Below are 107316 nucleotides of genomic sequence, written 5' to 3' on the forward strand. Positions count from 1 at the left end.
GCGTGTCCCCTCACGCCGATGAGCATCCCTGGCACCGCCAATGTTCCCCACGCGCAGCCATGGATCTCCTCCGTGGAAAGAGAACGGAAATGGGTTTCTCCCATTTATATGATTTTCCGCCGCCGTACGCGGCCACCGAAGGGCACGACCACCACCGAGGGGTCCCCCTCAAGGTGGCGATCATCCCACCCACCTTCGAAGGCCGCCACGCGCAGCCCTTCGTCTCCCCCACGGAAACCGAACGAAAATGGGTTTCACCCATTTGTTTCATGTCGCGCCGCCGTACGTCGCCACCGAAGCTCACGGCCACCACCGAGGAGTCCCCCTCAAGGCGGCGACCATCGCACCCACCTTCGGAGTCCCCCACGCGCAGCCCTCCGTCTCCCTCCGTCTCCCCCACTCAAACGCACACGGAGAAACAGAAACATATATGCGAGAACCAGAAAAGAGAAAAACAAAGTTAGAGGTGAAATTAGAAGTGAACGGCGTACCAACGGCGAGAAGAAATCTCAAGAGCACGGGAAATTTTTTTCTTCCTCGAGTTGAGTTTGAGAATTGTTCTGTAAATGTGAATTGTGTGTAGATCAGATATTTCATCTCTTATATGTGAAGATCAGATATTTTACATGATTAGATATTTTTAGTGTGTAAATGATGCTAACCGAACGAAGAGGAAGACTGAAATTCGAACTGAATTTCAGAAGGTAACGAGGAAAACCAACGGGAAAAAGAAAACGGTGCCACTGTTCACTACTGTTCATCTTTATACATGCTTTTAAGTATTAGGAAGATATAAATATATATCTTCTCATATATATAAAGAACTTATGAAACGAAATTTTATTTTTTTAACAGAAATTTATTGTTTTAACAGAATATGTTGGTTTTCATTAACTTTCTATCCATTTGTAATAATTACAGAACACAAGGATACAATTGTATTTTCCTTTATATTCTGTTTATGGCTACTTTTATAGTTTCCGTTGGTTTCTATTCTACTATTAATATCTTTAAATATGCTAATAAAGCAGATTTATTATAATAATAATCATAGATTCAATTTTCAATTTAAAAATACGTTATAATAGGAAAATAGATTTATGTAGATTTATCTTTTTGTATTCATTATAATAGAAAAGTATTATAATAATTTATAAATAGCCTATCTTTCAATAGCTTTTAAGATATATATTAGTAATAAAATAATAAGATATATGTACTTTATTTTTATTTTAATAAAATATATTAGTACCTTAAACTGCGCATACGTACCTCAGGCACGTAACATCTTATTATATATATATTCTTCATCAATTAATGCATGCATTTTCGTCACTCTATCGTTTGTAGCAAGCGCAAGTGTCTTCCATAGATCTAAATAAAATGACTTATATATATATATGGATCAAATTAATTAATGCTTGAGATACGGATGCAAAACACATACGCATTAATAGTACATAAATTGAATAGTAACGTACTTTTTTTTGGCCTTCCATGTTTTTTGTGCCCATGAATGTATCACGATTCAAAACACAGGGAAAAAATATATAAAGACATTGGTGCAATTATTTTATACTTTATTATATTGGAATAATGTTAAATATAATATTAGGATGTGTAAGTTTTGCAACTTCCATTAAAATAAAATGTGGTCTACTATATATTAAAAAATATATAGTTTCATGCGAGTCATAAATTTTTCAATTGATTTTAAAAAAATGAATGAGAATTGTACATCTTAAAAGAATATAAATAATTTTTTTATTGAATAATTAGTAAAAGTGATAGTCACATAGTCACTTCGATAAAAACAAAAAAAAACTAAAACATATTGTAATTTTAAAGGAAGTTGTATCTATGTTATCACCAAGGAAGAGAAAGATGTAGTTTATAGAAACAAAATTGTCTTGTTTGTTTTTATTTTATTTCACCTCATCATTATAATTTTTTAATATTTAATATAAAATAAAATAAACAATTTAACTTTTTCAAATCTTAAAATAAAAATAATATTAAAAAATATATTTTAACAATACTTTATTCAAATTTTTAATTTTAATTTTAACTTATCTCATATCATCTGTAAAAACAAACAAGCTTAAATTATCTTATCTAATCTAAATTATCTTATCTAATCTCGTATAATAATTATAAATTTTTTAAATTTTTAAACAAAATATAATAAATAATTTAATTTTTTTAAATCTTAAAATAAAAAAATATTATATAAAAAATTTATTTTAATATTTTTAACAAAATATTTCGTTTCAAACTAAGTAAGCAAACGATGCCTAATACTTATACTCACGAAAATGAAAAAAGTAATATTACCTACGGTCTTTATTTAGAAACTATAATATAAGTTTAAGTAATTCTATCTTTAAAATTATTAAAATATTTCTTTTAAAATAATATTTTTTTCTCGTAGGGCGGGATTTTGGAATCCAACTCTGACGTGAACTTGGGAGAAAAGCTTGAAAAAGTAATGCACCGGATAAGAACAACAAAAATATATTTTTTTTTCATAAAAATAATGTACGGAATAAAAGAGAAAAATTAAAGGCGGCTCTACAGCTACCGCTTCCAGTCCCGTTGGAGTTATCGATAGTGTTAAATATTGTATTTTTTTATTTTATTTTTATATATATATTTTCTTAATATTATAAAATATTTTTTAAAAATATAAAAAAATTATAATATCATTAAAAATATTTATTTAATCATTAAATAAAAAAAATATTAAAAAAATAATATATATATATATATATAACGGAATTAAAAGCAGGACCGGAAGCCGTAAGAATAGCTTTACTCAAAATTAAATTCAGGACACGGATATGGTTGTGTTTGGATGTTGAAATGAGTTGAGTTGAGTTGAGTTGAGATGATAAAATATTGTTAAAATATTATTTTTTAATATTATTATTATTTTAAAATTTAAAAAAATTGAATTATTTATTATATTTTGTGTTGAAATTTGAAAAAATTATAATGATGAGTTGAGATGAGTTGAGAGTGGTTTAAGTTCCAAACGCACAACACTCCTTTTTGGTTTTTTCTCTCCCACCAATTATTTGATAAAAATTTTTAATTTTTAATTTTTATTTTGTGGCGTGAAAGAGGCTAAAAACGTGCTGATTATTCTGCTGGGCGGTACCAGTACGACATGTCAAGGTACGTACAATTAATAAATAAAACTATTTTCCCGGTTATATATTAATGCGACAATTTATTTGTAAATTCATCTTTACGTTATCTAAAAATCTGCAATTTGAATTTATCACTGTTTTAAATTTTAATGTATTATTTGTTGGTAAGCAGTTATTATGGTAGTCATTTAAAAAAAAATAGTAGTCATTATGGTATGTACGACAACATGATTATTTTATATTAATTCAATCTTTTATTGGAAATGCTACATATGCTTAGAAAAGTCAACATTAATCGTTAAAATCCAATTAATGCTTATACACTATCTTTAAGATTAATGATGCATATCATTACAATTTTTTTTTTTTTTTTTACGTGAGTTTTACACTGCAAATTATTTTATAAAAGAATAAATTAAAATTGTCACTATTATCAGTCATGATGGAATTCTAGGGTTTAAAATTGTATATATATTGCTTGGAAATTAGGAGAAAAAAAGAAAGGAATTAAGTTAATTGTAGTGTTGACGTCGACATATATAGAGATAGATATCAAGTTGTCTTTCTGTTTGACGGAAATTAAACAGCCAAAGACATCATTTTCATGTGTTCTACCTAAACAAGCACTAATCAATCGAGTTAGATAAGCTTATTTTTTCACACCTCTTTTTTTCTAAGCATACAAAAATGAATATTAATTTTCCTAGACAATATATTATGTGTGTGTGTATATATATATATATATATATATTATTTGTTAATATATTATGAATTATTCTATTATTAAGTCGGTATGTAGATCACACCATTTATATTACTTAAATAATAAGATTTGATTTACGAAATTATAACATATTAATATTTTATTGGTTGTAATCTATACACTAACTTAAAAATATAATTTTTCCTATATTATATGAGCTTTGTTGCTACTTATCATCTTCATATACTATATATCACACTTATTTTTATTTTATTTTATTATTTTTAAAATAATTGAATTATTCTACTCATCATTCATATATCACATATTAAATAGAAGAAAAATATAAAAAAATTATATATAATATATGATGTGAAAATGATAATTGGTGTGTATAATTTTTCATGTTATATACTTATATATGAACATTGGAGTTCATTGAATCGAGAGAGCACAAACTCAAAGCTAGGGCCTAAGGGTAGAGAAAAGGATGGCTGAAAGCCGGAAAGGATGCCTCCACGCTCCACTGACAAAAAGCAGAACCTTTGGGCCGGTTATTTCTACGGCCCGGCCCACCACATTAGAATAAATCACGCGTTACGCTGACTTATTAGTCCACGTGGCTCACCAGGTCTCAGCATTTTATGAATAAAAAATCTTTACAATTTCTTAACACTCCACACTTCATATTATTTTTAATTTTTATTATTTTTTTATTCATATTTATTATATGAATAATGAATAAAAAATTTAAAATAATTTAAAAAAAATAAACTCAAAAAAATATTAAAAATTTAAAAAATTTAAAAAAGTGTGAAGTGTGAAGTGTGATAGAAGTTGTATAGCAAACTAGCAATGCTCTTTTTTGAAAAGTCTGTCAGAACTGATTAACTCTAAGTGGACCCCACAAATCGTTTATTAAGTACGCACCGTACGGAACGGAGAAAAAGTTCGGATCTCGTTTTTTTGAAAGATTGGATGGGATTAAAATTAAAAAATTAAATAAAATATTACTGAGAAGTTTTGGAGTCTTGGACCGTTCTTCCTTCCGGGCGTCACGGTCAATGGTGGACGGTCTTTTGGGCAAAGGGTGAGAGCGTGTTAACCAAAGGCGTGTTGGACTTCATCCACCCATTCTTATCTTGTCGACTTTCTTTAAATTTTATTTTTCGAATAGTCTTGTATTTATAATTTTATTTATAAAAAAATTATAAAGATTGTTTTATCAAATTTTTTTAACTTAAATTTTATAATTTTTTTTATAAAGTTTTCTTAAATATAATTAACATTTATATTCAATATTTTTTAAAGAATTTAATTAAACTACCATAAATGTCATGTAATTTATTTTAAACAATGCTTAGTTTACAAAATCATATTTATAAATTAATATCTATTACTATAATACGTCAAATTTTAAGATCCTTGTATATATCTAATTTTTTTTTTCCATTTTAGATGTTATTGTCTGTAATTATATTTGTTGATATGATTTATTTAAAATAATTATATTTATTAATTCTTCAAAAACACTGAAGATATTTTTGTTTGGAAGGAATCTTTGGAGATCTTTATAATTAAGTCGAATATTGATGTCATAAAAGAAACGAAAGAGAAGGCAAACAAATTCGGAGACAGGAAAACGAGGTGGTCCCAATCTGCAAGAAGAGTTTCTACGAAGCAGCAATGGGAATGCTTGCCACGTGCTCTACACAGGTTCGAAAGCTAGCATGATAAACAAAGTCCTAAATTATGCCGTACTACACCGTATCAACCTCAGACTGGGTATTTTTGTCTTTACTCATTCATTCTAGAGATGCGTACGTTTCTAATTCACCCATTTCTACGAAACAACGTGGGTGAGGTCAGATTCTTGCTTTTGTTCCCCCATTTACTTTGATGCTCTCCGTTGATTTCAAATTCAGTAGTGCTAAATCAGTCGTGCAGTGGGTTAGTATAATATATATATATATATATATTTATATATATTTTTTATATGTGAATTTTGTATTTATTTATTTAAAAAAAAATTATACTACTTCACAATTATAAATATTATTTTTTAAATTATTTAAATTCATTTATAAATAGTAAAATCTCTTAGAAGTTATTAAAATATATTTAAATATAAATAAATTAAAATATGTATTTAAATGTACGAATAAGTTAAAATAAAATTAATTTTTTTAATAAGAATTTAAAAAAATAATAAATTCTATCAATTAGTTTGAAATTAATTAAATTGAATTCACGTTCCAAACATTACCCTCAACCGCTTAGCACGTGCCTGCACAACCAGTCAAATATGCAATCTTCTTCATAAATTTATTATTCAGACTTTAACCAAAAGCAATACATCTATAAAGTGAGTTTTACTTTATTTATTATTTATTATGGTCTGTTTAAAAATTTTAAATACTAATAAAATGAAGAGAAATATTTTACTCATAAAAATATTTAAATATTTTTAAAAATTAACATAATTCAATATGATGCGTCGTATTATAAAATTATATTTATTATGTAATAAATCTAATATATCACATCAGATTATAAGTTTATTTTTATAAAATATCTTTTATACTTATAATATTTCTCATAAATGAATGATATATGATTAAATAAGTAAAAAACGATATAATCTTATTTAACCACTTGATCCTCATACGTTAAAATTTCCAATATTTATATCCAAAGTCAAACTCCTCATATTTGTTAGGCACCACGTTTAGATATGCTTTATGAATTAGATACGTATGATATGAAAATTCCGTAATATTCGTTTTTTATTTATTATTTCTTTTACATATTTTGACCACTTGTTTTAAAATTTGTTATTTTGAATTTTAATATTCTCATCCTTGAAATTAGTATAATACATTATAAATGATTTTACGTGTCATGTAATGCTATCAATCGCACGCATCGTGTACGGACTCGTTTGGATTCCTAAGTGATCTCAACTCATCTCAGCTCATCTCAACTCATCTTATTACTATTCAGCAACTTTAACTCATAAATCTCACTACTATTCACAACTCATCTCATTACTATTCACAATTCATCTCAACTCATCTCAAGTCATCTTAAGTCATCTTCAAATCCAAACGTCTCCTAAATCTCGCCGAGGCCACATATGCTATCATCTGACCCTTGACTTCCGCTTTCTTTCTGTGCGGCTCCCTATTTAGCTCTCCTTACAAGTTAAGTACGTTCCGACCACTTGCTTCCCAAATTCTCTCCTCTCCTGAGTCCTTTCTGATATTTTTGTTCCTTTTGGTGCCTAATTTTGAAAGTTTTCTTCCTCGAATCCCACCAAGCATAAAAGGAGTACTGTTTCTTCCACCCCTGGGAATCAAGACAACCGCCGAACTGAACCCTGAATCTTGTTTTTTGTTTAGTTTCGAATGAAAGACTCTCCACGGAGTAGAGATATCCAGGATGTCAAACATACCAACCTCGCTCTCTGAGGTCTGCCTCACTCTCTTCCGCCTCACCATGTCCGTCGCCGATCCATGGCCCTTTTCCTGAACACCACCATTTCACGCTAAAGAGAAAACCCAAAAAAGAAAATCGCTCTCCTTCTGGTGATTTTCATCCCCATTTCGTTTTATTCACTCTCGTCCCGAAACTTACGATGAGAAAGATCAGAGGCTTCAAGCTTGGCAAACGGCTAGTCCGGGCTTCTAAATGGATCGTCCGGAAAACCCGGATCCGAACCAGATACCACCGGCTCAACCCACCACCGCCACCATCGAGCAAACCCAAGTCAAACTGCAAACATATGTCGAAGCTCGTCACCTGGGGCCAGCGGTTGACGAACGGGGCGAAAAAACTGTGTTGTAAGCGGCCTGACTCTGGTTATATACCCGTTGGGCATGAACCCATCAAAGAGAAGGAAGTAGCGGTACCTAAGGGGCACTTGGCGGTGTACGTCGGCCAACAGGACGGCGACTTTCGCAGGGTTCTGGTGCCCGTGATTTACTTCAACCATCCTCTGTTTGGTGAACTTCTAAGGGAAGCAGAAGAGGAATACGGATTTCAGAGCCAGGGCGGGATCACCATCCCCTGCCGGATATCGGAGTTCGAGAGGATCCAGACCCGTATAGCCGCCGGCTGCGGTGGTGCCAGGGGGCTGAAGGGGAACCGCAACTATTGAGAGAGATAGAGAGAGACTGTGTGGTGGTAGTTGAACCTAGTGATGACGACGACGACGAAAGATTCCAAATTGATAATGACAATTATATTTTAGAATTTCTTTTCCTCATATATGATTATATATATTGTAGTGGTTTGCCTTTTTCGTTTCTTTTTTTTTTTTTTTGGGCCTCTAGTTTTTTTGGTCTTTTATTTTTTTCACTTTTTTTAATTTCATAATGGAGTAGATTTTAGATGTAATTACGTGTATGATGATTTATATCTTAATTTTGTTATTTTTCTATTTTCAATAATGTTTCTCTTTTATTATAAACGGGTTATTCTATTCAAGCCGTCTACCTATGCATAAAATATTAAATAATAAAATTTAATTTATAAAATTTAAAATTTAAAATTTATATTTCAAATCAAATTATTTTATATAAATATTTTATTAAATTATGTTATTTACACTTATTTATAAATAAAAATGTTCTTAACGAAAATGGGCATCGAGAAGAACCACAATAAAGGGTATATTGTTGATTAACTAACGGATTAGGTTAAATTATTTCAAATTTATATTTAAATTAGATTAAAAAACTTAAAGCTCAAGAACATTTGAATACTTAATTTTTTAAAGAAATAGCAAGCTTAATTACAATGACGTGGCATTAATTGTGCCTTTAACTTTATTGAAAGATCAGATTGAAAATCGTTAAGAATCTTGATTGTGATCTTATTTTTCTTTTGCAAAAGTTTTGCCGTCACTTTGTTTGGCACCTATCATCGTAGCAGTAGTGGAGAATCTCAAATCACTTTCCAGAAATATTATAAAAAAATTGTGTATTTGTAATTAGTTATTTTTTATAAAAATAATTATTTTATATAAAAAATCGTAAATAGCTAATATATATCGTCATAAATAATCCGACGTAAATATTTATTTTTCTTGTAGTTAATTAAATTTTGCAATAGATGGGGGAGACTACTTGTTTTAACTTTGAAATATTTTTTAAAACCTTGAAAAAAACCGATATATATATATATATTATCTGAGTTTGAAAAGGTCGTGAGGTAATTTGAAATATATATATATTTCATGTTGTGGTACTTGTCTTGACATGTGTATTTTGAATCATATATAGAAGAATATTATATAAAAATTATTTATGAGAGATGAAAAATTATTTTGGCGTGTAAAACATATTTGGGAGTGTGATTTTTTATTTTCAGAAAAATTGAGATTTTTTTTCTTAAATTTCTAATATTTCAAATAATTTTTTTTTGATTCCATCATAAAATACTAAAATTAGACATGGCTCGTTAATTGCTCAGAATAGTATAAATGAAAAAGACAATGCCCAAATTAATTAGACAGAACATATATCTTTGAAATTTTCTGGCATTCATGAATTTGAGAAAATTATAGAAATATGTCCGTCGACAAATAAATCAAGTTGCAACCAAAATGTGCAAGGAGTTACGTGTGATAGTGATATATGAAGCCAGCCATATATCAAGTGGTACGTAGAATTGAACTTTGAAATGGTCCATACACTGACTATATTATATATAATTATTTGCCAATCGTTTTAGTTATTAATTATAATAATGCTAGCTAGCTATATCTTTATATAAAATATTAATAATGCTAGTTATTTCTGATAATTTAATTTATGAATTCGTTTTGCAATTGAAAATTACTTTACCCAATGAACAGATCGAGCTTGATTTAATATTAAATTAAGCTCATTTTCTTTAATAAGTAATTAATTAATTATTAGTGTGGATATAAATAAAAAAGAAAAATAATATTTGCGGTTGTAGAGTATGTAAAGGCCGCACAATCTTTTTGAAAAAGTGAATAAATATGAGACTTACATAAAAAAAAATTAATTTTTTAATATATGGTAGACCTTACTCTTTTCAAAGTGATTACATGACGTTTATGCATTCTACGACTGTATGTAAGATAGTAAAAAAATCCTAACCATTTGAATAGCAAGCATATTTGGGTAGGCCGGGTGCTATAAATTATAAATTATAATACACAATAAAAATCCACCACCCAATTCATCAACATGCCTATAGATATATATATATATATATCACCCTAATACTTAAAAGCGTGTATAAAACATGAACAGTAGTGAATAGTAGCAGCCTTTTTCTCAGTTGCTTTTTCTCAGTTCCGATTTTAATCTTGTTTTTTTTCTTCGTTCAGTTCCGATTTCCAGCTCCGATTTCCACACTCAAAATATCTGATCGTTACATACAGATAAACGTAAAATAAATATCTAATCTTTACATATAAGAGATGAGATATCTGATCTACACACTTTCATCTCAAATTTACAGAACACTTCAAATTTACAGAACAATTCTCGCATATTTTTTTCTTCTTTCTCCGTGTGGGTTTCGGTGAGGGACACGGAGGCTGCGCGTGGGGGATTCCGAAAGTGGGTGCCATGGTCGGCGCCTTGAAGGGGACTCGTCGGTGGTGGTCGTGAGGTTCGGTGGCCACGTACGGCGGCGTAACGTGAAACAAATGGGTGAAACCCATTTCCGTTCGGTCTCCGTGGGGGAGACGGAGGGCTGCGCGTGGCCCACTTCGAAGGCGGCTGGGATGGTCGCCGCCTTGAGGGGGACTCCTCCGTCGTGGTCGTGACCGTCGGTGTCGACGTACGGCGGCGGAAACTCAAAAAAATCAAAGAGACCCATTTCGGTTCTCCTTCCACGGAGGAGACCATGGCTGCGCGTGGGGAAGATTGAAACTGCCAGGGATGCTCGCCGGCGTGAGGAGAACACGCCGACGTTGGCCGTGACGATAGCCGGGACTCGGCGGCGCCGGGCAGCGCTGGAGGAGAACCACCGTGCTGCGGAATCGCCTACGAGAGAGAGAGAGTTTAAGAAAAAATAATTGTGTTAAATACATTTATTAAGTATTTATATGTCCTACAATTTAATGTTCAATAATAATAATTTTTTTTTTCTTTCCTTTACAAATATACTTTTGTTTTTACTGTAATATTATATTGTTGAATTTTCTACATAGGTTGAACTCCGTGAAGTTGAAAGTGGAAACAAGATATCCCAACAACAAGCTGCTCATAAAAGTATCAAAAGTATGGATCCTTTAACTTCTTAATTTCATACTGTAAATTAATAACTGAAATAATTTATTTTGCTTCATTGATTTTAGAATTTTTTAAGTCAATTATTTAATGTCATTTATTCAATATTTATTCTGCATGAACTTTGAACTGTTTCAAATTATAATTTCGAATTAGTTTAAAAATTATTTGAAGGTTTTTACATTATATATTATTTATATGACATAATTTAATTTAAAAAATAAATTTTTAAAATTTAAATCTTATGTATTCAAGAAAATATAACTAGCAGCAAAAATAATATTAAAAATTGTAACACAGTCAATTACATTAATAAAATGTACAAATAAAACATAAAAGTGGCTACATATAGAATTTTTATATAGGAAAACTTTATCAACAAATCTATTTCTATATGTAAATACTTATATCAATATTTATAGTTTTACTTATATAATTATACAGAATCAATTATTGAAATATTAAAAATTTTAAAAATTGAAATTTAAATTAAAGATTTTGATAAAATAAAGTATGTACTTATTAAAAATAATATTGTATATAAACTTATACTCTAAAAGATGCTTGAAAAATAAAATAAAATAATAATTTTGTGAATATTCAATGATAAATTATCTCGGCTATATACAACAATAATCACCAGTACCACAATAATAAATGAATTTTACTACACAACTTCTATCAAATTTTACATTTTATATTTTTTTGAATTTTTTAAATTTTTAATATTTTTTTTAAAACTTTTTTGTGAGTTTATTCTTTTTTACATTATATATTATTTATATGACATAATTTAATTTAAAAAATAAATTTTTAAAATTTAAATCTTATGTGTTCAAGATAATATAACTAATAGCAAAAATTATATTAAAAATTGTAACACAGTCAATTACATTAATAAAATGTACAAATAAAACATAAAAGTGGCTACATATAGAATTTTTATATAGGAAAACTTTATCAACAAATCTATTTCTATATGTAAATACTTATATCAATATTTATAGTTTTACCTATATAATTATATAAAATCAATTATTGAAATATTAAAAATTTCAAAAATTGAAATTTAAATTAAAGATTTTGATAAAATAGAGTACGTACTTATTAAAAATAATATTGTATATAAACTTATACTCTAAAAGATGCTTGAAAAATAAAATAAAATAATAATTTTGTGAATATTCAATGATAAATTATCTCGGCTATATACAACAATAATAAACAGTACCACAATAATAAATGAATTTTACTACACAACTTCTCTCACATTTTACATTATATATTTTTTTGAATTTCTTAAATTTTTAATATTTTTTTTTAAATTTTTTTGTGAGTTTATTCTACAATAATAAACAGTACTGAACATTACTCGTTAACAATAATAAACAATTACAGTAATAAACAGTTCTAAACAGTAAAATAAATGAAAGAATTTTATTAAATATTTTAAAAAATTAAAATCATGTAAATAATTAGAGTTTTTAATATAATTTAAATCTCATAATATTTTTAATTAACTAAAATCATTTCAGTAGCAAAAGAAACAATTATGTAATATTTAGTCGTTTTAGACTCTACTTTCAGTAACCAAAAAAATAATTATGTAATATTCACTTTCCTGACTTGCTTAAACATATAGTCTGTCTAAATCTATTATCAGAGACTTTAAACAATTATAATTTACTTAAACAATTAATTATATTATCTTCATAGACCTTATCATTAAATTCTCTTATTCTACACTAGATGTTTATATTTTAGAATAACCTAATATAGGGCAAACGTGCATCGCACGTACATACACTGCTAGTATATATATATATATATATATATATACACACACACACACACATATATCATATCATCAGAGCCCACGCCATGCCAAACCTTTCTCCTAATTGGCTACCATCTTTGTAATTCCACAGTGATCAATATTTTCTATAATTTTTAATCAATCTAATTAAACACTTTTTCCTATTCTCTTGTAATTGATATTGGGTTTATTGCATTTATGTGTGATTCATAGAAATTGTAACATGTATAATTTGGATCAGAAAATTATAAGCATGATCTTAATTAATCCAATTACCAGACTTGGCCGCAACAATGATTAAAATAGATCTGATAAGATAAAGACGCATGAAGTAGGCCACACAACATTTATTGCTCATTTGCAATAATTAATACTATAGAGCTCACTTCTTGTACGTATGTTTTTACAAGGATGTGCACAAGCTCAGCTTGCTATTTGACCCTTTATATATGCCAAAACTGCTAGACTAAATAAGAAATTCTCGCGATTCAGGTAATTAATTTGCTGCCAATTTTTGAGTCGAATTAATGTGTTCATGAGTTGCATATGGCTAGCTTCTCACTAAATTTCTAGGTAAGCATTCGGATCTTCAACCATGTATTTTTTTTTTCTCTCTATCCAATGATTTATGAGACTAAGGCTTGTTTGTTTTCAGAGATGAGATGAGATTAAAGTTAAAAAGTTGAATAAAATATTGTTAAAATATATTTTTTAATATTATTTTTGTTTTAGAATTTGAAAAAGTTGAATTACTTATTTTATTTTGTATTGAAAGTTAAAAAAATTATAAGAATTAAATGAGATAAAATGAGATGAGATGAGATATTTTTTAAAAATAAATAAGGTTATTCTTAGTATTCCAAAATGAAAGCTAGTTTGGTATTTATTGGCTGTACGAGAAATTTGTCCCACTTCCAATATAATTTGCATAAAGGTGGCTGTCGTCAGCCAAAACTAGTTAATATCCGTACCTACAACCTTGCAATATTTTAAGAGATATGTACAACTACAAAAAATTCTTACGAAAATAAATTTAAAAATTGATATGATTTCATATAATACGTTAAATTTATTTTATAATAAAAATATAATAACCACAAAATGATAAGTCTGCTTGTAACTTTATTTTATGAGATCTCTTCATATTTCAAATCATCAGATGCCATATTAATCAAGTTTCTGGCCAAAATTAAAAGTAGTTATGTTGACGGTCTTTATAGACTATTTTCCAGGACAAAGTAGAATGTTGATCAGAAAAAGATGCTGTTAACTGTGTACAACAGTGCAAGTTGTTCCAAGAAGATCAAAGGCTCCGCTAGGGAGTTCAGGAAAGACCAAAAAGCAGACACTGATGATCTCTTACCATCACCACAAAACCAGCACAAAACCATATGAAAGCAAGCCAATTAGGCCAATATTGGGAAAAAAACAAAGAGAAAAAAATGCCGAGAAACCTTGAGTTGCACTTCAGTACTCGCCAAACCATGATCTTGGTTATGAGACTAATCTCTTCTCTTTTCTTCTCTCTCTTATCTTCTCTTAGCAGCCATGGATACCCAATCAACACATTCATCTACGCAGGCTGCTCTCAAGAAAAATACCAACCCAATTCACCCGTTGAAGGAAACCTCAACTCTTTTCTAACATCGGCAGTCAGCTCGTCTTCTCAAGTTTCTTACAACAGCTTCGCTGCGGGAAATGGAAGCTCCACAACACCCGATGACAGTACCATAAATGGCTTATACCAGTGCAGGGGTGATTTGAAGATGTTTGACTGTTCGAAATGCATTGAAAATGCAGCAAGTCAAATAGCATTAGTCTGTCCATACTCTTATGGGGCTTCTCTGCAACTCGAAGGCTGCTACATAAGATATGAGCATGTTGATTTCTTGGGAAAGCTTGACACAAGTCTTAGGCATACTAAGTGCAGTAAAAGTGTAAGCAATGATGTTGAGTTCTATAGGCGTAGAGATGGTGTTCTTGCTGATTTGCTAGGGGCCATTGGATTTAGAGTGAGTAGTTCTGGTTTAGTGCAAGGTTTTGCGCAGTGTGTGGGGGATTTGAACCCAACAGATTGCTCTTCTTGCCTTGCGGATGCAGTTGGAAAGTTGAAAAATGTATGTGGATCAGCTACTGCAGCGGACGTGTATTTGGCGCAGTGTTATGCTCGGTACTGGGCATCTGGCTACTATGATACCTCTTCAGGTACATGCAGCTAGCAACTCATTTCTTTCTCCATATTTTATTAAACAGGAATACTTTCATTTCCATTTTTTGAAGGAAAAAACTAAGAACAATTTTTTTTTTTTTGCTCTCTTTTTACCTCTTTAATTAGAGCCACAGATCATAATTAGGTCATTACAAGTCTTTTGTATAAAAATTCTTTAATATTTAGGTTAAAAACATATTGACCACTTTATTAGTTCTTTCTTTTTTCTGAGAGAGAGAGAGAGAGATATCTTGAAATCTTTTGCAGAACCAATTGTCAAAATGTAATCTTTCTATGAATTAAAGCATTAAGGGGCACTGGTACTTGAGGTGCTGCTTTGGGGGACCTCCATTCTAAGTGCCATTCCTCTCTTGCATCTTTTAATATGTTTTAACAATTTCATTTTATTCTTCTTCTTTTTTTCAGTTAAAGCTAGCCCTTTTTTTTTTTTTGTTGCAAAAGGTTTTATTCTCTTATTCTATTCTTAGACCAGTGCCCAAATGGATCAAATAATATATATATATATATATATATATATATATGCAGTTCAAATAAAATGTATAGGTAGCACGAATTGATGAAAAATGGTTAACAATCATGTGATAGTGGCTATCTTCAGCTTGCCTAGCTAATCTCCAATCATCTTTTTATCATCAATATTAATTATTCCCACTACTTTTTGCTGTGATTATCTGAACTGTAGATTCCTCTAACGAGGATCAAGTGGGAAAAACAGTAGCAATTATTGTTGGGATACTATCAGGTGTAGCCCTTTTCATCGTTCTTCTCTCAATTTGCCGAAGAACAATGGGTAAATTTTCTTAATTAATTTCTAAATGTTTTGCTTATTATGAACTTAATTTTTGATAAAACATAAATGGTACTGATTATATAATTAGGAGCAATTAACATTTTTTAATATATTTAACGTCATATATACAGGTTAAGGAGATTGAAGATAGCCTACTTAATTAATTTCTTTCCGTTAAATATCGAAGAAGCTGGTGATCGATCACTGGGCCGCCTGAAAATCGAACTGTTCGATGACGGACTGTCGACGATTCCTGCATGTTCATGTCAACCAGTGATCATAAACATGATGTTGCAAAGGTTGGCAAATCTTTGTAATTAATTATTATGATCTGTTATTCTTGTGACAAGTACTACGTACTGTTCAAGCTGTCTTCGTACTTTTTGGCAATTGTAATTGAATTTCTTTCTTTTCTTAATTTTTTTCTTGCTTATAATTCGAAATGATTGTGCACAAAAGGTGATGGTGGGCGGTGTTATCTTCTGGTATAAAGTAACACTCTGATCTCCATTAACTTAAAAAAGAAGAGATCGGGGCTGCCGATTCCATTCTCTTCATGCTATCCAACAAAATCCCATCGGTACTACTTTTCAATATAATTAATATTCTATATAATTAAACCACTTATAATTTTCTGAAGCTGTCTTGCTTGTTTCTATATATAATACGATCTATCATGTTAGGAAATTCTCCACGTTAATTCTTATGGAAGTGATTTATATAAACCTTATAAAGTGTGCAAATCTCATGCACTTTTTTATGAAAAAAGTAGACAAATATGAGATCCAGATAAAAATAATTTATTTTTAAAAAAATTCTAAACATAAGTTTCATACTCTGCACACCACTTAAAAATATATAATTTTACTCTTTTATCCTCATATTTCATATTTCTAATTTCAATATGAAATATGAGGATAAAAGAGTAAAATTATATGTTTTTAAGTGGTGTGTAAGAGTGTGAGACTTATGTCTAGAATTTTTCTATTTTTAATGGTGAACTCCATTTCTTTTCAAAAGTAGTGTCGAGAACTTACACAACTATATCTAACATTACTCATGATCGATCTCTATTCTTTTTGTGTAGTAGTTTTAATTTCTATAATATTCTTCGTGCGTTTGTTTTAGTGTAACGAAACTCATATAGATTTCCTTCATATTTCTTCACCCACTTCCTCTAAGGAAAAAAGAGTGAGCCCACAAAACTTATTTGATCCATTATACATATCATCTTAGGACGGATTGGGTCAAAGCCTAACTTATTAAAGATCATGTACGTGAGCCCACAAAACTGCCGATCGATTAGAGCGAGAGAAAGCCATAATTTAAAACAAGATTGCAATGGTTTGAGTAATCTAGGAGACCTTGGAACCACTGACCAATATCAACCCTTTAAAATCCAATAGATACATACATATATATATATATATATATATAATATAGTCTATCTTTAGTGTCATAAAGATTTTATGTTATTTTTCTCGAATGTTTTTTTTATGATCATCTTTAGACTCAATATCCACATCGATTGAGTGTGACTCGTTTTAAATGTTTTTATAGATAAATATTTTAAAACATAAAGACATTTAAAATATATATGACGTATTAATTAGCAGTGTGTTTAAGAATGATAAAATTTAAGATGAAAAACAACATTTATTTGCTACTGGTTCCACGTCAGAAGGGCTTTCATGTTTCTGAACTTGCTTATTCCTTTTTGTTGGATCCATGGATCCGATCGAGGGTTGAATAATGTTTAATTAGGAGTACTCTCTGATCTATTGCTGCATATATACGATGCAATAGAAGAAAGTCACATGACATGTATATATAACCTAATGAGTATTAATGATCAGTGTTTAGCCGATCGAAGAGGGTTCTTAATTGGCCCATGATCAACTACAAACTCAATTACTAGCTAGCTAGCTATCAATTCTCAAAAGAAGGATTAAGGGAAAAAAAGGGATAAAAGTCTCTGTTAAACTTCCTATACAAGTTTTGAATTGAACTTGGTCCTGCATCTAGAAGCAGATCATCAGATATTCAAGAAAATGAAAAAGACTGTCTCCCTAATTTCTATATAACCTATATATAATTACTACAAGTCTAAGACGAAGTACGGCCGATAGACTAAAAGAATAGAGAAAAAAAAAAAAAAAACAAAAAATTGAAGAAGAACGACATGAACATGCGATCTTTGATCAGATCATTAGTAATACTTTTTTGTACAAGATTACTGACTATAAATCAGATATAGTAAGTATATGGAGAAGACGTAATTGTTTCAAGCATTGACATAATTAACCAGATCGAAGTACTGCCACTTGTAATTTCAAACAATTAATTAAAAAAAAACTAAGATATATATAATTGTGTTCTAAGTCAAAGAAAAGGAACTCATGCAGTACTATAAATATACTTCTTGCTTATATATATATATATATGTCTATATATATAGTTTATAGCTAGGTGTGGACTGTTACGCATGTTTTTTATTCTTCTAAGATGGGGAGATAAGTCAAGTTTTTTAATTATTCTATAACTACGGTCAATTTATCGCATTTACTTGAAGGTCTGTACATTCACATTGTCTATATATATATGATTCTCATTCGCACATCAATGAATTGATTGCTTACTGAACTATTACTAATATTTTTCCAAACAAGTTATGAAAATATATAGCTTTTATTGTTATTAATTTTTCTCTTTCATGTAGAAAAACGAGAAAATTAAATGAAACTCGATCAAAATTTGTGATATATATATATATATATAAAGAAATTAAAAACATTAATTAGCAAGTAGTAGTACTCTTAATTAATAAGTAGTTGGCCGATGACCTGAGAAATGAACAAGCTAGCTAGCTATAGCTAGTTCTTGACTAATATCCATATACATATAGATATTATTAATTGCCGATCGAGTAGTTTCAGGACATGGTTTGAATCCTGGGTATGTGCGTACATACGTACCCGGTTTTAGTGTTAATTATCTATCAGGTTGTTTAATTTTCAAAGACTTGAAAACCAAGAAATATAAATGAGCATTGAATAAATTCAATAAATTAATTAAGCAAGTATACCTTGATCTTATATATATAGTTGGTCCATATTGTCGACGTCTTAATTAACTACTAATTAATTAACCATGGAAAAATTAAAAAGGCCAGGTATAATATTTTAGAATTAAAATTAAGATTAATAATTGTATTAATGTAATTATTTTGTTAAACTCATGTCGACCGAGGTATACAAATACTTCCCATGCTTGTTTTGCTTTATTAGTACTATTAATTAGTTTAATATTAATTAACGTTAATCAAGTTACCATTTACTATTTGATTGATCTATACTTACATATATGATTCATATATATTTGTATTTTATTTTTGTAAAGCAACTTAATTTTCAAGATATTATAAATCCAAAAGATGATGATCCGTACGTACAGAAAATTATTAGATCAAAAGATACATAATAAAATCAATTTATTTAGTACGTACTCTGGTTAATTCCACGTTATATTTGAGTACAATATTTGATACATGATGTATAATATATACTCTAATTAATAATTTAAATATTGCCTTGTCTTCGTTTTTTTACAATAATCAACTCATGACAATGTTCATACCAGGAGGAACTCGATTTAGTACCTCAATGGTTATTAAGAATTAATGTATACAACTTGAAACAATTGAAACGAATTATTTGAAGGCATACATGAAACAATTTATTTGCAAGCAAATTACGCCCAACCGGCCAGCAAGCTAGAGACCAGCTGTGTAAGGAACGTTGGTGGCCGGCAACCAGGAACCGCCGGCGATGAAGTTTGCTACGGTAAATTGAGAAGCCGTGGATGCACTAGTAATGACATGGTAGCCAGTCCACTTGACCCTATTGGCGGTGGATGAGCCAGGCCCTGTGTTGGCATATTCCCCATAATACAATGTTTTTAGGGCAAAATCACCGCTCCACTCCATCCACCCAGCAGGGTTAATGAAGCTATCTAGATAGGTTTTCATGAACACTGTGCGTGAGTACTCCTTCCATGGCCTCCCTAGATACACCTTGACCGAGCTTTGGGAAGACTTTAAATCAGAAGCTGCTGTGACTGTGCTATCGTGGATGGAAATCCCAGTGTTTTGATTTGGGTCAGTTCTTCCTTGGGCAGTGACTGTGATGGTCTTGTTAGGTGGGTAACGTCCATAGATGTTACATTTTTGTAGAACAACAGCGGAATTTCCGAAGATAAAGTCTACCGTCCCATAAATGTCACATTCCCTGTAAAATTGCCGGTTGGAATGGACATAAAGAGTGTCTTGGTATCCTTCAAAGCTGCACTTGTAAAATACCGAGAGATCCGACCCTGAACGCAGGGCCACGGCCTGGTGATTTGCTGCTCCGGCTGTATTCCGGATTGTGATGTCTCGGCCGATGAATCCGTCTCCCACGACAGCTGCAAAATATATAAAATTATATATACTAGGTGGATGGTGCGTAGAGCAAAGACATTTAAATAAAATGATTCTTAATTATATAATATATGAAACCTCCCTCTAAGTGGGCCATATCCAAAAACTGGTACCAGTTTATAATCGATGCACTACTGTTTCCGGTCTTCGAAGCAAATTAATGGAGCCTAGCGCTATATATATATATATATATATATATATATATTGGCTGGCAAATTAGGATCATCCGATCGAGATTTGTTAATACATGAGATTCTCTGGTCCGTGAAGCTACAGACAGGTTCTAACTGGTACGTAATCAATATCTTGTCATTAATTTCGAGATGATCATGACAAACGAAACAGAACACGCATTCAAAAATCTTGACCAATTAAAGTCAAACGTACCCGTATTAATATATATATTAATACATATTATATATATTAATACGGGTAGGTTTTAATATATAGATATATATATCTTATGACATTTCTACTTATACCCAGCTGGTAATTTTATTATTTAAATAATATATACGTACTTAAAAGGCCTATTTATAGTTCAGTTTCTTGATCATGACCCTTTGACTTTCATGTAAATTCTCTATGTATAATTTAATTTCATTAGTATTATCAGAACAGTTAATAAATTAAGCTGTCGTTTTTATGCAGAAAAAAGCTCTTGCGCAAGCAACTTTGTGCAAGTAGAACTTGAGAGATTCGATCATTAAGCGTAATTCCAATTTGCATGCATGTTATATATATGTGCTCAACATGAAGAAAAACAATTTAATGGTCATATCAGGTAAATTTATATTACAGTACTTTATAATCGTCCTGGCCTTCTTTAAGTCTCAAAATCCAAAATTTACTAATTTTACGGTAATATTAAAAAAATAAAATTGAAAAAATTTATATATATTGTGCATACATATATAATCAGTAGTACTACGCATGCATACGTGGTACTGAACTATTCGCAGCCAGCTAGCACTTTTTGTATTTAATAAGAATAATTTTATTTAAAAGTGTTTATGCACACACCATTCATACGAAATAACTTGATTGAGAAAATATATTTATAATTGTGAATTGTGTAACTATCGCGTGTAATCGTTTTGAAAAACGTGAATAAAATATTATATCTACATTAAAAAAATAATTTTTTTAATAGTAGACAATACTATTTTTCAAAACGATTACGCGACATTTACGTACTTCACGGAACGTTGTATGTAAAATTACTCTAAAAGAATATAAAAAAAATTAATTATTTTAGTTAGCCGCAAAAATATAATTTTCTTATTTATCAAATCATGTAATTTAATGGATGTAACTGTATATTATAACCGATTAACAAATATTTTTTTAATATAATATATATAGTTTTTAAGTAATTTGTTAATAAGGTTAATTTCTTGCGCATGCGTTAGCTGCTTATAATTTCATCTTTTTGAACGCTAGCTAGCTATTCAGTTCTACGTAAGTTTTTCTTAGCTCATTCACACCTCTCTGAACTAATTTTCTTAGCCATGTCTCTCAAAGTCCAAATTATCCAGCAGACTCATGTAGAGAAGTTCTTGGCAGTGAACAAAATTAAAGTAAATTGAATTAATCGCTTACCAACAGTTGCTGAATTGAAGGTCGTAGAACCTCCTCCAACACTTTTACTCCCTGTGACTATCGTTTTTCCTATGCCATCTCCCACCAACATGATGTTCTTAGACTTTATCTCCACGTTTTCATTGTACGTCCCCTGTTTCACGTATATTACATACCTACCACTTCCCGATCGCTTTGACGCTGCGCTGATCGCATTCTTTATCGTCGTATAATCTCCTGATCCATCTTTGGCCACCACGATATTGGCCTGAGAAGCCGGAGAAGAAGCCTGCAGGAGTTTCCGGTCCCCGCCCTTGACCCAAGTCGGGAACCCATCTTTGTAGCTTTGTTCAGAATATGGAGCACGGTTCGTAGCCAAAGTGTTGCTGATTAACTTCGAAACGTTGTTTGACAACAGGGGCAAGATATAGTCGTAGACCCCCAGCTCGATGAACCCGGCTCGGCACGTCTCGAGGTTGGTTAGAGCCGTGCTGAGCCAAGTTTGAGCCTCGGTTTGGGTGCATTTTGAGCTAGGGTTGGCTGTTTTGTTGAGCCGGATGATGGTGTTCTCGTAGAGCTCGAGGCAATCCGCCCATGCAGTCTTTTCATGAGCGTTCCGGCACTTGGTGCCTAGAGAAATCAAGTTGGTGTGAGCTTTGGTGGCACGTTCAAGGGCAAGTTGCTTTGAAATCTCGAGAAAATCTGACTTTTTGGTGATGGGGGTGTGGTTGGGGTTATGGCTCAAGAAATGCTCGCATGGCTTAGGGTTCGGGGTTTGGCTACACCATTTCTTCACATCTTCTGAAGAGTAGCCAAAAATGGTTGTAGAAAGAAATAAAAGAGGCACAAATAAAAGCGTTAAGAGTTTTCGAAGTGCCATCATCATGTACAACGTACTAATTGGCCTTTCAATATTTGGTGGGGGTTGGAAGAATTGGAGGGACAATTCAGATGTGCTTAAACTGAGAGATTGAGAGGGCTTTTGAGGCTTGAATGGGCTTCGGTGTCCTCCAAGGGCTACTTTATATAGAGGACGGGACAGAGGAAAAGTCGTCAAAATAAGGGTACTATACCTAGCTACTAGCTATATAATTAGTGCCATTCACAACTTTGTATTCCCTTATTTTGTTCCTGATCATTTATATATATATATATATATATATATATATATATATATATAGCACATGATAACATTAATCTGGGGTATTATTAGTTTGTTGTTTCAGCTCCAAAAATAATCCATTTTTTCATCAAAGGGGAGGTACGTACGTACGTAGGAAATTAAGGAACAATATTTTTGGGGTACGACATCATGACATGATAATTTGCCAAGAAAATTTTGTATGTAATATGTTCATTACAACAGTACTAGTACTACTGATCATATATCATGTTAATTTAATAAAATATTGTTTACCATGTTTTATGGTATTATCAATCCATGTCAGGAATAATTAATTTTGACCAACTTTTTATGTGTTGACCTGATCAGAAAATGGACATTAATATATATACCTGCAGGTTGCACTTCATGCAGGCAAGAAACGCGTTGCTCAAACGTCGACATACGTGCATGATATATGTCTGCAAGTAATAATATTTTTATTTTGTGAATAAGAAAATAGGATGATCAATAGAATCAATCTAAATCCGGTGTACTGTTGGTGAATTCATGCTGATCTGTTGATGGGAAATATAATCTGTGGTTTTATATGGCGGTCGGCACGCATTTATATATATATATATATATATATATATACACACACACTAGGCATGCAATTAACACCACTTGGTATGGGTATTTATAATATATAGTAATTTATATACACGGCTGGCCTAGTATTTGATCGATGCCTTTAATTTATTTATTTTTACTGTCTCTTTGGAACCAAAAATGTAGGACTACTACCGAACGTATTAATATTCTATTATTGAGTCATGAGTCAAAGGCTCTCAATCATTCAATATAAGGTAGCTAGGACGTTTAAAAGTTGTAAACGAATAATGATAGCAGGAAAATTAAAAGCATATATATATATATATATATATATATAGTTTCTAGAATTAATTGACACTGTGACCATCATATATGCATTAAAAAACCATATTATTTCAAAAACTACGGACGTAGGAGCCAAGTAATCTCAAAAACCAGCCACTCATAACCTCTTAAAGCAGATGAATCTTTTTCACATGATGCATGCATATTGAATTGGATGGTCAATATATGTACGTACGTACGAAATGTATTAATGGTCATGGCAAAATTCCAATTTCCCTATGATTAACGATTCGTACGTAGACGCCGGCCATTTACCATTGGACTGCGACGTTCATGATCATGAATTATTGTTTACATATATATAAGTCATGGATTAGGTTTACATTTATATATATATATATATATATATAATATAGTACTTAAAATATTTATAATCAACTATTCCGCCCGGCCGAGAGGACATGGTTAATTAGGTTATGACAACCTCGATCGATCGTCAACCTGGGTGCATGTTTGTTTGTTTGTTTTTGTTCTCAAACGAGTTAACTTGTGGTTTAAGTACTACTACTGTTAATTGCAAATCATTGACTACTCTTTCCAATTAATAACTCATTGATCATACGATCGTTATCAACTGGTTCTTGATTAAGTACTGTACCAGCCCCCTGCATGCAATTAATTAAGTTCTATATATATATATATATATATATAAAGTCTACTCATCAATATATATATATCCTCAGTATATATAATATTTAATTTTTTTTCTCTTACCAAATCATCATGTGTGGTGCATGTATGTATGATGAGTAGAAGAAGTCAATTAGTTTAAGAAGAATAAAACAAAAAATAAAAAATAAAAATAAGTGTGGTGTGTGCATGGTCATCATGTAGTGTTGGGATGATGAGTAGTAAAATTATATATATATATATATATATATATATATATATACACACACACACACAGAGAAGAACACAGACCGCGTACATCATTCATTTATTCAACTACAAAATTATGCCTTGCTGCATGCGTACGTATTCCTATATCGATCATTCATCATTGGTTGTAGATTAAGTGCAAGAAGTTCATGTCTAAGTGCAACAAAACAAAAACAAAAACAAAAAAGAATGCAACAAAATGAAAAACAAAATCTCTCAAGTTGTTCATGTTTGGATTTGAGGATTTCAAGTACCGGAAGAGATCGATCAGATATATCATGATAAAAAAAATATAACTTGAAAGGATGTTGATGCAGAAAATAATAGACAATATATGAATTAGTATGACCTACATATATATATATATATATATAATTTATTACTAGTACTCATATATGATTAAATTAATTATAAACAGTGGTAAATTTTATACGATCCATCTTTCTCCCATTTAAAACACTCAAATTCGAATAAAAGTTTGAAAGAACCTTGATCCGAGGGGTAGGCACGCACGTGTGCACCACACTCTCATTCTATTTTGATCATACTAAGTGGTATGTGGTATATTCATCACTATTAAATGATAAAGAAGTATGCAATAAATGATTATTTATGGTGATAAATGTATCACATCATACTTAATGGGATGAAAGTGGAATGATAATATGGTGTATATATAGAATTTTCCATATATATATTTATCATGCATGATTATATCCATGACCGTATACATCAATCTAGCTAGGAATATATATATATATATATATATATATATATAATATGCAACAGTACTAGTAGTACGCGGTAGTACCTATATATAATATACTGTTGGGTCCAGACTAATTCAATAATTGAATAGTTTCGCCGAACAACCATATATAATTATTAATAGTGCAAGCTGCTCCCAATTATATGGCATTAATATTACTTACTTCTCGGTTTATTTATTTATTGCATGCCCCTACATATATATAGATCATCGAAGAAGAAGTTATAAAACGAATCAGCAAATCAATTCATGGGCTAATTCCGACGCAGTGATCAATGAATCTACTACTCTTGCATGCATGTAATTAATTATTATTGCTTAATTAAGAGCAAATTAATTATGTATATTAATTATATGGTATGGCTTGATATTCCAATCTCACTCAGAAAGTACTAATTCTTTGTTCTTAGACGTTCATGATCGTGTCTTCCCTCATCCTTTTAAGGTACTGTTATATGCTGTAAATGGGATTTATAAGCCATTATATAACCATGAGATCCAGTTTGGTATAATTTTAAAAAAGAAAATATCTCTACGTGGGTTCTTCTACTTATAAGCCGGTATAGAAAACACATACAGTATTGATGATCTTTACACCATTGTCGTGGCATGATTATATAATAATTTGTAAGAGATTTAAATCTTTTTTTTTTTTAACAAATCAAATATTGGCATGTCAACGGCATGCATGGAAGCCGGTGTGCTTTACACACCGGCAGCTAGATCAGTTTGTCTTCCTGTAGCTAATTAATTAGTTAATTGATCATGTCATGTTCTACAAGTGGCAACAATAATTAGTGGGATAATATATATTAATAGTTGTCTAAAGATCAATGAATGCAGTTGATCTAATTAATTAATTTACATGATCATTGGAATTGATCCTATCCGCTCACAAAGAATTTAAGTATTGATCAACACGCATACTGCCTTAATTTAGATATGGAGGGATATTATCTAACATCAAAGTTTTTCTTTATTACTAATTAATAAACGAGATTATCTGTTTCGTGCATTTCAAATAGCTTGACCATTTCTGAAGTACTTGCTATTTAGATATATAACTCAACTGTTGCAGGCTGGTCTACCTGATTTATCAGTCATATTTAGATGGAAAAATGATTATATGGTCAATTAATATATATATATATATATATATATATATAATGCAATTCGAATTCATGATGATGGCCCATTAATCCACCCCAAGGATCTTAAAAGAAAAAGTGATAAATTTATCATGTCCATATATAATTGATATTGTTATTTTTTTAAAATTATTTTCTCCCTTGCATATGCATATATTAATTTGGATTTTAAAGACAATTATACGAGTTTTTGTATGTGTGATCAATTGAGGTACATATGTTATGATTTTTAGACATATTTTTATTTTGGGATCTTATTAGTCGGTATTTGTTAGATAATATAAATGATCATAGCTTTACCCTATCATTTAATTACTATTAATTAACTACCGATTAACTTTTGGTAATTTATTTTGATATTAGACAAATATATACTAAATCTAATACGTACCAAAATATTCTAACTCTATTAATATATTAATAAAATATTTCGCGTATTAGAGTTTGACTCATACACCCTAAAAGGGAAAGCCGTGGAGATGGCAGACTCCATCGCCATCTCTTTTCATCAACTCAAGTTCTCGGGACTTTTACTATGATATTGTATGGAATGATTTGGATTCAGAGATGAGTTGAGATGGATTGAGATGGTTTATAAATATTAGAATAAAAGTTGAATTATTTATTATATTTTATGTGAAAATTTGGAAAAGTTGTTTGAAATTTGAAAAAATTGAATTGTTTATTATATATATTTTGTGTGAGAATTTAATAAAATTGTAATGATGAAATAAGACGAGTTGAGGTGGGTTGAGATGGGTTACAAATACAAACGAGTGTCGAATACGCTAGAATCACTACAAGAAAACTGCTTATTTGCGACCAGTTAATTCCAACGAAATGACTATTTACAGTTAAAATTAGTTGCGAAAAGTCTTTTGGTTGCAATAAATTAGTCACAAAATACCGTTTTTCTTGTAGTGAATTTGGCCGGTCCTGGCTAGATTGAACTCAGCATATATGGTCAGTTCATGATCTCATGCTGCTTAAAAAGGCCATCGATGGATAGAACCTGTCTTTGTGGACGTTTTCATTACACGTCGGAAAAAAGAATCACATGATTAAAAAATTATGAGAATCTTGAAACCTTCAGAAAGCCCCATCCCATGCCACAATGAAAAGGTCAAACAAATATGTACACTACTTGGAGATAATAAAAACCATATATGCAATTAATTAATAAAATTCAAAGCTAAAACGAAAAAATTAGAAAAATCAGTACTAGTACTAGTACTAGTACGTATGAATATTATTTAAGTACTTAAAAGATCAGATGATCAGTTCGAATATCGGTAAACGATCAAAGAAAACGACGTTTAATTATGTGTTTACTTGCACATAAATATTAATGCTAGTGGGAAACCGGCGTAGTTGAACTTAGTCAAGGAACCGCGCGTTTCAACATTATTATCGGAGATCAAATGATATTTGTAGTTTTAGAGTGTGCAAATAAACATCGCATAATCTCTTTAAAGAAATTGGATAAATTAATTTGGGACATGCATAAAAAATTATATTTCCAATTGTGGGTCTCATTTTTTTCGAAAAGAATGTACAAAACTTACACGTTCTAAGACTGTATATATGTACGTAGCATTACTCTTATTATCATGGGAAATCTTATATAATTAGCCATCTAATTGCACTAAAAAAATTGACAAGAATATATAATTAATTAGCAATTATTCGTGTCTATCTCATGATCAGGTCTGGACTTCGATCGCTATTATTTATGGCCATTTGATTGTGTGGGAATCTATGCGTAATCCTTTTGTATAGCTAAAATAATTATATAAGCTTGCCCAAAGAACTAGAAAACTAATGAAGTCATGCTCAATTAAAGCTTAATTAAAATTTTCATAATCTCGGGATGTGATTTTTATGCCAATTATATATAGATGGTTAGGTTTAATTTATTTTTTATTTTTTAAATATGAATAAGATTATATTTAGTTCATCATGTATATAATACATCTTGCGCGTTAATTAATGAAAGAGACATACAAGTTAATTATAAGAACTTGAAGTCAGTCCAAAATTTTGAGTAGTGATTGATAAAAAATTGAGATGCATTCTTCTAAATATATAATAAGAATTTATTGAATTGAAGGAGAAGAGAATTTTTAGTAACATTGCCTAGTGGTGGCAATACGACGTCACACGGGCAATGGACACTATATATGAGACGCACTTGGCACTTGGAGGAGCAATTAATTAGGAGATGATCATGATCTAAACCATTATCATACACATGATTATTATATATATATATATATATTTATATATGCTGAAATATAGCAAGTGGGATTACTTGCTGATGGCTATTAATCAATAGGAATCATGATTGATCAAGTCTTTTTTCTGTATATAAATATTAATTCTTACGTTCTTGTCATCTCAAAAGAGACAGCAACACTTCATTCTTATCTTCTTAATCTACATAAAATTTTCTTGTGTGAACTAGTTCTCAATATATATATATATATAGAGAGAGAGAGAGAGAGAGAGAGAGAGAGAGAGAGAGAGAGAGTGTTATTGGAACTCTATCTTGCTAGGATTGCTCTAAATTAAACGATATATATCGTTAACTTATATATATAATATATAAATGGAAGGCATATACGTATATATATAATATATAATATATAGATTAATCAATACTAATTAAGTCGATTTTAAAATTAGGTACATTTTTTTCTGAACCAGTCCAATTCCGTGCTGGCGCACATGATCTTAAATATTTATGCTATTTATAATTAAGTTAATTAGATTTTACTTTTTTATCCCATACACGTACACTTTTCACGTTGTTTCTTCTTCTTTTTTCTCCTTTTGGCAGGTAAACGTACGTCCAATTTGAAGAACGATTTCATATATCTTTCAATCAATTAAGATGTACTTAATCTCTTGAGTACCTGATCATGAGCTATATATATCTTAATCAACGCTTTTTGCCCATAAATACCTTTATCAAATACATCAGCTTAGAGATCAGCTCCAAAAATAATAGCATGATCTATACAATTAAGTGAGTTTTACTTTTTTTAAATAAATAAATAAATAAATGTACGAAATTTATACATTTTAAAACTGTATCTAATATTACTAGATATGACGCATATAAATTTAGTTTTTTTTTTTTTATCTACTCAAAATCAAAAGATTAACAGCAAATAACCAAACACTAGTACTTAAAAAAAATGAAGAAATTAATTGCTAGGTGAAGTTAATTAATACGTGCTGCATGCAGCTTTGACAAAAAGCTGACAGGCTTGGAGTAGTTGGACGTAATCAAAAGAGAGACAATGTATCATGACTAAATGAAATTAAAGAAAGAAATAATAACAAGTGCTCAAGTTGATAAGCATCATCTGCCTTCACATCATCACCATTATTACGAACGTCACCCTTAATTTCCTAATTTTGACTCATATTATTAAATGATCTAGAGATATAGCTTTGATCTGGACCATTCAAAACCGTACGAACACGTGGCTGCATGGTATAGACTTACCAACAAACTTGTTGACTTTTGAATTTAACGCTTCATGATCAATTATATAACTTTCCTTGGTTCGCTAGCAGCTTTTACCCACCCAATTATATATATTATGCTAAAAGCCATGAAAATTAATTTGATCCCCTGTATATGGTAAAAGTAAGGAAAATTTTAAACACCACACTGTCATTTCATTTTTATTTTATTATGTAAAATATGACACTTTTATCATTATTAGATGATTCTTTATCATCAGAGATAAATATGTCATATCTTACACAGTAAAATAAAAGTGGAATGAGAGTGTGGTGTATAATATTATTTCAAAAATAAACATTTTTAAAAATATATATTTAATATATCTTGTCCATGCATATATACATAATGGCTTTAGCTGAGTTCAAAAGTATAGGTTAAGTCTTGCTGTTATGTTGAGGTCATATATAGGGTGGATAATTTCTACTGATTTCATTAGTTTTATGATGACATTTCATTCTTTATCAGATTGAACATAGAAAGAAATGGAATGCAAGAAAGAACAAAAAGAGAAAGATCTTGGAGAGAAAATGTATCGAAATTGTACTATTAGAACTCTTCTCTTGTACAAGTATCTGACGTCTATTTATACACATACAGAAAGAATAACTAACATAACTAACTGCTATACACGTGTAATACTAATTTTGACTTATATAATTTAATATTCTCCCTTAAGATGGAGTGTAAATGTTAATGACACCCATCTTGGAGAGAATATTAGAGAAAGAATTGAAGCCGAGAGGCTTAGTCAGAATGTCTGCCACTTGATGAATTGGAAAAACATGCAATGTTTTCATAGTTCCTGCCAATAACTTTTCTCGAACAATAAGACAATCTATGTCAATATTTTGTTCGCTTATGGAAAACTGTGTTTGCAGCTCTATGAATAGCAGCCTCATTGTCACAAAAGAGCACAACTGGTTTGGACTGTGGTGTGGACAAATCTTTGAGCAGGTGTTGCAACCAAGTAATCTCACATGTAGTTGTTGCCATAGCATGGTATTCAGCCTTTGCTGTAGATCTAGATACTGTGTTTTGTTTCTTGGATTTCCATAAAACAAGTGATTATCCAAGAAATATACAAAAGCCAGTTATGAATTTTCTGGTGTCCCTACATGCAGCCTAGTCTGCATCACAAAAGGCTTTGAGTTGCAAATCACTAGATGAAGGAAAAAATATCCCTTGACCAGGATTGCTTTTGATATATCTGAGGACACGATGAGCAGCTGCTAGATGAACATCAGTAGGATTTGCAACATATTGACTTAGAATCTGAACAGCAAAGGACAAGTCAAGTCTGGTAATTGTTAGATAGAGAAGTCGTCCCACTAATCTTCTGTAACAAAGTAGATCTGAAAGAGTTGTGCCTTTTGTCTTAGAAAGTCTCAGGTTTTGATCCATAGGAAATGAAGCAAGCTTGCAGGCCAAATAACTTGAATCAGAAAGTATCTCAAGTGCATACTTCCTCTGTGAAAAAGTAATTGCTTTGGTGGATCAAGCAATCTCAAGGCCAAGGAGGTACTTTAAAGAACCAAGGTCCTTGAGCTTGTATTGTGAATTGAGAAATTGATTCAAATCAGCTACTGCAACATCCTCATTACTGGTGATGATGATATCATTTACATACACCAGTAATGCAATGAATGAATTGTTTTTCTATTTGCTTTAACATAGAAAAATATATGTATTTAATATATATATTTTCTCTTTTCGCCTCGCGTGATTTGTCGTCGTTAGTAGCCAAGGACCAGGTCGGACAGAAGCCCTCCTTCAAGTTGTAGTAGCTTTGTCTCGATCTCTCCTATGTTTCCCACTCGTAGTTGCCGTGCACTCACCATAAGGAAGACCCATCGAGCTGACAACCACTGTTAGGAGCAGATCTAGCTTCCGGTTCTGGCTCAAACCACTACAAAAATTGCCGGTGTCATCCACACAGCAAGATGCATCGTGAGATCCAGCCCCTAACGCCCTTCTCTCTCCTCCTCTGTTTCTGTAAGGTTTTTCTTTGAACTTTACTTTGGTTGTTGGGTAAGAGTGTAGGAGATGAAAGAAAGTATAAAATTTCTTAAATTCTTTGTTTTCTTTCACTCTATGTAGAGAGGATGCAGAGATGAGAGAGCGAGCGACAGAGGGAGGAAATGGTCTGAGAGACCGATAGAGGGCGAGAGAGTGACGGAAAGAGAGATTAGCTAAGCATCCAGTTTTTTTTTCTTTTTCTTTTTTCTTTTCGATTCACAAAAACAATTTTTAGAGAAAATTATAATTATATTTTTAGAAAATGAAGCATGCATAGAAGCGACCAGAAGTGTACTTTTCAATGACCAAGGAAAGGGTGGAAGGGGCCGGGCGATCGAGCTGAGTCTTGAATGACCCAAATAGTACCAATCTTATCTCTTCATGTGATCGAGCCGCCCACAAATGAATGATTCAAACATGCACCTGTTCAAAAGATTGGGAGAAAGAAACTTTGAAAAAAATAAGAAAAAGAAAAAGAAAAACATGCACCTTTTCAGATGTAATTTGCTGGACATCAACTCAGTCTTTCACAATTCAAAAAGTTAAAAGGTTACCAATTAATACTTTGATTCATCAATTCAAATTAATCCGGCCGGTCCAACGTGAATTCAACGAGCTGTCGTGCTCTCAGCATTTCATAATATTGGAAGAGTAGTGCAACATATTTACATTTTTATTTGTAAGACTAATTATGTTAATTTTTTTTTAAAATTTAAATCTTAAATTTAAATTTTATGATTTTTAATATATTAATAGTTAACACGTAAAAAAGTAAATTTTTTATAATTGTTTTTTAAACTCCTTTAGCATTTTTCATTTGTTAGTCAATGCTGAATAGATAATAGTAATACGGTACGAGAAAGTTATTTATATATATTTTATGTTGTGAGTATAAGATATATTTTTATATATTAAAGCTGGACATAATGCATCCATAAGAAGAAAATAAAAATCTCTTCCGATGATTAAAGCTCAGAAAATCAACACTGCATGCAATTAACTACTAGGTAATGCCAAGTTGTAGTTAACTTTCTATAGTGATGGTACATATGCAAGACAGAAAATTCAAAAAATTCATAACAACCTTAAGATTCGCACTACCTTGTGGCTCCAAAATTCGGATTGTGACAATTTCAGATAGCCACATCCCACGTAGCAACAAGAAAATGTGTAGAAACTAATGAGAACAAGAAGATGACTAGATGTGGTCTAAAAACAGGATGTAAAGGAAAAACTATTAGAGAACATGATTAGACAAAAATAGTGGTTTCCAGCTCTAGTATATATATATATATATATATATATATATATATATATGCAGTCGCGATAGCTGTTCAAATCTAAAACGGGAAACCGATTATCAATATTCATTGAACATTAATTGATCTACTACTGTTGGCTTGATAGAAGCCAACACGTTCCCAAGCTATAACATTGCCAAATCACCCAGATCTCACTCCCCTCTATACACGTTTTTTTGTATAAGAATCACCTGGTTATATATGTACTTCAAAAAATCTAAATATTATTGGTGAAATCAGGGGTCTACAATGAGAAAGTGGAGACCGGATGGATCGAACATGAAGAATGTCATGTTGGTTGGTGATGGCATCGACAAAACAATTGTCATCGGTGACATAAACGTCCTAGACGGTTCTAGCACTTTGAACTCGGCCACATTTGGTAAGAAAAACAATTGAAACTTTAAGATACACTTAGAATTATATGTACCAATTTAAAGATAAGACATAACATTAAATGCTCATGGAATCCACACTGCTCGAAACTCCTACACAGCTTTATAAGTACTTGCTATATGGTTTATGATTGTAGATGTATCCGGGGATGGTTTCTGGGCAAGGGATATCACATTTGAGAACACAGCCGGACCCTACAAAACACCAAGCTGTGGCACTAAGGGTAAGCTTGGACTGCGCTGTGTTTTATCGATGCAGTTTCAGAGGCTACCAAGACACTCTCTGTGTGCACTCTTTAAGGCAATTTTATCGTGACTGCCACATCTATGGCACTATTGATTTCATCTTTGGTGACGCCACGACGGTGTTCCAAAACGTTGACATTTTTGTAAGGAGGCCAATGCGCCACCAAGCCAACATGATAACAGCACGAGGTAGAGTTAATCCAAATGAGAATACAGGGATTGCCATTCAAGGTTGTAGGGTTAGGTCAGCAAGTGATCTCAGTGCAGTAAAAAACATATATAGAACTTTCTTGGGTAGGCCATGGAAAAAGTATTCCACAACTGTGTTTATGAAGACTAACCTAGATGGTTTAATTGATCCAGAAGGATGGACAGAATGGAGTGGAAACTTTGCACTTTCTACACTGTTTTATGGGGAGTATATGAATACAGGTATTGGTGCATCTACTCAAAGAAGGGTGAAATGGCCTGGTTTTCATGTGCTTAAAAGTCCCCGGGAGGCTTGTCCTTTCGCAGCTAGTACATTTATCCAGGCAAGAGTCATGGATTCCAGATACGGGAGTGCCAATTTGGCTTGGAATTTAAGGGGTTCTCTCCACCTATATATAATGTCACATAATATACTTCCTTCCGCCACAAGTGAGGGTTCTTTTATAGTAATATTTGAGAAGATGTCACTCATGGACAGATGACCTTCGTCTCTTTTTGAAAATGAAAATAATAATAATAATAATAATAATAATAACAATATATTTTACATTTATTTTCTACAAGATCGATCTGTAGTTAATAATTTGGTGCTAGCTTGTGGACTGGCCAATAGATCAGTCGGCTGGATGTCGTCAATTTATATATCCATATACACATATTTGTGTTGAGTTATGGAGAAATGCATTGCTAAAGCAATTCTGTTCGAAAAGACCGCCAATTTCTGGTCACCGGATTTCACACAAATTTGTTCAGCTGGGTATAAGCCGGCAACGGTCATCTTTAATAGGCAATTCTTTAATAGGCAATGGTCTCAAACGATACATAGATACCTCTTTAATTTGCAAGCGCCTTCCAGAAAAGAAAATTAAAAAAACAAAGTCCTCGTATATGAACAGGGACACAAAAAAAGATAAAAGGTTTACAACAAAATTGGACATAAAAAAAAAATCAGAACCCAGCTGACCCAACCAATGAGGAATATGAAGCATTTTCATCAGCTGCTGGAGTCTTCTTACTGCCATCCTTGTTTGATACTCCATCATTCTTCTTGTAAAGTAGTGCTGTTTCCAAACCAGCCATATTGTACAATTCTAACCTTTGGTGCTTCGCCATTTCTATATCACCTTCCCAGCAAGTTTCAGAAATAATATCAAGTGCTTTCTCCATACTGTCCTCCGATACAAGATTCCCATTTTGCAGGAGCACAAGGTAAACTTGTTCGGCAGAAGCTTTCCGTATCTGTGTTATAACAAGAGTTTATTGACAGGAAAAAAAAAAGGGTACTGAACCAATAAGCAAGGTTATGGTATTTGGATTATAACCAGAGTTAATTGAAAGGAGGGGTACAGAACCATAAGAGAAAAAAGAAGGTCGTTAATTGAGTTGCTTTATAGATACTATAACCCACAGATCCTATGAGTATGAAGATGTAATTCATGAAAATAAAGGAATTTTCTGTCCCCATAAAGGAAACAATGGCTTTCATGGCACATGTAAGATTCATATTGAAGGAGACTCGAAGCTGGTTATAGACAGTCTTATTGCCAGTGTTAATATTCCATGGACTTTTCATGACATTCTTGTATCCTTCTATATTTCTAGATAGAAGACCCTCTTTTAACTCTGATACAGACTATGAACTTTAAACAACATGCTAATCTTTTTTTTGATAAGTTAAACTACATGCTAATCTTTATAGGATCAAGTATGGAGATATTTATGTTAAAGCTTGTGAGAAGTTTTGATTCTTTTAATTACTCTTGCCAAAGAAAACGTAAATATTTTGTGACCCCTCACAAACCTTTGGGTATCGATGGCCAAGGAAAGTGAGAAGCTGAGAGAAGGCTGGAGAGTTGATCGATTCCGCCAGTGAAGCAATATATCCTAGTATTGCGATGCCTGCATATAACTTGGAGAAGTCCTTTGACCACTTCAGTTCAACTGCAAGGGAAGACAAGACACCTGTGCAGAAGGTTGTAGTATGAACCTGGACATTGAAATTTAGAGCAGGTCAATTAAAAAAGATTTTTAACAGAGGAAATATAACTAAAACATTTTTTTGAAGTATAGGAAATATAACTAAAACATAAGGGATCCTTAGTCAGTTATTCACGATTAGTACAACGTGCATTTCAAGACCACGGCCAAAAGGAGGTTTATGCAATTGCAGCATTTCTGCAGAATTGGGACAAATGGATGATGGGATTATAAGCATCACCTTGGCTGCTAAGCAGTTCACTTTCACAAAAAGTCCATCCAGAGTTTTTGTTTAGACAATCCAAACTTACCCCCCGTCTTGAAGAGTGAACAAATAACATACAAGTAAACTAGTAAAAGTAGGGTCTTACAAATAAATACATTGCTCCTGATTGATGTTACCAGGAACACGGATCACCATTATGCAGAAAGAAAATAGGCACAGGAATGCCGCTGATCAATATTTCTTTGATACGGGGTAAGGCTTGTACAGCCCATCTAGATTGGTTAGTAATAAGAATCTCGTCAGATGATTTTGGAGGCAAGACTTTTGGCTTTCCATCAAAACTAATTTGCACAACTTTTGAATTCAAAACTTCAAGAAATATGTTTGAAACTGACCAATATAAGCACAACAAAATTCTTGGTGTATGATGGTTTTGCCCACAAAAATTTGTTTCTTTTAGATTCAGGTGGTTGCTTTAATTTTTGCTTTGAAAAGAAGAATTTAAAAATAATACAAAGAAACTATGGGGTTTCCAAATGTAATGATCTGGATGGGCAACATGGTTTGGATAATATAAAACAGATCACACTTGTTTTGTCACCAGCAAATCGTGGTACCCAGATCCTTGTAAATACGCTCTGGAACAGTTACTGCTGATAATATCCATGAATTATGAGATGATTCTCTAGCACTGAAATAAATTATTAAATTCACATTTTCTCATCAGCTTAAACTTTTGGGACAAATAATAATTTAACAATTGAGTATTACTATTCTAAGACTTCTACATCACACACCATCCACATGGCATAATTTAATTTGTAAGATTCAAATTTTAAAATTTATCTTCCTAATAAAATTATGCCATGTGGATGGTGTGTGGTGTAGAGGTCTTAGAATAGAGTTATTCTTTAACAATACTAACAACATCAATAAACTGGATGAGTCAACTAACCTCCATATTTAAGAGTATCTTTTTGCTGAATAGAATCTCGATCGTCTGAAATACAGAAGAGTTTTTATTTTTGATAAGTAAATGCAAATAAAGAAGAATTTTCATTTCATGAAAACTTAAAAAAAAAAAAGGATAAAAGGCATGGTATAACAAAGACATTATTTTGAGAAACAAAATGCATCAAGCACTCAGGAGTTTGCTTTCATCGCAACACAAGTCTCACTTCTTATTCCTTCTTCATACACTTCTCTTAACCAATTAAAAATGTGTGCTCTCTAGACATTCATTCTCTCAAAGTCTTAAAATAAATGATACTCTAGTGCTTCCACTCTCACCCCTGCAGTGTTCTGGTCACTTTGACCCAAGCTTTCATCTCCTTCGGTAAATATTTTGAGATAGGCGAATATTATGATTCTCGTGAAATGAGAAAAAGATATAATCGGTCAACTGCAGACAATGACTGGGTTTAAATCAGATGAGATTATCTAATGTTCAGTTATATATGTATTTTGCAGCTTGTGGTTAGTGCAACCCACACACAACAAACAGTTGGTAACTTAATTCTAGAGCACAAGTCACAGAGATGACCAGCCATTCATTCTTATCTCTATTTTAAAAGTAAAGCAGCAAAGATTTCATGTTTCCTCCAAAGTGCTTCTCGGGAGATGTTACCTTCAGAGTGGGTACAATCACTCTATCACATCTTTTGTACTGTAGAAGAACCCAAAGGATGTCCTTAGATAGCATACATTCTCTGGAACTTTTCTCATCAAGTCCTTCAGTATTAGCTGATTGAAGAAACTCTAACAATGCTGAGATTGATGCCTTCCTCAGAGAATCTTGCAACCCACCAGTGGAGGTAACTAACCCAGACAGGACAGATCTACTATAACAATCAAATTGAAGTAACTGTACAAACCGTGGATATGAGACAGTGGGTACCTACAAGCAAGTAGACAGCATCATTTCCATCAAAGAACTCAAATTACTTACCAAGTACACAGCAGAAGAAATGATCAATTTATGCTTACCCCCCATTTTAAACCTGCGTCATTAGGGACAATTTCTTCCATCTTTTCCCTGTAAGGTATGTATGGAACATGAATTATTTCATTGTACAAAATCCTTTGAAGAACCTTTGCTGCTGCTTCTCTCAGTTTATCCATCTTCTCTACAGCTTGCTTACAAATTGCTCCAACGAAGATGGAAGCAAGATTTGCATCAAAAAGTGAATGCATCTGGTTATTTTTAACTACGACAGAATTTGACAGCTCTGATGCAGATTCTATTCCTTCTGATCTTCTAGTAGAACCATTGGAATCTCCCTTACATAGGATATATATACATCTCTCCAGGCCATCCATAGCAGCCTCACGAACCCAAGAACCCACATCACCTCTGTTATCAACAGAATAGTCATCTAGAGCTTTAAATAAACTCATCATCACTTTGTTCTTAATTAGAAGAAAAAGAGGCATGTCATCCACCCAAGACTGGATATTCGGATCTTCTCTAGCCTGAATTAACGTTTCACAGACTGATATGAGTCCTTTGACAGCATTTACCCGTGCTTCAGCATCTCTATCTTCAGGGTTGTCCTGCACATTAAAAAAAACTAGTTAGGTGACTCTCCCATTCATTAATTTTATAACAATGCAACATTCCAATGATACTTGCAACTTCAAGTAGGTGCACCTCAATAACACAAGCGCTACAAAGCTTCAAAAGCACATCCTTCCAACTCTTAGCCAATAATTCATAAGGCAAAACGCCAAGTGCCAATGCAGATCCTCTTCTTAGAGCAACATTTGGATCAGTCAGCATTTGAAGGTACTTTGACACTATATCACCAATACCTCTAATGTCTTCAATGAGCAGATATGCTTTTACAAAATGTTTCAGAGCACCAACAGCAGCACTCTGTGCATCATAAGGAAAAAAAAAAATCAAGGAGTCCCACAAAATAAGTTAAGTCAATGAGCAAGATATTATACTAAAGGACAACTACCTGTATCTGAGAATTAGGATGTCTCAGATTATCACTCAGAGTATCAATCAAACTTCGTTTAATCTTTTCTGTTAATGGCAAATGAGATGAAGAGATACATTCGATAAACCGGGAAACAGCTGAGCGCATTATCTCTCCACCCTTTCCACGATAAAGTCGTGCTTTCTCGATAGCGGGAACTACACCAGCAATTCGCTGTTGTGTATCTGTAAAAGAGAAATTTGCCAAAATCAAAACTTGTTTCTGCATTAAAGCTGAAAAGAAAAAATCAAATTGCCTTTATTTATAAGCTAGAAGACCAAATATTCACCCTTTCATCCATTATAGTATATCCCAAAAACAAAAACACATTGTCAATTGTGAGAGGATACGGCTAAGAAGTTTTACTGGCATTCTGATTTGGATCAAACAAAATAAAATTCAAGAATGTAAGATTACCAACCAGAGGGAAGAATATAATCACATCGATGTAGAGCCAAAACAAGTTCACCAGCTGCTAAGGTTGCACCATGGCGCATGCACAAATCAGATGAGAGAGTACAAGAAATTAGTTTCTCCACCACAGAATTTGCAAAATATTCGGCGTCATATTTGACAAGAGCAGAAAGGGCATCCGCAGCAAGCTCTCTCAAGCCTTTATCCTAATCACATAAAACATTAGTAAGTTATATACTTTTAAATCCAACAAAATTAGAATAATGATATATTTACAATATTATGCACCAATAAATACTTCCGTGGCATATGTAATCATGGAAATTTTTTAGAATGGTAGGAAAATAAAAACAGTTAAGTTTTCAGCAAGAAGGAAGAAAATGAATAATAGGAACGATAAAAGTTCTTGGTCCCTACAGAAATAAAAAGAATTTCACATTCTTCTCCAGAAAGGGATGATGAGTAAAAAGTCTATTTATTATACAACATACTTGCCCAAGCAAATTCACAGCAAGCATGTATAAAGGTAACTTTCAAAGAACTTAAGGTTGTTTGGGAGGAAGGGAACCTCAAAATAATTACCAATGATCCATCTGATGTCATGTTAATAAATTTGAGAGGTTTTTGTACAGGTACTGAAGAAACCATGTTCAATCTTGACCCCTTATCAAGAATCTGTTATTGGTGGTAACAAGCTTCATATCTGTAATTAGACATAGAACTCAGGATCTACTTCTTGAACCCAAGCTCGTCACCTTCCCCAAAATATCATGACTAAATACTACTTCAAACAAACTTGCCAAAAAAACAAACAAACAAACAAACTTGCCAATAATGACTGATAACTTTGCGGGCCAGTTTCCAATATAGTGTTTATTCAGCAAATCATTCACAAATTATGTGTAGTTGGGATAAAAATAAATGGGGATGTAAGATGAATCTATAGTAGCTTACAATCCAGATTTTTCCTCTGAAACTTTGGCCGCGGAAAGTTCATTTTAGACAAAATGGCTCGAATTTATTAATCTAGAAAAACCATCAAGCTGGAGGGGGAAAAAAAGTCATATTTATGAACTAATATTCAAATGCTTTCTAAAATATACAAAGTTGAAATATATGAAAGAAGTTTAAGTTGGAGTATACCCAGTGACAGATCTTGTTATACAGCAGTTCATCCACAAACGGATAAAGATACCCCTCATACTTAGCAATTTCTACAGCAACATGTAAATATGAGTTCACTCGCGAAGAAAGTGAAAAATAATCAGCAGTGTTCACTATATCAATGCCATGTGGGTAATTCCCTTGCCTTCCAACATTCTCCTGGAAAGCAGCTGCAGCTGCTCTTCTACAGTTAACCTAGGAAGAAGTTCTGAAAATCTTTAGCAATATTGCTATCAGACAATAGTGATTTCTTAAGAACAATTAAAATTACAGAACAATACAAAAATGTAATAGCAAGATTTCAGCACCTCACGGTCATAGCAAGCCACGGTTAGAAGGTGTGGAGAGAGTTGTTCTAGTACATTTCTCATGTCTGTGTGATAATATGCACGACCAAAGGCCCAACAAACATAGGCAGCAGCATCACGCACATGAGATCCAACACTATGCGGACCTCTTCGAATATCATAATGTAGTGCCTGTTAAAAAGAGTTATTGATCAGTTTACTGCTGCATTCTAGGTATCTTTGCACAAGGTTTTATCTCTCTGACTCGTGATTATTTGGAAAATAATGTCTAATAAATACAAAAATCAAAGAAAAGAAGCAGTATTGAATGAGGCAAAGATGTGAAAGCTTACAAAAAAATCACATTTCACCACTATATCAGTTTCAATCATTTAGATAAGAGATTTTTTTTGGGAGGGAGAGGAAAAGAAGAAAAATAATCAGTACCATAATAATAACTTTTTTTTTTTTTAAGTATCAGTACCATAATAATAACTAGAACTATCAACCATAAATGATGAATTGGCTAGAGGAAGGGATACAATTGGTACACAGTTGAAAGCATGGAGCAGTGTTCCCTTATGAAATACCATGTGTAGAAGAAGCAGATAAATAACTTGGAACTAAAAAGAAATTAGCATCAGGCGAAGAAAAGAAAAACTCATTTCTACTGAAATAAAGGTCACATTGCCCAAGTAGTTGAAAAGAAGCTCAAATATGACACCTTCTCCCCATAAGTAAATTTTGCACGTCTTACACCACAAGCTACTATGCCAGACATAGATGAGTAAACAAGAACAGGAAACCATGTTTTCGATGTACTAACTGAAACAGTATTGGTCAGGAAAACGTTCTCCAATCAAAGATCAAACGGAAAGAATACTGCCACAAAATGAAAACACAAAAACTTCAAATTGACTGGTTGCAGTTTACATTTTTATAGGTACAACCTTAATGACAACAGGTACAACTTTGGGAAGACTGACGGGTAAGAGCAATCCTCTGCGTGCCAGTTCAGCCAATGCTAAGCAACCTCCATGCCATGATCCATCTCCCTGGAAATATATAACATGCATCACAGCTCTACACCTTAAAAGGAGTGGACAATTGAATAATTTGCATTCTCACAGGGAACGAGATACAAAAGAGAGCAACTGCACCACTATACCTCGCCTGGGGAAAACAGTTCCGAGACAGATGATAGGACCTCTTCTGAAAGGGCAGATGTTAGGCGTGAAGTTATGCGGCCTATACCTTTTGCAGCAGACCAACGCACAACAGTGTCCTGCATTGCCATGCCAACAATGTCAACTTCAAACCGGCAGTGTAAGTGATGAAATTAATAAATCAAACAGAAACCAATAGTGGGAAGAAGGGAAAAAAAAAGGAATACAATAGCCATATCATTGTGAATAGGTTCCCTTCTTTTCTCCTCCACTTTACAATCAAACAGGGAAAAAATTATATCCTGAATATCAAAGGTAAGGGCAGCAAATCCCAGTACTTTTCCGTTCATCCCCTCTCTATCTGTTTCTTTATGGTCCATTCCATCCTGAGTTCCCAAACATGGTGTAGGGCAATGATATTTTATCAACTGAAGATGCAGCTTGGTGAAATCAACACATTCATGTCAAACCTATATTCAAGTTTTGGAAATAAGAAATCCTAACAGAAAGGCTTACTGCATTCATGGCTAACTAAGGAAAAAACCCACCTTGCCGGTAATCTTAAAAAATCCAAAACCTAGCCTACAATATGAGCATTCATATGCAGATTCCCAAAGATGTCCTGAGTCAACTCTTTTGGGACTATTCAGAAATGGATAGTAAACTAGATGGCATTGATCAGGCATGCAATGCACTTATTCATGCATTTTTGCAGGCATGTCACATTTCAGCTATTTTATAGCATTAATTTACCTTACACAACTTCTGGAAATTTGCTAAAACCAAGAACTAGCTTTCTATCAGCCGTATTTTAAAGCTTCAGCCATTACTCTCCTCTTGAATAGTTTTCACCATCTCATCCATAATTTCACCCCTTAGACTTCACTCATATAAAAAACATGAAGTACTAGCAAACATGAACTTTTTATATCACAAGGAGGAGAACCACGATCAATATAACCCAAACACAAGTAATACCTCCGATGAAAGATCTTAAAAAGTCTGTAGGGATCCAGTATATAAAATATTTATGAGACTCATCTATCTACATTTAAAGATTTAAGATAACAAGCACCTAGATATCATCAAGGTATCATGTCAATTTTCACCATTGGAGACACTTAGTATACGGGAGAAAATAATCAAGATCACAACAGATTCTCACCCTTCAAACATACCGTATCTCTCAAGCCAGAGAGCAACATCTCAATTATCTCTTCAACAACATCTGGAACATCCATATCTTCATCTTGGATGGAATTTGACCTTTGTTCTGAGTTAGGGGAGTCTACATTTAAAGCATGACTGCCTTGATCATCTTTTTTGGATGCAGGCACAGAAATATTCTCTCCAAATGAACTAGAAGTACCCTGCATTGATGGTTTTGAGGGAAAAATACGAATCAACTACGACCCGTTTAATTAACGGATAACACGACATGACTCGCTTAACTCGTTTAGTAAAAAGCCATTTGACAAGTAAGGTAGGGAAATCTCAAAGGAATGCAGGGCAAGCAAATGAGGTACTAGCATCTTGAATATTCATACATGAAATATTATATCATGAAAAATAAGGTTTTTGAATGAGAATAACAAAATCCTTGGCACGACTAACCACATAGCGCCAAGAAGATGACCGATATGGGAGGCAAGTAAACCCAATCCTCTGAGTTAACTTCACAAGATACTTGCGAAGTAAAGGACTCCGAGCTGCAGCACTGGACTTCATCAATACTGAGCTGTCATTCCAAACCATTGGAATCACATGAAGCAAGAGTTTTCGATCACCAGCCTGTCTATGATAAATGGTATGTAAGAGATGCGAGTACTTGAGAAGGCGGGAAAATGTAGCTTCCATTGGATATAAGAATGAGACCAAAAGAAAAATATCAAAACACTTGATTGAACAGATATATGGCATACAAAGCACACTCAAAAAAGATATACTTATGCAACTCTTTTCTTTCATCTTTCTTATCTTAACCTGTATACAGAAAAAGGTCAAAAAGAAAGGAACTTCAGCCAATGGAACTTCTCTCCCAACTTATGAGTGATCGAGCCAAAGCTCAAATAGTATCACAAAGCTCTGTACATTAGTTACTGTTGTCTGTTAATTATTATGAAAGAAGTTCACAATGGTGCCAAGTTAAGAGAAAATAATCATCCGAATCAGCACATTTTGTTAGCAAAGAACTCAACTGCAAACCATAACCTCTTGCCTTGCATTATTCCATCCTTGGATTTATACACATCAGCAGATATATTGATTCATGAGTGACTCAAGAAGAAGACCATGAGTCAATAGGTAATAGAAGGGAAGAAAATCAAATGTAACCTTGCAAACCAAAGTAAACCAGCATGTAGCCACAACTCAAATTCAGCAAATGAGTTCTCTCTATACTTTTCATTGTGCCCAGTTAAGAGTGTTGCCATTGAATTTCAAACATCCATGGTGAAGAAAAACCAGTCTAATTGCTTACCAATCAACTGGACTAGGATCCAAATTGAAAAACTCACAAGAAAAGAAGCTTATTTTCTGCTCGTTCAATGATAAATAGAATCATCAAGAGAGCATTAACCCCGCAAATGATTCAAATAATCTATTTAGAATCAAACGCAACAGTGAGATCGTTACATACTTTATGATAATGACTGTCATAATAATTGTATATTTACAGACTTGGGGAAAATGGTTCCTCAGCCATCACCTCTCTGAAATGTATAAGAGGCACCACTGTGAATAATGCTTGCAATAGAATTATTGAAATGAAAAGAACGAAGGAAGACCTTGAAAATGGAAGCCAATGCTTCAACGACACCAAGTAGCCGGAAGTGATCCAAGACATCATCAGTGGCCAAAGATAGGACTCCATGTGCCCATTCAACAAAGCTGAAGTAACAGAAGAATTAGGCAAGTTTATACAGAAAAATTATATGAGTTCTTGACTTTTAAAATGATATCATTTAACTCCAGCATTCTAGCTCAACTAAAATAAACAATGGACAAGAAAATTACAACCAAACCCACCATGTAAAAAATGATAGTACATCAGCAAGATCAAATGATGATTACAGAGACTACAATTGTACAAGGAAGTGACTATAGGACCAGTGCCTTTATATGTAAATATGTCCCCTGGAAAGTTTCCTTTCCAAGTGGCCATGAGAGACAAAAGAATAAGAATTGATCAGGCTTTTTCTCTGTATCTGGAAATAAAAGAAGAAATGAGCCACCATTACTGGCAATGCTTCAAATATAGAAAATTAGTCAGCACCAAAAAACTAGCATTTTGTCAAAAACTTTGATGATTCACTGTCTGCGTAAGACACAACATAAACAGGTTGATCTTATCCTGCAACAGCATGGGGCTTATATGCATAATGGCAGCTACCTGGCAAAGGCCTTTGGCATATCTGGGCGTGTCAGAAGCTTAGAGAGCAGTAACCCAGCTATAGTGCGCATGGGGCCAGCATTTGAAAGGTAATCCTTACAAAACCCTAATATCCTCAGTACCAGCGGGGCTGGCTCAAGTTCACCCAGATTACTGTTGTTTGCAATACTAGTATCAACAGTGGAGATATCAAACGGAACCAAAACAAGTATGGAAAGCCACAAAAGTACTACACATTTAGCCTCCATCTCTCCTGTACTTTCCTGCCGTAATGATGTCAAAGAATTTGCGTCGTGGCACTTCTCCAATAGAGATACTGCTAGTTCTAAATCAGACACTTGATGAGGGAAGAACTTGATAACAGCCTTGTATCCGCAAACTGTGACCAGTGAATAAATAATGATGCATATAGGCTTGATTACTTCTAGGATTTCATCTGAAGCTACACCTAGTTCAATTGTTTTAGAACGGATAATGAACATCAGAGGGCAAACTATGCTCTCCAGGTACGGCTCTAGCAGTTGACCCTGTTGCTGATACTTGTCCAACTGAAAACAAGTGAACAAATGTTTGAACATGACAAGCAAATAGCCAAAAATGTGTTCCGCGACTTTTTAAAGGTTCCAAAATATCTAATTCACACATAAAATAGAGATTTCAAGGAAAAATATATCAATAATGCTACTTGGCAATTTGAAACTTACCGTTCAGGTGGTCCTCTTGACGTGGCACCACCATGTGATGCCAGATGATTTATTAAAAAAAATTAAAAACACAAACACAAAAGGGGTAGAGGGAACCTAGAGTTGTAGTTCCTTTTTTTGTATTTTCGGACGTCCTTTTGGTTAGAATATATTTTTTGTGTTTTTTTTTTAATAAACCACATGGCACTACGTGGTGGTGCCGCATCAAGAGGGTCATCTGAGCGGTAAGTTTCAAATGGCCCAGTAGCAGTACTCAAAAGATATATTCAATAAAATTATAATAACTACAAATCTGTATTCAGTCAAAGTGTCCATGGTATTCTAATATACTGTTATCACTGAATGTGGAATCCAAATACTACATACACTATATTGGCAAACCACATTCAAGCTTTAGCATAAGAATCGAGTGTTTGACGTTTTCCCTCATGGTATAGAATACACTTTTCATTCAAGTCTAGGATTTAGGAGCAAAAGGCAAAAGAAAAATGCCAAAGGAAATACATTTGATCCTCGTGAGTTTGAGAAAGGAATAAAAAAATGCAAACACGTCCAGCACGAATTGAGGCAGTCCAGCAGTGTGTCAGCAGCGGCAATACTTTCAAAATAAACTACAATATCAGAGGTGGAAAATAAGGATCTTAAAGTTTATTCAAAATGAAAGATTAATTGAAAAAAAAAATACGAACATGATAGAATGACAACCAAAAATGCAGAGTCACCCTTAAGATGCAGTTTCCAATACAAAGTACGAATGTTCTAATGAGTAACTTCAAAACTAAGCCCATATAAACGAGACATATTTTGAAACAAATGGAGGGACTATTCTACAAAATGCAACAGGCTAGCTCGAATTAAAAACAACCACAAAATCAGGCTTGATGATAGAACCCGGGAGCAAAACCCAGTTCATCTTGCAATCCTTGAAAATAAGGTAACCACAAACTCACAGATAAGAACTCAATCCGTCCCAAAAGCATTCGAAATGGAACGAATCACAAAAAGCTCAATCCTCAAAAATCCAACACAGCTAATCCATTGCAACTTCAAACGGTTAAAGTATACAGACTGATAGAATGAACTAAGAGAAAAATAGAGGGATTACAATGGATCGGATGGTGTTGACAGAGGAGGGATCGGAGACGCGGCCATTGGAAACGATGTCGAGTAGGAGGGACTTGACGAGCTTCCATTCCAGAAGGAAGTACTTCTGGAGAACCATCTCCTTGGAATCGTGCTCGTCGTCTTCTATGTCGTACACCACCATTTCCATATCCGGCTTCTCCTCCGCCGTGCTCGCCATCTTACACGGAGATAGAGACAGAGAGAACGACTCGTCGTCCAGAGACTAGAAAAGGAGAGAGTTGTCTGTGAGAGAGCGCGAGAGCGAAAGGGCTCCAGTTCCCAACTCCCCCGCCTACTGCGCCACTCTCGAGATCCGAGTAATATCGTTCATTTTCAAATTTCAATTAATACTAAAATTTCAATTCATAAATTTTTTTTTTATATATATTTCACTTTTATCTCATTTTTGTTTTTGTTTTAATTGATAAATATAACATCTTTTATTACTCTTAGATTATCTTTTAGTTTTTTAAAAATTAACGTAAAAATTAATAAAAAAATAAAACATCATTATATTAGAATAAAATAATGCCAATAATTTTAGGCTATGTAATTCATCGCACTTCCTTAAAAATATAATGAAATCTACCATTAAAAAGTATGTTTTTTTATATAGATCCTAACTTTATCTCATTTTTTAATAAGAACATTAATATTCATAAGCCTCATATGTCACATACTATAATTTTATTTTAATTTTAATTTTTTAAATTTTTTTTAGTTTTATTCTTCTTAAAACAATTAAATTATTCTACTCATCATCTATATATCACATATTTAATAAAAAAATAATTAAAATAATTAAAAAAAATAATATATAGTGTATGAGACCTATAAATAAAATTTTTCTTTTAAAAAATGTGCCCAACTAGCTTTAGGATCATACTAGTCACTAGTCAGCCACCGTGTGACCACTAGTTCATTCCTCTCTTTTTAAAAAAAAATATTTTTTAAATATATTTAAATATTTAAAAAAATATTCAAATTCATTAATAATAATTTTTAAAATATTTAAAAATAATAATTAAAATGCAATAACAGTCAAACAAGAGAAAAACGGAAATTTTCCTTAATATTATTCGTTTAGACTTTTGTACAATATATACTGCATCTATTTTTTTTTTTTTTAAATTAAGCAAAGAATTTATGTAGTATGTAATGGTGAGGTTACTTATCAAAAAAATGTATATAGTGGTGAGGTTGATGGGCTGCTTCGGTAGCCTGTACGAGCTGTTGTCGTGTGGGCCACATGTTAGACAGCCACGAGATGGAAGACCGACCCATTGATTAAGGCCTGCTATCTTACCATTGTGGACACCTTTAATTATTGCTTTCAAAAATCATAATCGGAGTCAAAATCAAATAATCAAGTGATTTATTGAATCGAGCGATTTTTAATTTTTAAAATCAAACGATTCATGATAAATCTGAATATGATATTTTCATTTTTCCATTTGCTCCTTTTAAGCCTTCATTTTTTACCCCTTTAGAGCATTAGCAAACCATTGCCAAGTCTAAAATTTGAATAAAAGTTGAAGTTTTGGCTAAAGCCAAAGTTATTGAATATATTAATCTATTTTGGATTATTCATTCCAAAGTTAAAATCATAATATAATATTATATATTTTAATAATAATTTTGTTAATAATTTTTACCTAATTATCTAACAAACACATTTTTTCAACACTTCTCATACCCAACAATCACATATATAATTTTTGCATCAATAATCACATATACAATTACAATGGGATATTATCTTGTTGATAGTATATATCCTTCGTGGGCGATATTAGTGAAAACAATTCCTGCTCCACAATGAAATAAGAAAAATATTTTGCTACTTGCTAGGAGTCTGCAAGGAAAGATGTGGAGCATGCCTTCGGAATACTCCAACGTAGATTTGTAATTGTGCGTGGATCTGCTAGGTATTTTCAACCTGAATTTCTAGAAGACATTATGTATGCATGCATTATATTGCACAATATGATCGTTGAAGTGAGCGTCATCTATATCTCAGGCTGAACAATTCATTTATGAACAATTGAATGATACTCCAAATTAGCCAATTTCACGCGATAATATACTTGAATTTGTGAAGTTCATTACGCAACATTATCGTTTTAGAGATAGAAGCACTCATAATCAACTTCAGGCTGACCTTATCAAGCATTTATTGAGTATACATGGCCGCTCATAATTTCCTAACGATAATGTGGAAAGACTTGTTAGTTGATGTAGTATTTCTATGATTTGTTTAAGAGAAAAGCTTAGGGCCGAATGGTTTAAAATCACTTTTCGCACCAGCCAATGCTAATGTGCCACGTAGGTACTCCAGGAAAATATGGTATGAACTCACGTTCACCCGATCCCCCTCTATTTCCTCCAAATCTATCTCCCTTCCCCATCATCTGCACTCAAGTCCAAAAGAGGGGGGAAAAAAACCCTATTTCTCTCCCTTTACTCCAGACCACGAATCATAGGTCAGAGCTCCATTTTCTTCGCCATTGGCGCCGACCCTTTTTCGTCGTGCTAGGAGCAGAGATGATATGTTAAATCATCAAAACCAACACAACAAACTTCCGCGAGTTAGTGCAACGACTCATCGAAAAACCCAGTACATAAAAGGACTACAATGAGAAACCAAGAATTACCAGAAAAGAAGAGCCGAGAACTGCTTCATCCAAAGAGCCAGTGGCGAAGAAAATGGAGCTCCGACCTATGATTCGTGGTCTGGAGTCAATGGAGAGAAAGAGGGTTTTTTTCTCTTTTGGACTTGAGTGCAAATGATGGGGGAGGGAGAGAGATTCGGAGGAAACAGAGGGGGATTGGGTGGATGCGGGTTCATACCATGTTTTCCTGGAGTACCATTGGCTGGTACGAAAATTGATTTTAAACTCATCTGGCCCCAAACTTTTCTCTTTTTTTAAATGTGGTAATTTGTAATACTTTTATTATTCAACATTTCTATTTTTATTGTTAAAATGACATTAATGTTTGTTATGACATTAATGTATCTGAAATTCACATTAGTCTGAAAAATCAGATTAAAAGTACTATATTGTGCATAGCCTTGTTTATTATTAACATAGCTTTATTTACTAATGGACATAACATAGCCTTGTTTTCACAAAAATAGATTTCCTGAAAAATATGGACATAATATAGCCTTGTTTATTAATGAAAGTTTTAAAAAGAACTTAATAAAGCGATGACTTCTATTGTAGAGTAATTTGTCCAAGATAGAAACAGCCTATAGCACACACATTAAAAACGATATATGTCCACTGTCAATAATTTCAAAATACAACACTTTCAGCATTACAGTCTATACCAACCTCATCACTTTGCTGAATCAAAATACAAATAATTTTAGCAATGCAGTCCAACCCACTAGTCCACAAAAAATTACAACATAAGCGCCCACAACCTATTCATCCATTTACAAGTTGTGTATCATCCATGTCAAACATAAAAATTAAATTATCCATTTCAACCAAAATAAACTATTCGGGTCTCATAAGGCAAAAGAAAAACAAGCCACTTCAACTGTTCATATACCAGATTCCATCCATAAAAATATGACACCTTAGTTGCTACCTAACCACATGTTTCTCCAGCTCACATGACACATGTGACTGGGCAGCCACTAAAATCGAAACAAAAATAATCTGTCTAGCCAATTACACACGTCCATAAGGTGTGGATGAAAATGTAGATGTATCTCTGAAATGGGACTTTGATACTTCAAAATTTTCCCTTTGAATATTAAGGAAGTATTTTTGTTGTATGGCATTCATGCCAGCAAGATCCAATCTCATCATTTTCGTATTGAATTTTTTTATTCTTTAGTTGAAATTATGAACATCTGTCGCGATCTGCCTTTAACATAACTATTCTCCTCTCTACCATGCACCGGTGTCTATCATCGGTTATTTGAGCTAAGGCCATGTTGATCTCGGCATCATGGCCTTCTAGGGACTTCTGCTTGCTCTCCATTTCTTTCTTAATTTTTTTGCCCGAATGTCTCTCACCGAAAACCTCCATGTTCTCCTTCATAGAGTTGCCCACAACTTCACTTTCCTGCTCAATGGCTGGACTTTTATCGTGTGGCCTTCTTCTCGTATCAAGGGTCATGATTTGTTACTACCATTTTGGTTGGTGTCTCAAAAAACACCAACAGTACTCCATTGTGAAGTTCGATTTCTCCATCTCTTTGTACATAAATTTTGCCTTCTCAATCTATAAAGATGAAGAAATATTGTTAGTTCATAAATCAGCCCTACATAATTACATAATTAAAAGAAAATGTTACATACCTTATTTTGCTCCGTTGCACCACTCGGGTGCAATAATTATACTTGTGCTAAAAATGCACAAAACTTCTCTGTTCATTTTTGAATTGAGGACCAACGATTCATCAAAGAGCCTATAGAACAGTTCACTATGTTTGACTTTTATATTCATGATAAAAATATGAAATTCTATCTTACATTTGAGTGGATTTTTTTATCAATACCCCATATAGCATCAATGATAATATTGAGCCAAGTTGTGAGGCCTCTAAAGTGGAAGATGCACATCTTTGAATTATTTTTGTGGGAGGCCTTTTTTCATTGTCAATGAGAATTGCTTAGACCACAACACTATAATATTGTATTGGGGTGCTATTATAACTTTCTCCTCCATTTTGTAAAAGAGTGGCAAAGAATGGATCATCAATGGTATGTCCATTCTTAAAAAAATTTAAATTTTCAAAGAGTCAACCATAAACATATAGTAATCCATAAACAACTGGAGTAGCTATGCAACTACAGTGAAATATAGCAATTGGAGAAAGCTATTTCAAAGATGCTATCACACAAAGCTTCTGTTGGTATGCAGTATTCTTATTAGGATTTATATGCTTTGATAAAGCTTCTGACAAGTATAAAGACTCCATTAATATGCAACAGGGCTAGATTTATGCTGAAAAGGGAAGGGCTTGGTATGCCTATCAAGTACAAACATAGCCTATCGAGTGCCAATTAGTCATAATTTACCTTGAAAGCAACAAGAATTATAACATGTGACTGGAGAGAGAGATAAAGATTAATGGACTGTTTGGATAGTGAAGTAATTTTATATGAAAGTTTAATAAATATTATTATAATATTATTTTTTAATATTATTATTATTTTAAAACTTAAAAAAATTGAATTGTTTATTATATTTTATGTAGAAATTTAAAAAAATTATAACGATGTGATAAAATAGATTGAGAGTGTTTCTCAATCCAAACATTCTAAAAGATTATTCTTTTGACTATAATAAGAATGAAGTAAGTGAAGCATTATTGAAGATTTTCTTTTTTCTTCTGACTACATAATAAATTAATGTCATTATTTATCTCAACTTTGGTGGGACTTGATTGAAGTTGATGACTCTTTATGTACAGAAACTCTCTCTCAAGTACTGTAATCAATGGACAAAAAATATAATAAAATCATATAGCCTTTTTTCAAAGTTGAGTGTGCAGTTCAACATTAGTATAGAAATTTGAGGGACCAAAGCTTTTGTACTTTTTGCCTAAAACCTTAAAAATATAAAAAGAAGAGCACCATATTAAAATCATTAGAAAAAATTAAAGTGCCCAACCTAATAAGAGTTGCATTCATATGATTTTAACACCATTGCATGGATTGCATCCATAAGAGACCAGACAGGGACAGGATTAAGGCCTCGAGCATGTTATTATATTTTTAGAGTGATCTGCTTGAACTTTCATAAGAAAATTTTTCCAGCAGTCATTGTTAGAACCTATGTTTTGTGTTAAAGTTTTAGATGGTGAATATAATCATTCAATACTTTGAAAAAGATCATGAAACGTCGATCATAGCCTTGTCGTAGGTTAATAAGTGCATTAAAAACACTTATTTTGTCCCAATATTCAGACCAGTTCAAGCAACCCAAAATATTAAGACATGAACATATATGCTTTCCCAACCACCACAAGATTCAAATCAATTCAAGCAAACAAAAACTATCTGAAAAATCGAAAATAGAAGAATGGATGATTGGATTGAAATTTACCCTTGTGAAACACAATAGCGGTCAAGGGAAGAGAGAATCAGCATTCGAGGCAGTCTAGGGCAAATATCGAGTCCTCAAAATCCAGATACTCTGTGTTGCATACCCCTCTTGTCATAATGCTACTCATAATCACGTTTATTGTCATCCTCTTATCATCACATGATGTTGTATTACATTATTAGATATTATTTATTATATTTTATTTATGGACCTATCATTTAATGCCACATCAAAAAATGTTGTGAGGATGATGATAAATATGATGATAAATAGATTTTTCATTTTATAATTAATGAGATAGACAAGAGGAGTATGTGTCCATAAAATGCCATAAAAAAAGCTTAGTATGTTGCTGTTATATATAGTAACTTCCAAGTCATGCTATATGTCCTTTTTGAGATATATGATTTTTTTTTTTTTTTTAGAAGGATCGAACTCAAGATCTCATTTTTTAAGATTTGAGTGTTATGTCATCATGCCATACGAAATATATAAGTTGGTTCATGGTTGTCTATAGTGAAGAAATTGGGCTTCTCTTGGTTTTGAAGCTAGTTTTAACTTATATGTTAGGACTTGCACCTAATAATGTAATATTAGCAAGTCTTTTGTCTTCTTTCAATTTATGAGAAGTTGGCTATACATGAGATACTCATGACATGCTAGCTAATGTTATCATTCATCCTATTTGTTTTTATCTCTAGTTACATATGTTGTATGACATATTTTAAAGAAAAATTCTATTTATTATTTTTATTTTACATAAGATTATTTATTTATTTATTTTTATTTTTAATAAATATGTAATATATAAATAATGAGTAGAATAACTCAATTAATTTAATAAGAATAAAAAAAATTAAAAAAATGTGTAGCGTATAGAATAATGAAAAATAAAATTTTATTTTAAATGATTATTATCAACAAATGTGGTCGATAGGAGATAAAAATATTTAAGAATACAATTATTTTCCATCCCAAGATGACTTGACCATCATGCTATAGTGTCACGCCGTCATCCCATCTCCACTAGCCAAGCTTCAATGACCCACAAATGTTGAAACTATGAAAACGATTAATATTCTCTTTCATATGATGTCCCTTTTGAATATCTCCAACGATCCAAATCCTTGGTTTCATCAAGTCTTTGAAGAAAATTATGTTTTTTGTTTCTTCCTTTTTAATATCCGTTTATGGGTGCGGCACTATGTAACTAAAATTATCAGCCGGAACGAACTTTCTCTTCTCTTTCTTTTCTTTTCATCCCATCCAATTAATATAAACTCTATCTTGAGAAATGTTTTAGGTCGGGTTTGAATATAAAAGTCTTTCAATTTATCTTATTCAATTATTTTTTTTTAATTTTTACATAAAATATAATAAATAATTTAATTTTTTCAAATTTTAAAATAATAATAATATTTAAAAATAATATTTTATTCAACTTTTAATTTTTATTTCAAGATCTCATCTCTATTCACTGTCTAAACATCTCCAAGTCACAAAAGAATTTTACAAACTGACATAATTTAATTGGGTACATCAATTGTAAAATTAATTTTATTATAAAATAGATTTAACAGATCACATAAAATCACACTAATTTATGACTTTATGTCTCCAACCCTTCCAATTAACTCTAGCTCAAATGGAAATCCCAAATCTAGAAAGTTGATTTTCTTTTTTACCAATGCTTGGTGTCTTGTGGTAATTACACCTTTGAATTTTGGTTGAACCATACAGTTTCTAAATCTCTATCCAACTGACGAAACTTTTTTTTTTCGAACCAATCACCAAGTACCGTTCTACACCCACTAAGAGTGTAATCCAAAAAAATATCTCGAAAATGTCATTTGATTTTTTTTTATTAATTTTTTTTATATCTTTAAATATTTTAAAAAAATTCACAACATCATTAAAAAAAAAAAATCACAAAAACCATACGAGACCCACTTTCGGAACAAAGTCTCAGTGGGTTAGTGTCATCCGAACACGATGAAAAAGGAATGAATTCAAAGAGAAAATGTTCTGTCCAGTATTGAAAAAAGAATGTACTTTGGCGATAGTGGGTCCATGTCCAAAAGGCTAAAGCTGTATGCACCACTCCGTTTTCTTTTATTCAAATTTATGGAAATTTCTTAGAAGCCTCCTCGTAGTAGTTGATGATGCTGCTTTTCCAATTCTAGAGCTAAAGGAAGGAATAATTTTCTAATTTTTACAAATAAAAATTTATTATTTCAAACAACTATTCATAAAGAAGTATGCACTTGCTTGGATATAGTCGGTTTAAATAGTGAAAATATTTCATCTCATCTTATTTTATTTTATCATTATAATTTTCTTAAATTTTTATATAAAATATAATAAATAATTTAATTTTTTCAAATCTTAAAATAATAATACTATTAAATTGGTTTGCAATCAGTAAATAATCTGGGCGAGTTTTTGTTTTAAATTAGGTTTATTGTTATGTATTATTTCAAAAATAGATCAAAATGATCACATGAAATTATATTAATTTTTTAATTTATTTTTGTAAAAAATTTTTATAACTTTTCAAATATTCAAAAAACACAGATGGTTTTTTTTTTTTTTTTTTTTCAAGACATGTTAATAGGCTGAATTTTGAGCAAACATCTTGAAGAAAGTTTATTAGTACTTGAACAATATTACAAACAACAAAAGATTAGGATGAGATTGATTAGTCTGAACCAGATACACCTATACATTGCATGCGTTTTGATTTTATTATTATTGTTTTTTAAGGAACCTGATCTTTTGTTCTTGATTATACATTGTCCAGAGTCATTAGTCCATTGACTATTTTATAATTGCTTAATCCCACTAAAGTCCCATCAGTTTTTTTTTTTTTTCCTACATAAGAATGGTGGCTCGTTTTGGTATTATTAGTAATAATCTCGAGGCATCATCCAATTATAAGTCAATAACTAGAGTTTCTGAGACATGCACCTTCGCTTGAATTAAGTAATAAGATCGTCACCATATTATTTGGAATTAATAAAGTTTATTGGTGCAAAGTATTTAATTATTTCATTTCTAAATCTAAATCTTATTATAAATCGAAGGACCAAAACACCTATGTCTTATACTAAATTATTAGTATCAAGGAAAATATTCAAATTAAACAAGTTGGCAGGTTGGAAAGCCAAGCTTCTTTTTCAAGCAAGTAGAACTACTTTAATTAAGTCAGTAGCTATTTCCATCGCAGCTTACACGATGTCCAGTATCCTCATTCCAAAAACGATCGCCCGTAGCATTGACAAATCCTTTATGAAATTTTGGTAGGGTTTTGACCCCAAAAAATCTCATAATTACACTCATAAATCTCGAAGCTCTATTTGTAAACCTAAATCGACAGGAGGGTTAGGCATGAGGTTCACTTCAAGTTTTAACAAGCCTTTTCTGTGCAAATTAGGTTGGTCTCTTCTTAACAAGAACACAAGCCTTTGGAAAACAATTATTTCAAACAAATATCTGAATAATAATTCTTTGTTAGATGCTCAAATCAAACCGAGTTACTCAAAAGTTTGGAAAGGGCTGGTAAAACAAAGAGAGTTCCTTGCCTCTAGCCTATGCCATCAGATTAATAATGGAGCAAGTACTCTTGTATGGAAGAACTCTTGGATCCCCTCTCTATTTCCACCCCTCCCCATTCTATCTTCTCCAGATATTTACAAAGACCTTACCCTAAGAGTCTCTGAGTTAACACTCGAAGAGCCAAGAAGATGGAATACTCTTCTGCTTTAGGCCCTCTTCTCTGAGGAAACAGCCAAAGAAATTGAAAAATTTCCTCTTGCCCATTATAGTTTTCATAATCTGAGGGATAGTATAAAGTGGCTTCATCACTCAAGTGGGAATTTATCTATTAAGTCTATCTATGCTGCTCTAACTCTTCAAATCCATAGTTAAGGCAATGATCAATCTTCTCAAACTTGGAAGAATCTGTGGTCCCTACACATTCAGGATCGTCTTAAGCTCTTTACCTGAAAGGTGCTAAACAATATTCTTCCCACTCTATCCTTGCTAAAACAGTGCATCTCATTTAGTGAGGACCAAATCATTTGTCCAATTTATCATTCTTCGGAGGAAACAGTCTCCCATCTCTTTCTAACTTCTCCATACTCAAGAATACTCTAGAGGCAATCGTCATTGCCTTGAGACATTGAAACCATTGTAGGGTAGGATATCTCTATTTGGGTCTTGGCTATTTTAGAACCAGTCACTAAGTTGCATACTCCTCCTCATGAACCCCAAAATTTTCAAATTTTTGCTATTCTAGCAATGGATAGTATTTGGTTCTATAAAAATCATATTACACATGGATCTCAATCAATTCCTATAAATCAGTTTGTGGAAAAGGCCCTTAGGCTTTACCAAGAACATAGCAGGGCTTGGGAAATGAAGAACAATATTGAAAGTTTCATGTGGAATCCCCCTCCCAAAGCTCAGGTCTCAGTTTCTTTTGATGTAACAATTTGACAGTTAGACATTACGGCAATTGCAGTGTGTAGGGATCATTCAGGAAAAATTGTTGGATGTGTAATTAAATTTACAAGAAATTGCAACTCAAATTGTGGAAAGGCACTAGCAGCCTTCATAGGAATCCGTTTGGCAGCAGGGAAAGAATGGAAGAGCATTGTTATTGAATGTGACTCCCAGGTTGTGATTTCAACCCTGAAAATCCATGTCAAAACTCATATTGGATCATAGAATGCTTGATAAGAGATTCAAAAACACCGTTTAACAACTTTGAAAGCTGGAAAGAATTTAAAATTCATCGGGTTTAGAACCGATGTGCTCATTCCATTGCGCAATGGGCATCCTCAAACTCAATGTTTATAGATATACCTAGAACCAAAATACCAATGTCTATTGAATTTCTACAGTGGGAAGGACCCACCCAATTACTCTGTATATTAGTTAGATTACTGCTTTTAATTAAATTTTAGTTGGTATGCTTCTTCTTGTACTATGGATCCTTTGAGTAATGGAAGTTTTATCAGTTTGGAAGAAAAAAAAAATTATTAGTATTAAATTTAAATAAAATGAAGAGATTATACATTTTTTTTCCCACTAGATAGAAGGTCAGTCCATACTCACGGTTCCCAATTCCGCTTTGCCCTTTTAACCTACAATATTTGATTAAGAGAAATGTTTTAGTTACTAAAGAATTTCGTAAAAATAAATTTATAAATTGATGTTATTTCGTACAGTACGTCAGATTATAAAATTATTTTTATTGTAAAACAAATCTAACATATTACATAAAATCATGTCAATTTATAAAAATTTTTAAGAAATATATTTGCGGTTATAACACTTATCTTTGATTAATTGAAAGAGATAATGACATTTGGGTAACAATTCTACTTCTTTTCTTCCATTGTTACTTTCCATCCTGTTGCTTTACCGCCCAAGCATTGAATTAAACACCAAGGCAATTCAACAGATGTAGTATAAGATACTAACCTAAGCTAATTTATACTTGTGACGGTGTCGGAATCAGATTTTTCATGTTAAATTTGATCGAAGTTAGAGGTGGAGGGTTTTTCTGACTGACTCCGACTCCAACATCATTAACCATATGTTATAAAATATATATTAACTCTATACAATTATTTTACATAGTAATCATATATATATATATATAACATATACTTATATTGAAGTCTATAACTTATGTTCAATACTATACTAGTAGAAGTGCTAATATTTATGTCATAACATATTTATAGTATCGCACTCGTATGTATATATTCACTGTTAAATACTAGTTAGTATGTATACTAATACATATCTAGTTAAATATGAGTCATGTACTATTACTAATTTATGATACGTATATAGCAATATACTATGTGTGCTACTAAATTAATATCAAATGTATGCTATATAATTGATGCTATGTATATAGTAACTTCTACAATATATTATGTGAATATCACAATCTCGTGAAAGTGTTTGGTGGGTTTGAAATGAGAGAAATAAATTTTGAGTTCTGCTATATATAGTTACTTTTGCATATTCTTTGTACACTCTACTGATGTGATTGGTCAAATCAGTTATTTTATATTAAAAAAAAGTTATGTAGCCAATCAAATTAGTGAAGTGCACAAAGAGTATGCAAAAGTAACTGCACATAAAATTTTTGATAAATTTTTACACATTGAAATTCTACTCTAACTCCGACATTTGTCCTATTTTACATAATAGATTCCAATAGTATGAGAGGCAGAGCCGAATGTCAGATTTGATCTTCGATTAAATCAGAGTCGAAGTCGGAATTGAGATTTTTGAGTTTCAACTTTGACAATGTCGGTGCTCAACTATAGCATAAACCTTATAAATTTCTTAAAAATTAATGCTAACCTATGGTATTTTTAGTTAATATATAGTCCCTACCATCTTTAAATAACCTCTCACATGTTTATTACTGTTCATTGCGCTTATCAATGAGCATTGCAATGAATAGGAATGAGAATGTGAGGATCCCATGTTTGGCATGTAAATCTATGTGGATCTAATTTTTTTTATAAAATAACTACGAGTAAGTAAGATTTGTATATGTAAAACTTGTATAAAGTATTATTATTTATTTAAAAAAAAGTAATACTACGTACAAATGTTAAGTGTGGAAATCTATAGGGAAAAAAAAAAGAGATTATACCATAAAAATGTGTAAAATATCATTTTTTATTTATTTATAAAATATGCTTTCTGACAAAAAAACCTACACAAAATCTTTTAGGCATTACCTTTCTCCGACCTAATCGCATAATCCACCCGTAATACTCCCACTGGTCAAACTCCTATCACTCGGAAGATTCCAAAATTAATTGCTTTATTTTTATATATATAAATACATAATTTTGGTCGTGAAACTTGGCCGCCATGGGCCGCGAGTATCAAATAACTCCACACTCTCACAAAAACAGCGGAAGTAGAAGAGAATAATTCACTGACCATAGATGTCACGGAGGTGGGGGAGTGTATATATATATATATATATGTATAGATGTGTATTTTTATTTTGATAAAGAGTGTGTAGTTTCAGACGACCTTTAGAAGTGCAACTGACCGTACCGTCGAGTGATGCTACGTCGGCTTGAGGGGAAGGTTGCACGACGAATTTGTGCGTGTCTCCGGTATGGGTGGTTCGAGTCCGACGACGGCTGCGGTGGGTTGCGGCGGTGCCTCTAATGGCGGTGGTTCCAGTAGTAGCTTCTGCGACATGGGCGTGAGATGCTGGTGCGGGTGGCGGTGCAGGGAAAACCAGCACGGCGGCCCCCACTGGTTTTTCTCGTCCGCATTCGTCTTCTTCCTGGGTTGCTTCGTTCTCTTGGGATCGGTTGCCACGCTCTACGCCTGGCTCGCCTTCACGCCCAACTTCCGTAAGCCTCTGGCTGGTTCTGGCTTCTCCTCGCTTGGCTGCCAGGAGGACAATGAGGGGTCTTGGTCGGTTGGTGTTTTCTACGGGGACTCTCCCTTCTCTCTCAAACCCATCGAAGCGGTGAGTTTCATTCATGCCCTGCCTCTCTTCACTTCTTATTAAATAAACCAACAACAAAAGTGGATTTTTTTTTTTTTTTTGTTATTGAGAAATGTATAAATCTTTTTAACATGATTTTTATTTATTTTTTGTTGGTGTTGGGTTTTTTTTTTTTTTTTTGGTGTTTATGGTATAAAAAGATTGTGGGTTTGTCTTGGATTTTGGAACTATTCTTCACTTTGGGCTCGGAAAATTTGATGCAGATGAATGTGTGGAAGGATGGGAGTGCGGCGTGGCCGGTGGCTAATCCTGTGCTGACGTGTGCTTCTGTTTCTGATGCTGGCTTCCCTAGCAACTTTGTTGCTGATCCTTTTCTTTATGCTCAGGTATTAATTGAATTTGATATTGGATTTTTTTTTTCCTTCGAGTTTCATTTTCTTTACTTTGTCGAGGTTTTATCTATTTTTTGTCTTCTTGTAAATAATTGAGCGCTGTGTTATAACTTGCGACGCAACTAATTGGGTAATGCTTTTAGGAATCCAAGAATTCCACCTGCAGACACCCATGCGTTATAAACGAACGTATCATTGTCTTTTACTATTCTTTTGATACGAGTTTCGTATTAGTAGGGTTTGAAAATATTGTATTTGCTTTAGCTTGTGACTTGTGATCTCTATTTATAGCTAATTTGTTTTATAATCTGGGCCAGGGGATCTCATCCATGATGTTATTGCAATTTTTTATTAGAAAGGTTAAATGTTCTGTTTGTTTTGTAAAATTCATAAGGTTCTGTTACAAGGAGCATGCAAACATGGAAACAGTTGATCTTCATGGTGTAAGGTTTTAAGTGATTTTGCAGTGCTGCATATATGATCTGTGTTTATTCTCGCCTCTTCATCTCTAAGGTCTAAGAGTTGCAGTTCAATTAGTATCTTTTGAGGCTCCCATGGATTGAAGGTTGACTAATGTTTCAAGTGTGAGAATTCAGCGAGTTGTGATGTTTTGTTGTTTTCATGTGTACGCAAAACAAGATAAAAATAAAAAATAAAAATAGAACAAAAACACTTCATTGGGAGAAAGAAACTGCCGTAATGCACAATTAGCCAGGGAATGCCTTTTTTTTTTTTTTTTTTAATTCGAAATCAACAATTGTGAGCATAAGAGTCCTCTTCTAAAAGACTTAGATATAAATTACAGTAGCTATTCTTTTTTTGTGCCATATAATGGGAAATGTTTCTTCTGGAGGTCTCTTTTGTCTCTGTTATTTATTGGGCCTCACTTACTTCTTTCCTTATTCATAATTTTTAATTTTTTTTTTAAAAAAGGAGGGAGTTGTTATTGTGGCGTTACCTTGGCTTGGTTCTGCCCAATATTTTGGTGCTGAGACAAAGGCAAAGGAAAGGGTGACTAGGGGAACGCTGCGTTCCCCTGGTTTTTAACACACCTATGTAGCTCTTCCTTGAAATATGACCTCCATCTCACTTTTAAATAACTGTCACTCTTCTTTGATATATACCCTTCATCTCACATTTAACTATATAAGTAAGTGTCCCACCCCTTGAGTTTTCTGTATGTCAGATCACCCTGGTTGTTCACTAAAAGATGAGACAATTATACTGGCTAAATTTAAGTAAAGTTTACTTCTACAGGAAAAATTAAAGGCATAATGTTAGGTGGCATTAAGCTATTGTTTTCTTTAATGTTATAATCAGAAGAGAAATGCTTGGTCTACAAAGAAAGTTTTACAAAGGAAGTTTACAGATCAATGTGGCTTGATATAGTAGGTTAGATTGTAACACTCTTTTTTAGTGTAAAGCAGATCCGATTAAACCATGTCAGTTTGTAAACTTACTTTTCTACAAAAACTTCTCTAATTAGAATTTTGAATTTTGAATTTTGAATTTTGTAGATGAATTGTAAGGTTTATAAGTTTCTATTAGTATGTACCCTTTGTAAAGTCAAACTATACTTTGTTATCATTAGTAACAATTCTTCTTTAGTTTAAGTTTCTTCATTGTTACTTCCTTTGGAAAATTAACTTTCTCATCTTGTTCAACTGTTCTGGCATCATGTTTCAGGGAGATACACTTTACCTATTCTATGAAACTAAGAATTCAATCACTTTGCAAGGAGACATTGGAGTCACTAAAAGTACTGATAAGGGAGCGACGTGGCAACAAGTGGGCATTGCCTTGGACGAGGACTGGCATCTCTCTTATCCATATGTGTTTGACTACCTTGGCGAAGTAAAACTTTAATGTCTTTAGTGCATGCACACATGGACACATCAAATAATTAAATATCCTTGAGCTCCTTATAACATTATTCTACGCCAATTGCAAGCTAGAAAATGGACTCATAAATAATGTTTTATCTGTGACATCAACATATCAAAATCCTGTACAAGATTATACCCTAAAAGATAAGATGGAATATGTGGAAGCCCTTGAGATGGGTTATAAGTCCAATTCCAAGGTCCCGTGATTATAAGTTTCAGGACCAGAAAATTCCACCTGATGCCCGTCCAAGTGGGCCCAGTAACACTTTCAGTGTCACTCATGTTAAATATAGTCGTCGAGGAATCTAGTAGAGGATACAAGTAAACACTTGATGTTTTCCGTCAACTGAATATTTCAGTGAAAGATTTATGTATGATTGCATTGTCTAATTTTTCTTATTGTTTCCCACAGATTTATATGATGCCCGAGAGTAGTGAGAAAGGGGAACTTCGTCTTTACCGTGCACTCAAATTTCCTTTACAATGGACACTGGATAAGGTCATTATGAAAAAGCCCCTTGTTGATTCCGTCGTCATTAACTATGATGGAAAGTATTGGCTTTTTGGTTCTGATCACAGTGGTTTTGGTGCCAGCAAGAATGGACATTTGGAGATCTGGTATAGCAGCTCACCTTTTGGTCCTTGGAAACCACACAAGAAGAACCCTGTATACAATACCGACAGGACCTTGGGGGCTCGAAACGGAGGGAGACCCTTTTTCTACAATGGAAACCTTTATCGCATTGGTCAAGACTGTGGTGAAACATATGGGAGACGTGTGCGCATCTTCAAAGTAGAACTTCTCAAAGAAGATGAATTTAAAGAAGTTGAAGTCCCCTTAGGCTTAATAGAGCCTAATAAAGGTCGTAATGCATGGAATGGTGGTCGCTATCATCAACTTGATGTGCAACAGCTAAGTTCTGGTGAGTGGGTTGGGGTTATGGATGGGGACCGTGTAGCTTCAGGAGATCCATCCTGGCGGTTCATTCTTGGTTGTGCTTCCGTTGCAGTTGTTGCTGTCCTTGTTGTACTGCTTGGCGTGCTACTTGGAGCTGTGAAGTGTATTATTCCCCTGAACTGGTGCATTCACAACTCGGGAAAGAGAAGTTGTGTGTTTTTGGCTTTGGAAAGGTCAAATCTGCTTTCTTCAAAAGTGAGGCGGTTTTGCAGCCGCTTGAACAGAGCACCTTCGTTTATACGAGGATGGATAAGACCTAATACCTATTATGGGCGACTAGTTATTGCTATAATATTTGTTGTTGGCATTGCACTAACATGCACAGGGGTTAAATATATCTATGGGGGCAACGGTGCTGAAGAAGCTTACCTGTGGAAAGGTCACTACTCGCAGTTCACATTATTAACAATGACATATGAAGCTAGGGTCTGGAATTTGAAACTCTATGTGAAGCATTATTCAAGGTGCTCTTCCGTGCGGGAAATTGTTGTGGTGTGGAACAAGGGGATACCTCCTAAATTGAGTGATCTGGACTCAGCAGTTCCCATTAGGATCAGAGTAGAAAAGGAAAACTCACTGAATAATCGGTTCAAAATGGATCCCTTGATAAAGACCCGTGCTGTTCTGGAGCTTGACGATGACATTATGATGACTTGTGATGATATTGAGCGGGGTTTTAACGTATGGCGTCAGCACCCAGATCGTATTGTTGGGTTCTACCCCCGACTCATTGATGGAAGCCCATTGAAGTATAGGGGTGAAAAATATGCCCGAAGACATAAAGGGTATAACATGATTCTTACAGGGGCAGCTTTCATTGATAGTCAAGTAGCCTTTGAGAGGTATTGGGGTGAGGCAGCCATGCAAGGGAGGGAATTGGTCAATAAGTACTTTAACTGCGAGGACATACTACTAAATTTCTTGTATGCAAATGCAAGCTCATCTAAGGCTGTAGAATATGTAAGACCAGTTTGGGCAATAGATACATCGAAGTTATCAGGTGCGGCAATTAGCCAAAACACAAAAGTGCATTACCAGTTAAGAAGCAACTGCCTCCTGAAATTTTCTGAGATGTATGGAAGTTTGGCTGGCCGTAAGTGGGAATTTGATGGGCGGAAGGATGGTTGGGATACATAGTGACACAAGAATTATAATTGCAAAGCATTGACTCTTCCATCTTGCTCTTTCTTCCCTCATTTGGTATCATTTTTTGGTTATTTTCTGTTCATCCTTTTCCCCTGTTGTGGATTGTTTTGGGGAACATTAGGTATCATCAATAGCTTTTGGCTGTAGAATGTATATTGGTTTTGTCAGTTTTTTCTTTTTGGGAAGTGATCAAAGATGGGTTCCTTTCAAAATGTGTTCATCTTCCCTCTTTCCTTTGGATATTGGGTTAGAATCCTGGTAAAACAGCGTTTAATGCAAAGATATTCCATGCTTGAGATGCTAAATTTGGTTGGTGTGGTGCTTTTCGATTACATGAAATGAAATTGAAATATATATTTTAATGCATTTCACTGCATTTATTTTTGACACGTTAAAATGCATCAACAAGATTCATCTTCAAATGAGGGAACAAGGAGAGATTCAGAAGGATATTATCGTGAGTTAAGATATCAAGAATCATCATGACATAACATCTAATTGAGCCAGAGTATGAGTTGAATCTTTCTTCCGTTAAAGTCAGCACGACAGGTTGTAATATTAGGGATGATGGCTCGTTTGAACTTTGAATAGCTTTAAATAACCTGAAGTGAATTCCCTTGTGAGCATTGGTATTTGACTAGTCTCAAATTCAAAATTCGGCTAAAACTAAATGTTTTATATAAAAGCCAAAGCCATTCAAATATAACCCGACTAGGTAAAAATAAGTAAAAATAATAATATAATATTATTTTTTTCATATTTTGCCAGTGCTACACTAAGCATATGTTAATTAATAATTTAGAAATTATTAAATGATTAATTAACATATGGTTAGTGTTAACATTAGAATGTAAACAATCAAAACTTTAGAAATTAAATATATTAATTAATAATTTCTAAATTATTAATTATCATACGGTTACTGTTAACATTATAATGCAAACAATCAAAAGTTTGAAAATTAAATATGGGTATGATCTGTGAACAGTGACTAACCAGTTTCACCTAAAGGACTTTAGCTAGTCCAATGCAGCTCATTTAAGTAGAACTAAACTATATTTTAGAATACTTTACTTGCATTTAGCTAGATAATAATGCATGGAATTAGTTGAAAATGCTCAGGCAACAAAAACTGCTAAAATAGCTGATCAAAGAAACAATGCATGCTTCGACAGAAGGGTTCAAAGGAGATCCAAATATGTTGCAGCAAATTACTATTATATATCATGATATACACATGAGCTACAATGGCAAGGCAAGCAGCTACATATCAAAGTAGATCTTACTACAATGAAAGAGGGAGATCGAGGAAGGTGATGATCCGGCAGCACGGAGTTTTTTTAAATTTTCTAAAATATAATTCTCATCAATACAAATTCCCACAATTTCTGTTAAACCACCCCCACCCCCCCAAACAAAAAATAATAATAATAATTTTCATAAAATTAAAAAAATCTCTCATTAACTTTTTTTAAAATATATTTGTAATGGGGTTTTATTCCTATATACTTTAAATTTTCCTGATTTATTTTTAAGAAACTTCTCAACTCATTTCATCTAATCTAATTATTATAATTTTTTCAAATTCTCATATAAAATAAAATAAACAATTCAACTTTTTTAAATCTAAATCTAAAAACAAAAATAATATTAAGAAAATCTATTCTAACAATATTTTATTTAATTTATTAATTTTAATCTTTAACTCATCCTATTTTATTTAAGAAAACAAATGAGACGGCTTCTTAGACTAGCATAGAATGTGATAAAAATATTGGGTCGTCATACAAACTTGTAAAAATAATTTATTTAGAAGTTGTAAAAACTTATTGTATGTTATGTTTATCACTCTTACTCCAAACTTTAAAATTTCACTAAGAATAAGAACTTCAAAAATAAAAATTTTTTATTTGAAGCTAATGAAATTCTTAGCCATGCATGTCATCATGGTCTTGATACAACATCTCACTTAGCATTCCAGACATTCTTCTGTTCTGGTTTCTTAACTTGACCCTATCCGATCATGATGAACTTGTTCTCTGGGAAAGGGACAAAAGATCGAAAAGGATCGAGATTCCATGGTTTCTTTCATCAGTCACACACTGCATGCCTACCTAATTTCTCATGCTCCACGTCCACGTCACGTGCATGTTCATGAAACAGACGTACACACAGAGATAGAGATTATCCATGCATGCATGCTACCTGCATTCTGGGTTAATATCCATAAAAAAAAATATATATAATTAATCACTATTTATAAATAAAAATATTTTGTTCTTTGAAACCAGAGACACAACAAATGAAAGCTTATCAACTGGGAAAAAGAAATCAAAATAATTATTATTTTACGTCTCATATTTTATAAAAAAATTATAAGTGTGAGACGTGTGATATGAACAGTTACTGATTTGTATCAAAACTCTATCTATAAAATTAATTTAAATTTTCCAATTAATTATTGGGCTGGATCCCTTTAATTGACTGCATGAGCTTGAGCTTGAGCTTGCTGCAGTGTGTGATAGTTTCATGCATCATGCATTTGTTGGACCACAACGATTGAGAGTGTAACAATTCAATTCTCCCACTGCTCAGTTTCGGTCCCATGATTTCATATTGATTGTGACCAAAAATAAATTTATATCTTATTCTCTTATATAACTTTATTTTTTATTTATTTATTTATTAAAATAGAGGATCAGATCTTTAGTCTCTAAAACTGGAATATCATTCAACCGATGAGCTCAAACATTTTAATGTACTTGCTAAGCTAAAAGCACTGAAAATGTGTATCTTCCATCAGTACTGCATCTGTCCCATTCCCTTTGTTGTCTGAGCACTTTTTTGACGGTTTGACCACCTCGATTTTCACTTTTCCAAACTCTTCCCTTTGGCTTTCAAAAAGCAAAAGCGACATCTTCTCCCTACAAAAAATATTAATGATAATAAATATATCCTGCAAATTAATTCCTTTCAAATTATAACTTTTTTATTTATTTATTTATCCCACAGTGCTGACTGCATAAATTTTTGATTTGGTTTTGTGTGTGTTGTATTGTTTAAACAAGCTTTAATGTATAGTATTCTCTACAAAATTAGAAGAATTTTGAATGACATTATCTTATACCTCGTTTGGTTATATAGTTCAAATTAGATGATAAGAGATATTTTATTGATATTATAATATAATTTTTATTTTAAAATTAAAAAAATTAAATTATTTATTATATTTTATATAAAAATTTAAAAAAATTGTAATGATTATATCAAATAAGATAAGATGAAATAATTTGATTTTATATAAACAAACCAATCCTTAATTTATTGTATTAAAAGTATTTTAAATTTAGGAAGATAAATTTAATGGTTTTTAAAGAAATATATTCTAAAATTAGAATATTAAATTCATTTTAAGAGGAACCAGACAATCATCTATTTTTTTTTAGAAAGTAGAAGTGGTTTGCAAATTGCAACACAGTTTTGTGAACTAACTCTTGACTATTTTGGGATAAAAAATCTGTACAAGAAATTTCATAAGCAAAGTAACTTTCCCTGTAGATGCATGTATAGTATAGACATATTCTTCTTCTCTTAATGGTACACAATCACAGCTCACAAGGAGCATCAGCATCTCCCTTCACCTCAGTCACCCTTTTTTTTAGGCGTAGAAATAGAGAAAGATGATCTCCATCATTCAATCCCATCTGCCATTTTCTTCTCTTCAATCCCCATACCTTCCTCTCCTCCATCAAAATCAATACTAATCTCTCTCTCCACCATTATCCGGTATACTTTCTAGGGTTTTGAAAATCGAAAAACCAGAGCCAAGGCTATAAAGCTGATCACCTTCACCTTCACCAGATAGATAAACCCTCAATAAGGGCGCCCACTACCTTTTCTTCCCGTTTCAGAGAATAGTATCAGAGAGAGAGAGAGAGAGAGAGACTCCTCTCTTTTCCAATTGTTCTCAGCTCTTCTCCCAAAGTTTTTTTCTTTTCAAGGAGAGAAGATGTGGGTGCAGAGGGAGAATACGTAAAGAATTTCGAAGAGAGCGAGAGAGAGAGAGAGAGAGAGATGTTGGCAATGGAGAAGGATTTTGATTCCAAGTTGAAAATTCAGGGGAAGTCTTCCGGTGGTGGGAATGTGCAGAGATCCAAGAGCTTTGCTTTCAGGGCACCCCAGGAGATTTTTACTATTCAGGATTTTGAGTTGGGCAAGATCTATGGCGTTGGTTCCTATTCCAAGGTTTATACATTTCTTTTTCTTTATTTTTATTTTTGCAAGGTATGGTGGGTTTTTCAGAGATTTGGCTCGTTTGCGCTTTTGTATTTTTGGGAGCTAACTGGTTTGTGTTGGTATTCTTTTTTCTTATGTCGTAGGCTGGGTTTTGATGTGTTAATGGTATTTGGTATTTAATGTTGTTTGTGAAATGGTATATTTATGCAAGATTTTGGTTTTCGAGTTTTTGGGCAGTATTTCTCTGATGATGATCGATGGGTCTTTTGCAATAAAATTATTGGGGTTTTCTTGGCATGTTTATAGCCGTTTCTGTTCACATTTTAAAACATATAATGCCACGATAGGGTTTTCGGATTACAGGGAAGATAATTTGGTAAATTAGCCCAGGATGTGATGGAAGATCGGATTTATTTTGGATGCCTCCTGAAGTCAGGACAAAGATTTTCTTCCCCCGGTATCGGTGCCCTGTTGTTTTCAGAAAATGGAAAATGCGGTTCTCCCAAGCTGTGTGATTGTGTTAAGCTTTATAGCATGCTGAACTTTTGTCTTCTCAGCCACAAAAAAGAAAAAGAGCAGTTATTTGAGTTGAGGAGATCGTGTAGGTTCTTGAGACAACATGGCCTATTTGGGGGGGATTTAAGGATTTATATGTGGGGACGAAAATTTACCTCTCTTTTTTTTTTTTTTTATAGATTTTTTCCCTTTCAGTGCTACAATGTGTAGCTATTGATCTTCTCTGGACATGATATAAATGATGCTAACAGGTTGTTAGGGCAAAGAAGAAGAACACGGGAATTGTGTATGCGTTGAAGATTATGGACAAAAAGTTCATTACCAAAGAAAATAAAACAGCTTATGTGAAGCTGGAACGCATTGTGCTTGATCAATTAGATCATCCTGGCATAGTGCGGCTATTTTTCACATTTCAAGATACCTTTTCACTGTGTAGGTATTTTTAGTGTAATATATTCGTAATATTTGATTTTTTCATGTTTTGCTTCAGCTTCCACTTCTTTTTGTACTGGTATTCTTTATGCACTTTTTGTTCTTATTGTTTTACTTTATTTGGGATATTATTTGATATATATTTCCCCCCCTATGTCATGAAGATATGGCACTTGAATCCTGTGAAGGTGGAGAGCTTTTTGATCAAATAATCAGGGTAAGATTATAATGAATTTTATAGCATACATCCATTGTGGAATTATCTATGATTTTCTTTAAATTAAAATCCCCTGATGGCTTTTACATGAACTATTGGTTTTACCATTGCACGGAATCCATCATCAGTTACTTGTATCTGCAGAAAGGTCGTTTGTCAGAGGATGAAGCTCGCTTCTATGCGGCAGAAGTTGTAGATGCACTTGAATACATACATAACCTGGGTTTGATACATCGTGATATTAAGGTATTTTCCTAGTTCATATGCACTATTTCATTGGTGGATGAATAATTCTGTAAGTTTCTCAAATGGCAGCCCGAGAACTTGCTGCTCACTGCAGAAGGACATATTAAAATTGCCGATTTTGGTAGTGTAAAGCCTATGCAGGATAGCCGAATTACAGTCCTTCCAAACGCCGCATCAGGTTAATTAAATCTTGTCATGTGGAAGCTGTTTAATTCTACTTTTTAGTGACATTTTAAAAAAATTCGGTTGATGCCTTGTACAGATGATAAGGCCTGTACTTTTGTGGGGACAGCTGCATACGTTCCTCCAGAAGTTCTCAATTCTTCTCCTGCAACAATTGGGTGAGTGACTCCCTTTTCTTAATTAAGCAGGCAAGTAAGTTAGACTGCATAATTGTTGCAATAAATTCATAATTATTAACCTCAACAAAGAAGGTTCCTACTTGCAAATGAATATTCCTATTAATATTTTGAATCAATAGCTGATTCTTATACTTCACCTCGTTCATTCTTTTTGTTGTTGTTAGACTTGTACTGCCTATCTAGTATAACTTCATTTGTTCTTTTTGTTGAACATATAAAAACAGAAATGACCTCTGGGCACTTGGCTGCACCTTGTACCAAATGCTTTCAGGAACTTCTCCTTTCAAAGATGCAAGTGAGTGGCTTATTTTCCAAAGAATTATAGCCAGGGATATTAGATTTCCAGACTACTTCTCAGAGGAGGCAAGAAACATCATTGACCGGTTATTGGTAAGCTACGACCTCAACTATGGTTATTAAATTTCTATTGTTTCTCTTAAGGATTTTTTTCCTATTTGATTTATATTCCTTCCGCTATTCAGAAAAATAATTAGAAACCTTGACAAGGTAAAAGCAGAAATTGGAAACACTCCCAAGTTATTATGGTGGGTTTTCATCTATAATCATTAATGTGATAAACACGGAGATTTCTAGACTAGAAATTAGGGAATATGAGAAACTTTGACTGGAGGAGAAAATTGCTACTAACCCAAGTTTTAGGGGGTTTAAAGTTAAGTGGGACTTTGTGACAGAAGTCACGCTTTAGGGTAGAAAAGTGTCCTTTATCTGCCATTTTGTTTTTCATGGAAAGTGGAAAGTCCTTCCCTCTGTGCGATGAAATGTTCTGCATACTGAATTTCATCCTTTTGCTATTGGTAACCCATTGACAGATAATCACAAATGTACAACCAATTGCAGAAATTGGATAGTTGTCAATATGATTAGGTTAGTGTGATAGTTTTCCAAAATATATTGCTTTTATTTATCATGAGAAGACATCTTTGTTCGTCAAAAGATGATCTTTCATCATTTAATTTTTTTCCCCATTAGGGAACAAGAGAGACATCACCCTGATAAATATGTTCTTTTAAGATATAAACTATTTTTTTCTGATTGAATCTCAATTATGTGTGATAAAATGTTTTAGCTGATATTGTATCATAAAATGTATAATTGCACTAAAACAGCAACAACCGTGTTGCAGGATTTAGATCCCAACAAGAGACTAGGTGCTGGGCCTGATGGTTATGTGGTACTCAAGATGCACCCCTTTTTCAAGGGAGTTGATTGGAAGAATTTAAGAGGGAAAACCCCACCAAAACTTGCTCCAGAACCAGGGGTATGGCTTGTGTCTTGCATGAAACTGCAATCTACAAAAAAATTCCTGCTCTCCCTAAGCATCCCTTGCCTTTATATGCTTAAAAAAATCTTTAGGAACTTTCTTCACATCAATTCTGATATTTTAATTTAATCTTTTCTTGGGATTTATATAGGTTCAATCATCTGAGGGTGATGATGCTCATGATTCTTCATGGAACCCTGCACACAGTAGCACTAGTTCAGCGGGACAAGCTGATGGGAATTGTGGTGCTGCATCATCATCTGAAGGGTCTGGCCATGTCAGTAGGCTTGCTTCAATTGACTCGTTTGATTCAAAATGGTATTCACTCAATGCCTTTTACTTTGCGCTTAGCATCAAGCTACCAATCCATGTTTTACTCTTTACAGAAATCCCTGTGAGTCTGTGACTTAGGGAGGTTTGGTTTGCAAAAGCCTTTTAACTCATCTCATCTCATCTCATCTCATCATTACAACTTTTCTAAATTTTCACACAAAATACAATAAGCAATTCAACTTTTTCAAATTTCAAAATAATAATAATATTAAAAAATACTATTCTAACAATATTTTATTCAACTTTCATCTCAACTCACTATCCAAACCTCTCCTTATTTTTATCTTACATGAGTTCTAAGCTCTCAAGAGAGTGTATAAATGTGACCTTGTGCTTATTGCTTGGAAGGAATCTGAAAATTACCATCGGAATTGGTTTTGAATAATGCCTTGTAGGCTTGAAGTATCTATGCACTTTGCATATGGATTTTCAATATTGTGTGGTTTTCTAGAAGGAAAGTATAAGGAAGGTTCTCGCGAGATTTCATAAGAGACGGGCTCTAAACTTTGATTCTTTCCTTTCATTTTCTCTGTAATTCAAACAAAGTTTTAAAGATGTAGATTTGTAGTTTTTGCCTGGCTGCTCACTTGGTTTTTGGTTTTTGTTTGTGTCGTTTTTATGGTTGTGGGGTGGGGATGGGGAAGTTTGTGTGCATACCTGCTGGGCCTCTTGCAGTGGGCTCGCCTAATCTGTATGCTGATCATGTTAACAGGCAACAGTTTCTGGATCCTGGGGAATCTGTTCTTATGATCTCAATGGTGAAGAAAGTACGGAAATTAACTAACAAGAAGGTGCAGCTTATCCTCACCAACAAGCCGAAATTGATTTACGTGGACCCTTCAAAACTGATTGTGAAGGGAAACATAATTTGGTCAGACAATCCCAATGAGCTCAGCGTCCAAGTAACAAGTCCTTCACACTTCAAGATTTGCACGGTATGCCTCCTTGTTTCCCTGCTCTATCATCTTCAAGAGCATATTTCCTGTTCACTCACTTCTATTAATGTTTTATTTCCTTAAATACTGGCACAACGTTATTGCCGAAAATTTTGAGTTAAAAAAGAAGTTGCAGATGCTTTATAATTATCACTGCTGTATTTTTTCCTTGTTCTGATTGAAACTTACGTATGGTTCAGCCAAAAAAGGTGAAGTCATTTGAGGATGTGAAACAAAGAGCAGCACAGTGGAAAAAGGCGATTGAAGGACTTCAAAACCGGTAAACACAACGCATTCTTTGCATGTTATTATAGTGTAGAGCAACATGGGGACTCTCCAACATTTTCCTACCCCCCTGAGAATTATTTATTCAATGAAGGAGATATTGGTTACACATCCAGCTGTTCCAAGGTGCAAAGCTGTCCCCCCCTCAAATTGCTCTCCTTGCACTACTTAAATCTTATATTGTGATAAGGCTTTTACCATCTTCCTTCACACATTGTGTGGTGTAATCTGTTACAACGTGAAGTTTTTAACTTTTTAACCGTAGGGTTTGTAGGGGGGTTGGCTGCATCACTTGCTTACTGTATTAAAAAACAACACATTATAAATGAGATTTGCTTTTTGCGGAATGTTACTGTATAGTGTATAATAGCAATTTTGAGGTGAAAATTTCTATTTATAAGCTGGTGTGGATAACACACCTGCATGCATGACATGATTTGGTTTAGAATATAAATCTTAAAATGTGATTTTTATAAATAAAATCTTACTATTTAAGTGACGTGGATAATGTTCTCTATGGGGTTAGAAGTGGGTAAACTTTAATGTTTTCGCAGATGAGATGAGATAAAAGTTGAAAGTTTAATAAAATATTATTTTGGTTGTGAGATTTGAAAATGTTGAATTATTTATTTTATTTTATGTGAAACTTTGATTAGATAAGATGAAATGAGAATAAGATGAAATGAGAATGATTGTGAAAACAAATGAGGTTGGGTCGGATTAATTCAAGAGTTAAAACCGGGTCATCGACATAAGCCTACACTACATAACCCAAGCCTCATTGAAAATACAAAAAATCTTCATAACCTCTTCCCACTCAGTACTTTACATTTTTTTTAATTTTTATTATTATTTTTATTAAATATTTATTATATGAATAATAAATAGAAAATTTGAAATAAATTAAAAAAAATTAATTAAAAAAATTAAAAAATTTTAAAAAAAATGTGGAGTGTGAAGTGTTATGGAAGTTGTGAAGCAAAACTCTTGAAAATATACAAAAAAAATCACAACGAATTCTTATCAAATCGGATTACCAAATCAGGCCGCTACAAAATATAATTAGGCTTCGTACAAAAACCCAACATCATTTGCATGCGGTTTTCTTTGAGTGATGAATGGATGGGCTCACACTCCAAAAATTTGTATTATATTGGAGAAATGGCCCTCCCGGAATGAAAGTAGAAAGGGTTATTGTATATATATTTATCTGTCGTTGTTCATTGCTCGGAAACTTTCTAACAGCACATACAGCCTATTTAAAGCAGACAGCATGGACAGTGGATTCTCTTACTGTTCTTGTTGAGAATGTGGATCATGACATCATGCACCATGAAAGAAGATCAAAATCCTTTGATTTTTCAATTGCATAAATTTACCTCGTGCTTCTTCAAGTGCAGGTAACATCCCAACGTGCCAAGTTTTGAAGAATGAGAAATGATAGTCGTAGTCATGAGTACGTAAGTACCGTACAATCATTTAAAAAAAATGAATAAATATAAGACTTACATAAAAAAAATTAATTTTTTAATAGTAGATTTCACTATTTTTCAAAGTGATTGTACGACGCTTACGTATTCTACGTCTGCATGTAGCATTACTCTTGAAGAATTAATCATGTACTTAGAAGCTAGATGATGGTTTTCTAGTGGCATGCAAGCTTTTGGCATGGGGATTGAACCCTAGTTTTGACCTGACTTCAATATCTCAATGAACTTGGTTATCATTTAACACGATGGATTGATTTTTTGGAATTAAAACTTTGGACTGAGAAAAAGAAAAATATTGGCATGATATATTTATTCCTTTGACTCATTTCATTTATTTATTTATAAAAATAACTAATGACAAGTTTAAAATATGCAGGTCTCATTCAATTTTATGAAAAGCATAAGATCTATCATAAAAAATAGATTTTTTCAACTAGATTTTACTTATATTTTAAAGGCATGCACAAAACTTCCATATCCTATACCTAAACAAATCATTTTCTTATGAATGATGGTAGTCAAGGATAGTCGAAAAGTAAGACTAGCTATTGAATACAACACATTATTCTATCCTGAAATATATATCGTGCATTGGGTTTAGATTGTAAATGACTTAAGGGTCTTTCAGTTTTCATCTCATCTCAACTCACTATCTAAATCTCTTCCACTATATCTATATAATTGAAGAGTTCTGACCTCTTAGTTCTAACCTAAGAATTTCACGTCGGTTCACGGCTACGACAAAGTGAAGTGGGAGAGTTGAGATAACCTATATTCTTTGTCTGTAATGAATTAATAATACTTCAGAGGTCAAATGTTGGACAATCAACCAAACTGATCTATAATAGTTCAAAAGTCAAAGTGGGAAAGTCAAATAAACTAATAACACAGGTCAAATGTTACAACTCGAGTACGAATCATGGTACTTTTAGGTTCAATAAACCCTTATTTTTCATTTTTGACGGCCATAGGAGATGTGCAAGGGCTCGTGTCCCCACGGAGGTGCACAAAAGTTGCATAATCATTTTTAATTATATTTTTGTATAGATAAATATTTTGGTAGTAAAGAAATTTTATAAAAATAAATTTATAAATATTTTATAAATTGACGTGATTTGATATTGAATGTCATGTTATAAAACTAATTTTATTTTAAGGTAAATCTAACGTACCGCATGATCAAATCACATTAGTTTGTGAGTTTATTTTTATGAAATTACTTTATATCTAAAATATTTATCAAGAAAAAAAAGTAAATTTACAAATTGAGCTGGCTTAAATTCTTAATGTGGTGTGCCAAGTTCTAAAGTTACTTTTATTGTAAAATAGATATAATATATTATATGAAATCACGTCAGTTTATGAATTTATTTTTCTAAAATCTCTTGAGAATGTATCATTTTTCTCGTCTATATGCATGTCATGTAAATGAGTAATGCTACATGCAGTCGTGAAATGCGTAAATATTATACAGTCGCTTTGAAAAAGATTAGTGAGATTTACTATTAAAAAATTAATTTTTTTATGTGAATTCTGTATATATTCACTTTTTTTAAAATGATTGTGCAACGTTTGTATAGTCACGATTATAACTATAATTTCTTCATGTAAATATACTATAAAATATGACAAGAGAAGGGCTTGCTATTTTTTTTTTTTTTTTATATGAAAGGGGAGTGCTACGTCTCCTGATGATCCTCACCGAGACTTGCAATCCTTTTGATTTTATTTTTTATTTTTTGTTATATATATTTTTTTAATCTCCTTAAACATTTTAAAAAAATAAATTTATAATTTCATTAAAAAATATTTTCTTAATTATTAAGTAAAAATAATAATAAACAGGACCCATAATCCGGACCCACCCATTTTTTATATAAAGGTGACTCTTCAGCCTCCTAAGGGCTCCCGTTAGTTGTATTTTGGATTTTTTTTTACATGTATTTTTTGAACTCTTTTAAGTATTTTTTTTAAATGAAAAATTTATAACATTATTAAAAAATATTGCTTTGATCATTAAGTAAAAAAAAAAATCTAGCAAGAGCCCCCAAGAGGAAGAGCAACATTTTCCTTTATATAATGATGAAATGTTACAACTTGCAATTAATTTTTTTTTTAAGGTCAGTTGATTGAATATTCTTATATATAAAAAACAGCTACATTAGAAATAACAATTCAAGTATTTTTCCTATAAAAATGAGCAGTCAAAAGTTATACAACTTCCGATTAAATTTAGAATGGATGGAGCGAATTGTTTGAACGGTTTGAGTTTATGCGTAATGAAAAATGTTAGGCGGACGGATATTCACAATAAATTACTTCTTAACATCCAAAAACGCACGGCCCGGGAGAGAAGAAAATCCATTCTCGGGGTGGGTCAAGCCTTGATCGGTCGGCAGTGGTCCGGTGTGGCTGTAAGGTGTCGGTGCGTATATTCATAGTATGAACAGTATTTAAATACAGAAAAAATAAGAAAAGTTGAACACACAGATTTACGTGATTCGACACTAGGCTTACATCCATAAGAGTTTGGGGAGGAGAGATTCCACTATAATAAGCTTATTTACAGTTTCTTATAACCTCTCTTTTCTTACTAAACAATAGGAGTTGTAGATCTACTTGCTAGAGAAGATATTCTCTCTAAAACTCTCTGTCCTGAAGTTGAAGAAGAAGTCGAAACCACCCAAAAGTTGGAAGTCCTAGAGTCCCAACCGAAAGGAAGTCCCTGAAACCGTAGACTCCTTGTCCTTTTTATCTGACTCTTTGCTTGCGTGTCCCTCGATCGTAGTGAGGGATGTCTACTTTGCATGTCCAACCCCCTCTCATTTTCTCACTTTCTCGTTACACATTCATACCTCCTGACATCCTCAATCCCTAGTCCATTCTTGTCCCGTCTGCTTCTCTCATATTGTCTTTTTGTAATAACCCTATTGATGGGCTGAGTCGTGAAAATTATTTTGGGCTTTAAACCCATTCACACTGACACACAATATTCTATGCTATTAATTTGTAAGATAATCAATTTTCATCATTCAACGTGATCTTATACTTTGAAAAGCCATACTATAGAAAAGAAAGGAAGAAAAAACCTTTGGAAGTCATGAGTGCCGGCTAGCAGTGCAATATTGTATAATGCACGATATAATTTATATTTTTTTTTTGTACTTTCTTTTTTGTGCATATTTCACGTCCATGTCATCACTCATCGATACTATATGAAGTTGTGACATTTGTCAAATATATATATATATATATATATATATATATGAGTTATAATCTCTTTCAGCATAACACAAACATGGCTGCAAAACTAGTAAGAAAATGTTTGGTTATGCAGGTTTTAGTTTTCTTCCTGCTGGTTTCTGCACTTGCTTCTCCACTAAAAAAGAGGAAATCTTTAAAAGAAATCAAAGAAATAAACCTTGAAGGGCCATATATCGGTCTGGTTACAGTGTTTCCACCTGAAGAGACTGCTTTTCTTGCCACTGAGGCTTTCAAGCCTCACAGGACTCACCCATTTGTGGATTTGGCAGGTTTGATTTTTCTCCATATATGTTTGTTGGATATGTGGTTACTTATTTTAGTTGTTGAGGAGTAGTTTAAGAAAACGACTTGGAATTGCAGGCCGAAGATTTAGGGTGGGAAAGATCGTTGATAAGAAAGTCATCTACGTGAGGTGTGGAGTTGGAATGGTAAAATAAGCCCTTTCAATCTGTCTTGATGTTTGATGCACCAAATTTTGGAGTAATTTCTTTGAGAGATAGCCATAGATATTGCAAGTGTTCACATGAAATGGCACTTCACCATATAAAGCTAGTACTCAGCATTCAGCAATGAATTAGACTCTGCTGTGAATGGTGATCATGTTGTTATACGGGGTTGACCAAGAATACCAACATAACCAGTTTCGCTTGATTTTTCACTTTCAGAATGAATAAACTGAATCTATATTCTCTTAATTTTGACCTTTTAGTTGTTCTTGCTTCGGGAGAAGTATCACCTCAGCCTTATTTAATGTGGTCTTGGTCAATCAGGTAAATGCTGCAGTAGCAACCCAACAAATGCTGGATCTGTTTGATATAAAAGGGATAGTCCATTTTGGCATTGCTGGGAATGTAAATGATTCTTTGTCCATTGGAGATGTTACCATTCCCAAACAATTTGCTCACACCGGCATTTGGGGTTGGCTGGTACATATTTAAGTTGATAACTTTAGTCTCATTTCATCTTCCATGCATATCTCCCTTTGTTTTTCAGCTTATGTGTCGGGAAAAAACCCTTTTGTTGACAGAACCCCAGTGCACCATCGATCCCTGATGCTGTTGCTCACTTGGATGTTGCAAGATACAATGTACCAAAAGGTGAAGGAACCAATTTATTGGGAAGTATTGCATATGATTCTGAGCAATTCTTCTCCGAGCAGGGGAAACCCAATACAGCTCGGCCTCTGCTTTGGGCACAAACAAGTCAGCAATGGCTGGATGTTGCTGCCAACTTGGAGGTATGACTTAAAGTTAAGGCTTTCCTCTTGTTAAGGAAACGACTGATCTCATTGAGGACTTTCTGCTATTGTTGACTGTCAAAAAGTCTAAAGTTTGAAGCCTATTTAGATTATCCCACCTTTGATTGATTTATTGCCTTTTGAATTTAACTACCTCAGGGGATGGAACTGCAACAATGTGTGAATTCAAGCTTGTGCCTCCCAAAAAAGCCTAAGTTAGTAGTAGGATTGAGGGGTTCATCAGCCAACATTTTTGTGGATAATGCAGCTTACAGGGACTTTCTGATACGAACTTTTGGGGTGTCATCAGTTGACATGGAGAGTGCAGCTGTAGTAATGGTAAGTTTACTCTACAGTCACGGATTTTGATACTTTTAGAGTTTCTATCCGAACTTTAAGACCTAGAGTAAGAAAGAAATAGACACGTGAAATGGACCTGAAACACGTATAGTTGTCAAAGTGAATTCTAGGAGATCTGAATCCTATAATTACTAGTGCAATTTTCACATGGCCCTCCTTTTAGGTTTCTTAATCTAATTAGCGCAGGTCAAAACAACAAACTTCTAATAACGGTTTAGATGATCAAAAACAAAAACTAGTATGCTGTAGAACTTCTGATTGGAACTTGTTCTGTACACTGAAAACAACTTACAAAGAGTGGGTGATTTTACATTTTCTTTCCAGACAAGCTTGTCAAATGGCTTTCCGGTGATAGTCATCCGAGGACTATCGGACTTGGCCGGAGGACAATCAGGAGAGAATGCAATTCGGATATTCGGATCCCTTGCAGCACAAAATGCTGTCAAAGCGGTTGTTCAGTTCATCAAGACATTACCATAATTCAATGATGTGGGTCTCTCAATTCTTGAGATGTAATGTAACATAATGGTTTGTCAAACACAAACATGAGAGTAAAAATGGAAAAATGTAAAAGTTGATGATATTTTTAATGCTAATAATGTTTCACAGAGTTCAAACACCTTCTCATTCTACTTTGTAGCTAGATTGTGTGTGGTATGTACATATGGTTGGATGCATTTGTGTCCACTGCTGCAATTACTTCACTATTTTTCATTTGAGCATACCATTTAACAACAATACAGTACTGTCTGCTGATAATGAAAACAGATCTAAATGATTTGATAAACAGTTTTCTAACATACACATCAATTTTTAATATTAGACTACAAATTAGTATAATAGTTTTTTATATTCTAAAGCTATTAAATCATTACTAAGTTTATTAATACCAGCCACCATTCAAGAAACAAAAATCTGACATTCTTTTTTTTTTATTTGGTCATGAAATTTTAATTCTTCTTCTTTTTTCTTTAAAAAATTTTACTATATATATATATATATATATATCCTTGGTTGCCATCATTTTCTTCTTTTTGTAATTCGTTAATGGAGCACATATAATTTTATGTTAATAATTTATGGGATTTATAACAAGGGACCTTAATTGGACTAATTAACATGAGTTAAACTCGTGCCTCAAAATTTAAAAAAAAAAAAAAAAAAAACCCTGAAAGAAACTGAAGTCTGAAAATTGAAATTAACCATTCAAGGTAAAGATCATGATGGACTTGGCATTTATGATCAGTTTATAGATCATTACACATTCGCAGCAACGTCCTTTGTGCCATCGATCTATGAAAAACCAAAACCAAAACAAACAATTAACCAGTAAATTAAACAAGAATTAATAGTCCTAAGATGTGTGATGATGCCGCTTTGAATTTTCTTGGATTGGAGACTGGCAGGGGCTTCTTGAAATAGGAGACAGCTCGGCCGGCATGTCGCCAAGAGCAGCAAGTATCCGGTTAATACTTAGGGAGCGAACTTGTCTAAAACTACGTGATTTTCTGTCGTTGTTTCTGGAGAAGATGCTCGATGATTTGGAGAGGATGAGATAAACCAGAGATTGGACAAGAACAAACATGGCAACCTTCGTGAGCACATATGCTAAGCTGCTGCTTTCCATGATCATGATGATTCTGATCTTAATCGACTATATATAGATCGAGCTGCTGCTGCGCCTACTGCTACTGCTACTGCTACTGCCTGCTTGTTGTTTGAGAGCTAGCTAGCTAGCAAGATTTAATTAACTTGAGATGGAGGTGAAATTAATGATGAATTCGGATAAGAAAAGACCTAGCAGATCAGACATCCTTATATAGACAGAAAGATTGGATCAGTGCAGGATAATTAATTCCAAAACTAGATTACACGCGCTAATATTATTGAAGGAATGCTACGTAGAAGTTTCTGATCTAGAGTTGACGGGTCAAAGGTAGGGAAATGGTCAGTTTTGACCAGAGTCAACGTAAGAGCTTTAAGATAAAAAAATATATATATAGAAAGAAATTTCTACTTTTTTCTTCTCAACAAGCATATAAATTAAGATAAAGTACAATAAGTTCAAGGTGGGTCCTTACCACTATCTATATGAATAATATAATTAGAAATACTAATGAGGGGTATTAGACTAAAAATCATTTCAGTCGTTGCCCGTTGTGCTACTGAGTACACACTAATTCTGTGATCGGTGTATTTTCTTGATCCTCTAATTACTCGGAGATGAAGATTTTTGTTGATGTCTTCTAGGATTGGTAGTATTTGCCACTGTGGTGAAAGCGCTTCATCTGTTATAGCGTCAATTACTGTTTGAGTGTCTCCTTCCAAAATTGATGGTATTTTTTTCAGATAATTTGCCATTTGTGTCGCAAGGAGAGTTGCTGAGGCTTTTGCAAATGTGGGGTTGATGCTTTGGATCTTAGAGTTCCAAACCTCCAGAATTCTTCCCTCTGAGTCTCGACAGATGGCTGAAATGGTTGAGAAAGATTTCCTAATTGCTGCATCAAATGAATAGCTGAAATGGTTCGTTGAAGGCTTTATCCAGCTTTCCTTGAGTTTTTTCTTTGCCTTTTGTTTCCATGCATGTTTATGAGCTTGATATATGGTGTCTAGTTGGAGAGAATCCTTTTCAAGAGTTAAGGATGTATGATTGTGGATAATATCATTTATTTTCCTCCAAATGAAGTCCATAGCAATTACTGCAAAGATTTGAAAGGAGAGTTTTTCTGATTTCGTTAAACCAAGTTTAGGAGCTTGATTTATTATCAGATTTATCCAATCTCGCTTTGGCACTGCGCACGTTTGCTTCCCGAATACAATGAGATAATCTAGAAATAATAAGTGAGTGATTGGTGGACAACTCCTGCTTATTCGGATCCCCTCGAAATTTTCTTGCTCCTCTAATATATATCAATCTAGATAATACCTTTGTGCATAGAGTGAATAAGATAGGTGAGATTGGATCCTCTTGTCTAAGTTCTCTCTAAGCATGAAAAAAACCCCAATGCCTTCCATTTATAATGATAGAGAAGGACGTTGTAGTTATGCATTCATTTATGAGATTAATCCAGTTTGTACTGTATCCAAGTACTTCCATCACTTTAAACAAAAAATCTTATTCTACATAATCAAATGTTTTTTCCATATCAAATTTGATTGCCATTAAACCTTGTCTCCTTGTCTTTCTCTTCAAGTGGTGAAATAGCTCATGAGCTATCAGTGTATTTTTTTTATGTTTCGACCCGGCACGAACGCCGTCTTTAAAGGAGAAATGATACTAGGGAGAGTAGATTTAAGGTAGACAACCAGAATTTTAGTAATGATTTTGTAGTTTACATTGGTCAAACTGATGGGTCTATAGTGTCGAGGTTGACTTGGATTTGGGATTTTTGGGATAAGTGCAATATTTGTGTGGTTCATTTGTTTCAGTAGTTTACCACTTTGAAAAATATTTTGCATTGTTTTGACTACTTCACTTTTGACAATATCCCAATAGTGTCTATAGAAGAGTGTTGTCATTCCATCTGGTCTATGGGCTTTTTGGCAAGGGATTTGTTTTAGGGCTTTGAATATTTATGCTTCATTTGGTATTGCACTAAGGAAATCATTTTCTATGTCTGATATCTACCTTTCAAAAAGGTTTTCTAGATGTCCAGAATTTATTGGGTTCGAAGAAGCATAAATGTTCTGGAAATAATCTAGAAAAGAAGTTTCAATTAAAAATTGGTCCATTGACCAAATACCTAGGCCAAGTTTGATGGAGTCAATTGCATTCCTTCATCTTCGAATGGTTGTTGAGAGATTATAGAATTTGGTGTTGAGGTCTATTGTTGTCAGCCAAGAGATTTGAGATTTTTGCCTCCACGGAGTTTCTTCATTCTTCAATTGCTTTTGAAGATCAAATTGGAGTTGTTGTTCTCTCATTCGATTTTGTGGAGTTGGAGTTAAGCATTGCACTTCAAGAAGATTTCTTTCAATTTTGTGAATGTGATGATGAATTTTGCCGAAGTGAACTTTATTCCAGAGTTTTAATGCTACTTTGGATGCCTTAATTGTTTTTGCACAAAATGTAGGTTGGAGTTCTTTTGAATTGCTTGTTCCACTCTTTTTGAATAATTATCCGACTAAGGGGTTCGTATATCCAAAATTCTTCAAATTTAAATGAGTGCGGCCTGATGTGCAGTTGTGCTCAGTAGAAGTGAACTATGATCTGATGCCATAGAAATCAGATTTTGCAAGAAAGCATCTAGAAAGAGTATTCAATGTATTCTCCATTTTTGATTGACAATCCCCCGATCTAACCTTTCTCTAATGTTTGCTCCCCCATGTCTATTATTACTCCAAGTAAAAGATGGGCCCAAATATCCAATATCAATCAATCCATGACAATCCATTAAATTTTGTAATCCTCCCTTAAAGATGTCACCACTGGGCGTCCCCCACTTTTTCTTATTGATTTAAAATTACCAATACAACACCATGGACCTGGAAAAGATCTAGGTATGGAATGGACCTTGATGCTTCTCTTTTTCTCTTAATTTTCCCAACTGGTTCATATTTCAATTTCAGCAACATGCAAGCCAAATCTGCATCATCTGAAGAGCATGCGAGGTTCTCTTGTTTTCCCTCTCTCTTTGGGCTTTTCTGTTTTTTCTTTACTCTTTTGTGGTCTTCAGAAATAATAGAGGGTGTACCATGTTCAATTTTAGCAGCTTGTCTTTTGAGTTTACCCGCTTCCTCAAGTTCGGGTGGGGACTTGTTAAAGTCTACTATTTTGATAACTTGAGTTTGAATCTTAGGTGAAGGGAAATATTTTTCCATATGGGAGACTTCAATTTTGCATAGGCTTTTTTCTGGGCTATATGTGCTTGTACTTTAATTGATGGGCCATGTTAAGTAAAAGTTGAGTGGGGAGATGGCTTACATTGAATATCCGGATCTTGATTTGTTTTTTGGTCTTGACTTGGCTGCTACTGTTCACTTGGAGCTTTGACTTTCTTTGCTGATGTAGTTGTCCTCATCTGAGAAGTATGCAGGTTGACTATCAGTTTGTGGCTCCCAGTTGTAGAAAAAATATCTCCCATATTTACCGCCTCTATCATGGCTTTTAAAGAGAAATTTCTCGTTTTACGAAAAGATGGTTTTGTCTCTTTTGTTGATGAAAAGGTATTAACAGTGTAGAGACAGAACCAAAGTCGATTTATCTTCTCTCCTTCCCTGCAGGTCCTCCATTACTTCAGAAGTTCCTTTCATTGTATATTATGGGAGAGGGTTCAATGGGCTTAATTGTAATTTGGTATTGAGAGACCCAGCAGTTGTTGATGAAGACTTATTGCCAACAATGGATGAATTTATTTCTTTGAACAATACTTCATTTGAGGAAGTCGAAGTAGCTGGGTTAGGCACGAGTTGAGGGAGCGCTCCGTCGTGAAGAGGTCTGCTTGTTGGTTCAATGTTTGTTTGGAGCCATCCGCCGTGCAATGTTCCGTGCATCGGTGCAAATAATGCCAGAAGTGGGTCGGTTTGGATTTGTTCCAACACTTTTGCTTTTTGGTTGAAATCATTGCTGGAGAATAAATCTTTTTAAGAAGAAACTCTCACCGGCTTTTGTTGATTCAATGAAGCGGCAGTTTGAGCTTGGTCCGAAATGTAAGATTGCATTCCATGGGTTTTGACTGAAAATGCTTCTACTGCTTGTGTCCGATAGAAGGCTTGGAGTGATTCTACTGCATGTGAGCTCAACAATAAATCTGAGGGTGCTTTTAATCGAGTTGTTCCTTGTGATGAAGCTTCAGGGAGTACATCAATTTTTCATTTTGCTTTATTTACTCCCATCAGTTTTTCGACTTGTTGTGTTTTATTGCTGCTTGTGTTCCCCTTTTGTTCATCCAAGCAAATTAATTGTGTATTTCTCGAATTTCCTTCCATGTTTTTGTCAAGTTGCATTGTTGCTTGAAAATGTGCTTGATTTTGCTATGGTGGTGGGTTTGATCCTGTATTGTACGTATCAGCCCTGAGCCAAGAACCAAAGGGTAACTCTGAGGGGAAGGTTTTTAGAAATGTACAAATCAAAATCTGTGAGTGTCCCAGCCTCCCACAAGCATAACAAAAATTTGATAGTCTTTCATATTTGAATGATACCCAAATGTCTATGCTATAATCTCTAGGGAGCCAAAAGCCTTGCTTGAGAGGCTTGGTTATGTCTATTTCAACCTTCATTCTTATAAATTTTTTACAGGTTATCCCAAATTGTGGGTCTACATCCACCTCCACTAATTTTCAAATAACATTACCTATTTTTGTTGCATTTTTTACTTTAAGTAAGACCATGAATTCGCACATGAAACATAGAAGAATTTAGACTTATGTCCTGCAAAGTGGATTTAGTGGCCACGATTTTAGTATAAGCATATGGCCTCTGAAGTTCCAAGGAGCTTGGTTGAATATCCTCTACTTGTCTTGGGGAGTTTGGAAAGTGAAGAGTAAGAGGTTGACCTCTAAGTCTTCAATATGAAATTTTTTGATAAATTCCAAGCTGCCTTAAAGCTTGCATGCAGTGATATTTTGTTTAATGGATGTGTTGCTACTATTCTTCCTATTAAACACAAGCAAATTGTGTAGAATTGAAAATAATTGTTTCATTCTCGTTTTTTTTATTGGATATAGAGTGGGTATTTATATACATAAAGTGAGAATATTCTTTGTAACAATATTTCAGAATCACAAGTAATAGAATGACACGTATACAATAGATTTTATTCTAGAGGATTCAGGCTTGGCACGTCCTTTGTATGTGCAAATGAGGTGCATTTCTTTGTACTATTTATATGCCCCTACGAGCCAAGCATATCTGGAAGAATAGTGAGGCACGATCTTAATGTTGAAAATTTGGTGGTGGATAATGGTTTTGTAAATATATCAGCAAGTTTATCCTTGCTTGATAGAAATGAAACTTGAAGTGCCTTTGCTTGAATACGATCCCGAACAAAGTGATAGTCAATGTCGACATGTTTGGTACAAGAGTGCATTACTGGATTCATGGAGAGGTAAGTTGCCCCCAAATTGTCACAGTAAAGAGTAGGAGGTTTAGTAAAAAATATTTCCAACTCAAATAGGAGTGATTGCAGCCACAATAATTCACAAGTAGCATGAGCTAGTGCCTTATATTCCACCTCCGTACTTGATCTAGCTATGGTTGATTGCTTCTTTGAACTCCATGAAACCAAGTTCTTAACATAAAAAACACAATAGCCACCAGTTGATTTTCTATCATCTGGATAGCCAGCCTAGTCTACGTCGGTGTAAGCAGCTAGAGAAAGAGAAGAAATGGGAGAATGTGTAATCTAGAGACCATAGTCCAATGTGTGTTTTAGATACCATAAAATTCTTTTAACACTTTGCCAAATGAGATAAACATGGAGCATGCATAAATTGGCACACGCGGTTGATAGAGAAGGCAAGGTATGGCCTTAAACAATAAGTACTACAAGCTTCCCACGATACTTTTATAAAAGGAGGGGTCTTCCACAAATGTTGAATCATATGTAGATAACTTGTTGGAAGGAGACATGGGACTGCCGACAGGCTTGCAATTCAACATGTTTGTCTTTTTAAGTAATTTCAAAATGTATTTCCTTTGAGATAACTTCAGTCCAGTGCTGGTACAATTACATTCAAGTCCCAAAAAATAATGTAAAGCCCCCATGTCTTTAAGAGGAAAATCAGTGCTTAAAACCAAAATGATGTGTTTTAGAACATCCGAATTAGAGCCAATGAGCACAATATCATCCACATACACCAAAAAAATGCACCACAGAGTTATGCCGATAGATAAAGAACGACAAATCAGATTTGGAAACAATAAAGACCAATTCAAGTAATCGAGAACTCAATCATGCATACCAGGCTTGTGGAGCCTGTTTAAGGCTATATAAAGCTTTGTTGAGCTTGCAAACATAATGAGGAAATTGAGGGTGTACAAAACCCAGGTGGCTGAGTCATAAAGACTTGTTCAACAAGTTTCACATGCAAAAATGAATTTTGGACGTCTAATTGTTGTATCGGCCAACCAAAAGAAATTGTGATTGATAGAACTAACCTGATTGAAGTGGGTTTCACCACATGACTGAAGGTTTCATTGTAATCCAAGCCTCCAAGTTGACTGTAGCCCTTGGCTACAAGTCTGGTTTTTCTCCTTTCAATAGAGCCATTTGACAGAAGCTTGGTTTTGAATATCCATCTACAGCCAACAAGATTCTGATTTGAGGCAGGGGGAACCAAGGACCACCTGTTGGTGGACATGAGAGCATCAAATTCAAGCTGCATCGCGTGTCTCCATTCTGAAAATTTTGAAGCTTCGATGACAGATTTTGGTTCATCTGGGATGATAGTCGCATGAGCTCGAGGTAAAGGCCAAGAAATGGTGTCGTCTGTTCATAATTTGGGGCATGTTGTATTTGATTTGGCTTTGGTTTGCATGGGGTGAGTGTTTGGAAGTGGTTGCTCGATGGGAAGAGACACAACTAGGGAAGACGAGTGAGGTTGTGCCCTAGGAGAAGCAGAGGGTTGGTTGGATTCGAAGGGTAAGCTTCGGATGATGGGCTTGTTTCTAAGGCAAATGATGGGCTTGTTTGTAGTGCCGATGATGGGCTTGTTTCTGAAGTGCCGAAATGATGAATTGAGTTGGTGGGTTTTGTATTGTTGCTACGGGTGGGAGTGATATGTGTAGGAGGTGAAGAATTAATTGGGCTAGGGCCGTGGGGTGAAGAATTAAGGGTCTGTGGAGTTGAGTTGGCAATTGGCAGGGAAATGGAGTTAGGTTGTGAGGACCCATGATTGGAAGGGAACGAAATTGGTAAGAATGTGTGCGATGGAGTGGACTGATTTTGAGTGGGTGGGTTCGTAGAGGACACAGAAAAGGGGAATGTGTTTTCATCAAACAATACGTTCCTGGAAACATACATTTTGGCAGTGGGAACATGAAAACAAAGATAGCCATGATGAGAGGAGCTATAACCAAAAAATACACACGGAAGTGGTCGAAAATTAATCTTGTGTTTATTATATGGCTGAAGATTAGGCCAACATTGACACCCAAATGTCTTTAGAAACATATAATCTGGCTTTTGATGAAATAGACTTCAAAAGGTGACTTATTGATTAAAACTGGAGTTGGAAGTCTATTAATTAGAAAACCAGTCGTGACAAAAGCATTTGACCAATATGAATGAGGTAGTGATGAATGTGCAAGGAGAGCAAATCCGGTCTCAACAATATGGCAGTGTTTTCTTTCCACCAAACCATTTTGTGAGTGTGCATATGGACAGAAAATTCTATGGGAAATACCAAAAGATTGCAACACATTATTAAGAGCTCTAAATTCTCCACCCCAATTAGATTGTAGTGCTCGAATTTTTGTATTAAAAAGAAGTTCTACATGACGTTTAAAGGAAAGAAAGACTGTGACTACGTCAGATTTACATTTTAATGGAAAAATCCAAGTAAACCGACTGTAGTCATCTACAAAAAAAAAGATAAAATCTAAGACCACCACGAGATAACATTGGTGCAGGCCCCCATATGTCTGAATACAGAAGCCATAAGGAAGTTGGTGGATTTTGGCTTTGCAACAGGAGGAGCATAGACCAGGTGGAGATGATGATTTGATAGGAAGACTGACTTCAGAAACTATTTTATGAACGAGTTGCATGGACGGATGACCTAGTTGAATGTGTCATTGGAAAGCAAAAACACGTTCACCAACATGTGCTTGAGGATATAGAGGACTTGATGGAAAGGCATACATGCCATCTTTAGTATGGCCTTGGAGAAGGACTTTCTTGGTGTGGGAATCCTTTACACAGAAAAAAGAAGAGTTGAAATTAAAAAAATGCACAATTATCTTCACAAAATTTTCTAACAGAAACTAAATTCTTAAAACTTAAAGGAACATGATAGAGTTTGGAGAGAAGAAAATTGCCATTGGTGGAAGGAAGTGTTGAAGTGCCAACATGATGAATTGGAAGGGAATTACCATCACCTACACGAACTTGTTCTTCACTTGTGTACTCAGATGGATTAAGAGAAAGGTTAAAAAAATCATGAGTGAAATGATATGTAGCAGCGGAGTCAAGATACCAAGTGTTATCAACAGGTGCAGATGATGTTTGAGTGTAATGTGGACTAGAGGTGAAGTTAGCCGAGAGAGAGGGTGGTGGAGGTGATTGAAAACTAAAGTTAAAACGATGGTAACAAGTATCAATTGTGTATCCTTGTTTGTGACAAACTTGGGAAGTGGGTTTTTGTGGGTAAAAGTTGGGTGGGAAGGGAGAAACACGTCCACCATGTCTGCCTCGACCTCGTCCTCTGTAACCACCCCTACCTCGAGATGGACCTATGCCTCAGGAAGCATTGTGACCAGATTGCTTCTGAGTATTATAAGCATAAAACTTAGGTGAAGCTGTAAGAGTGGAATGCTTATGGTTTAGCTGAGACTCATGAGTGAGTAAATGACTATAAACTTGTGCAGGGTTAAGAGGATCAAAACGAGTAGTAATTGAAGCCACAACAGAATCGTAGTCTGTCCCCAAGCCAGCCAAGAGAAAAGTAATGAAATCAATGGAGGAGAGGGTTTTACCAGCCATGGCAAGGGTATTTTAAAGGAGCTTGGCACGCTGATAATATTCAGCAATGGAGTTTGCACCCTTTTTTAGAGTAGTAAGCTGCATTTGAACATGCATAATGCGGGCTTGAGAATTTGTAGCAAACAGATCTACTAGAACATCCCATATTTCTCTGGAAGTGGATGCTTGTAGAATATGTGCTATCAAGGGTTCAGATAAGGAGGAGATAAGGATGCTCATGACAGCTTGGTCCTGTCGTTGCCAAGTAAGAAACTTAGGGGTAATTTGCTGAGTACTTTTATCAAGCATTTAAGGGGCAAGAACGGTCCCATCAAGATACCCGAACAGATTTTGTCTTTTGAGATAAGGCATGATTTATGCCTTCCACAAAAGATAATTATCATGAGCTAATTTCACTGTGATGGAAGAGGGAAGATTAACATTTGGAGAGACATTGCTGTTTTGAGAAGGAATGGGAGGAAGTTTGGGAGTTTCAGCCATGGAAGAAAGCTTTTGAGCTTGGATTGAAAAATGCCAGGAACAATGGACGTGAGTTCTAGAAGGCTCTCGATACCATATTAAACACAAGCAAATTGTGTAGAATTGAAAAGAATTGTTTCATTCTCATTTGTTGTATTGGATATAGAGTGGGTATTTATATATATAAAGTGAGAATATTTTTTGTAACAATATGTCAGAATCACAAGTAATAGAATGAAACGTATACAACAGATTTTATTCTAGAGGATTCAGGCTTGGCACGTCCTTTGTATGGGCAGATGAGGTGCCTTTCTTTGTACTGTTGATACGCCCTTACAAGCCAAGCATATCTGGAAGAATAGTGAGGCTCGATCTCAATGTTGAAAATCTGGTGGTGGACAATGATTTTGTCAATACATCAGCAAGTTGGTCCTTGCTTGATAGAAATGAAACTTGAAGTGCCTTTGCTTGAATACTTCTCACTAGTGCAAGTTCTGTGGTTACCTTTGCATAGTCATGAGCTGGCTTCAGATTCAGATGCTGCCAGGAAAGTGCTTCCGTTTGTTGGATTAAAGTGTCCATATCCATGTTGAATTTTGTTGGTGAGTGGCTTGTTTCTGTGTGGAAGGGTGAGAACGATGGCAGTTGATGGTGTTGCTGTTACTCCAGAGGGATGAGTAGTTAATATCGACCGTTTGGTGATTCCGCACCACGTATACTGCACACTTGAAAGAAATTTCTACTTATCATGCATACTACAAGAAAACAGGCTTTTTCCTGCGCCTGATTTCTCTGAAAAAAGTGCCCATAGTTGCCAGTAATAAGCTTTTCCGATTGATCATACATAGCTGCGGGTTGGATGCGAAAGAAGTGATACAACAAGTTATTTGCAGCGAGAGATCGTCGATAATAATATTTATTTTCGGCATTTCAAATACTGCCGCAAAAGTCCAATCTGACGCTGGAATTAGCCGAACGTGATTCAGATGCATATATATGGTTGGAATTGGAAAAAGCATTTTCATTTGTCTGAAATGTTATCATCGATGATCTGAATCGCTGCAAAAAATATGAATCGGCAGATGGAAAAAATGTTATCGTCGATGATCATAGTTGAATCACCGCAATGTTATTTTTGGTGCCTTTCTATAACTTTAATATTGCGATGGAAATGTTGGTATTAGCTAGCTAGTTGAAAGCTAATGTTCAGTCCTTCTGAACAATGACATTAATTTTAAAAAAGAGTATAATTAAACATGTTGAATTAACTCGATCGGTTAATTTTGTGAATTTTCTGTATTCCTTTACAGTATTTTTTTCATAGATCTTTTTATTTCCGGCAAATAAAAAAAAAGAGCAGAGGTAACATCAATTAAGTCGAGACTGATCTAGTTTCACTCATGTTGATTTAGCTAGCTGGGCATGACTGCCGGCAGCTGAACATAGCCGACATTAATATATCTGTAAATTCCCGTCGGAAGAACAGTACAGCAAAAATAAATGCAAAAATAAAGAAAAAGAAAAAAAATCTTCTGAGTTCTGACAATTAATACAGACTAGTGCTTCTTCATGACAAGCAGCTTATTCATTTACAAATAATTCAGAAGCTAGATTATTCATTTACAAATACCGGCCATGAAAACCAGCTCGAATTCCCATGTATGTATGTCCTTTCCCGGAACTTTTCCTTTGAGCTAGCGACGGAGACGGGAGATGCCCACATCATGAAGTACTAGTACTTCACGATTGCATGCATGTACCTTAAATATCTTCCAGTGAGTCCAGTACTACTGCTGGATATAATATTACGGCCACTACAAGCGGGAGAGGTATGAATTAACTGGGAAGTGGGATACTACAATCGGAGCTCCGGATGATTTTGACCTGCTTTTCTCTGAACAACATTTTTTCATTCCGGAGCCTCCAACAATATCGTCGGAGACCTGAGACGAAGAGGGCATGAAACAACCGAAAAACGCTGAGAATAGAGACATCATGTGCTTCCCGGCCTTCTTTACTATGCTGTTGGCTAATTGATAGGTACAAGATGTTGAAATGGATGAGCATGCAATGAATGAAGTGAGATTTTGCTCCATTTACTAGTGCTATTTATATGCATATGATCAGATGGCAATTTTTGGATTGATTGAAGAGCACGGAAAATGAAGTGACGCATGAAACTTTGAAAGATGGATGATGAGTCCAAATGCTTGCAGAGCAAGCAGAAGACCAAGCACGACTGGTCAACAATGGTTCCCCTTTTTGTTTTGTCCATGTAAATTCCTAGATTCTTTCCTCCAATTTCGCGGTTTTGTCGCTGCGCTTTCACCGCAGCCCCCGACAAGGTTGTACGCACGTGGAGCAACAACATGGCTCGTTCCGCCATCGCAATCACTCTTACTGGCTACCCGATATCACATACAATGGCTCTAATAAAGAAAGACTCCTTAAAAATGAAGAGAAGATGAGAGTGGATGGGAATAGCTTGAAAATGGGAAAAATACAGAAAAATTAAAAGGAAAGGCACGCCCAGTGGGACTCGAACCCACAATCGCCTGATTAGAAGTCAGACGCCTTATCCATTAGGCCATGGGCGCTTCTTGAAAAGACGATGCTAAGATTAATATATTACCAATAAAAATTGCTGAATTTCCTCATTAGAAATAATAATTCTGTTTTAAAGTTTTTACACTGCACACCATTTACATGCTATAATTTAATTTGAAATCTAAATTTAAATATTACAAATTAAATTATAACATGGTGTATAGTGTAGAGGCCTTAAATCAACGCAAATACCTAACAAATTAATAGTTAAAATAAAAAAAAATTAATTTTTATCAGCCTAAATTTTTATTTTACTTTTTTATTTTCTTTTAAGATTTGAAGAGTATGATAGTCATTATTCCTTTATTAATTACCTTAGATTATCACCTAAGTAAGAAGGTAAGACATATTATACGGCTACCGTCGCGGTGGTGGCACCACCCATTGAGTGTGGATATCAGGCCACCTCGATGCAGGTGGCTGTAGATCACCCCGTCCCACCCATGTGCCTGGGATGGACAGCTCACCACAATCACTCCTCTTGGGATGGCAAGATCACCCCCTAGATGGTAGACAATCACGTATCTTTTTAAATATGTATTTTTTAAATTATACTTTAGCATACTTTTTCTTTTTTTCCTTTTATATATAAACCATACTTTAGTATACTTAATTCAAGATATATCTTATTTTAATGTATAATAAAAAGCTTAGAAAAATGCTTTGATCACAAAAAAGATTTTATAAAAGTATAAACTCACAAATTAACGTTGTTTAATGTAATACATTAAATTATAAAATTAAACCATGCTACATCCACCGAGAATGTAGCAGGAGATGGCTCCCGAAAAGAAAAAAAAAATTATACTGTAAAACATTTTTTTTTAAAAAAAAAAAAAATCATTACGTCACTAAAGAGCATTTTCTTAATCATTAAGTAAAAAAAAATCGAGACCTATTTCTTGATGATAATAGCATTTATGTTACTTTATAATTAAAGTAAATTTCATATCATATAAAACTATGTTAATTTGTTAATTTAATTTTATAAATTTTTTTTATAACTAACACTTTTCAAAAGCTATACATGCCAGCTTGTTTTTAAAAGAGTTGAGTTACAGCTAAATTCATTTTCAACCATTAATGGTATATTAAAAAATAATTAAAAGACAATAATAGAAAAATAAGATGAATGAAAGATATTCGCGTGTCCGCCGTCAGCCGTCGATATCCGGAGCCAGTCGTTGACTCTCAACTATTTGCTTTCGAGTAGGTAACCAAGCTCACGAGCGTCTGACAACTATGCACCCCCTTTATTTTGCATAGCAACGTAAAGTCGAGATCGTAAACAGCCTTATGGACCTTATCCGTGCTAATGGGACCCGCCGAAATCAATCCAAAAGCAACTCTACCCGATCAACACCGATCCGAATTTGGCCCGAATGGACCCGGGTCCTGCCTGATCTGAAGTGAAATGACCACCATGAAAGAAAATAACCCAAACATTTGCTTCTCAACAGTAATCTTGAGAGAGATTTTATTAATGCATGCATGAAATGGCAAAAACAATCCCAATTATATATGGGTGTCTTACAAACTTTTACAAATTTGGAAATTTATAGTTCAAAAGTGGAAATAACTCTAATCTTCAAGCTCTATGATCTTAACCACATATGCATCACCAACTTTCTGGAAGACCACTACACGATCATGAGGCTTTATAACACCAGATGCCTTGCCATGATCCAATACAACCTTTAGAACCGATTCATTTGTTCCATTTCCAGACTCAGCCTGCAAAACCAGCATTGTTTTGTTTCACCATCTAATGAAAACTTAGCGAAGGAGAATAGCAAACATTTTGTATCAACAGCATAGATATATGCTAGGCTAGGCTGTCATAAAAAACTAGATACGACATGTTATGTTAGATGAATGAAAATAGCGGTGGAAGTGATCTAACAATTTCTAGTTTTTTATACCAGTCACTTCTCCACCATATCTAGTAGCATCTATCTGGACAAGAAAACCTAACCCAATTCACTTCAGTTCTATAATATAGAGCTTTGCCAGGATCACCGGGATTTCAGCGTAAAAATACTTGTTCAAGAATCGTAGTATTTACTTCTGGATGCCATAAAGTGCTCTATACTTGACACTCCAACTTCACCTCTAAGGCACTTTCTCCACATTAATACATGCACACACAAACAGAGAGAGAGAGAGAGAGAGAGAGAGATTCCATCTATATTGGTTCGGTATCTCAATAAACAGAATGCAATACTTACTGGATGTCGAGGATCTGCAAGTGTGGGAAAAATGCCCCTAACAATCAGTGATTGTCTTGCCTGCCACAATATCATCAAAGGAGCAGGTAGCAATAATTAGCTTCCGTTTCGGATCAAGAGACAATGCAACCCATGAGGGAAGGACAACCATAGATAAAATGAAGTGAAATTATATTTGCTAATAAATAATACAATAAGTATCCCATAAAAGACACCAGAAAAGGAGGGAGCAGCAAAACAAAAAATAAAAATTATCCATAGTAACACCTTTTAGTCATGGAGGGTGGGCTCCTGGGATTAATACCCATTAGCTGCATGTATAAATCAAAGTCAACAATATACCTCAAAAGCACCAGTTAAAGTCCAGCGGAGTTGATTTGTTTTAAGCTGGGGAATGACAACAGATAAGACAGGCATTGTCGGCCTGTACTTTGCAATCAACCTGCATTAAATGAAGAGAAGATGAAAGGTCTAATGGATATGCATGCAAGAGTGAGTACATATTGATATAATATATAACATTTATGGTTGATCATCAAAACACAACCTGAATAACAAAGAGCAACACTAAAATGTAGTATGAAAGTTACACAAAATTGTATGTGCACTCGATTATTTTCTAAGATGGATATGCTTCATGACCCTCATCACCTTAATCCATCTTTCATAACAGAAACAAAGCATATTAAAGTTTGCTATCATTTTCTCCCGATTTGGCATGTTATGGCCTCCTTTATGTTTCCTTTGTGCCAGCTAGTTATTTTTTCGCGAAGGGACTTCCATAAACTTCCTTCACTTTTCTCAGTCCAAGCTGTTGCAGTTGTCACCTCATCAGCTTGAGGGGACCCATTAGAGACAATTTCAAATTTATTACTAGGCCTCATTTGTTTTCAGGAAACTTCTCAACTCATTTCATCTCATCTCATCTAATCATTACAACTTTTCCAAATTCTCATACAAAATAAAATAAACAATTCAACTTTTTCAAATCCCAAAACAAAAATAATATTAAAAAAATATATTTTAACAATATTTTATTTAATTTTTTAACTTTAATTTCAATTCATCTCATCTCATCTCACTGCGAAAACAAACAAGATGAGATGAAAACAAACGAGATGAGATGAGATTTTTAGTACTTTTTCTTGTACGTACTACGTACGTAAGTGTTGCCCTTGTATATGTCCCATATACTTGAGCTCTTGCCTATTCTTATAATAAATAATATTTTGTTTACGTATTAAAAAAAATTATCATCATATGCATGTGCATTATAAAAATCAGTTATAGTCACAGAATTATAATAGAAAATGCCAAGGAAAAAAAAGATGGGAATGAAAGATGAAAAAGGACCTTGCAGCTCTTCCAGTTGAAGTGAAGCAAATAATTACAGAGGCCTTCACCTTGATAGCTGCACGTACCTGAAATATACGGAAAAAAAAAAAATCACGTTTCAGCAGGCTCAACCTGTCTTTTATTTCAAAAAGGGGGGAAAGGAAAGAAAAAAAAATATTTTGCCATTTATCTACATGATGGTAACCAAAAAATGAATAGATTAAATGCAGGACCATCAAAAGAAAGTACCGCAGATGAGGCAATAGATTCCAAATGGGTCATTGGTTCTCCAACATATTTGACAGTCTTCTTGAAATACAGAACTTGATTGAAAACCTTCTCTGCCTGCAGACAGGTCTTAATTAAGAAACCTCAACCTAAAGTGGAGACAAAAAGGGGATATTGTGGAAGCAAGAATTTCTGTGACTTTATTTTGATATAAAAAATACTTGTGATATCCAGGCTATGATACACACACCATAATAAAAATAGATCTTGTTTTCTTCAAATTAGGAAATTTGTCTCACAGTAAAAATACAACCTGTCCAAATGACCACCAGGCCAAGGCCAACATATGATGGAAATAATAAAAAGAGTTCAGAGAGAATCAGAAGGGGGAAAAGACTGAGAGAGAGAGAGAGAGAACAAATTAAACAGCATGATTTCCACCCTACAAAATGGGCAACTTATCCAACAAAAGAGGAGCTAGAGAGCAGAAGGGGTTGAGAAATGGGCAATTGAAGAAAATGGCAAGACTTACCTCTGCAGAAATCTTTCCAACAATGGAAATCGTCTCAACTGGATACAATCCCCGAAGGGTCTCTGCACCTAGAAGAATTGCATCGCTCCCTAAAAAGAAAAGGGGCAAAAAATTAAAGTTCCAGATTGGTTCACACCCGTACTTGTAGTGTTGGTAGTGCTCAAGAAAATAAAATATAGGAAAAAAATAATGATAGAGCAAAATATTCTCTCATATCAAGAGAGTAGACATAAAAAAAGAAAACAATAATCCAATGGCTATCCTCCAGAACTAATAAATAGAATACAAAGTCAGAATTACAAAACACACCATCCAATACTGCATTGGCAACATCTGTTGCTTCAGCACGAGTAGGTCTCAAGTTGTCAGTCATACTATCCACAACACGAGTAACCACTGCTGGCTTTCCAGCCATGTTGCACTTGTAAACAGCAGCCTTTTGAAATAAAAACACCTGTAAAATCCCAGAAGTAGATTACCAGCACATACTTAAAAGTTCATTGATGGTGCACAAACATATATTTAACAGTTAAAAAAAAAAGCCACATGCGGTTATTCCTGTCCTCATCAATATAAATATCTTTCTTAAATGGTTTGGGATAAGATGAAAATCAGCCTTTCACATGAGGAACTATTCTTTTTCCTTCAATATCACAGTCCATCTCAAACTGGAGAATAACATATGTTAACTAGTGCACAGATGCAAGCAGCCATGTGTGACCATCAAACAGCCAGCCCATAGTAATTAACTTATTCAAGTGTAAGACATTATTTTCAACCAAGGCATCCACATAAAACTGATCTGTGGATTTACTTGTCACTTTGTTAAGAATTCCATCACGTCTATCAATCTGCACAACTCATATAACAATGACTTATCATTTCTATAATGGAGCTAAAAGCAGTTAGTGAAAAACAATTTGTAAATATGGATGCAGCAAAGAAAAAACAAGCATAACCCAACAGTAATAGAGGAAAAAAGGAACTTCTGAGTGGATTAGGTAAAGGAAACAAGTAACAGGAAAGAAAGAGAAAGTTCAGCAATTCTAAGGCCATGTTTGGGAAGTGAGATGAGCTGAGAACATCTTATCTCAAAATTTCTCATAATTTCCTTTCCAAACCGCACTCAGATACAAAATACTTTTCAATTTCAAATCTTCTACATTTTCATCTAATTATTACCTAATCATTAAAACTTTCCCAAACTTCCAAAAAACAACACAAACAACAAAACAATTTTTTCAAATTTCAAAACAAAAATAATATTAAAAAATAATCTTGAAACAATTTTTTAAATTTATAATATTTTTATTTAACTTTTTCTCTCTCATTTCCCAAAACCCAACAAAACATCTTAACTCAAACCATTTCACTACTATTCACAGAATGCTCATCTCATCTCATTATCCAAACATGCAACGTTCTCAAAATCCTAAAATAGAATCCTCCTCTCCTGGCCTGCACTATAAATATGGACTTCCAAAAAGGGTTTATTTTCTGTATCTGACATCCCCCTGGATAAATAAAACGACTAAAAAAGAAAATTTAATCAGCATATTAGTTGGATGATCAGGCCCCATTCTTCTCCTGAAACAATAATTGTAGGGTCATATGTTGAAGCATCACTTTTTTTCCTTGTAGGTAAATACACAAGCACAAGGGATCAAATCCCATAGCTTCACCTTCCATCTGTTGTTTATGGAGATAATGATGAGTTTCAGTCTAAAGGCCATTAACTAGCAACATCATATTTGTACCATGTTCAATTTGAAACCTACCTTCTCTGGTGGGAGATCAATCCCCAAATTTCCTCGAGAGAGAATAATACCATCTGCTTCACTTAGGATCTCATCAAAATGATTTAATCCCTGCATGAACAAATGAGATGGAACAAAATCCATAAATATAATCAAATCCCAGCACAATACAATTCACTTATGGCGCCTCTTACTACCATTCGATATTCTTGTTTATGCACCTCACCTCTACATTTTCGATCTTCGCAAAAATTTGAGTTTGGCTGAGGTTTCCAAATTGAGAAAGAAATTCACGAGCCTATACAATGGAAAGAACAGTCACAGTTGAATGTAAGAATAAATTAAAAGAGCAATGACTATAGCAGTAAACTCTAAAATGTAACTTAACCCCATCATTAAGTTGGGAACTAATAAGAACGGCGAGGATGAAGTTGTAAGTTAATATATAAGAAACAAAGATAATTAAGATGGGAGAAGATGAGTGATCAAAATCATATAATTGAAATAAGAACAATAAAATGGACAATATTCTTAGTGGGAACAGTCCTTACATGGCGAACATCTTCAGCATGCCGGGTATATGACAACGATAGAAAGTCTATATTGTTTGGAGCACCCCATGTGCTTATAACCTGATATTAATAAACAAGATTTCATGGAAAAAAATTAATACGAAAAGACTGCAAATTTTATTATTTTCACACCATAAAGAATTCGTGTAGCCGATCTCAATTTGAGTTGAGTAACAATGGATAAAGTCTCGTAGAGGGGAAAATTGCACCAATTTTATTCATGCAGTTGTCCCCAAAACCAAGTTTACATATGTTTTTCTGCCACACGAATGCCATATAATCTATCACTGAATTATAGGAAGTCTTCAGCTAATCAAGAAATTAAGCGGGGCAAATAAAGCATCCAATATCATTATCACTCGAATTTTCTTTTATCATTCTATAAATTGAAAAAAATGTTTCTATGAAAAGTAAACTCATTCCACCCCTTTGACGAATTCTTTTGCAGCAGCTTCACCAAACTTGAGCTATCAGCAGGAACAGGAGGAAAAAAACCCCACTCAATCAGGAAATTTAAGCCACTGCTCTGTTTGCCACTTCTAATAACATTTAGCACACAAACCCAATAATTCACATATCCAGGAAAAGAATCCAATTTCAAAGGCTTAAATTAGTAGGATAAAAATCAAGAAACATAACCCAAGAATTCAAATATCTATTAGAAGAATCCAATCTTAAAGCTTAAATTAGCAGGAGAAGAGGCCCAATTATCACACAAACCCACAGCCAAACTTAAACCCAATCAATTTGGAATCACTTTTTAACACTCTCCTTCACGTGTCAGACAAACAATATTAAACAAGATTCAACACAATCAGACTCAAACCTACCAATTTTGGATCATTCTCTAAAATGTTTCATAAAAAGACAACCATGCCTTTTCTAACCTTAATGGGTGATAAAAATTAGGTAAAAACACCTTGTTCACAGCTGATTTTTTGTGCGCACACAGTGTCTGGTGCAAAGAGCATAACTTACCTCCTTATCTTCATCAGTGAGTGTAGGTAGATCGATGCGGATTTGGGAGACATGCAAGGTATACAATGACCCAGACAGAGTAGCAGAATTCTTAATCAAACAAACCACATCATCACCATTCACGTCAGTGACCTGCATTGTGAAAGTGAAACTTTACGGATTATTGGAAAACCCAAGAAGCAAAATTTGTGAAATTTTTGGAAGTTTGGCTGCCCTTTATCTCTCATAGTCAAGCTAATTGGTGGTGCTTACATTAAATACAAGCATGCTCAATATGGGCAACCAAGAAGCAACCTAGCCACTTCTCTCTTGTATTATAAAATGATCAAGACAGACAGTGTCTCGTTAAGGATGTGGGTGATTTGATATGCCTAATTTCATTTTTTATGGGTAAAATTAACATTTTATTAATACAGAAGAAGGCGTAGCCCAAGTACACAGGAAGTATACAAAGAATACACTGATATGCCTAATTTCATAAGTTTCATTCCAAATCAGCATGGGCCTCATAACTGAAATTATTTTCCTAGTGTTGCCTCACCTCCAGCCACACAGAAGTAGTTTCACTTCCTGTAAAGAGGTACTGACCAATAAATATGGTGTCCCCCTTCTTCACTGCCTGCAAAACCAAGTTATCTTTAGTAATGGCAATTGTCTAACAATCTACCTGCAATGAATCATGTGGTATATAAATAAATAACTAGAACAGCCTTCTACACATCCTCACTATAAATGTAGGAATAAACAATAAGGGAGCAGATAGAACTATAAATGGAAAAACAAACTTTAAGAGAAAAAAAACGGCCAAGAGGATTTCTGGCTGACACTCAGATCAAGGTACAATATAGCAGAGCCAAAAGTTATCTTCATAAGTGTTCTAACTATGTAGACCAGTGAAAACATCTGATATAGCTCAAAACCACAAAGTAATGGCATAAGCAGCAAAAGATTTAAAAAAAGTCGTCAGTTTAAAGATTTCACATTTAAATGCCCATACTTCCACTGTTTTTATTTTTAAATTGCTGCTCAAAATGATACTCGGAATAAAAATCTTCACCGAGCAAAGGCATCTTGCAAGTAATTTGAGCCAATTTGAGCTTCTAAAAGATTCAGTAATTCCTCAAAACCATGAGACATGATAATGAAGACCTACATCATGAACAAGACTGACGGTAAGACATCATACACAATCTTAATCAGGATTCAAATATATAAATTTGTGTTATTTTATTTTTTGTTCAGTGAAGCACTGAACATTCTCTGGATAATACAAAGTCACTTAGCAAACCAAATAAACATCTGAACAAATACGAAATGGTGACTGGAAATAAAATCCTAACTTAAACTCAAACGCCAGTTTTTAACTCCATGGACTGTTAAGGAAACCAAAAAAATGCAGTCAAGTGAGAGTATGCAGGCCACTTCATGATCTGTCTAAAAGACACGCTAGATGCAACAAAATGATATCATCTCGTGAGATGGTTTCCAGAACCGCAAAAAAGCTAGTAGCTTTTGGACCTAAACATAGGCCAACCATTTTTGAAGTGATTAATTTTTTATAAAACCAGAAATGAATATAGATCATAAAAAAATACTGACCTTTGATAAGCCATTAAAGTTTATGGGTAATGTATTTGAAGTAGCTTCCTTTTCTTGATCAGGTGTTAGGACAACCAGCGAATCTGCTTGAAGTGATATGGGGTGCTCAGCTTTGTTGACAACTTGCAATTCTGGACCCACAGTATCTAACATTACCTGAAATATGAAAATAAATTATCCCTATCTTTGCAAAGCATAGAACTGAAATGAACTAGAGCAGCAAATCACTTCAGAGAAAACTTCGTAATTCTAAATTAGATGGCGAATGGTTAAATTTGCATTAGTGAAATGACTGATTATAGGAAAGTATTGTATGCAACAGCGACAAACTTACTGCACAAAGCTTCCTTGTACTTTTAACTGCTAACTTCAAGTTTTCCAGCGTCTCTTGGTGAAATGCAGTGTCACCCCAAGAAAAGTCAAACCTCGCCACTAATTTCCGTGGAAGAAAAATGAACGAAAGTTATATAAATTTGACACAGAAAAATACGTCCATATAAGACTGTCAGCTTTTTTTCTATGCAAGTTTACCCCCACTGAAACTTATAGTGGAGGTAAAACCACGCAATCAAAAGAGTATCAAAGAATATGCAGACAAGAATAGAGCTCATTGAATATTTCAACCAAGGCAACAGGTGGAGGGGGACAATACCGGACATTCCCGCCTTCAGACAAGCCGAAATTATCTCGACAGATCTTGATTTCGGACCAAGTGTTCCAACAATCTTCGTCATCGCCGGAAAGGCAGTCTGCACATAACATAGTCCAATTCCGAAACATGAATGATAATACATCCAAACTACTCATGCTTCCAATCAAAACCAGAACCCACCAACCAGATCAATCTGGAAAAACAGCCATGTCGGTGCTACCAAGTGAATTAAGTAAACAACGGGATATAAAAGATTCAATTTTATCAGAATCTGTTCAAACGAAGTCAGGCTGACGAAAATGAAACTTTTTCTTTGACTTCTTCTCGTAATCGCCACAGTGCATAGAAGGAACGCTAAAGAAGAATATTAAAATCACATTGTATCAGTGTGTTTACTTACAGGCTTTGAGGGCTCGAGAATGGAGACCATCCTTATGGGCTCCTCCAGAAGCAAGTGATTGGCATGCATTTTCTCGATGATCAGAGAGTGTATCAACCAGAGATAGAAACTTCGAGACTTCAGATTCAGAGTCCGTGGGAACTTGTTTGATGGGTCTCTAAACTTTCCTAGTTTTATATTAATCGGCGAAATATTCCATAACTGTAGATCATTATGGAAAACGAGTGGCGTGTCGTCCACGCGCTAGAGTCTTGTACCCGAAGACGATTGCGCAGGAAAGGAGCCATCGGAAAAAATAACGAAAATATCCAAGTAATCTTTTAACGGTCGAGATGATTTTATTTTCCTATTTATTAGCATTTTAACGGTTCAGGTTCATGGGCTTTTGATTTCATTTTTATTTTTATTATTATTATTTAAGTGTGGAATTGTTCCCTTTATCGACAGATTAAAAAGATTTCTAAAAGCACGATGTTTTGTTTCTTGGCAAGCACAAGGGTTTGGCATTCTATGGGTTGATTTGAATACAGTCATAATCTATGGTTCTCACCTCGGAAAGCAGCAAATGATTTTGGATTGAGGTATTTAGTGTATGGATGGTGAATATAATAATTTAATTAATTTATAAATAATAAAATTAACAAATTTTTTATTTATTTTTTAAATAATAAGTATGGTGTATAAGAAATGATGAATAGCAAATCTTTTTTCATATTTATGTATTTTTATATCATTGATCATTTTTTTTTTTTTGTAATAATTTTTATTCATTTGATCATAGGGTTTTTTTTTTTTTTTTTAAGACTAATGTGACACCGACGCAAACATGGATACAATGTAAGCATACTATGTATGTCTCTTATAATTATATCTAACATTATTGTATATATATAATATCTAAGAATTTTCATCCTCGAGTTAATAATGAACAGTCCCCTTAATTAAGGTTTTGAGGGAAATAAAAGTTTTGTTTAGTTACACAGTTTAGATATATTTTGTTAAAAGTTAAATAAAATATTATTATAATATAAATTTTTAATATTATTTTTATTTTAAAATTTTAAAAAATTAAATTTTTTATTATACTTTATACGAGAGTTGAAAAAATTATAATAATTATATGATCTAATATGAGAATATATAATTTAATTTTATATAACCAAATCAGCACAAAGTCTTCCGACTTGATTCATGGATAACACAAAACCAAGTTCACCGTGGTCCAAAACCAAATACTATCATCTTAGGAATATGCAGCATCAATTAGAATGACGTTTTTTATTTTCTCATAAAACACAATTGCTTTAAATATTTTATTTTATAAAACTTACTTGATATTTAGAAAAATTATTTAAAGAGATATACGTATAAATTAAAAAGTAATATTAAATACAGTCATAAAAAATGCAAGTGCGACGTAATTTTTTTTAAAAAAAGTGAAGTCTATCATTAAGAAATTAGTTATGTTTTATGTGAGTCTCATATTTATTTATTTTTTCAAAAGAATTGTGTAACACTTGCGTATTCACAATTACAAATATCATTTCTCTAAATTAAGTGGAAAAGACAATAGTCTTCAAGGCACTAATCCGTGCTCATTAGGGCTGTAAAAATAAATCGAAAAATTGAAAAACTGGCCGGAACCGGATTGAACTAGTTGGTTCGATTTGGTTCTAAATCGGTTTGGTGTGGGACCGATTCTTCTATTTTAAAAGCTGATCAAAATCGGTCCGGTTTCGATTTTAAATTTTCCGGCACTGGACCAAACCAGTTCGTGTATATATATATTATAATTAAGTTTTAATATTATATATAATATTTTTTATATTATATATAATTATATATGAAATAATATTATATTATAATTTATAACATAAAATTTAAATTTTAAACATGAACATTTGTTTGATCATATATTTTAAATATGAAATATATATATTAATTACATTTTATGGCCTAATAAATTCTCAACGTATTCCTTTTGATAAATACATTAGTAATACTAATATATATTAGTATATTAATTACATTTTATGACCTAATGTTAATACTATTAGTATTAGTATACTAATACTATCAATGATATAGTTATGCTAATAATTATACTAATACTATTATATAGTTATACTAAATTAAAATCACTAT

At 33.6% G+C, this 107316-nt stretch overlaps 10 protein-coding genes and 1 non-coding gene across 11 annotated transcripts; 6 read left to right on the forward strand and 5 right to left on the reverse strand.

The window, feature by feature from the left end:
• Positions 1-7000: 7000 nt before the first annotated feature.
• Positions 7001-8298, forward strand: LOC118348389 (auxin-responsive protein SAUR36-like). Its single transcript, XM_035689927.1, has one exon. The coding sequence runs from the start codon at positions 7493-7495 to the stop codon at positions 8012-8014; it is 522 nt and encodes a 173-aa protein (XP_035545820.1). The 5' UTR covers positions 7001-7492; the 3' UTR covers positions 8015-8298.
• Positions 8299-14195: 5897 nt separating this feature from the next.
• Positions 14196-16374, forward strand: LOC108990792 (plasmodesmata-located protein 8-like). Its single transcript, XM_018964888.2, has 3 exons — positions 14196-15150; positions 15858-15965; positions 16097-16374. Exons 1-3 carry the CDS (start codon positions 14337-14339, stop codon positions 16099-16101), a joined length of 927 nt encoding a protein of 308 aa, XP_018820433.1. The 5' UTR covers positions 14196-14336; the 3' UTR covers positions 16102-16374.
• Positions 16375-19438: 3064 nt separating this feature from the next.
• Positions 19439-23026, reverse strand: LOC108990800 (pectinesterase 2-like). The gene is made up of 2 exons (XM_018964896.2): positions 22045-23026; positions 19439-20426 (listed from the first exon to the last, which is right to left on the reverse strand). The coding sequence occupies exons 1-2, from the start codon at positions 22907-22909 to the stop codon at positions 19738-19740; spliced, it is 1554 nt and encodes a 517-aa protein (XP_018820441.1). The 5' UTR covers positions 22910-23026; the 3' UTR covers positions 19439-19737.
• Positions 23027-33963: 10937 nt separating this feature from the next.
• On the forward strand, positions 33964-34962 carry LOC108987640 (probable pectinesterase/pectinesterase inhibitor 36; the record flags this gene model as incomplete). Its single annotated transcript, XM_018960582.1, is given in 5 exon segments — positions 33964-34002; positions 34004-34118; positions 34269-34330; positions 34332-34913; positions 34915-34962. Coding segments are annotated over 5 exon segments (846 nt in total), but the record flags the coding sequence as incomplete, so codon positions are not given.
• A 385-nt stretch (positions 34963-35347) lies between these two features.
• LOC108990810 (tubulin-folding cofactor D) lies at positions 35348-48328 on the reverse strand. The gene is made up of 17 exons (XM_018964906.2): positions 48006-48328; positions 46197-46744; positions 45592-45694; positions 44420-44596; positions 43984-44175; positions 42808-42924; positions 42590-42694; positions 41661-41831; positions 41332-41547; positions 40196-40394; positions 39754-39959; positions 39441-39665; positions 38777-39343; positions 38418-38687; positions 37746-37790; positions 36389-36574; positions 35348-35826 (listed from the first exon to the last, which is right to left on the reverse strand). Exons 1-17 carry the CDS (start codon positions 48201-48203, stop codon positions 35536-35538), a joined length of 3816 nt encoding a protein of 1271 aa, XP_018820451.1. The 5' UTR covers positions 48204-48328; the 3' UTR covers positions 35348-35535.
• A 12808-nt stretch (positions 48329-61136) lies between these two features.
• Positions 61137-66291, forward strand: LOC108990818 (glucosamine inositolphosphorylceramide transferase 1-like). Its single transcript, XM_018964916.2, has 4 exons — positions 61137-61625; positions 61868-61990; positions 63683-63850; positions 64295-66291. The coding sequence occupies exons 1-4, from the start codon at positions 61263-61265 to the stop codon at positions 65975-65977; spliced, it is 2337 nt and encodes a 778-aa protein (XP_018820461.1). The 5' UTR covers positions 61137-61262; the 3' UTR covers positions 65978-66291.
• Positions 66292-69548: 3257 nt separating this feature from the next.
• On the forward strand, positions 69549-75203 carry LOC108990826 (3-phosphoinositide-dependent protein kinase 1-like). Its single transcript, XM_018964925.2, has 11 exons — positions 69549-70231; positions 70990-71170; positions 71335-71387; positions 71532-71633; positions 71703-71811; positions 71896-71974; positions 72220-72385; positions 73140-73274; positions 73429-73595; positions 74323-74545; positions 74746-75203. The coding sequence occupies exons 1-11, from the start codon at positions 70061-70063 to the stop codon at positions 74827-74829; spliced, it is 1470 nt and encodes a 489-aa protein (XP_018820470.1). The 5' UTR covers positions 69549-70060; the 3' UTR covers positions 74830-75203.
• A 4743-nt stretch (positions 75204-79946) lies between these two features.
• LOC108987862 (bark storage protein A-like) lies at positions 79947-81987 on the forward strand. Its single transcript, XM_035690393.1, has 5 exons — positions 79947-80012; positions 80355-80510; positions 80612-80821; positions 80981-81160; positions 81506-81987. Exons 1-5 carry the CDS (start codon positions 80010-80012, stop codon positions 81659-81661), a joined length of 705 nt encoding a protein of 234 aa, XP_035546286.1. The 5' UTR covers positions 79947-80009; the 3' UTR covers positions 81662-81987.
• A 378-nt stretch (positions 81988-82365) lies between these two features.
• On the reverse strand, positions 82366-83010 carry LOC108987871. The gene has a single exon (XM_018960912.2). It carries the CDS (start codon positions 82812-82814, stop codon positions 82536-82538), a length of 279 nt encoding a protein of 92 aa, XP_018816457.2. The 5' UTR covers positions 82815-83010; the 3' UTR covers positions 82366-82535.
• An 11797-nt stretch (positions 83011-94807) lies between these two features.
• Positions 94808-94880, reverse strand: TRNAR-UCU. The gene has a single exon. It is a non-coding gene; the product is annotated as a tRNA-Arg (tRNA).
• A 1444-nt stretch (positions 94881-96324) lies between these two features.
• LOC109009364 (pyruvate kinase 1, cytosolic-like) lies at positions 96325-105342 on the reverse strand. Its single transcript, XM_018989818.2, has 16 exons — positions 105172-105342; positions 104772-104868; positions 104454-104551; positions 104120-104275; positions 103062-103139; positions 102521-102652; positions 101522-101602; positions 101197-101268; positions 100992-101081; positions 99523-99667; positions 99214-99302; positions 98703-98798; positions 98472-98539; positions 97461-97560; positions 97119-97178; positions 96325-96624 (listed from the first exon to the last, which is right to left on the reverse strand). The coding sequence occupies exons 1-16, from the start codon at positions 105238-105240 to the stop codon at positions 96472-96474; spliced, it is 1584 nt and encodes a 527-aa protein (XP_018845363.1). The 5' UTR covers positions 105241-105342; the 3' UTR covers positions 96325-96471.
• Positions 105343-107316: the final 1974 nt, after the last annotated feature.

The sequence above is a fragment of the Juglans regia genome, chromosome 5, assembly GCF_001411555.2.
Source record: "Juglans regia cultivar Chandler chromosome 5, Walnut 2.0, whole genome shotgun sequence".
Lineage (NCBI taxonomy): Eukaryota > Viridiplantae > Streptophyta > Magnoliopsida > Fagales > Juglandaceae > Juglans > Juglans regia.

What these genes read in the sequence shown, in the direction of transcription:
- LOC118348389 (XM_035689927.1), top strand. Translation starts at nt 7,493, where the DNA reads ATGAGAAAGATCAGAGGCTTCAAGCTTGGCAAACGGCTAGTCCGGGCT.
- LOC108990792 (XM_018964888.2), top strand. Translation starts at nt 14,337, where the DNA reads ATGAAAGCAAGCCAATTAGGCCAATATTGGGAAAAAAACAAAGAGAAA. An exon ending in CTACTATGATACCTCTTCAG is followed by an intron (nt 15,151 to 15,857) that starts GTACATGCAGCT and finishes TCTGAACTGTAG; the next exon opens with ATTCCTCTAACGAGGATCAA.
- LOC108990800 (XM_018964896.2), bottom strand. Translation starts at nt 22,909, where the DNA reads ATGATGATGGCACTTCGAAAACTCTTAACGCTTTTATTTGTGCCTCTT. An exon ending in CTTCAATTCAGCAACTGTTG is followed by an intron (nt 20,427 to 22,044) that starts GTAAGCGATTAA and finishes TATATTTTGCAG; the next exon opens with CTGTCGTGGGAGACGGATTC.
- LOC108990810 (XM_018964906.2), bottom strand. Translation starts at nt 48,203, where the DNA reads ATGGCGAGCACGGCGGAGGAGAAGCCGGATATGGAAATGGTGGTGTAC. An exon ending in ATGCCAAAGGCCTTTGCCAG is followed by an intron (nt 45,695 to 46,196) that starts GTAGCTGCCATT and finishes CTGTTACTTCAG; the next exon opens with CTTTGTTGAATGGGCACATG. An exon ending in ACGCAGGTTTAAAATGGGGG is followed by an intron (nt 38,688 to 38,776) that starts GTAAGCATAAAT and finishes ACTTGCTTGTAG; the next exon opens with GTACCCACTGTCTCATATCC.
- LOC108990818 (XM_018964916.2), top strand. Translation starts at nt 61,263, where the DNA reads ATGGGTGGTTCGAGTCCGACGACGGCTGCGGTGGGTTGCGGCGGTGCC. An exon ending in CTCTCAAACCCATCGAAGCG is followed by an intron (nt 61,626 to 61,867) that starts GTGAGTTTCATT and finishes AATTTGATGCAG; the next exon opens with ATGAATGTGTGGAAGGATGG. An exon ending in ATCCTTTTCTTTATGCTCAG is followed by an intron (nt 61,991 to 63,682) that starts GTATTAATTGAA and finishes ATCATGTTTCAG; the next exon opens with GGAGATACACTTTACCTATT.
- LOC108990826 (XM_018964925.2), top strand. Translation starts at nt 70,061, where the DNA reads ATGTTGGCAATGGAGAAGGATTTTGATTCCAAGTTGAAAATTCAGGGG. An exon ending in CCTTCCAAACGCCGCATCAG is followed by an intron (nt 71,812 to 71,895) that starts GTTAATTAAATC and finishes TGCCTTGTACAG; the next exon opens with ATGATAAGGCCTGTACTTTT. An exon ending in CACACTTCAAGATTTGCACG is followed by an intron (nt 74,546 to 74,745) that starts GTATGCCTCCTT and finishes CGTATGGTTCAG; the next exon opens with CCAAAAAAGGTGAAGTCATT.
- LOC108987862 (XM_035690393.1), top strand. An exon ending in ATGTTGCTGCCAACTTGGAG is followed by an intron (nt 80,822 to 80,980) that starts GTATGACTTAAA and finishes TAACTACCTCAG; the next exon opens with GGGATGGAACTGCAACAATG. An exon ending in AGAGTGCAGCTGTAGTAATG is followed by an intron (nt 81,161 to 81,505) that starts GTAAGTTTACTC and finishes TTTTCTTTCCAG; the next exon opens with ACAAGCTTGTCAAATGGCTT.
- LOC108987871 (XM_018960912.2), bottom strand. Translation starts at nt 82,814, where the DNA reads ATGATCATGGAAAGCAGCAGCTTAGCATATGTGCTCACGAAGGTTGCC.
- LOC109009364 (XM_018989818.2), bottom strand. Translation starts at nt 105,240, where the DNA reads ATGCATGCCAATCACTTGCTTCTGGAGGAGCCCATAAGGATGGTCTCC. An exon ending in ATGCTGAAGATGTTCGCCAT is followed by an intron (nt 101,269 to 101,521) that starts GTAAGGACTGTT and finishes TCCATTGTATAG; the next exon opens with GCTCGTGAATTTCTTTCTCA. An exon ending in TGCCAATGCAGTATTGGATG is followed by an intron (nt 99,303 to 99,522) that starts GTGTGTTTTGTA and finishes TTTTCTTTTTAG; the next exon opens with GGAGCGATGCAATTCTTCTA.